Below are 142,241 nucleotides of genomic sequence, written 5' to 3'. Positions count from 1 at the left end.
TAACAGTCTCTATCTAGGGAAAGTTTGAGGGACTAAGGGGCACTGCACACTCAGGCAGTAGCACTCAGCTGCAAGGTAGCCACACCCCAAAGCAAACCCTGCTTTTTGATTCTAATATGGCTATGATTAATAAAATAAAAAACATGTTGCATTGAAAAAGAGTTAAAAGCAAGAAAATGTTAACTGAGGTCATAGGCCAAGAAAGGCCCATCTATCTATCTATCTATCTTGGATAGGTGGATCTATCTATAGATAGATAAATACAGTTTGACATACTGGACATGAAAAAGAATTTAACTTTAAGCCATTTTTCACACCCAAAAACTGAGTCTGTATATTTCATATACAATCTGTCAGTACTTTACACACCATCTTTTGTTTATACTCTTGTTTCCAGTTCTTGTATCTGGGCCAAGCTACAAGAATTTATTAATCTACAATCACTTTATCCAACACTGCAAGCATGCTACCAGACAGAAATATCATGCATATCATCTTTAAACCAGGACTGTTTCTCCTGCAGAACTGAATCATTTTACCCATGAGTTGGGCAGACCTAGTTTGCATGAAAATTAATTAAAAGCCCCCCTTTCCATCCTGTCAGCCCCTGCAACGTGACAAGGCCATATGTGTAATTACAACACAGCCTTCATTGAGTGAAGAGGCAGCCCACTACGACTGAAATGGATGCAGCATTTGTTGTGCTTCATTTCTGTTGCATCAAATCTGGACATTTCGAGTTGCTGTTGAGAATTTTTAGAACAGGCTCTGTAACATCAGTCTTTACTGACTCATTGTTAAAGGGATGTTATTTACTGGAGCTTTTCAAGTCTCACTCTAGCCTGGTGATGGAACAGAGGGAGAAATTTTATTTCAAAATTCTCCCGAGTATCTCTGATCTGTGGAGCCTGCGGTTGTTTGGTTTTGCAGCAAAGTTGTTGAGCTGTTAGTGACAGAATGTAGGAACGTTTGCTTCAGGCGAAACCTTAAAAAATATTGTATAGGGCTTAAAAATTATTTGCACTATGAATTCAGTTTTTCATCCAGAAAAGGAGATTCATGTCCCTGCGAAGTGAGTAAAACAAGCAATTTTATACATCTAATCAACTACATAAATAAAGTCATGTAAGATTGACAAACACAACACACAGAACTGATCCAGTCTTAACTAAAAGTCTCACTATTGTAAACCTCCTCTTTCCCTCTTGCTGCTATCCTTCTGTCACAAATCACCCCTGACACTCATCTCCACCCACTACACTCTGTCTGCACTCTCTTCTCCACCTTTCTTCTTCACTACTCAGTTGACTCCAGTTATTTAAACTCATCCACCGTCACTATCTCTGGTCTTCCCAGCCTCACTATTACATGCGTCTCCCTGTCATTCACACACAAGCACACAGTCTTGCTACTACTGACATATAATGGAATTTAATGGAACTAAATAATCCTTCCCTTTTACTGCTCGAGACATCAAAGAAATACGTTTTGAAAAACCCAGAAATTTCTCTTTTCAGAAATCATGACCTGACTCATGAAAACCAAGTTCTATTTTTATTCTAGTTATTTAAAAATATATTTAAAAGGTCACCTGAGCACCAGTATCAAATGTAAAGTAATGTATAATTTCTAATGTGTTTTCCATTCTTTTTTTTTTTGTTCTTTTGGGGTGGCTGGAGGTCAGGAGGTAGAGTGGTTCTATTCCTGGTTGTATCCTTGGGACTGAACCTCAAGCTGTTTTCCGTATGTGTGTGAGATTAGATAGAAAGTGCTTAGGTGTAGAAAAACAAATGCTTGTATGAAAGGATGAATAACGTATGTTGTATAAAAAGCTTTGAGTTCTCAAGTAAAGTAGAAAAGCACTATATTAAAACCATATGTCCCCAAAGCTGTGACACGAACACTAAAATGATCTAGCAGCACAGGCCAGAGGAAAATATGCGAATTTGACTTTTGGTGATAAACTGTCCATTTAAAACAGGTGTCAAACCTACAGTCATAAATAGCCCATCATTTCAGGCTACTGAATAGTTTAGCAAATGGCAAAAATTGCAGAGAACCAGGCAGCAATTTTGGATTTCTGCTGTATTTTGCATCAAGGAGCATTGTGTTGCAGGTCCTGAAAAACGATCCATCATGAGAGTGGTCATCCAATTTTGATCTGAGTCAGAGATCTGAGTCATTGTCAGTTTTCGATCCTTCTCGCTGGCGAAGATTTTAACCATTACTTGCCATTCAGCACTGAGGTGAGATCACCGCTCCAATACGCTGTGCCATGCCTCGGTAAACTGACTAAACGTGGAAAAGCTCAGATTTATTGCTTTATCTTTCTTCCCTATTATTTTCCTATCACACTCTTTATCAGGTGTTTGATGGCTCTTGAAATGTGAATGTTTTCAAAATGTACTTCTTTACAGTAAAAGAAATGGGGAGAATTGGAGGTTTTTGAGGTTGTAAAATGAAATTACACTGTGCTGGATGCAGCCCATGAACTAAAATGACTTCTATTAAAGAACAGGTTCACATTTTAACTTTGATTTGCACACATTGCAAACAGCTGTAGAAATCAGTATACTAATGTGATTATATTTTCTGATGATATGGTCATTCTTAACCAAAGATTCAAATATTGCTATTTAAAAATTAGATTGAAAGGATTGGTGTAAGAAGCACAGCCCGATGTTTAAATGAATAGAAAACCGAGAAAGGTATCTTTGTTCCAAGATCTGTTAGAGATCACAGTCTGACTTTAATTAGCAAAGAAAAGGCTGAACAGGTGACAGCATTTAAGTATCTAGCTGTACACTTTGATTGTCAGTTACAGTGGGTTGTATGTGTGTGCATGAATTAGTCAGCGCTTGCATTTATTGAGAAGACTCAGGGTCCATAGCATGGATAAATGCATTGTGTTACTATTTTATAGGGCAACTGTTGAATCTATTGTATTTTATAGCATTACTACAGGCTTTGGTAACCTTTCTACCAAGCTCAGATCCCAAATTCAAAATTGGATTAAAAGGGCTGGAAAGATAATTGAACTGCTCCCTCCAGGAGATATTTGAAGGGTCAGTGATAAAGCAGAGTCTGAAAGTCACTAAGGATAAAAATCACATCCTTTGTAAAGAACATGAATCGATGCCCTCAGGAAAAAGGTACAAGGTACCAAACTGTAACATAAATAGGTACAAATTTTCTATGGTCCTTTTATAAATCTAATTATTCTCCCAGAGACAAAGACTAATCTAATTGTTTGTCATGCTGGTATTTAACTAAACTGAGTGTATGACGAACTGATTTGCCTTTATTCTCATTCATATTGATGTAATGATTTTCTGAGGACATGCACAATATTTTTTCACATGCAGAAGCTTTAATTCTGTGACAACAATCTTCACAATGACAAAAGGAGATAAACGGGCCACAAGCAAAAGCAACACATTGAAAATGGCCCAAACAAAGCGGCAGAGGACTAAAGACAATTATGTTACTCTGTATAGGCGTTGAGTTCATAAAAAAGAATTATCTGGGGGCCTTTGATATATTTACTAAATATAACGAATTAATTATTTTTTTCTTTAATCTTTTGTTTCGGTCACACCTCAGTTAATAAATTCCTGCTTCAGTCTTTGTTTCTTTTTTCTTCTCAGAGTTTTCCTTTCTCCTAATAGCTATTTCTCCTGCGCGTCTCCTTGCCGGACTTTAGCTCCATCAGCTCCACTTCATGCTTCGCCGCTGTCTCCAGAACTTTCTGCTTGTTGTAGAAGATGACAAAGTTGTTAATGATGGGGTGGATGGGCAGCGCGATGGCTATCACCCCGCACAGAAAGCTCACGGCTGCGTTGCACTTGCCCAGAGTGGTTTTGGGGTAGATATCGCCATAGCCCACTGTGGTCATTGTGATGATGGCCCACCAAAAAGATTGCGGGATGCTCCGGAATAAAGTCTCCGGGTGGCTTTGCTCCATAGTGTAGGCCAGCGCTGAGAACACGAAGATGCCCACGCCCATATACATAAGCAGCAGCCCCAGCTCTTTGAGGCTGTTCTTCAGCGCGTAAGTCAGAGTTTGCAGTCCAGAGGAGTGGCGCGCCAACTTGAAAATACGCGCGATGCGCATGATGCGGAGGGCCTGGACAGCTTGCTGTACGTTTGCCAGCTCCATGATGGATGTGGTGCCGAGGTAAGTCAGGGCCAGGACCACGTAGAAAGGCATGATGGCCATAAAGTCTATGATGTTCATGATGGAGAGCGCAAAGCGCAGCTTGTTTGGTGACGAGGCAAGGCGCAGAAAGAATTCCGTGGTGAACCACAACATGCACACCGTCTCGATCGCCTCCAGAGTCGGATGCTCCACCAGTTTTCCTTCAGCGTCCATCACCTGGAGCTCCGGGATGGTCCCCACACACATCACCACTGCCGAGACCAAGATGAAAAGGAAGGATGCGATAGCGATGATGCGCGCCGGCAAAGAGGAATCCGGCTTCTCCATCAGCCTCCAAAGGAACCTCTGGCAACGCTGGGTGCGCGTGATGCACTGATCCACCTCCATATCCTCCAAAATGACTTTAACTTTGTTTGCAATTTCTTTCAGCTCTTCCTCCTTCTCACTTAAGTAACTTTTACAGCATTCATCTAAAACATTTTGGTCTATTTTCCAAAACTCCATCTCTTTGATGAAGCAGATGGGGCAAATGCCGCGTTTGATGTGGATTTCATCAAAGTAATAAACGTCGATGATGCACTTGAACGCGTCGGGATCTCGATCAAAGTAAAACTCCTTTCTGCCCGGATCGAAGTCATCGCAAAGTGTCGAGATAAGTTCGGAATTCTGAGTTGAGCAGTTCACCAACTCAGCCAGTCTGCTCTCCGGGTAGCGGTTCAAAACATCCCCGAAAAGCACCACTCTGACTCCGCCGATGTTCACAGCAATCTCCCCTTCGGCGCACAAACCAGCTCTGTAGTTTGGCTTCGGAATTGTCCACATTTTATCAACTGATCAATACTTGTTGATCCTAAAATGCAAAAATGAAGCTTACTAACCGGAGTTAATGCCCATGATGGCTTGCGCGTAAAATGCTTCTCTTCCAGACTGCTTGGCGCACTGAATGGCAGAGTTAGAGCAGCCAGCTTTTTCTAACGCTCTCTCTCTCTCTCCCTCGCTCTCTTTTTTTCACACACACGGACTAAGAGAGAACAACCTCAACACCTATCATCTCTATCGCAGGCCTCCCTTTTATCACTGCAGTAATTCAGTAAAGCTTTTGGCCCTAAATAAAGCTCAGAAACAATTAAACAACACAATTAACTATTAAACACACAAACTGTGCATAATGGCTTTATATCCTTATTCTTCACTTGATACTTTTCTAAATTTAACATTTCCACACTGTGCATCATAGAATGGAATTAATCCACCAATCAGCTCCTGTACTGTCTCCAAAGGTAATCTTACAGCAGGAAACATGTGGATCAGATATTATTTATATCAGACATCAGATAAAATGGTTCATGCACACAGCAGAGACAGTGCACTCTCTGGTGACCATGTACTGAATAACAATTCAACTGTAGAAAGTAACTGAATACATTTACTCAAGTATTTCATTTAAACGCAATTATTATATTTTTGTATCACTTTCACTTGACTATTTACAATTTATGCTACTTTAAGGAAGCACTAGCTATATTTTTTCATGATCCTAATGTTTTTGTCTTTGTGATTGACTGCAAAAACTGATCAATTAATTAATCAATAACAAAAAACAGTATCTTCCATAGGTGAGGTCTGCTAGTGGACTCGTATCCATTGGAGTAACTTTGCGGTTGAGTTTTTTCCTTTTCCTTAGTATAAGTTACACTGTGCACGTAAACTCCAAATCTCAGTTTCAGAAGCTGGTAAGTCCTTACTCTGATTACAAGGTGCCAACATGAGCTGAGGTTATTGCGGTGCCTGCAGGTGATTCTTGGTTTCTGTTGTATGTGTATAGGTTTTACCTTCCCTGTGCTCATGAGTGTTTTCCTTTTACAGGTGTAAACCAAAAGCAGGAGACTTCTCTATTTCAAATTTTAGCTCCTTGTGTGGTGTTTTGTATTTTTACTTCTCTTCACTGTTCTTTTTTCATCCTTGATATTGTTTCAGTTGAGTTTACCCACACCTTATTATCCCACTTCCTGGCGTGTACGTATACATATAGACTGTGTGTTCTCTTTCAGTAAGGATGTCATCTAATCTTTCTCCCTTTCCAATCTTTCCTGTGTTTAGTTTATTTGGTTAGTTTATTGGAGTTTTTATTCCCTCCAACTGTGCAGTGCTTTTGGCTTTCTATATTTTCTCATTGCAGATTTTTCTTTGGTGTAATCTGACTCAAGCTTCACACTGGTCCACATAAAACACCATATAAGAATCCAAGGCCAAACAAGAATTAGTCATAAGTTCAACAGTAAAAAAAAAGTAAGCATTTGACAAAACTATATTTTCTTCTTTGGTGTGCTGTTAATCATCTTACAAAACCTGAAATGCAGCTTGTGACCCTTGTGAGCTCATGTTAGGAACCCCTGAAGTAAACTAGTACTGCTATATACTACTAGTGGTACAAAGAGTATTTTCATCCAGTTAGCAACATGTTTAGATGATATTTTTTTCTTCTTATTAACACATTAAATACATGCAAAGGTCCTCTTTATTATCACTACTGCAGAGGTGCATGCTGCTGTAGTATGCTTACAATTATGACAAACTTCATATTTAATCCACACTGTGAATGTTTACCTTCTCATACCTGTTGCAGCACAAAATTTACCTTCTGCATCACAGACGATACTGAGTCCCCAAACGTAATCTTGTAATAGGCAACACATGGATCAGATATTATTTATATCAGAGGAAAAACTTGTGGGCGTGCATACTGCTAAATGCAACCAGATGCATTAGGATATCTTGGCATCTTAGCAATTGCTGGCATATTGCATTTCACATATTTGCTACTGGGGCATATGAAATCTTAGTAAACCATACAAAATCAATCAACATACTAGACAGAATGATAGTATTGGAAAATGCACCACTGGTCTCCAGCTGTTGAGCAGAGTTGGCTGCAGATGTCTGTTAAGCACTTGATCACAGCCCACCTTAAAGCCTAAGAAAACCGAATTACGGTAGTGTTTTTCCACACGCTGCATGTTGTTATTGCAAAAATGTCAGTACTGCTTTAATTGGCAACACCACCTGGTGATTGTACAGACTATAAAAAATATACTGGCTAATTAAAAAAAAAACTGATTAGAAATTTTACTCTGAATATTGACCGCTCTACCTACTGAGCTATCCCTGCCCGTGGGTTGTTACAACATGGTGACTACTTTCAAAGTGAACCTGTTTTGCTTTTCTTTATTGTTTTTAGATACATGTACAGTTCCAGTAGTGGATATTCATAGTGAATGGCAAAAGGAGCTCTTTTCTCACCCTTGTATTTGTGTGATATCACTGAGGGGAAATTCCAAATATGGTCATTTCAGGCACACAGATCTGGCTCTGAACACAGCAGCCTCACTCACCTGCTCTCAAAGTTTCTATTTATGAAAGGCAACGAGTGAGAAAAAAGATGGTTTAAAAAGGGGGAGTTGTAAAGGGGGGAGGATCTAAGAAGCTGCACCAAGGCCTGATATAGCATAGGTGTGAACTGTGAATCATGCAAAAGTACTTTATTTCACTAGCTGGGCCCACGTCGTCATTTTAGGTTTGACAGCGTTTTAGTAGGTAAAGGTGAATGCTTGGACATGAATTGAGCTGCGGTTTGGGGAAGGCCTTGAAGGGGACTGGCGACGGCTCCTGGGCCTGGCAGATCCCCAAAGAAGGCACCCCCTAGAAGCAGTAACAACTGTGCGATACGAAGGTCGAAGACGTCAGCGGAATAATTTGATTTTTCGATTCGACTTATTTATACAGCACCGGGGTGCTTAGCTGGTTAATTACTTCAGATAAGTTAGCAATAACGACTGAGCTGATTTCTGAATTAACAGAAGTGACAGCACCAGCTCGGGAAGAGTTAATGAATTGAAAGTATGGGCTCAAAATGTGGTCATAAATATTTTGTACTTGTAAAAAAGATTTGTATGTGTAAAAAAGATTTGTGTGTGCGTAAAAAAGATTTGTATGTGTAAAAAGAATTTGTGTATGTGTAAAAAAGATTTGTGTGTGTGTAAAAAAGATTTGTATGTGTAAAAAAGATTTGTATGTGTAAAAAAGATTTGTGTGTGCGTAAAAAAGATTTGTATGTGTAAAAAAGATTTGTGTGTGCGTAAAAAAGATTTGTGTGTGGACTTAGAAAAAAAACCCCTGCAAGTTACAAGTACGGATTTTTGACCCTATTTTTCTTCCCTTCATCTGATTGGTCAATGTCATGTCAATCACAAATGTAACAATCCAATCAGAGAACAGATGGGTTTGGCTGTCGGAGGGGCGCTTTTTTGAACTGCAGGTCCTTGAAGGGTGATACCGTTTGAAGCTGGAGGATCGCTATATAAATATCCGATAGCAGCTAGGTCCCCTAACTTTCAGTAGCTGTTGAAAGGAAAAGGTTGTGGTATATCAGTGGTTAGAAATAACATTATTGCTTTAGGATTAGTTTAAAAAAAAGTCAGGGCTGACCCAGGACCATTGCTGTGAGTCACAGTGCACAGCATAAAAGTCCTTTCACATCGGACGCAGGATGTGCTGCTAATGCTAACTGCTAACTAAAAGCAAAGGATCCAGAATTTGTTACGCTGGCTGCTGGGCTCTGTGGGTTTTTGCAGCAGCTCTACCTGTACTAGATGCACCTGCTCCTTGTCGTTTTTATCTCTGACTTTATGTCCTCTACAAGAGTTTGTTTTTTTTGCTAGTTCTTCAAATGTTCAATAAAAACATGTATGCTAATTCATAACGAAGAAAGCTTTGTAATAAAGACTGTCATTTCCAAAACGCTGCCCGCCCCCACCCCGCGGTCCGCAGCGCTGTTGAAAAGGCTGTGGAAGTCCCTGTATTAAACACATAGACCTGTGACATAAAAATCACCAAACTCGGACGACCACAGACTGTTTTCCTTCGTGGTGATGAAGGAAAACGCTGGGTTGGCATGTAAAAGGGCATTTATTCCCTTCAAAGACCTGCAGTTCAAAAAAAGCGCCCCTCGACAGCCAAACCCATCTGTTCTCTGATTGGATTGTTACATTTGTGATTGAAATGACATTGACCAATCAGATGAAGGGAAGAAAAATAGGGTCAAAAATCCGTACTTGTAACTTGCAGGGTTTTTTTTTCTAAGTCCACACACAAATCTTTTTTACGCACACACAAATCTTTTTTACACATACAAATCTTTTTTACGCACACACAAATCTTTTTTACGCACACACAAATTCTTTTTACACATACAAATATTTTTTACACATACAAATCTTTTTTACGCACACACAAATTCTTTTTACACATACAAATCTTTTTTACAAGTACAAAATATTTATGACCACATTTTGAGCCCATATGAAAGACTGATTAGAGGAAAATAATCCGTATAATAATAACCCCCAAAATCGTCCGAGAGCAGAGTGCGAGTCCACTGGACTTCGTGGGAGATGATAATCCGTTCAGACGCAGTCAGAACTGTGAGTCGACTTAGAGAGCAGTCTCGAATGATTGTGTCGAGGGTGAATGCCTGATGATGCTAGTGAAAGCACATGAGAAATGAAGGGACGCCATGAAGAATTATGTGCACGACGCAGTTTGGATGTCTTAAAAGGAGCAATAGAGGACAGAACCTGGCATCTCGGTACCACGAAGGTTCACCTTTCCTTTGCTAAGGCAGGAAAGATGGCAGCGAAACTGGCATTGCGGTGCAGAAAGCATGCTGCTGCATTTGCGAATGAGGGATAAAGAGAGAACCTGGCATCTCGGTGCCAGAAGGGTTTACTACTGCTTTGCAATAACGGATGCAGAGAAACTGGCAACGTGGTGGAAGAAGATTGCTGCTGTGATTACGAATGATGGATATAGAAGGAACCAGCTTGAAGGATTCTCTAGCCATGATGGATGGACAGGAACTGGCAACTCAGGGGTAAGAAGCTTGTCACTGCGGTTTGCACATGGCAGATATAGCAAGAACCTAACACCACTGTGCTAGAAGGGTTTGCTGCTGCTTGCAATGATAGAAGCGGAGAAACTGGCAGTTCGGTAGTAGGGAAGCTAGATGCTGCATGCAAATGGGGGATGAAGAAAAACCTGGCAACCTGGTGCCTTTTTATTTATTTGTCTATGCAGACAACTGCCAATCCGATGGTAGAAAAGCTGCTGCTGCTTTCGCGAATGAGGGATAAAGGAACCTGGCAACCCGGTGCCGACATTTGCTATGGAGTTTAGCCGAGGAGGGAAGAGGCAGTGAACCTTGAAACTCTGTGCCCGAAGCATGCTGCATTTGCTACGGAGGGAAGGAGTACTGGCAACTCTGTGCCCTTTTTTCCCCCCTTAACTATGCTGAGAAACTGGCAACCCGATGGTCGAAAAGCTTGCTGCTGCTTTTGCGAACGAAGGAGAAAGGAACTTGGCAACCCGGTGCAGAAATTTGCGAAGGATGGATGGGTGGCTGAGAACCTGGCAACCCGGTGCCAAGGTTTGTTGCAGAGTTTTGCAGATGAGAGGTTGGGAACCTGGCCACTCAGTGCTGACGTTTGCTGCAGAGTTTAGGTTGGGAACCTGGCAACTCTGTGCCAGGTTTGTTGCAGAATTTTGTGGAGGAGGGATGAGCGGCTGAGAGGCTGGCAACCCAGTGCGATGTTTGCTGCAGAGTTTAGCAGAAGAGGGTTGAGTGGCCGAGAACCTGTAGCAGAGGAGGGATGAGTAGCCGAGAACCTGTAGCAGAGGAGGGATGAGTGGCCGAGAACCTGTAGCAGAGGAGGGATGAGTGGCCGAGAACCTGGCAACTTGGTGCCAACATTTGCTGCAGAGTTCAGCAGATGAGAGTTTGGGAACCTGGCAACTCGGTGCCAAGGTTTGCTGCAAAGTTTAGCAGAGGAGGGATGAGTGGCTGCAAACCTGGCAACTCGTTGCCCACGTTTGCTGCGGAGTGTGTGTGTGTGTGTGTGTGTGTTCTTTCCTGAGAAACTGGCAATTAAGTGGTAGGGAGCTTGCTGCTGCGTTTGCGAATGGCGGACAGGGTAGAACTGGGCAACCCAGTGCCAACTTGGATGAGCATTTAGCAAAAGGAGGGATGGAAACATCACGACGATGGAGAACAGTTGAGAGTATGGCGCTAGCGACAGATTTCCAGCTTGCATTAAATGGTGTTAGTGGGAACGAGAACAGAGCTGAGCTTCCCCCTGCTACCTGGCGCTGGCGGGTGGGTGGAGCTGTTGGAGCTGCGATTTGTTTGGAAGCGTGGATTCGGCGCTGGTGGCTAACTCGCCCGGCCTGTGACCCGTTTCGGAGCAACATGAGAGGAGCTGTGAGTTCTGCTGGTGGGCGACTTCGCTGGTTTTCGCTGAAGTGGCGGGCGGCCGGAGTTACTTCATGACTGGATTTAGCGGAGATAAACCGACTGGATGGATGGATGTAGCAGACCGTATGTAGGGTGGCGAGAAAACTGCTAGAAGGTCCTCAGCATTCGGTTTTTTGGAAGCGCCGCCGGAGGAAAAGCGATGGATGCCGAGCTTGAGTAGTTATTAACGTAAAATTACATTACTCCTAAGAGATGAGCTGTTTTTAAAGGTATTCGCCAAGAATGGACCCTGTTTGCACGTAAACGACAATGAACAGTTTGCTGAACTGGGGGGAACCTATCCGGTTGTTCAGTCTGACGTCACTAGCCGTGTCTGGGTCTAAACTCCGCTGCAGGTCCATATATCAAACGATCACTATGGCATTACTGAGAGTTGAAAAACTGTCTAAAGTCTTCATCTTTAATAAAATGATCAGCGTTCTGCTCTGCCAGGTGTAACAATTGAGTTTAACATCCAGGCATCCATGAAAACGGAATTTATGACATTTAACGGAGTTAGAAGTTAGCAGGGAGATAGCTCGCTAGCTTCTATCTAAATACAATATAGCATGTCCTGACTGCGGGGTTTTGGAAACAAATTAAAACGTACAGCTCTGTTATCACTACCAACATAAATGAAGACAGAAAGCTAAACAGCAGTGACGTTTGTAGGGTTACTGAAGTTTGGCTAGCTGGTATATAATGATGTGCTACGTGACCGCTAGCGACACAGCTATGTTAGCATAATATAAACAAGCTAACTTTTTTCCCACTCGATAAAAGTTAACGTGAGTGTTCTCGGTGGTCAGGAACAAATGTAATCGCATGGCAGGATGCTGTAAAAGGACCAAACTTCAGCCAGGAGAACAACTGAGATAATCCATCCACAATACGAGGTTAGTCATTCATATACTGCTGCATGGGCTGGGCTGTAGTTACATCCTAAGGTTTTAAAAACTGAGCTTAAATAAATGATTAGCGGTAATAAAAGCCGAGGGAGGTCAACAGTGATCACTGACTGTTTTAGGAGCTTTTTGAGATCAAATAGAAGAAAATACATAACATTAAACATGTTAACAACACAAATGCCATATTAAACGCAGACTACTTTAGACCCGGAAGTAGGATTCGTCGCGTCATCACTGAACAACCGGATATATAGATGACAACCGGAAGGAGCGTGTTTGGAGGCGTGGTCCCGCTCCTGAAATTCCGATACATAATCTCCAGAATCCAGAAAAACACTATGGAGTTGAAAATGAGCAGAACGGCCCCACTTTAAGATTTTGAGACTTGCAACACATGAACATTCTGATCTAAATTGGGTCACAAGTGATGTTTTTATACAGATTCATGAATCCATTCTCTGGATAATGCATTTCTAAATGTACTAGGCTGTCTTGCAGAATAACAGGCAATGGTGAATGAAGAAATCCATTTTATTTGTGCAAGCTGTAAGATTTCTAGAAATAATGTGCTCACCTAAAATGTTTGAAACCGACATTAATATTTACAGTACATATAGTTTTAAAATGAATCCCTGAAAAAAAAATCCCTCTGATATTACACATATTTTAAGGTTTTCCACAATTCCATGTGCAGCACATGACAAACACAGGACACGTGCAGCTTGCTTTGTGGTGAAGACAACCCAAGGATTATTTACACCTTCCTGTATTTACACCTTACATCTTTCTCCTTTAAGGGAAATGTTGAAAACAATATATTTATATTCTCCGGTTTTATTTTAGCCATCGGGGTCTTTATGTTTCTGGCTGTGAGTGACTGAATGGGAACAAACCACAGCTTGTGGGTGCTTGCTCTTTCAGTCTTGCTGTTGACAGCTAGCTGATGTCCAACACGTTGGTGCTGATATGAAAGCAGATGTAGGAGAAGTACTCCTGCTGACAGAGTCCTGGGATGTCACAGCTCACCTGTTTGCAGATCAGACACAGAAAACAGTCACGCACACACTGAACCAGCAGCAGTGTTTCACTAAATTCAGCTTGAGTTTGTATGTTTTTATTATTTCCTTTTTCTCTCTGTTGTCTCGAAGGTCACGAGTGAACTTGACTGAGAGATATGTTATTTCCTGCTGACTGCTGACAGGTTCTTCCTCACTCAGACATCAACAATCTGGGAAAGCACTTCACTTGTTGGTCTGTCACTGGTCTTATATAACGATACAATTTTACCCAATAAACTATTTGCAATAATTCTGTCATGTTCTTGGGTCTTTTGCCATTTTTTGGTCATTTGGGTTCTGCTGTTGTTAAATATCTTCAGTTTATTTCTTAGTTTGTTCCCGTGTTTAGTTACTTCCTGTTTTATTACTTATTTGTCTCTAGTGCTTTGTATTAAGTTTCACATCCCTTGTCTCGTTGCCTCAGTTGGGTTCAGCTGTCCTCCCAGGTGTCTCTTGTTTGCATTAATCACCTTGTATCCATATTCCTTCAATTTGTGTGGGGTCTTCGTTTTGTTCTCCCTCATGGTTCTGTGTGTGGCCCTGCTCTGTTTCACTAGTTATTGGATTTCTCATTCCTGTCCAGCTTTTATTTTCTATTTTGTATGAGTGCAGCATTAAACCTGTGTTTGACTTTATTCCTGTCTCCTGTGTTTCTGCATTTGCATCCAAATCCTGCCTGCAGCAGATGCACATCATGCACAATTAATTTGTGAAAACATTTAGCTTTAAGTTATTTGTTGTTGCTTGAGTCTTGATTTCAAAATGTTTAATATTTTTAACCTAAAAAAACCAAAAAAAAAAAACAGGCTACATGAAAAGGTTCAGGTAAAAATTTACATTTTACATCACCAAGCAGCAAAATAACTGTGCACATTGAGGAAAGTGCTTACAGTCAAACCCAGAGAAGTAAAAGCTGTTACAACAGTTAAAAGGGGTCCAAGAGTACACTACGAATGTTCCACTGTTCAAAAATGAAATCTCATACTTCTGTCTGTGCTACTTTTGTAGAAACACTCTTATTTAAAAAGTAAACTACAGCAAGTTTCCAATCAAATTAAATAGCAAATAATTCAACTGTTATGAGATTGCATATTGTTGAAAAAAATAAGGTTTGAAATTTTTAAATAATGTCTACCTGCAAAAAGCTCATTTTTAGTTTATCAGGATCAGTTCAGGCAGGCCATCAAGTCGAGCACTCCCAGCAAATGAGCTCATCTGTAACACAGTGCAGATCAGATTCTCCTACGTATCTATTTGATAAGCTGATTTAACCTGGCCACAGTTGTTGTGAGCCACCTTGCTGCCTAACTCTACCCAAACTCATAATTTTGAGGCTCTGTTTGATTTACTGAGTCACACAAAAGCTTCACTTGGATACACCATGTTTCCCATTAGTGTTAACAGTTTTTTTTAAAGAACAACATTAAGGTGGACATTTCATCTTTTACTAAGGAAAGTATCATGGGTATGTTTGCAAAAGACAACACAATGAATACCGTACAAAATGGCCCAGATCATTCCTTCCACTAATTTTCAGATATCTGTGTCTGTGTGATAAATCTATGTAGCACACAACTGACGAGGCCAGCATTAGATGACAACTTCATGCTTTCATCCATATATGGTCCCTCCCAGCTTCAACAAACAAGATGTTGTCAGTTAAATCCCTCAATTTGTGGCTTTTCCAACTAATGTTGGTGCATCCATCTTCTGTATGTCTGTGCTTTACATTACTATAATGACAACATTATAACACTATGGCTTCTTACATCAGTAATGCTGGCGGTGGGGTCCAGATGCACAAACAGTGAAGCGAGTTCTTCTTTGAGTTTCTTCGAGTGCTTCCTGTCAGTCTGCAGTAGAAGAGCCTGATAATTCACAGGTAACCCATACCTGAAAGGCAATATCATCACATGAATCAATCGCGAGCCTTCTTCACGAAAAAAAAATCATCACTGTCATCAGGTGCCGACCTCAGGACTGATTCCACAAACACCCGCAATGCTTTCAAGTGAATCCAGGCAACAAACACTTCACTGAAATTCACCTTCAGCCAGCGTACAAAGATTCCCTGTGAAAGAGAGAAGCGCATTAATAAAACATAAAAAAAAAACCTTCAGAGAGTGTGTGTAATGTTTGACTCACATATTGCTCCTTTTTGTGAAAACTAAGCTGCATAATCTCCCGCTGTTTCTGCTCCTCCAGATCAAAGCTGTAGTCCCGCACAAAGAACCTGTGTGGACCAGAGGCTACACTTTGGTAATTCAAACAGACAACACAGATTTGACTATATTGGGTGTTTTCTGTCACACCATCCTGCTTACTTGCTTTCCTGGGCTTTGGCTTTGAATTCACACACAGCTCTTTTGAAAAGTGTCACTGAGAAGACTCCCCCTTCTCCGTTCTCATACAGCTTCCTGACAGTCACATAAGACAACAATAGAAAAGATGTAGCAACAAGGTAAAAGACAACAAGGAGTAAGTCAAGTAGTGTTTACTTGCATTTGAACTTATTGCTGCAGGTTCATTTCAAGTCTGTGTTTATTAAGCCAATATAAAGCGCCTTGAAGCAACTGTTGGCGCTATATAAATAACGCTGAATTGAATTATATGGAATTTGTCATGAGTCCTTAACAGACTGATCACAATGTAATAGCAGGTTGATAGGATTTACATGGGCAAAATCAGGTTCACTGTAAGAAAAACACTCATCGGCCACTTTGTTAGGTAAACCAAGTAGTAGGGTCAGAATTTGGCATAAACAACATGAAAGCATGGATCCATCTTGCATTGTCATCAGGCTTGTGGTGGTGGTGTAATGGTGTGGGGGATATTATCTTGGCAAACTAACTGAGTATCATCTGAACACCTGTTGCTGACCATGTCCATTGCTTTATGACCACAGTGTACCCATCTGCTGATGGCTGCTTCCAATGCTTGCATGACAGTGAGTTCACTGTACTCAAATGGCCTCCACAGTCACCAGATCTCAATCAAATAGAGCACCTTTGGGATGCAGTGGAATGAGGTTTTGCATCATGGATGTTAGCTGACAAATCTGACGCATGTGCGTGATGCTGTCCTGTCAATATGGACCAAAATCTCTGAGAAATGTTTCCAGCATTTTGCTGAATCTACACCAGTACAACAAGTTGTACCTAATATAGTGGCCAGTAAGTGTATGAATGTTACAAAAACTAAGATGGAATGTGGAGTGTTATTTTCTAGAAGTTAAACAATTATCAATTTAGCTGTCTAGGCCTTATACTGACAAAAGAGTGTCTTACAAGTGATAAGTAGATTTCTTGGATCAGGGGTGCCTCCAAGGGGGGCAAAGGGGGCACTGGCCACCTCCCAAAATTTGCTGGCCCCCCCAGTGGCTCTTCCTGGCAAGATTGTCCTATGTTGGTAACAATTTTAACAAACATGAGCACAAGTGATAGGAAGACACCCTACATTGAGTTGAAACATTAACTTGCGATTTATTTATGCATATACAATTTTTGTCATTGGTATTGTGTCACTTGGTATGACCCTCACAATTTCCCCTTCCTGTTTTGGATGAAATTATTTTTTTTATAGAAATTGGATTATTTCCTGCACGTCAGCTATGACAAAGTTATTTTTTTCATGTCAACTTTAACATTTTACTTGTCAAAAAAGACATTTTCTTTTCGCTGCTGCAGATCCAGGCCAAAAGACTCTTACTTTCTGCCGGTAATGAAACACCTGCGGTTACTTAGCCTGACCTTTTGGATGCTGAGAGCAGCTACCGGTGCACTTGTACTTGGATCGAGTAGAATTGTTTGTCTCATGGCCAAGAGTGCATAAAGACAGCTCACCTGCTCGACCGCGGAACCACAAATTTTGACAACGACTCGTAACTCCTCTCCCATTGCGAGTAGCTCCCTCTGTGACCAGAAAATATGCAGAAACAAACATTTTAATATTAAGACTATCCCAGAAAAACATAGTCATGTTGTGTCACTGACCGGGCCACCACTACCAGCAGAGTGGTGAGGTACTCTGAGACCACCAGGTCTTCTTTCCTCACGACATCATTCAGACTGCAAGTTTGTAAATTGCCACTGCAGAGACAGAAATTCCACTTTAGTATGTAGATATGTAAACATGCATATCTATAGATAATGTAGGGATTTATTTCTATTTAATATAACTAATGTTTCTCACTCTAGTTTGTGCTCGAGGTTTTGCAAGCTCGCTTTCACACTGTTGTACGCTGCAGAACGTGATTTTAACTCTGCCTCCACCTGCGAAACTTCCTGAAACACATGCAGGTGTTAAAACTTGGGTAGGCAACATGTTTCTACCATCTGAGAGGGAACTAGAATCATGTAGCTGCTTCAGAATTTGTTTTCAGCCTTTGGAAAAGCTTTGGTTTTTGCCAAACGTCTTTTCAGAGTTTATAATTAGAATAAAGTGTTGGAAATGGTTAAAAACAGAGGACTTTGAAGTGGAGGAACAAAGTCTGAATTAAGTGTGATGTCAAAAATCAGCAGTGACTTGTTCTGGTGGACAGAGCTTAAACAGGAGAAGCTGTAAAAGTAGTGCTCACTTTCAATTTTAGGAGTATTTTTTCTCCCTCGTAGTATTTAGCTTTAACAGCACACACATCAAATATGTAATGCGTTTACTAAATACAGAAACAATTTTAAGACAATGTAACCTGCAAGTTTATCTTTATTCTACTGATGTCAGCGTTAATCTCGTTAAAATGACGTTAACGCCATAACCCCATTAACATGGCAAGTCTCCGTTAGCGAGTTAGCGCATATTGCCCCGTGCGTGGGGCTGCATGGCGTCAACGCATTAGTGTGGTTAGCTCGTTAATGTGTTAGCTGACAGCACTACTTTATTCATTTTAAATGTAACTGAATGTAGTGAAATTACAATCTAGTAGTACAATCTAGTTTACTCTGCCATTAGTAGGATTTCTGTGACACACTGTGTAAAGAGTTGTTCAATATCTAGTGTAACTCTGGCTTGAAAATATGAAAATGTAAGAGTTTGTTGTGATGATTGTTAGCTGTGGTTTATTTATAGCCTCGTGTTGGGATTTTACTACTGCTTTTATGCTTCAAATATCAGAAAAGTGAGTCAGTTCATTAAGATTATGAATAAAATATGTAAGTAACTTCTAATGTAAACATTTTATAACATCGCCCAGTCATATAAAACTGCATATGAAGGTATGCTAACAGGTAAATATGTTAGCATGTGAACTGTGACTTTGCTGTGTTTTTTGTGTCTTGACAAGAGTTTAGTTATAAATTGCTGTCATATTTATGTCATTAATTATCATCCCCACTTTTTTATGATGTTGTACCTTGTTGATGATTTCTGCCAGACTGGAGAGAGTTAGAGATGTAGGATATTTTGCTTTGTCCCACTGAAACTTGATCATGAAGTTCATCAAGTCAACTAAGAGAGAGAGGAAAAAACACAAGTTGTGTATCCAAATGACACAACTTTAAACACACCTAGGGTTTGGTATGTCTTTAAAAAAAAAAATCAAGCAGATACTACAGATGTGGTTTATAATAGGAGTCACACAGAACTGCACTCCAGCTCAAAGAGCAGATAAAATACCCCTCAGAGACTTGAGGTAAGCTTTCAGGGGTGACAGGGCTGCTCTCTGGTTCTTGCTGTGGTCTGATGGGGGGAGAGTAATCAGACATGCTGGTTAGCCTGGTCTGCTGTTGTTCTCTCCTACAGCCTGCAAGCATTAGTCTACAGTAAAAGCATCAGGCCTTTAATGGAGTTTTTCAGTAGCTGTTAGTCTTAATAGCAGTGTGTATGTGGCCTGTATCCAGTTTCTCTATGAGATAATTAACACTCTCAGCGTGTGTGTTTGTGTGTGACTCACCTCCATTGGCCAAAGCATTTTCCAGCACTTTGTCACTAGACTCCAGCACCTCCTTCATACACTGGCATGTTTTTTTGATCACACTGACCAGGCGACAGGAGAAACACCATCATTACACAGTGTTTATATGTTTTGCATAAAGTTCCTGCACAATGAACTGCTGATGTAGAAACATCTCAGACTGAAGAAAAAGTAAGGAATAAAACTAAAGAAATCTTTTTGCATTAAAGACTTCCCCTGATGCTCTGCTTGCTTGCTTGCCTAACTTGTCTCTGTGCAGATCTCTACACTGTCCAGAGCTCCTCAAGTGTGACGTAACTGTTTTCTGTCCTTGGTTTGCCTGTTGCCTGTTTTCAAGCCTCTTATATAGTTTCGCAAGTGTACCAGTTGCTCGAGTGAGCTCGGTTTTAGCAATGATTTTGCTCACTTAGCTTAGTTTTTCATAAATCTTGCTGAGGTGTTTCAAGGACACCCGCTTGCTTGCCTATACGTCATATTTCTATTCTTCAGTAAGTCAGAAACAGACCGTCACAGAGAAGTGTTCCTGTTAGATTCTATTATAGATGGCCGTAGTTTCCAGGTCTGGAAAATTAAGCCAAAACGGAAGTGCCTCGCACCTGCATTCTTTCAAATGGCCAGCAAGGCCTGAGTCCACTGGCTGCCAAAAGGCTTCTGGTAGTATAAACGTCTATGGGGGAAAAAGTCCACAACTCTCATCTAAACACTTTCCTGATCAATTGATGGGCTTAATGGCTAGTTTAAAGTCTTTATTTGGTACATAACTGTAATTATTTGAATCAGATAGGAGGGTTATTTATGTTATGAATTCACTGCAAGCAGTAATACACATACAATCACATCCAAATTCTTTCAATGGTTGTGCAACTGTTTAATTAAATGGCAAAATTATGATATCAAAAAAGTCTGGGCTCCACGCTTCATATTAAGACTTCAGTGGATGACATCACCAGGGTCTGTCCATCCATCCATCCTCAGGGTTTTCAGGGTTGCAGATGGCTGCATTTACCAGCAACATAAGTTATGCTTACTTTTTTACTTAGTGAAGTTCTTTCTTACATTTTCATTGTGCAATTCAACATTTCAACACCTGAAAATACTGACATTCACACCTCTTTGTGTTTTTTTGTTTTGTTTTTTTCCATGTTCTATGTTTTCCATGTAACTCAAACTGCATTTCTTATATTTGAGATTTTACTTTTCAATAGACAAAAACTGATAATTAAATTCTTACTGTTTTCGCTAGTAAGATATTAATTACTTAGTAGTGAATTATAGGTTTCATAGTTTTAATTAATGCAACTAGTCTAAAGTATCTGCTGTCATAATTAAAGTTTTGTTATGATTTTCACTTTTCCTAGCATTTAAATCTGTTTTTCTGGCCCATGTCCTGCTTTTCCCAGTTTGTTTCCTTATTTTTTTCAGTCGCATAAGTAAATTTTTAACTTTAGTTGGATTTATGGGGTTCTTTGTGTTTAAGTTCTTACCTTTAATACTCATTTTACTTTAGGGTGAACTGTCTCTTTAAAGTCTGCACTGTGTCAGCTCAAATGCACCAGCAGTGAATTTAAAAGCAGGAGGGAAAACTAACCGATAGCTGCCCCTGACCATCAATTAATCATGGCACAGACTGCACAGGAGCTCAGAATCATTGGGTCTTAATGAGGAACAAAGCCGCACATGAAAATGCAAACATGCGATGATTAATGAGACAAACGTATTCATTAATCAGCAGGAACAGATTGAGAGCAGCACATTCAGCTTTTTTACCTTTCAGCCAGCGTGTCGAGTTTGGAAAGATCATCTGACACGCTGAGCAGACTGTCCAGTACTCCCACCTGAGGTCACGGCACACACAGCACAGTTAATGTTACTGCAACCTGCGTTTAATAAATCTGACTTCATAAGACCCTGCATTTACAATCACTACATCTAAAGCTGCTTAATGTCTGAACTCTTGATGATACGGAAATGCATTTCCTGGAAGACAAGATGCTCATTGATCACGTTGAGTGAAACGATTCAGATGGAAATTTTGCCTCAAACTGTAGAGAGCAACCTGAGCCTTTACCTCTTCATCAGAGAAAGACATCAAACACCATCACTCTCCTGTACTGCTACAAACACAGAGTTAACACACACTCGCGCCACTTACTCTTTGTTTTTGTTAGGGCTGAGACACAATACCATTTTTTTTATCATTCAGATGATGCACATCCTCACCTTAAGATCTGGAATGGAGAACTTGCAGCAGGAGGAGGCCAGGTTGGTTTTGACAATGGTGCGCTTGAGTTTCTCTACACTGGTTAAACTTGTTTTGTCCAGTGGAACAGAAATCAGCCAAAAGTCCGTCATGACTTCCCACAGGTACTGCCTTTGGCACCAAACTGTGATCCTTAGCAGACAAACTTATAATAACATGAACTCTACCACTGAAATATGTAGAGTCTTATTCTAAGGCAGATTTGTAAAATGGCATGATTCACCTGTGCTCAGGATTTTGTTCTTTCAGCTCTTGCCTTGATAATGCAATAAAGGAAAGAGGAACCTCTTTTCAGAGCAGAGGCTTACCTTCAGGTTATCTTCATGACTGTGCTGTGCCTGTCCCCGTGTGAGTGTTGGAGAGTCTGAGCAGCAGCTCCACCTGAGACTGGCTGACAGCCAGCCCACTGTCCTCTGCTGTCTGTCACCAGAAGCAGTTACATCACTCCAGGTGATCTGAGCACAAAACAAAATAGTCGCCATTTTTGTGTGTGTTTGTGTGGATGTGGCTGACTAATATATCGATGAGCGCGAAGAATATAAGTCCAATTCGTAAAGATAAACATAAAGATCTGATTAAAATGAATCGGACGGTTCAAGAATGGTATGATCTTTTTGATGCCAACAAATAATCTCTGTATAATCTCTTGTACATATTTCTAATTTCACAAAGGAAGTTTGGCTTATATATACAGTGGAGGTAAAAAGCTGAAGTACTTACCAGAAACATAAACAACATCCTCCAAAATGAAGCCAACCGTTATTTACTGCATTACAATAACACTGAAGCAACATTCAAAGTTCCACCCATGATAAGATAAAAGAGGAAAAATATAAGGAAGAGGATATAAAGGCAAGTATTCAAGAGCCTCAGACAGTAAACTCACAAATAAACCTCTTCAAGCTCATTTTTAATTTGGACAAAATGCCAATGTTATTAAGAACATTTAAATGATACAGTCCAATTGTATATGTGAAATAGCCCATTAGCCTGAACACTGGAGCGCTGTTAAATAAATGACCCGACCACTTCTGTTCAATGAACATATCACATTTCATTTAGCAAAAATAATAATTTAGATATGTATAATTATAAATGAAAACTATAAGAAGAATAAGAAAAAAAGAATAAGAATAAAATAGTCTACAATATTCAGCTGAAATGTGAAATGTATAGTGCTTAAACTCTTACAAAAACAAAGAGTCCACATTCTGGACTCTTTGCTCTAGCTAGATTTTTATGAGATTGTACATTTTGGCATTAAAGGAAATGAAACTCCAGCTAAGGAGCCATAAAAAGCATTTTCATTGATTTAGTTTTCAGCTTCAGACAGAAGTCAACAATATAATCAAGTAGAAATTGAAGGAAACATGGCGATAGCAAAGGGAAATAGGTAAGAAAAGGATGATGGTTTCACATCGGTGCGTTGGTGGTTCTTTGTGTCTGGGGGTGGGCGTCCAGGTACACACCGGCTCACTCCTTGGCGGCTGCTTATCGGGGCCTGGAGCCTGGGGCTCGCTCGGGCCACTTCGGAGGTGGGGTGCCCCCGGCGTCTCGGCCTGGGGCTCGGTCACTCAGGCACAGCTGGCTGCCGGCGGAGCTCACAGGCGCGTCACTGCAACTCCCCCTGGCTTCTGCTCCGCGGCTGCTGAGTGAGCCCTCATCTGGGACTCTCCTCAGCTCTTTCTGGAACAGTGGCGCGGCTGCCCCTCTGTTGGTCTTCCTTGGTCTCTTGTGTTCTGGGGGCCTCTTGTCTGGAGTTTTGATCTCCTCCATACCTGCTTCATGCCCTGGAGGACGGGGCTGTGGCCCCCCCACACCCTCTAGCAGATCATTACATGAAGGAACCTTTTAAAAAAACAAGCGCGTCCATACTCACAGGTGTACACAAATTCAAATTCAAATTCAAATTCAAATTTTATTTGTCACGTACACAGTCATACACAGTACGATATGTAGTGAAATGCTTGGACAACTGCTCGTGACCTAAAGAAAACAAAAAAGGAAAGGCTATGAATAAGATAGGAAATAAATATGAAAAATTAAAAAGGGTAAATTTAACTAGGAAGGAATAAAATATAAATTAAGGTTAAAAATGAAATAACTGTACAACACAAATTAGAATGAAGGGTAAATTTAACTGGGAAAGAATAAGATAAAATATATAAATTAAAGTTGAAAATAAAATAACTGTACAACAAAATACACAATACACAGTATAGAACTATATAAGAATGTATGAAGAAATCTAAATATAAATAAATATATACACAATAACAGCAGCTGTACAAGTATTAACTGGAAATGAAGAATATAGTGACCAGTGTTGTGCAAAACCAAAGTCCAGAAAGTCCAGTGTGTGTGTAAGAACCATATGTGTGGGTCAGTACTGTGTGGTGGTGTGATTGAGAGACCGTATTGCCTGGGGGAAGAAGCTCCTCCTCAATCTCTCTGTGTTGGTCTTCAGGGAGCGGAATCGCTTTCCTGACCTCAACAGAGAGAACAGTCTGTTGTTGGGATGGCTGAGGTCCTTCACGATCTTCCTGGCCTTGGTCCAGCACCGCCTGCTGTAGATTGAGTGCAGGTCAGGGAGCTCGGAGCGGATGGTGCGCTCAGCTGACCGCACAACCCTCTGTAGAGCTCGTCTGTCCTGCATGGTGCTGTTCCCGAACCAGGTTAAGATGTTTCCCGCCAGGATGCTCTCTATGGTGCACGAGTAAAAGTTCCTGAGCACCTTGGAGGGCAGTTGGAAGTCTCTCAAGCGTCTGAGGTGGTAGAGACGCTGTCGGGCCTTTTTCACCACGGTGTTGATGTGACAGGACCATGACAGGTCCTGCGTGATGTGAACTCCGAGGTATTTGAAGCTGTCCACTCTCTCCACTGGGCACTCGTTGATGACGGGGGTCTGGTAGTTCCTCTCCTGCTTAGTGCTGAAGTCCACTATCAGCTCCTTTGTCTTACTGACGTTTAGAAGGAGGTTGTTCCTCTGGCACCAGTTCTCCAGATTCCTAATCTCCTTCAGGTAGGCCGTCTCGTTGTTATCAGAGATCAGGCCCACCACGACGGTGTCGTCAGCAAACTTGATGATGGTGGTGGAGCTGGTAGTGGCCACACAGTCATATGTGTACAAAGAGTACAGCAGGGGGCTCAGAACACACCCCTGGGGGGCTCCAGTGCTGAGAGTGGTGGAGGCTGAGACATGTCCGCCCATCCTTACTGCCTGTGGTCTGCCAGTTAGGAAGTTGGAGATCCACTGACACATAGATGAGCTGAGTCCCAGATGCTCCAGCTTGGTGGTGAGTGTGGAGGGAATTATGGTATTAAATGCAGAGCTGTAGTCTATGAAGAGCATTTTAACATAATTCCCCCTTCTAGTGTCCAAGTGAGTGAGTGATGTGTGGAGGAGATGAGAGATGGCATCGTCTGTGGAACGATTTGGACGGTAAGCGAACTGTAGTGGGTCCAGTGTGTCTGGTAGTGAAGAAATGATGAAGTCTCTGACCAGGCGTTCAAAGCACTTCATCACTACTGAGGTGAGGGCTACAGGGCGATAGTCATTGAGAGAAGCAGGGTGGGGTTTCTTCGGGACAGGAACAATGATGGACTCTTTGAAGCATGTGGGGATCACCGACTGAGATAAAGAGATGTTGAATATCTCAGTGAACACAGGAGCTAGCTGGTATGCGCAGTCTCTTAGGATACGACCTGGGATGCCGTCTGGTCCTGCTGCTTTCCTGGTGTTTACTCTCTTGAAGGCTCTCCTTACTTCATGCTCGGAGATGACGAGCACGTTTCCGGTGCTGGCAGTATCTTCCTGTCTGCAGCCGTTAGCGCCGCTAACACTAGCATTGTTGGAGACCTTAGCTGCAGCCTCGAAGCGAGCATAGAAAGTGTTCAGCTCGTCTGCCAAAGTCACGGCCGCGTTCGTCATACCGGTTGTTGGTGTTTTATAGTCCGTTATTGTCCTTAGTCCCCGCCACAGGCTCCTAGAGTCACTCTGTTGGAGTTGTGACTCTAGTTTCCTCCCGTAGCGCTGCTTCGCCTCTTTCACCGCCCTCCGCACGTTATATGACGCGGCTTTGTACGGGTCCATGTCCCCCGTCATGAGTCCCGTGTTGTAGGCAGCGGTGCGGGATCTCAGAGCGTCGCGGATGGTTTTATCCACCCACGGCTTCTGGTTGGGAAACGTTGTGATAGTCTTTGTCTCCACGGTATCATCCGCTAGTTTCCCGATGAATCCCACAACCGCTTCCGTAAACACGTTGACGTCATCGTCGGAGCTGTTTCTGAACATGCCCCAGTCTGCGTCATCGAGTGCGTCCTGTAACGCGGCCACCGATTGATCCGTCCAGCGCGCGACCTTCCTCTGAACCGGAACTTCCTGTTTCAGCCTTTGTTTGTATTTTGGCATGAGGAAGATGGCGGCGTGATCAGATTTGCCAAACGGGGGGCGGGATTGTGCCTTGTAGCCGTCCTTGACCGTAGTGTAGCAGTGGTCCAGTGTCCTTTCACCCCTGGTGGGGCAGGTGATGTGTTGATAAAAGTTCGGCGCTGCGCGTTTGAGGTTGGCGCTATTAAAGTCCCCCGTCACAATAAGCGCAGCGTCCCGGTGTTGTGTCTGGTGCTGTGTGAGTGCCTCATGCAGCTCGCATAAGGCGGTGACCGTGTCCGCTTGTGGTGGAATATAAACGGCACTTACAATGACCGATGTAAATTCCCGAGGTAGATAAAAAGGACGACACATGATGGACAGTAGTTCCAGATTTGGTGTGCAGGAGCGTGTGAGAGGAACAACGTTCGCACTGTTGCACCAGTTGTTGTTCACCATTAAACACACGCCGCCTCCCCTTGACTTCCCGAGTCCCGTGTCCTGTCCATGCGGTGAACCGAGAAGAACTCGGCCGGCTGGATGGCGTGGTCCGGCACCGCTGGGTTCAGCCATGTCTCGGTGAAGCAGAGGAGATTGCAGTCCCGAATGTCTCTCTGGAACTTTATCCTGGCCCTGAGGTCGTCAAGCTTGTTCTCCAGTGACTGGACGTTGGCGAGCAGGATGCTAGGCAGAGGTGTGCGGTGTGCACGAGCTCTCAGCCTGTTCCTGACGCCGGCTCGCTTCCCTCTAGGCCGCCGCCGCTTCCCTTTGTTCTCCCTCGAGATCTCACTCGGCCAGCTCGGATCCGGAGTTAAAAACTTCGAATTGTGAGTACATTGTATACCAATAGAAACAAGAGTGTCACTGTCATACCTAATGTACCCAATGGTGATGATTTTGCCGATTTAGAAACGCTGAAAACTAACTTAAAAAACAAAGACAAAGAAAAAGTGGTCGGAGCAGTCGTGACGGCAGCCGACCTCACCGGCGCCATCTTAAAAAAAAAAAAAAAAAAAAAAAAACACCCACAAACTACACCCTTTTTGGCTCCTACCTCAAAGCACACTGTGTTCTGTTGATCTTATGTGCTGCACAATAATGTTTAATATTTAGTATTTACTGTCATATTCCCATATATCATTGTGATGTTGTTTATTCTATTACTCTTGTTTTCTTTTTTCTTTCTCAGCAGGTGATCCAGGTGATCGATATATGCATTTTCTTTTTCTTTTTTTTTTCCTGCCCATTCTGTTGGTTTTTGTTTTTTGCCCTTCTCCCCCGTCCCTCTTCTCGGCTGTTTTTCTTTCCCCCAGTCAAGTCTGTCCCGTATTCAGCAAGTGAAAATAAAATAAACAATAAAAGGTGAATCAAATGGACCATTATGGCAAGGCTGGGATGGTCAATTTGGTAAAGTAAATCCGTTGGGCATCTTTCTTTGCCTTTAGACAACAATTCTGATGGCAAAAGAGCCAAACGGGACAGGCAAAAGAAAAAAAAAAATAGGATGATGGTTTCACAGAAATGGAAGGAAAGGAGAAACTGGGATGTATAAGAAGGAGTATAAAACAATAAACTATTATCAAGACTCGGATTTGAAGACATTGGATTAAACTTAACATAATTTATATCTATTTATAGCTTCCCCCCCCCCCTCATCTTGACTCTCTAACTTTACCTCCAAAATAGTCAACCTAAGCTGTCCTGCTGATGTACTCATTTCCAATCTTTTTCATTCTGATCACTCTCAATGAAAACAGATCTGCCACCTCCTGTCTTTTTGTTAGTACCACCATCTCCAAACCTTACATCACAGCAGGTCTCACTACCATCTTGGAACCTTTTTCTTTCACTCTTGCTGCTATTCTTCTGTCACAAATTACCCCTGACACTCATCTCCACCCACTCATCCCTGCCTGTCTCCCTTCTTTACCTCTCTCTTGCACTGTCCATTGCTTTGAATTGACCCCAGGTATTTCACTTGTACACCTTCTCTACCTCTACTTATAGCAGCTTCTCCTTTTTACCTGTCTCCCTCTCATTCACACATATATTCTGTCTTGCTTTTACTGACTTTCATTCCTCTTCCAATCAGAGGATAACTGCAAATCTCCAGACTCTTTCCCACCTACTCTCACTACAGATCACAATGTTGTCTTCTAACATCATAGTCCATGGAGACCCCTGCCTGACCTCATCTGTCAGCCTGTCCATCACCACCGCAAACAAGAATGGGCTCAGAGCCAATCCCTAATGTAATCCCACCTCCACCTTGAACCCATCTGTCACCCCGCACACCTAACCACAGTGTCACTGTCCTCATACATGTCCTGCATCGCCCTCACATACTTCTCTGACACTTCTGGCTTCCTCATGCAGTACCACAGTTCTGCTCTTAGCATCCTATCATATTATTTATGTAGATCGACAAAGAAACAATGCAACTCCTTATGGCCTTTTCTATGCTTCTCCTTCAACACTCTCAAAGCAAACATTAAATCTGTAGTGATTTTATTCAGCAGGAAGCCATACTGGTGCTCATTGATCATTACCTCTCTTCTTTAGCTTGTTTCAGCAACTCTTTCCCATATATCCGTGGTATGGTTCATCAGCTTTATCCCCGTGTAGTACATGTAGTACATTTCCATCTCTGTCCTTAATCACTCCAACCTGTTGCACATTCTTTTCAAATTGGTCTTGCTGCCTTTAGCCAATCATTATAAATTGTCTCCTTCTTTAGTGTCCAACCTAACCTCACTATAAGCCATTTCCTTTGGCTTCACCACCTCTCTATTTGTTGTACCTAGGTTCCTAGTACACATGTCTTCTTTCTTCATCTTCTGGACATCCTTCCTTTGAATAATCTAAGGAGCTTGGAAAGAAAAACGACTGGACTTCCTTAAGTGTTTTCTTTCCAAGCTCCTTAGATTACCATGGCCTGGATGACTGAGAACCTACACAGACATCCTCCTTTGAATACTTTACTGAATACATTATTCATAACAGGGCAGCAAAATACAGGAGAATGTGACTGGGCTTTCTCTTTCTTTTGAATCCAGCAGTTTGTTATTTACCAACAACAAACAGGAAGAACCCTTTCGCTATACGCTATTGTTTTATTTATTTAAAAGGGACAGTGAAGTTTAACAAAGTCCAATTACAAAACACAAAACTGATGTAACGCACATAAGTTTATAGCTATTGCTAATTTTCAACCATTGTCCCTTGTTGGGCTTACAATCACAATACATACATTATACAATTATAATGCTCTGTTTTTGTTTTGTTTTGTTGTCTATTTTTAACTAAAGTTAAACTACATTTTAAATTAAACACAGCTAGTTAAAACAGGTATATGATACATACAAAAAATAACTATATATGTGTATTAAATAGTGAAAAACAACGTAGCTAACTGGTCGTTTTTCAACCTCTCGGAACTTTGTGTAGTCTGTGCAGTTTCTACTCGGACCCAGTTTCTCTAAACTCACCTCCACTTCCTGTTTTTGCTCCTCTAGTAGCAACGTGGGTTCAGCACAGCTCACCGGTGTGTAGCAGCAGCATCAGTGTTATGCTCTCGTTCTACAATGCAGGTTTCCAGCGTGAATGATGTCAAAATTTACAATTTAAGCTACGGGAAGTCTCTTCCAGAGGTAAGAAGCACACTTCCTGCTCCTGATGTCCTTCATGTCATACCTGTGAAGTTACTGCTTACCTTCACCATAGCCGGCTAACCAAGCTAGCCGTAAGATGAGTGTTCTTAACACTGTATTAATGAAATGTCATAGCTGGATTCATACTTATTAACACCGCCATTTAATGAAATTATTCATATAAATAAATGGAAAAAATCTGCCGCTGCTTGGAAGAGGTTCACTGACGTAGATGAGGTCATACTCCGAAGATTTAATCAAAGTTTATCTGTATTTACAGCAGCGATAGTTGTTATTATTTGGGTATTATCACGGATCAAAGGTCTAACATTTCAGATACTACATGAGAATTGGGTAAAACGTTAAAATGTCTATTTAGCAGTTACAAACTTTATTTATAGGCATCTTTCAGGCAGGTTAGTGCAGATCAATGTGCTCCACAGACACAGTAAAATGTGGTAAAACTGAGCAAATGATAAATTAAAAAGACAAAAGATCATAATATAAAATAAAATGCTCATTAATTAAGGGAGCCTGTTGAAACGGTTAATGTATCTGATTAGGATGCTTTCTGCATACGATGAATAAAGTCCACCTTTAGTCTTCTTTTAAGTTTTCTTCTACATGTTGAGAACAAAATACAGCCGGACCACCTCAACCAGGAATCAGTAAAAGACAAGGAATACAACTGAGATGTTGGTGTTGTCCAAGTGGTGATGTCAAGCTCATTCGGAGAAAAACAGAATTTTGAGATAACTAACTGCTCTTTTTTTTTTTAAGGTGATTAAGTCCATACATATGCTTCTTTCCATATTCAAAACAGCCGCGTCCTTGTGTTTTCTTTTTTCAATTTCTGACAGTCTGCTCGCTGAGACAGATTCTCTATTAAAGGGTTACCGTTGATGTCACCTGACAGTTGCGGCTCCATTTGAGAGCTTTCTTACTGTTGACCCTGTTTACTATTTAGGTTACCTTTTTTACCTTCTATGTAGCTTTATTTTTGTGACCTGCCATCAAACTAAGAGAAGAGGAAGCAGTTGTGTTGTTGAATGTTATTCTTTATGCTAAATCCTGATCACCTTTGTGTTGTTAACACAGTGGCTGTCGGACAGGAAGAAGAGACAGTTGCAAAAGAAAGATGTCGGTGAGTTGACAGCTATAATTACAGTTTCACACACAGATTGATTTCCTTCTAAATGTTTGTCTTTACTCACACGCTTCTGTTCTTTGCATTACTCAGAAATTCAGCGCAGGATTGAACTCATCCAGGACTTTGAGATGCCCACAGTGTGCACCTCCATCAAAGTGTCCCGGGATGGTCAGTTCATCCTGGCAGCAGGTAAAAGATATAAAGCTATATTTCCACCTAAAAGTCTTTTATTCTCAAAACTCTGGAATAACTCTAGAAGTCCATGAATTTATCAGAGTCAATCAAAATCAGAATACTTAATTAATCTCTGAGGAAAGTATGTAGTTAAAAGCTTTCTTCAGACCGTTGTTAGTCTGCAGTTCTTAAACAATTCTTAGGCAAATTAATTGGCTTCATATAGAAAAATAAAACAAAAACAAAAGCTTCGGTCTTTACTAGTCATCCTTGTCTAAAGCTGTGTCTTGATTTCAGAGCTGTCGGAGCAGAGAGCATTAATTTCACATTCTGAAAAAGCTCAGCTGAGCTAGCGCACTTTAGGTAGCAGATTTCTCTGATATTGCAATAAACGTAACAGTGCTCTGCTCAAGTTGCAGTGCCATGATAGTAACGAGCAGTTTCTGCATCACACTGAAATCCCTGAATAAAGCATTTTTTGTTGCTAACTGACAGACATGCTCCTGTAGCAGAGGCACACATCCTGCAGAAACTGAGCAAGGAGCCTAAACCACTTGCACAAATAAGGAAAAAGGTGGCCAAAGTGATGGTTACAGTAAAAGGGCAAGGTTGGCAAACAGCACTCGATGACAAAGCTGATGTCAAATTGATATCACACCTGCCATTTCTGCATGTTGTGCACCTCTCGATTTTATAACCTGGTGTGTTGTGACATTGCTGTGAAAGCTGGCAGCGCCGTGAGTGTACCATTGTGTCAGTTTTTACTACCATTTTAATAATACATCAGTACAGATAGTCAGAGATTCGTACGTTTTGCAGGGGGAGATGTTGCAATTGTTAGAAAACATGGGACTTTGTGGAAACTGTATGTGTGAGTCTTAATTTGAAATTTAACAATGTTAATTTTAAAAAAAGCCTATTTACCATGAGGCTAAAACAAAGCTGAAAGGCAGGTTGAAAGTTAAAAAGTTAAAGTGATCATCTTGTCTTTTTAGTATCCTTATAACTATTGTCACAGCCAAAGGTGCCAGAGGATCATTACATCTCCCAAGTTCACGCAGCAGAACCATCACTTAGTGTCATCTTAAAGTAATACTGCCCGAGTCCAGGGATGCCTACAGGATCAAATCATTTTTTTTTTGTTCTAGGCACTTACAAACCAAGGATTCGCTGCTATGACACCTACCAGCTGTCCCTGAAGTTTGAGCGCTGTCTAGATTCAGATGGTAAGTTTTTAGACTCCGGCTTTGCTCAGCTCCGATTACTGGACAGTGACTAAATTTCATTATTGTCTTTTCTTCCTCTGAAAGTCGTGGCCTTTGACATCCTGTCTGACGACTACTCCAAGGTGCGGGCGGCCCTTTTATTTTGACATGTTGAGTTTTTTCAGCATTTTTAAATTCTGATAGTTCAAAACTCACTCTGCTTTTTTGTTTGTTTTTGTCATTCTTCTCTGTGCAGTTGGTGTTTCTGCACTGTGACCGCCATGTAGAATTTCACTCTCAACATGGACACTACTACAAGACTCGTATTCCCAAGTTTGGTCGGGACTTTTCCTACCACTATCCCTCCTGTGATCTCTACTTTGTGGGGGCGAGGTGAGAACACAGTCGGATTAAGAGTCCTCGGGTGCATGATATAGCAGTCAGCTTGCAAAGTTAAAGCATTAATAGGGTTCAGCATTTGCAAAAATCCACTACTTTGTCTGTAAAAGAGCAATTTAACATATAATAGAAGGCAGGAAGTCCTCAGACATGCCAAGAATCCCCGAGTTAGTTTGTGCAGGAGAGTGGACAAAAGCACCTAGAAGGGGGTGAAGGTACGCATGTTACTTGTGAGTTTAAAGTGCCGAGTGCAATGTTTGTCTTCCCTGTTACACCAGAGCTTTTTGCTTTACAGTGATGATAAAAGATTTAGTGGTAAAAATGTATATCAAAATATAAATCTGGCAGTTTTAGGATATTTTATTTATTTCTGTCTCTCAATTAATTAGTGTGGTTGTTTTCACTTTCAGTTCAGAGGTTTTCAGACTGAACTTGGAGCAGGGACGTTTCCTTAACTCTCTTCAGACTGATGCTGTGTAAGTGTTTTCTGCTTCAGTGAAAAGGTTTTATGTGTGTCGGTACTAACGATATTAACTCCTCAGCCAATCTTTGTTTTTTTCCCTGGACTTCTCAAACAGGGAGAACAACGTGTGCGATATCAACCCCATCCACCATTTGTTTGCCACAGGATCCTCTGAGGTAAGTGTGAAACGGTGACTGTCTCCTTTTAATGCTAATATAAGGTTGTTATTATTTAGTTGTTTATATTGTTTTTGCACTTTACATAATCGGTTCTCATTGTGCCACCAGTGCTTGGGCTTACTTACATTATGTGTTTCTCTTTTCAAGAGGTCACTAGCTACAGTAGAAAAATTAGCTCCATACTGAATAATGTATTAATTTTTTTCCCTTTTGAATTTCTCAGCGGTAGATCTTTCTCTTCTCGCCTCTGCTCGGTATTGTTTGTTAAAAAGAATCACACACCAGCTGGGCTGACAAAAATAAGTGTTTCACATGATTTCTGGGTGTTAAAGTTCAAATCGTTGCCTCTCACATAAAATTTAGAGCTGCCTACGGAAGAATTTGCCTATTATAGCTTTTCAATAGTTTTAAAGTTGTTTAGTTAATTAGAAAAGCTCAGATTTTCACTTGTGCGACTCTCTGACTTTTCTTCTGCCGGCTCACCAGGGACGGGTCGAGTGCTGGGACCCCAGAGTCCGTAACCGTGTGGGCAAGCTGGACTGTGCCCTGAGTAGCCTCGCCGAAGGAACAGAGTAAGGAGCAAACTGTCACGCTCAGAAAGCTGATCTCAGCCTGACGACGCATATGCAGCCACATGGCACTTTTCACCACAGCCTGCATGAAAACCATGCTGCAAGCTATGTGTCATTATGGCATAAAACACAAATATCCAGCTTCTTATCCTGTTTCTGTGTGTTTTACCCCATCTTTAAATGGTATTCTCTGGAACTGTCGACAGAGTTCAAGCTCTGCCGTCCATCAGTGCGCTGAAGTTTAACAGCTCCCTCACCATGGCGGTCGGCACCACCACTGGTCAGGTGAGCCTAAACATTCATGTTACCAGAAGGATAGCTTCTTTTTCTTTATCTATGTTATTGCTAATCTCAAAACAGCATTTTCTGTTGAACAGCAGTCAAAAATCACCTTACAGTTCTGTGGCTGCATTCTTCTCTGCTTCTTTTGTGTTTGTTTGTTGTTGTGAGCTGTCAGCTCCCCACAGGCTGCGAAGTTACTGTGACTAATCAGCTGACAATTAGGTGGCTGATGTCATGCAGTTTGCTAACAAGTTAACGCAAGTTCAGTTTTCAGTAAAAGGTCAAGGGATGAGCTTTTGGTTAATCATGTAGATGCTTTCTCATGCCTTTAATTGCACTTCTCTTTGTTTTGGTTTTTACATTTGGCAGACAGCTTCATCCAGGATTCTGACAGCTCTCTTTACCTTTCTGATCTCTTGCAGGTGCTGCTGTATGACCTGCGCTCCAGTCAGCCGCTTCTAGTCAAAGATCACCTATACAACCTGCCAATCAACTCCCTCAACTTCCACAATCAGCTGGACTTGGTTGTGTCTTCTGACTCCAAGATCATAAAAATCTGGAACAAAGACACTGTAAGTAACAGCCATCAGTTACAGATCATTGCGCTTTCACTATGTGGATCACAAGAAACTCATGCTCACTCTCATCTTTCATCCATCTTATATCTTTTCCACAGGGAAAGTTGTTCTCCTCCATACAGCCTCAGACCAACATCAACGGTGTTTGCGTCTACCCAAATTCAGGTGAGAATTAAGTTGTGGAAGCTGGAAACAAAGTTTGAGGAGAGCAGTCGCAGAACATCAAGAATGCATCTGCTTGACCACTACATGAACCAACACTGCAGATGTAGCACTGCAGAAATATTCAATAGGATGTTTCCCACATAGAGTCTAACTGTGGCTGCAGCTGTGAGCTGTGGAGGGTGGTCAATGTCAGTTCAGTTCAAGGTGCTTTATTAAGCTTCAGGATTTCCAATTAAGCAAGAATGATGCGATTATTTTAATATTTAATTTGATATAATGATTAATTATATGCGTGTGCTGCTTTCATATAGCGGTGAACTTGCTGTCCTCCGTGTCTCCATTTCTGTTCCCTCTTTGATCTCTTAAAGTTTTTTTTCTGGTTTGATCAAGCGTTCGGCATCTGAAAAAAATTACTTTTATCATTATCCACTTGCATGACCTGTTGATTTTTAACTAGCAGCTGTATACAGATCAACCTCATTGCCCCAGCTATATTTACTTTAATTTGAAGTTATCCTCCCTAACTCCACTCCTTGCATTCTTAATATTACAATATCAGATAACTGCACATAAATATGCAGCAGTGATACGTTCTTGAACTCCTGATCGATTGTTATCGGGAGTCGGGTTTAAGGTGCTGTGCTTTTCATTAAATTAATACAAATGTATAAAATTCACAGGTGGTGGTGGGTGGGTGGCTTAAGCTTTGGCTGTCTTTTAATATGCCTGCAGGTATATTAAAATACAGCCAAAGCTTAAACCCATCTAGAAACCCACTGAAGCAAAAACATTGTGGAAACTCTGCAGTGTGTTGAAGCGCAACCAGCAGCTTTTATGCATGACTAAATAGGCCTATGAATGAAACAGTAATGATTCCTGTAAGTTAAGCTGGTATTTAAAACGAGAGTTTTTTGTGCAGCTCCACCTCTGGGTGGCGCCATCTTATTGTAGAGCTCCCACACTTTTACTGTGTGATAGGCAGTGTGTACAAGGGGAATAAAACCTCAGATTTTTCTATAACTTATAGTGATGTTCTCTAAAGCTGTTGAAAAGCAGCACCAGCTTCTTGAGTTTCTTCTGTTTTTGTTCATTTTCGCTGCCTGAATGTTTTTTTTAACTCTTCATTATTAGAGCAGAAATGGGTTTTGCCATTACGATATGAAAATTCAGATCCCAGACAGTCTTTCATATACCAGTGCTGAAGGAACTTGACCTATAAATTACTAGATGAGGTTTTAACTGTTGCTCTGCTCTCTGGTTCATGAGCAGGTATGCTCTTCACTGCCAATGAAGATCCCAAGATGAACACGTTCTACATCCCAGTGAGTACAGAGACATTTATATTCTCATACACCAGTCACATTTATATTTACAGTACACCAAAGAATGATTCATGTTGCAGCTTTTCACACAGCTTTGCAATGCAAGGTCACCTTTAGGAGCTGGCCAAAGAGTGCGCACGTGCCATTTGTTTTCTGTCACCGAGCGAGTCATTGTCAACCCTGTGGGGCGGGGATGAACTGCAGGTGTGACACACAATGATGTGAAAAATAAGAAGAAGCAAACACGAGTTTGTTGATGGTGTTTTTGCTGGTTTATAAAAATCCTGATGTGAGGCCTGTTAACTTTTTCCCAGCTTCAATAGTGAAGCATGCCTGAAAAGCATGGGATCAGACTTCTCACGAGGCCTCTGCTTAATGAGTAATTGTTCCTATCAACAGTCTGTTCTGGAACTGATATGATCTTACCTCATGTGATATTGTCAGTGCATGCACGCGCATCTGTGGATGCGTGTATGTGCATATGTGTGTACAGTCAACTAGGGTTTGCTTTGTGTAAATGGGTTCTTTCCAGCCCTGATTTCCATGCATGTGGTAAACTTTGGTCCTTTTGTCCTATGAGAAAAGGTGAGTCTGTCATTGTTTGAACATACAAGCCGAAAACCTTACCTGATTTAAAATTAGCCGACCTCCCATTCAGTATCATCTTCTAAGGCATGTCCTGACATTTTCCAGGACAGTTGCTGTTTTTAGACAGCACCATGGAAGTCCTGTTTTGACCTCTTATACTGAGTGCTCTGTGATTTCACCACGAATCCCAAACTTGGGCAGAGAGCAACTGGCCCAAAGTTCATATCAAATATCATCCCTGGTAATGAGAGCTAGCTCTCTAGTCAAGGAAGAGTCTTTCTACTGCAACTCTGCAGTAGAAAGAGAGCACTCATTGGAAGCGATCAGTTTGTTTTGTTTTTTTGCCCACACCAACACAATCTTTGCTCACCACCTAACAATTTTGCCCCCTCAATATCATGATCTGGCTCATGGAAGTCAACAGAGGAGATATAATATGTACATAAATGCAGACATGCGAGAGGCTACTTGTGATCACACCTGTCAGCTGCTCAGGCCAGGGAAGTGATGCTGAAATCACTTGATTTCTTAAAGAGGTGGTATTGCAGAAAAGTTGGACCTGTAGCTGATTTGGAAGAAAATCTTAAAGTAGACTAAAACATAATTGAAAAAGATCATATTACATGTGATTTTTGGTGTTGACATGTTTATGAAAAAGCAGATCTGAGTCACAGATTAGCAAACATTAGAAACAAATGGTTGTTTTCTTTAAAAGCTCATTTCAACACTTTTCCTATTTCCCAGGATTTAACAGTAGAATGCTGTTGGTGTGACTTCAGGGCATTTTCAACCAAACTGACATTTTCTGAACCAAAAAGGGTTCTCGTCTCCACATGTGACCCCTGATGATCTCTGTTAGCTTTGTTAGCTCAGGAGTGATGTGACTAAACAATGACAGGGACACTGGACTTTGACCTCAGTGGTGTGACATCATCGGACTTCGAATCAGTTACTCCTTACTCAGCATTTCGATCAGCGTTCTCCAGTCGAAATATTTGAACTTTGAGAACTCGGTCACTACAAAGTGAAGAAGACGTGCCTTCAGTTTATTGAAGCAAGCCATGATATAAACAGATGACTGAGTTTGAAATGTACACGTGACAAAAGCAGAAAATGAAAGTAAGCATTTGGTATGATCATCCTTGTAATTCCACACAGCCTGCACACTCAGCTTTCTTCAGTTCTTTCTTGTACATTCTTTAAGTAGTTTTCAGGAGGAGTTCTCCAGACTTCTTGAAGGATATTCAAAGCTCTTCTTTGGATGTTGGCTGTCTTTTGTTCTGCTCTCTGTCAAGATGATCTCACACTACTTTAATAATTTCGAGTTCTGGGCTCTGCGGTGAACAGTCTGTGACTGATAGCTTTCCCTTGTGTATTTTCCTATCCTAGCAGTTGTTTTACTGCACTGGCAGTGTGTTTGGGATAGTTGTCATGATGAAGGTTGAAGCTGTTGCCAATCAGACACTTCTCAGACGGTTGCATGGTGGATTAAAATCTGATGGTACTTTATTGTGTTCATAATTCCTTAAATTTTGATCAGATTTCTAACTGATAAAAAGCCCCAAACCACAATCATCAAAGATGGTGACAATCACCAACTCCCACCTAACCGCCTCCATAGATATTTACAACTAACTTACTTTCTTTCTTTCTTTCTTTCTTTCTTTCTTTCTTTCTTTCTTTCTTTCTTTCTTTCTTTCTTTTAGATTTGTTACTTGTTTTGTCCTCAACTTGTCTGGTTTCATCATTCCTTTTAAGAAAATTACAAAAACTGTTATCTTTTTACATTTTTTGTAGATTCTACTAAAGACATGGAAACAAACAATGTGTTTTTACAATAGGCTGCTAAAAACCAAAGTACACAAAGATAGTTTACTTTGGTTCTTTGTCTGTTATGTGTAGACACACCACTGAATCATCATTTGAGTTACATGCCTTTTTTATGCTTGAATGATTCATAGGTCAGTGTTAAGTAGCTTATAAATCAACAAAACACTCCTCTGAATATGATAAGTCACAAGGACTGCACTGAAAATCGGTGAAAAAAAAGCCTAAATTAAAAAAAAAAAAAAGTCTGGCTCCCTGGAAGCAAAATGTAAAGAAATGAAGTGTGGCTCAATTTTTTGCACAGTAGTGAATGTCAGAGTGTGACAGATTTAAGTGTCTGCATTAGATGGTGAGCGTGGGGCTCTGGGCAGATATGTGCGCCTGCAAATATTCTTTTGTGATGTGTGGATTTTTCCTCAAAAGTGCTACAATACAGTGCATCACTATGCACTATACACTTTAAGCTGATCACAAAAAAAGCAGGACTGTGCATCTGCGGTATCTGCAGCTGTCCCCATTGTATACTTTAAAAGCTGTTTCCTGTTGGGTGTTTTGCATGTTTGCCTAAAAATAACTGCAAAGAATAATCGGGTCTTATTTGTAAACCCTTACTGACCTGAAGCTCTTTAGGTTGTTCGTAATGTTAGTTGTCTACATTTGAGAAAGTAGAGAATGGTGCCCAGTGAATTTTCGAGTAGTCACATGTGTTTGCTGGTCACCATTATGCTGTCCTGGCTGGAAGCAAATTTAACCTTAAGTTATATAATATCTTCAAGAAAACCTCAGTTTTCTCAACTCTGGTGTCACACTTTCTGTTTTATGTTATGGCTTATGAGCTGGTTCATAGTAAAAGAGTTCTGCAAGTTAGTGACAGTACTGCCAATTTCCACTTTTTGGATACCAGGAAGTTTTACCTAACAGGGGGCTGTCTGGTGTTTGGACCCTGAAACTTGTACTACAACCAACATATATGCTTTAACTAACATCAGCTTTAACTGATTGTCTTCAAAATCAATGTTTATGAAAACTTTACTGAGAAATGCTTGGAACAGAGGTTCTGTGGTGGAGACACATAAATCCATCTTCATGGGAGTCACAAGCTAGTCTACGTCTACTGCTGGTCCCAAACTCAAATAATTGACAAAGCTGTCTCCGTAAGGGCATCCAATGTAAAATTGGTGCCAAATCAATGTGCGTGTCCACACGCTGTGGCAACCCCTCGGGGTAAGAAGGAAGCAGCTGGTTCTTAGTGCTTTTCTATTCTAGTGGAGCACCGATTCATACACTTTTTTTTCCTATACCCAAGTCCTTTCTGTCTAACATTTAAACAAGTTCATATTCTGATGACCAATTTGGGTTTCTTGGGTGATTTTTTTTTTCTTCTTCTTCTTCTTTTTTTTTTTTTACTTTTGTGAACACACAAAAGGATTGTTTTTAAAACTACATACTCAAAAAGCGATTTCTCGACCTTTTGCTACTCTGCATTTCCTGTATCACCAGTGTTGCATTGCAAGTCGTTACAATTCCCTGAAAACCCTTAAGGACATTTATTTTCTGCTGTAATGGAAACATGACCTGGCTGAGTTGGGCTATTTTTTTTCTAACAACAAACAGTACTCAACAGTCTAAATCTGAACCAAGCGGGTGGATGTGTTTTTGTGTGTGTGTTTAGGCTCTGGGCCCAGCACCTCGATGGTGCTCCTTCCTAGACAACCTAACAGAGGAGCTGGAGGAGAGCCCGGAGAGCACGGTGTATGATGACTACAAGTTTGTCACTCGGAAGGACCTGGAAAATCTGGGTGAGACCTCATTACCTTAATTGTACCTCATGAAACTGCAGAGCACTTGGAGTAAATCAGCCCAAATTTGAGCACTTTTAAAGCAAAAAAAAATCCTCAATCTAAGTGTGCAATTTTTGCTTTGGCTCTTTTGGTTAGAAAGCAAAGAGAGCTCAAGAGATCTTTACACAAAGAGTGACTTTAATACCAGCCCTGATAGTTATATCCAAAACTATGAATCAGTGTGAGCCACTTCGCCGCCTAGGGGGGTTAGTTTGAGTGGCTAGACTGTCTAAGTAGAGGCCACGGGAATGATTGAAATGCTTTAGGTAAGAGAAGTAGGGTGTAGGGGTAAGAGAGGGGGAGCATGAAGGGTCAAAGGAGTGGATATTGGATGGGTTGAATGAACACTGGAATGCAGGCTCAGCAGGAAAGAGATCAAATGACAAGAAGTAGAAAGATGATTGGCTGATGTGTGATAAAAGAAGAGGAGGGAGTAGGCAGGGGAACAGCACTGTTGGTATACAGGAGCCATGTAATGCGGCCCTGTTATGTAACATGTCCATATTGAGTACAGCACACTTGTGAACGATTCTGAGAAGAGCAAGTTCCTCATCATTCAGCTTGTAAGAGTGTGTCCTTGTCTACACACGCTATTACACACTTCCTGTGATGGCCCATCACAGGAAGTGTGTAATAAAAAAGTTGCACACCTTAAAAGTTGAACAAATACTCCCATCATGGGAGTATTTGTGCAACTTTTAAGGTGAAGTCAGGCGTGGAAAGAAGGTCAATATTGACCATTTCCATATTCATTTACTCACACGTTCACTGGGGTCTGAAAAATTTATTGAGAAGTCTTGAAATGTGACAAAACCAAAGTTTTTAGATATATAATTTTATGAAGTAAAAATATGTTAATGTTTAAAAAAGGACTAAAGTGCAGATCTGTTGTAATCGTAATACAGAATAGTATAGAGGTAGGTCACAAAGATTTTTGCAGTTCATCCTGAAGGGAAGATGAATGTGTGAAATTCGATCCAGTACCTGAGACATTTCACTGATCCACAAACAGTCGCCTCTTGTTAGGAGAAGGGGAAAGCACGAAAGCCCTCATCTTACTACATTTAGAGCCAGTCAGTGTTACAAATCTTAAGACGGATGGGGACGGGAGGAATAGATGTATATCTTAACCAGTGTTTAGGTAAACAGGTGTTGTTGTTGTAAACAAATTTAAATTTTCTGGTTTGCTTTTCTTTTTTCTTTTCTTCTCACATTCAATAAAATCATTTGGGTTCATCTTCTGGGCACCATGAACGTGTATTTACTGAAAGATTTCATACTAAACCACAAAGTTTCTCCTCTTGATGGTGACACAGGAAGTCAGTCAGTGACACACGTCATTAGAATTTATTCTCTGGTTACTGTCAATGTCTCAGTCGCATTATGTGGCAATCAGTATATGGAATATCGGTAGACATATTTTTTAGCGTTACATTTAGTAGATGTATAACTACAGCAGATTGTATTTGCAAAAAATGTGTGTGTTTATTTATTTTTTTTAATTTCATGGCCAGGTTTGACTCACCTGATCGGATCATCCCTCCTGAGAGCTTACATGCACGGTTTCTTCATGGACATAAGACTTTATCATAAGGTATCATCCTTTTTGTGTACATCTCAGACTTTTGTCAGGACTTGTTCAATTCAAACTGATCCTAACGTGACACACTAAACCTAAACTGCAAATGTTTATTTGCTTGGCCGTAGGTTAAAGGTATGGTCAATCCTTTTGCGTACGAGGAATATCGCAAGGATAAGATTCGCCAGAAGATCGAGGAGGCCCGAACACAGAGAGTTCAGGTTAAGGTGAGAGTTTAGTTTTTCTGCTAGTTGCTATGGAAATGTCAGGTCTCATTTTACTGGCTTTTTCATGTTCAGTACTGAAACATCATAGTTAGAAGATGAATCAACAATCAGCATTTGCTGTCTAAGAAACAGCTATAGCCTCTGAATTTCATTATGGTCGAGCAAACATTCAGATTTAAGTCCATTTAGTCCATATTTGACTGGTTTGGTGCAACAGCTGTAGCAGAATAAACATAATTCATCTCCTTCTTACAATGTCAGCGTGTGACTCCTGTGACAGTCTGTGTTTATCTTTTCCCTCCATGCCCTCATACAACACTTTTCTGTGTAGTATTTATTATGATCAATCTGTTTTTGAAAATATGACCTGAATAAATAAGATTCAGAGCTAAAAATCCCGATAACCTGTTGAATCAGCTACATAAAAAGAATTCCACAGAGTTAAAATACCCATTAAACTGGATTGTACTGGATTGAAGTTCAAAACTTTACTCACATCCTGTCACACTAAGTGCAAAAGCTAATAAATGGTAGGTTAATTTGAGGAATGTGTGATTCACTCTTCAAACTGATTGGATAATTTTCTCTCCGTTCTCGTGTGTGCTAAGTACAATTTGTTCTCTCTGAAACAGAAACTGCCGAAGGTGAACAAGGAGTTAGCTCTTAAACTGATGGAGGAGGGTGATGACGAAGCAGAGGTGGTTTCCAGGAAAAAGAAGGGCAAGGTAGAAAAACAAGATTACAACATCAATGTTTTTGATTAATTGTGAATGTACACGGTGTATTCAGAGATCATAATGTTCTTTTTAAAAAAAAAAAAAAAAAAAAAGAGATCATAATGTTCTTCCAGGCAGCTTCGTAGAATTCATGACGTAATGTTCCTCTTTGTTGACTTTTTCCAAACCGCAGGCTCTCCCCAGCATCCTGGGAGACGACCGTTTCAAGGTGATGTTCGAAAACTCAGACTACCAGGTGGATGAGCAGAGCGAGGAGTTCCGCCTGCTCAACCCCATCGTCTCCAAAGTCGGCCAGAAAAGGAAGAAGAAGCTGCGGCTGCTAGCTCAGCAGGCTGCTGTTTCCGAGCAGGTAAAATGGTTTCCAAGCAGGTAAACGACACAGTGTTTTACTGCACGAGCAGGTAACACTGCATCGTTTTACTGAGATGGCCTGTTGTGTGTGGAGGCCATGGAATTCAAAGTTTTTTTTGACCAGTTCCTATTTTAGTTTTTACCCCTCAGCCATAAAAAGGCTGGCAATAGCCCATCAGTCAGGTGGGTGTGCAACACTGACACCCAAATTTGTGGATGCGATAACTTGAGAATGAAGCAACCTAGGAGTTTCAAGCACCACAGGTGCATCTACTAAAAATTTAAACGAGTCTGAGTCTCGGTGACCTTGACCTTAAGGTTAGCGGGCAGGTTTTTTTGCAAATTTTGTGAAAATGATAACTCGAAAACAAGGTGATGTAGGATTTCAAAATTCATAACTTGGGTACATTTACTAGGAGGCTGAGGGTACCACTGGCCACCGCCAGTATTTTCTAACTCTGGCTTACCAATTATTTATGTTCACAATAAAAGTTTAACTATTTAACAACATTATTTCTAAAATAGGTTAAAGGGCTTTTTTGCACAGTTACCAAGTGTTGATCTATAACTGTGTTAAATATATTCCTCACTTTAAGGATGTCAGCATTTGGCTCAACTTAAAAAAACGGTGTCCTAATTTGTTAAAATAAAATAAATGAAAAGGACCTTTTATTTATGATCAACTGGTTTCTCCCTGCCCTGCTCTCAGTCTCATTATGATTACATCTTAGTACTCATGGAGAGAAATAAGACAAAAACAGCTAAAGAGTTCATTGATTGGAGGATAACACATATACACACATATGTAACAGAAAACACAAAAGCGAGGGAGTGATTGCAGTTACATTTAAACCCCCCAAGCATCCAAAGAAGAACAATTGTTTGTTGTAGGTGTAAAATACCTTAATAGCCCTGAACCTTTACTGTTAGCTTCCTCAATGCCATGTTGGCTCTCTTACTGATGACATGAGGCAATGTAAAGACACAACATAGACCTGCATGCATAATTAGAGCTTTTAGAGCAGCAATGGGACTGATATCAATTTCAACTACTCACTGGTCATATGCCATGTTTACACAGGTTCAGGTGGTTGTCATATCTCGTTTGTTTCAATCTGCACCACAGAAATGTGGTTCAAACTCTTACAGAAGTGCTTGAGAGCCGAAAGGATGGGCTAATCAGATGGGCACAAAATCAGATACAGCTATGGCTAATTTGGTGTGCAACAATGGACGATCAGCTGAAAAACCAGCTGATCCCAGTCACCAGCAGACTGGTGTATGTGCAGTGTTCAGGCCTTTTAGAAAGCAAGTATGTGCTGAAACTTTTGCACAAAAGAAAAAGGGGGGGTGTAACTAAACAGTGGCTTTTCAGATTTATTTCCATTATTAGAACCAGCGCATTACTAATCCCTCTGGACATGATCACATGTTTTTCTGTTGTTTACAAGCCTCACTGAGCCAGCTGTGTATACACGTGCTGTGTTTTCTTGATATATTGGAAGATGAGGGCCCAGGAAGCAGATCACATCAGTGATTTTTTTGTTGCTCTGCTTCATCTCCCTGCAGGTGCCTGAAGATAACGACGAGGAGCCAGAGGGGCGAGCCAGCTCCGAGGAGGAGAGCTCTGACGATGACAAAAGCTGGGTGGAGGAGGTGAGGGAGCAGCGGAGGTTGCTTCGGCAGGAGGACAGAGACCGCCGGCGGCAGGAGAGGAAGGACGCAGACCGCAACACTGTCCTTGTGGAGAGGGAGCAGAACGGAGGAGAAGAATGCTCAAATGTGGCTGAGAGCAAGAAGACGAGTCAGCCGCAGTTTTATCAGATCAAAGCTGGCGAGGAGTTCAGAAGTTTTAATGACATGGCCCGCAAGCAGAAACTACAGAAGTATGTCTTTGGAAATGTACCCTGTGTTACATGACTTATTGTTTGAGACACTCTTTGAAACCCAAATTGCTTCAGGGTTTGCAGCTGTTAAAGGCAGAGAATCACCCCACCTGTAAAGTATTAATAGTCTGTGTCCTAACGCTTTATGACAACGCTCTGTCTGTACTGTTTTGTATATTGTGCCTGACGATCATGCGTTCCTTCTTCTAGGACTTCTCTGGAGGAGCGGCTAAAGTTAGAGGAGCACTCCGAAACCAGTGGCACGGCTGACACCGCAGTGGGCAGCAAACAGCTGACCTTCACTCTCAAAAAGGTACACTGCTTACTTAATCATCACAATCCCTCACAAAGGAGCAAATAATGGAGACACTTATGATGTCTCCAGGATCCAGAACTTAAATCTGGAAAATGTTCATAAGATGAAGGTTTTTAAAAAAAAAGAGAGAGATTTAACCACTGACTCTATACATTTATCTCCCAGTGAGATAAATGTATAAATGTAAGGTTACTTGGATAATCCTTAAGAAGAACAATCCCTCTCCTCAATTGAGCATTACTTAATGTCAAATTCGCCCATGTCTGGATGACATTTCGCTGGTCTGAAGTCATCTCATTGTCAGACAAAGCAAGCTAAAGCGCTTTTAGAGAAAATGCAGAGAGGGTTGTTGGTATATGATTGGTTCTTCACCTTAAACAAGTCAGTAAATACATCATCAATCTGCAGGTAGAATCGCAGCACTTGCATTTGTTTAACATCCATCCTCCTGTCCTCCTCTGCAGTCGGAGCAGCAGAAGAAGCAGCAGCAAGCGGAGCGGGAGCACCACGAAGAGAGGAAGAAGCTGAGGCGCTCCGCCGGACACTTGAGCAGCATCAGGGGCCGCGGGAGAGGCTGGGGCGGCAGAGGACGAGGCCGCCATTGACTGACGCCTAACTGGCAGAAACCTTGCCCTGAAGTCAGAGTTGAATAGTTTGTTCCATTAACTCAGCTCTGGCAGTCGTCTTCAAGAGTAGAAGTATTGTACTGACTTTAAGCTTTTAATCAGTGGTGGGAAGGCTGGAGACGTGCTGCAGAGACTGGTACTGCTGCACAGACGAGCCCGTCCCTCTCCTGGGTGGTCTGGGTCATGTGTTTACCTGTTCTCTGCTAATTCAGAGCATATTAAAAAAAGAGAGATTACCCATGTCGCTGTCTGTATGAATATAATGCCAGGCCATTATCCATAAGTACCCTGACTGCATATATTTTAGCAGGAGGGCCCAGGAGAAATTAAACACAGAGAGCTGAGAGGACTTGGCATGTAGCTGCTTTCTGTGGCGTCGTTTCTTAAAGTGGCTCCGTGGTGGAGCCTGCTTCAGCTAAAGAAGAATGGAATGTGTGGAATGAAAATGTAATTGTTTTTTATTAATGCAGAAACATTGTTAAGCCAACACTGAATTAGAAACATTTGTACTACATTATATTATATTTGGTACATTTGCCTGTCTCCATTGTTTTTACTGTTGAAAATCAAAATATAAAATAATCTGCCAGAATATTGGAGCCTCCCTCCTTTGCAGCAGATCACTCCCTACTTGTGTGAGAGAAGAGGAGAACAAATGAATGAGGAGACCTTCTTCCCCTTCCCCAAATACAACTGCAGTTCTTGGAAACTGGAGGCCTTCCCATCAGTCCTTCCCATCCCCCAACCTGCTGATGGTGTGAACCCCTTCTATTCCAGCAGTGGCTCTTTTCAAATGTGAAAGGGGGCTGTTTTCTGCACTCGGCATGGTAACCCCAACCATTTGATGTTACCACGCCTCTGCACCACAATCCATCAGGTTTGTGACAGCGTGGATAGTATCTCATGCAGGAGAAATCCATTTCAGACACATACTTCACCCTGAAAAGTTGCTGCAGAAGCCTCATAATCTGTACTCTGTATAGACGAATAGTTTAAAATGAACAAAATGTAAGTGAGAAAAAATACACCTAAACATTAATATTGTATTTACATGATTAAACGTAACATGGGGATTTTGTTATTAAACAAAGATAACCTGAGTTATCTCAGTCCTTTATTTATCCAGGTAAAAAAAATCCCATTGAGATTAAAAATCTAATTTCCAAGAGAGACCTGGCATCATGGCAACAAAAGTCAAAATACAAATACCACATAAGTATATAACATTTAAAACAAATACAATATTATGTACAAATGTGAAAAATAAAATAACAGATCAAATTAAGAGTGACTTTAAGAACAAAAGTAAAAGAGTTATTTTCTTGTTCCTTTAATGGACTTAAACTCCCTCAAGGTAACCAATTCTGATCATTTCAGTTCCTTCTGCAGATTATTCCAGGAAGCAGGGGCAGCGTATTTAAAAGCCGTATTTAATACAATCAATTGTATGATATTGTGAGAACGAAGGCTGTATTGGTTGTGGTTTTTACACATATAAACACATAAATAAGATGGAACCAGCCCAAGGAGAGATTTATAGATAAAGATCAACCAATGGGAGAATCTTCGAATATGCAAAGATGGACATTTAGCAGCAGCATACAAAGAACAATGATGTACACGATTTCCATAACCAGTAATAAAACGTACAGCACAATGGTACACAGTATCCAACCTCTTTAGGTAGTGGGCGGATGCATTCATTAAAAGCAGGTCACCATAATCTAATAAAGGTAAAAAAGTTGCATGAATCAAATGTTTTCTTACTTGGAGGGAGAAACAGGATTGATTTCTAAAAACACAACTGCACAAAGTGCAGTTTTTAAATGAAGTTTTCATTTTCTAAGGGAAAAAAAAACATCCAAACCTACCTGGCCCTGTGTGAAAAAAGTAACTGTCCTCTAAACCTAATAACTGGTTGTTTCACCGTTGGCAGCAAGAACTGCAATCAAGCGTTTGCGATAAACTGGCACTGAGTCTTTCACATGGCTGTGGAGGAGTTTTGGCTCACTGTTGCATGACCCTAAACATCCTTTTTAAGGTCAAACCAAAGCACCTCAATCACTGCTCCTGCATAACTCAAGTGCAGTTGAACTTTAGGGTAGGAGTTCTCAGGGATCATCAAGATGTTTTTGGCAAATATGACAGAAACTTTTGTGTCCTTTGTGGTCAGCAGTGGTTTTCTCCTTGGAACTTTCCCATGGGTGCCATTTTCGACCAGTCTCTCTTTTCCTGTTGAATCGTGAACACTGACCTTAACTGAAGCACGTGAGGCCTGCCGTGCTCTAGATGTTGGTCTGGATTCTTTTGTGATCTCCTGAATGAATCATCATTGTGGTCTTTGAGTGATTTCGGTTGGACGGCCACCCCTGGAAAGGTCCACCAAGCTTGAAAGTTTTCTCCATTTGTGGATCATGATTCTCACTGTCGTTCACTTGAGTCGCAAAACCGTAGAAATGTCTTGGAAACCCTTTTCAGATCTTTATTTGTGATTTAACAAGGCGCAGCCTTTACTTTTTCACACAAGGTCAGGTAGGTTTGGATAGCGGTTTCTCCTTAATGAATAAAATCATTATATTCACGAATGATATTTGTCTAATATTAAAATTTGTTTAGGCATGACAAATATAAAAGAAATTAGAAATAAGGAAGGTGATAAATACTTTTTCACAGCACTGTAGGCATGGACGTTGGGTCTCTAGTTGTCTACCACTAAGGTAGTGGTACAGGATGGGGTGTATGTGGATCAGGCTTGTTTAGAATCTGGGTCAACATCCAGCAATTTGATTCACTGACTCAGAGCTTTTTATAAGCAGTTTTTTTTTTTTGCTGCAGACAGAAGCCCTGGTGAAGGAGGCTGAAACTCAATAAAAGACACATTTTTGTTTTATTTTTTATTTTTTTTGGAATCGCATCTGTACCCGGAAGGTCGCCAGTTCGATCCCTGGGCTCTCTGTCCTGGTCGTTGTGTCCCTGGGCAAGACACTTTACCCTACTTGCCTACTGGTGTTGGCCAGAGGGGCCGATGGCGCGATATGGCAGCCTCGCTTCTGTCAGTCTGCCCCAGGGCAGCTGTGGCTACAACTGTAGCTTGCCTCCACTATTCATTGTGAATGAATAGTGGTATTGTAAAGCGCTTTGGGTGCCTAGAAAAGCGCTATATAAATCCAATCCATTTACTCTTAAGTCAAACTATATATGAATTGTTAATAGGTCCAGAGGTGTTTTAAGGGTGTTTTAATGCCTTAGTATGGAGATGGTTTTCTTTTCTCTACCCATATGACAAATTTTATCAGTGCTTCCACATCTACCTCCCCCCCATACCTCCCCAAGATATCAAATTATGATTTTAATCTTAAGTTTTCCCTTTACTCGAAATGAGGACGTGCTCCTTTAATCCTCTCAATTTGTAAATAGATCCAGGTGTAATATACTTTTAAAACTTTTCCAGGGTGAACGGGAAGCTTTAGGCTTGTGTAAGTGTGCAATAAAGGCTTTGTGACGAGACCCCTTTGTTTGGGGACACTGCTAACGTTTCTCGTTGAACAAATAAACATTTTTTTTTAATGTCATCTGGTGTAGTACCAGCCAGATTGGCCTCATTTTTTTTCACAATGCTTTGGCTTCACCATGACTACTGGCAATTAGGCCACAAGAACTGGGTCAGCCAGTGCCAGCAGAGAGAAAAAAGAACCTGAATGTAAGATGAAACATCATGCAGGTCATCATGAGGTGTGAATTTAATTTTGGGTTATGGAAGGTATTTTTACATCTGCTAGAAAAGTTATGTGTGTGGTTAATTTTTTTGTTTCGCTGTATAGAAGATATAGAAAATATCATAAACTAATCTGGGGACTTTATGCATGCTGGACTTAAAAGCCTCAGACTTCTCTGGTTTTTCCATGTAATGATCAATGAAAATCTCAGATTGGTTGTAGAATAGTGGCCCCTTGTTTGTTTCCGATTTAATTTTATGTTTTACATTTCTGATAAATATTTGTGCATCCAGTGGTTAAGGACAGCAATGGAAAGGTACTAATGAGTGAAGAGAGTGTTGAGAAGACGGAAGGAGTTCATGAAGAAAATAAGAAAGGAGGGTGGATCAGGATTACTAAAGAGGAATTGAGGAAAGCTATTAAGAAAAGTGTGTGTTCATGCTAAAAGCCAGATTTACAGTCTGTATTGGTGGACAACTCAAGAACCTGTCAGTTTAGCTATTAAATGGTGTGAACAGGGGCATTTCTACAGCTGTCAATACTGAATATGTATATGTAGGATTTTCCCTCTCAGATTGCAAAACATTTTGTGGGGTAAAGTTGAACCCACAACAAAGAAAACCATGTTATATTTTTCTCCTGACAGAACTGTATTATGATCGTTGAATTTATTAGTACTAGGATGCGGGACTGTTTAAAGCTGTGAGTGCTTTGCCAAAGACTATAGCTCTCTGTATCCTCACCACCATGTTTAGAGCAGAGCCCCAACATGTTTCTGGTCTCAGTACTACTTTTTATGAAACAATGTAGAAAGTAACAAAGAGCGATGGATGAAAGGGAAGAATATTTGCCCAAAACAAGATTCGTAGTAGCCATGGATGCATTACATACCATAAACGTACCTTTCACGCTCAACAGAGGAGTTTGTAGTGTTTCAGGTTTTTAATTACATTTTTACAAACGGTAAATGTACTGGTTCTCATATTGTAGTCTTCTACTCTACCTGTGCATTCATACAAGCACTTTTTTCTATACGTAAGTGCTTTCTATCTAACATTCATACTCCGATGGATGTATCGGAGAGCAACTTTGGGTTAGTAACTTGCCCAAGGATATTTGACATGCAAACTGGAGCAGCCAGGGATCAAACCACCAACCTTCCGATTAGTAGATGACCTGCTCTACCGCTTCAGCTACAAATACCCAACAAAGACATTGCTCCACACTGAAATCTGCAGAGTACAAAAGCCCTTGCATGTTTTTAATCAGCAGTGTGCACACACAGCTCTGTAAAATCACAATTTGGCTTTTATGTATAATTTTTTTAATACTCCATTATTCTTTTACATATCACGTTGACCTGCCTATAGAAATGCGTAATAATGTGATTCATGTTAGAATACTGCGTAAATCTTACCAATGTGTAATTCAGGTGTTCTTGAATGTAATTCGGGATTTTGAAGAAATCATTGTTGCACAGGGAAATGTGAGTCAGAATTTTTCCTTCAGATACCTGCATCTTCATGGCATGCAGTACAAATGTGTGCGCTTAGACATGCGGTACATGTGACAAAATAACATTAACTTCATTCATTTTATGATTATTAGGATTTGATTATAAATAATGCTTTGTGCTGTTCTATAAATCCCACATGTCAGCTGTTGGACACAGATTAGTGGTTTATTAACACAGGATTTTGCCCATATATTAAAATATACAGGTTCTCCTTCTACAACCTCACATTGATCTCAACTGACATACTGTTTCTGGAGAGACATGCATGTGTAAAACCTGCACTTGCACTGCAGTGTTTTTGTTCTATATTGCTTGCGTTCTTGTTGGGTCTTCTTAACTTAATAAGTTGCATTCCTCTTTGTATGAACTGTGTTGGTCATTATTGAAATGAAGTGGCTATGATAGTGGTCATAAATTTACACATTGTTACTAGATTACATGCAAAACCTTCTGCTCTCATCCAGCCAGGAATCTCAGTAATTTGAACTGCTTAGTAAATTTGGCCCTCAGTAGTACAGTGTGTGCAGTTAGGTATGAAATCCACTTCTAGATCCTGGTGCCAGTTGTCCATCTTCACCAAACAACCAAGGCTTCACAGCACCAACTGCAACTCTTACATGGTCAGCGGGGATGTGAAAATCAATTAGATGTACAATAGTGCCATTTTTCTTTAAATTTATTACATGCCAACTCGGTGTGATTCTGCAGGCCTCAGTAGGTGGCTTATTATTTATGCAACATTTTGTACTTTCATCCTAAGTTTCATAGACTAAATAGTAAAACTGTGATGCATGAAGTGTAAAGCTTTAAGCCTTCTCTTCAGTCTGGGACTTTTTCTGCGAAAGGATCAAAGGAGTGAAATGTGCTGATGCAGCAGCCTGTCCGCAGAGCTTCAGGCCAACCCAGGACGCATAAAAAAAATCTTGCAGTGACAATACCTACACTCTTTTTTTTCTTTTTCGAGGTCTCAGTCCTCACACCACCATGCGAACAAACGCCGAGCAACTCAACCCTGAAAGAAGAAAAATTGATGAGTCAGCAGAGAACAAGCTGAAACAACCCACTGACAAGTGGGCAAGTAGAGCATAAATATGTTCAAAGGCATGATAATAATGTTTTTTATTATACTGGATTTTGAAATTAGATTTGAAATTATTTCTTAATTGGTTGTGGTAATTTTGTAAATTTGACATGTTTAAGATAAGAAACGTCCTTTTATTGCGACTTTTTGTATTCTGGAAATCATGAACAGCTCTCAGATTTTACCAGACTGTTCTCATTCCTGGTCCAAATAACAATGTTATGTCAAAGCTGACAGTGAGACTAAGTTAGGCACAAGTTATTGGGCTGCTGCGCATGATTCACTCAGCTATGCCAATAATGACACATCGCTATAACTGCCGACTTGTCTCAACAATGAAGCTTACTGTTATAAGGACATGTTTTACCCCAAACCACAGTCTTGCTGGTTGTCCGAAGCTAATCAGTGAATAAAAGTGTAACCCTCCAAATATTTTGACTCACTGTGTTGTCTTCGTGCATAGTCATGTATTAATACATAAAACAAAAACATGTTGCACCTTCTGCATAATGGTCCATCCATCCATCCATCCATTTTCTTACACTTATCCGAGGCCAGGTTGCAGGTGCAGCAGCTCAAGCAGAGAAGCCCAGACCTTCCTCTCCCCAGCCACCTCCTCTAGCTCCTCTAACACCAAGGCGTTCCCAGGCCAGCCAAGAGATATAATCTCTCCAGCGTACAGGTGCCCAGGAGGCATCCTTGTCTGATGCCTGAACCACCTCAACTGGCTCCTTTCAATGTGAAGGTGCAGCGGCTCTCTGAGCCCCTCCCGAATGGCTGAAATTCTCGCCCTATCTCTAAGGGAGAAGGCAGCCAGCCTTCGGGGGAAGCCAATTTCCATACTTGTATCCGTGATCTCGTTCTTTCGGTCACTACCCACAGCTCGTGACCATAGGTGAGGGCAGGGATATAGATCGACTGGTAAATTGAGAGCTTCGCTTTTACACTCAGCTCTCTCTTCACCACAACAGACCGGTACAGCATCCGCATCACTGCACCGGCAGCACCAATCCGTCTGTCGATCTCCGGCTCCCTTTTTCAGTCACTCGTGAACAAGACCCCAAGATACTTACACTCCTCCACTTGGGGCAGGAACTCGTCCCTGACCCGGAGTGGGCACTCCACCCTTTTCCGGCTGAGGACCATGGCCTCAGATTTGGAGGTACTGATTCTCATTCCCGCTGTTTCACAGTTGGCTGCAAGGCGAGCTGGAGGCCATTACCTGATGAAGCCAACAGAACCACATCATCTGCAAAAAGCAGGGATGAGATCCTGAGACCACCCAAGTGAAAGCCTTCCACCACTTGGCAACGCCTAGCTCCAAAGTACGGTATGGACCAATACTTTATCCAAACATGGTAATTTCTGGCTCCAAAAATTTAACATGATGGAGACAAAAATGCTTATTTTGCGAGACTTCAAATACAGTGGACACTGTCATCTTTTATATACAGTCTTTGGCTGTGATGTGCCAATGTGACACCTCGATATGTCCTAGGTGGCAGACATTATTTTATGGGGACTCTGCAAAACCATCTTGCCCCTTGTGTGTCTTTCTCACATACTTCGACGTTAGAGATCCACCTGTCCTTACTGGATTCCTACGAGCTAGAACTTCATGGAACCAGCAGCTCTGGAAAGACATAACAGTCTTCATCTTTCAGATCACTTTTTTCATGATACTTTTTTTTACTTCTCCTCCATTTGAATAATTCCAAAATCAACCTGCAGCTACAAATTCACTGAGTGGTGTCCACTAAAAACGATTAAGATTTAATCTTGAGTACATTCATCTACGAGTTGACACAGCTTGCCTGGAATGCAGGAATAGGATCACATCAGTGATTCTTGTCAATGAACAGCCAGTCAGCAAGCACTCACAAGAACAAACCTTTAATTGCCTTTTTTTTTTAATGTATTGTGGTAACACGCCTCACTTTAAAGTCAAACCTAAATTACAAGCCTCTCCATGCCTGTGGATTTAATGGAAATGCAAATACATTCTTTCACTGGAATTTCTTAGTCATACTCAGTAGTCCCATTCTTGTTTTATCTTGCTTTATTTCAGTATGCAATACTGTAATAAAACTAGTTCTGACAGTAGGGTGTGTAACCTCACTCCTCCTGTAAAAGGTGCCTAGTTGTGTTGCAATCGTTTTAGCTCTAGGCAGCGGTCGGGTTGGATTCTGTGGTCTCACCTGAGCTTTAAGTTAATTAAATTATCTGCATGTTTTGTTGCAAGTCACACTGTCTAATCTGAAATGAAGCAATGTAAACAAACACCGCAGGTACCATCCACTACACCAAATGGTATGCAGGGAAACATTAAGATTCCCGGTCTGATCCTCAGTCTGAGCCGGAAAGGTCGAGTCCATTTAAATGGATGAGTGAATTAGCTGTTGCTTTAGACAACAGATTTATACAAAGTGAATGTACATTCGCTTGTTATCCTGTTCTTTATTTTTTTTTATTTTTGTCAAGTCATAATTAATAACTGCAGTTGCAACTCTGGTCAAAGCTCAAAAGACAAAAGCAGTTCAAGCATGACCTGAAAGAAGAATAATTATTTTTCTTGTGAAAAAACAAAGTTATATATTTTGCTTCAGAACCTAAAAAAAGTACTTAGGCAAGAGCACAGAAGGCAAAGTGATAGATGGATGGAATCAGAAACAAAATATTCCAGAACCATGAGAGCAATTAGTAGCTCAAATTCTCGACTATTAAGAACTACTGAGAATGCTTGCTGGCGAGGAGACAAGGGGTGGCCCATTCAGCTGTCACGCATCAGTAATATTCATAGAACCAGTGTTACATCTAGTAACAACTTAATTCAAGTGGAACTTTGGAACCTTGGTGACAGAAATACTTCCTCTTAAACCTGTTTCTCTTAAACCTTGGGCAAGGGGAAGGTTACACCCAGGACAGGTCTCCAGTTTATCGCAGAGTTTTACATTTTTATTTTATTTAAATATTAAGTTATCTTTAAAGCTTTATCAACAATTAAAATTGAAGAGTTAATAAAGTTCTGTATTTTCTAATTAGTTTTTATTTTAGTGCTGTCAATAGATTTAAAAAAATAACTAATTAATCACATAATTTTCTGTAATATAATCGCGATGAATCGCAAATACTTGATTAATAGCTTGGTTGCATTTAGATTTTTTTCAACTTTATATTTAAGCTTGTAACTGACATTTGAAGTAAATGCAGAATAAATACAAAGAATGTATGCTCTAATTCAAAAAGAATTTGAATAGTTTTCTTAAATCTTTTAACACAGGGTCTCTCCTGTGAAATACAACTTTAAAAAATTAAAATGTTTAATCAGATTCATCGCAGCGTTACTGTGGATTAATTTTGATTAATCACGATTAAATATCATTCATTTTTATTCTATATTATTCTATATTTATTTTTGCTTTTTGCAGACTCACGAAAAAAGGGAAAATATGCGCTCTTAACATGTTTATTGAACATCATGAACATTTATCTTAACAAAAAACTCTGTAAACATTTATCCACTCTCTCTCTGTCACTCTTGGGGGAAGCACTTCAAGTCCTTGAAACGAGGAACCAAAGCTATGTAAAGTGCATGTTCTCAACAATATTAAAATGGCCTGTATTTGTATAGCGCTTTACTAGTCCCTAAGAACCCCAAAGCGCTTTACACATTCAGTCATTCACCCATTCACTCACACATTCACACACTGTTGATGGCAAGCTACACTGTAGCCACAGCTGCCCTGGGGCGCACTGACAGAGGCGAAAAACTAAAACTAATAGTGAAACTAATAAGAGGTGTATTAATAGGTCTGCCGTTTGTTGCAATTCACTTGGTATTGTGTCAGTACTGAGCAGGCTGACGCATTAGCCAAAGTCCTAGCAGCATCGCAGACTAACGTATGCTTCGTGTCAATGTGATATTTGAAGCTGGAAGTGCTTCGATGAAAAGAAATTCCTTCTTGCACAATGTGCATAATACTTTATGTCGGTTGATTGTTCCGTCTTGTTTGGTTTTTTTAAACTCAAATTTCCCATTGAGAGGGCCAGTATGCGTTTATCATCTTCCCTATTGAGTTGACTGGTTCAGTTCAACTGCCAGTCACTACAAGATCAACTGCCCATTTGCGCATGTGCAATGGTAACTCTACTTGGACAAACTGCTCTAAATGCTTTGACAGAAACATTTCAGGTATTTTGAGTCATTCTGCACTTCAGATGCGTTAATTGCGTTAAAAATTTTAATCACATTGACCGTGATGGCGGATTAATTTGCGTTAACACGTTAATTTTGACAGCAGTATTTGATTTATTTATTTTTACTTTTTGTTTTTAATTCAGTCTAGCTCCATTTAGTTTTCAGAGTAGTTTTTTTTATTTCAGTTTAGCTTTTATTAGTTTCCCTATTAGTTTTAGTTTTTTTTTAATTATTACTGTATGGAGGGCATGCATCAGAGGCAAGATGTAGGTGGACTATAGGTGGACTTTCCAGTAGACAGTAGACATCCAGTCTCTATCAATGACTCATCAGGCAAGTTGTAATAACATTTTTTTTTTTTACCAAGCTGACAGATATTAGAACTAAAAATATTTCCTTTACATTTTTTATATTATTTTGTTTTTATAATTTATATTAAAAAAATTATGTTTGGATTTATCCTTATGGCACCCATACAAAAATGATTTGGCTCCCTGTAAAGGATCCAAATAAATGTATGTTGTCTTGGCCTTTTTAATAGAAATGCTCTCAAACTGTAACACTAGTTCAAACCAGACTGCAGTCCATTCTTGTGAGAAAACTGAAAATTCTTTTCTTATTCTCAACTGCTTATTATTCTCCCATCCCAACAATGGACTCTTCTCACTGTTGAGGTCTGGGAAGCGCTTCCGCTCCCTTAAGGCCAAAACAGAGAGAATGAGGAGGAGCTTCTTCCCCCAGGCTATTCGGGCCCTGAACCAGGTGTAGGACTGGACTCTCCCAAACACGTCACTATAAGACTGGACTCTCACACACGTCACCACACGCACCACCACACATTTCCTATAATCCTATAATTCCTATAATTTATAATCCTTATCTTTATAATCTCTTCTGCTATTTGCACATTCTTTACTGTAAATTCCTAAGTTAATTTGTAAATTTTTGTAGTAAACTGTAAATTGTAAATATTGTAAAACTTTTCTTCTGTCATTTAATGGTCGGGCATTGTACAGCTACAAGCATTTCACCCCCATGTCATACTGTGTGTGGTTGTGTGTGTGTGACAAATAAAATTTGAATTTGAATTTGAATTTGCTGCAGAAACATACACAGAAACTCTAAAACTGTCAGTCTGTCAGCTGATCTGTGCACAACGAAAATCAAAAGAAATGAAGAGAAATAACAAAGCCAGATACAGCGATCCACGCAGGCACCAAAGCCCTTAACACTGTGCTGTATCTTGTGGGTGGCCAGTAACAATTATGCTCCTTGTTTTTGGTAAGGCCTTGGAAATGTGGGGGAGAGGCCACACTGGTACACAGACGTGCTAACGGAAAGTCCAGACAAAGCGAGATACAGACATTACAGGAAGAGGAGAAGGAGAGGGGAGAATCATGGGCAATTTGTGGGAAAAAAAATTACAAGAAATGAATAGCTGGAGTGCATGGAAGTAGTTTGCTATAAATGTTGCTTTAATGTTCTTTTGTTTTTGATCTTGTGATTTTGAAGAAGCTGATAAACATCTCCTGAAAATTAATTTGTCCCCATGTGTGCCCACTTCCTGCCTGACAGGCATGGGGCTGAAAAGGACGTGCATGCCTACTGGAAGTTCAGATTCAGGGCACGACTATAAGGAAAACTGCCGTGTATGAAAATAACTGAAGATTATGTCATCATGCAAGGTTGCTGCTAAACCTCACTTTAACTTTCTGACCAATCCACAAAGGGCTTCACTTTGTAGGTTTTTGGAATAACTTACATCATTCACCAGCCCTGTAGAAGATTTGAAAGGAAACTCTGTAGTGCAAAGAGTAAAATACTGTCCTGATTACAGCCTCAAGACCTGGAAAAGATATTAACTTAAGCCCACAGAAACAGTATGTGGTCCTCACGAAGTCCTAAAGTTTCCTGCAAAATGCCTGTGCAACATTTCCACATGTACTATTCGGTCACACTAACCAAATCCTTCGTTTTCCTCCATTTAGTAATGTCTGCTTGCAAACCAAATGTCTATGAAAGCAACCTTTGGACTGATTAGACTGTGCAATGAGGGGAAAATGTCTGGAGTCTGGCTAAAAAGCATTTTACTGCCTTGAAGTAGAAGCTTCATGAAAGTATTCTTTTCAATCCTGAACACTATTTTTAGTGGGATGTGTATTTTTCTATTCACAGAAAGTTTTTTTCTGAACTAAGCTGGACATAAAAATGTGCCATCATTCTGTGAAAATGGGGGATTACGTAAACAGCAGCTGTAATTACACTGTTACAATTACCACTGTGGTGCTGTACAAAGGGAAAATTACACAAATATTGTCTCACTGTCTAAATACTTATTCACCCAATTGCATATATATATATACACACAACACCTGACTTCACAGAGCTGCTCTGGCATCTGTGCTTGTGTTGACACTTCTGAGTCATCCTGTGATCTCCTTTAATCTCATTATACAGGTCAGGACGTCAGAGTGCGTCTAAACAGACTGCCGTCAGGTCACGGTCTGAGATTGTGCTGCCAATGAGACACAACACACTGCTGCAGTCTGGCAGCATAAATGAGCATCTCTGTGATTAACACAAAATCAAGTGTACGATATATGACAAGAATATATTAGTATCTCCGAGTATCAGTTTATTAGTATATTAGACACAGATCAGTAACTCATCAGCCTAGCTTGTCTTACTAACATTAAAAGTTAAGGCATAATGCTAGTGGATTTGTTTATTTGCTTTTATTGTTATTCATTCCCCGTTTTGAATCATAAAAACAAAGATAACATAAATTTATTTAAAAGAAAACCCCAGCTTGCTATGTTAGCACTTTAAACCTAATGGCTAACAAGCTTACAATTGTCAACCAGTGAGTACACCCAGGTTTATCCTGCACTGATGGACTATAATTTACAAAATTAAAAGCAGGTTTTAGTCGACATGACCTAATATTAGTGATTGAGCCCAAACGTCACCAGAAAATTGTTTACCTAGCTCAAAGATGAAGAGAGCGGTAGATTGTTTTTTTATACAACTGAAAGTCTTTTTGGAACAAGATGATTCGCCCACTGCTAACCAGTAAAATGAATACAGGTTTAAGGCGTCACTTTTAAGACCTCAAATCTACGTCCGTGAGTTGTATCCTGTCTTTGGCCTATGCTCTCTGGGCCCTGAAAGTGATACAAGGCTTTCATCTAGTATGGACTCTTCCAAACAGTCTTCTAAAACATTTACATGTGATGATGATGCCAAAGTCCTTTCCACTTTATTAGAAAATTCCTTCGGCACATAATGAATCATGGTTAAATATAAACCTGTTATAACAAAGCAGGCAAAAAGGAGACCTTTTAAATGCTATAATTGTTTTGACCAGCCACTTATCTCATGTAGTGATATGAGAGTGATATGAGACTTGAGAGTTTACTCTTTTTTTCTCCAGTAAATCATTATGGGAATCATTAAAACACACAGGTTACTTGTGTTTCTGTTACTGTAGAACAATCAATTTGCTGCTTCAACTGTGATGTATGCCATGCAATTGATGCTCAGAGTTAAGGAAAAATCATGCTGAACAAAAAATTTGAATTTGCCTTTGGACTGGTTGTATAAATTGATTTGGTTGCACTTTCTAACAGAGCTTAAATATAGATTTTAACCCTGAAGATTTCAAGCAGTGCACCTCATAAGTTATGTGGGACTGAAAGTGCTGTAAACAATAACATATAAATAAAATAAATGGAGGGTTACAATGTGCCACGTTTTGGCACACTGCAATATCCTCTAAGGTTGTTAAACTTGTAAAATATTAAAATTTTGAATGGCTTCATAAAGGAAATTACTAAATTATTGTACAAAAAACAAACAAAACAGCTGCTTCTGCTGAGGTTTTTTTTAAGATAAGATAAGATAAGATAAGATAAGACAAGATAACCTTTATTAGTTCCACATGTGGGAGATTTGTTTTGTCACAGCAGGAAGTGGACAGTGCAAAAGTTATGAAGTTATGAATAAATACAATACACAACTGTACAGAATCGAATAAATAAAATACTATATACAGTAGAATAAAATAGAATAAAATATACAATAGGATAAAAATAGAATACAAATGCTGTATACAACTGAGTAAAAAATACAACGATGCCAGAAAATGAGTATTGCACTTAGTGTTATTGCATATGTGTGGATGTGTGTGTTTGATTAGTTGAAATGTGTGTGTTTGATCAGTTTTTCCCGGATTTGACATATTTTATATGGAACGAGCCAGTAAATTTAAATTTGAGGTTTAATTCAAATCTATTGTGTCTTGTGTCTAAATCTATGTAAGAATTCATTTACATCTATAGTTTTCCATGGTTGTGTGTTTTGTTTTTAATGTCTCATGGAGAGGTTATTTAATATATAGTATATATGCACGCTATTACAAAAGCTTTAGTTACCTTTGTTAATGATGTGTGTGTCATAAACCAAGTTTGTCTTTCCCACCATGTGGATGAAGGGGACAAGACTAAACCGGTTCCTATGTGGATGCGAGGCCGGTTCCAGCTGGCTGCGTTGCCGCGGAAACGCGCGCTCTATAAATACTGCCGGGCTCTCGTGCCGGCTTACACTCAGTTCCATCTGTATTTGAGAGGTTGCGCTTCTGGCAACGAGCTTCGTCGTAAAGGGGAACTGCTTTATTTCTTTTTTTTATCCCAGCTTTTGGGTCTAATGGACAAACTCTTTGTAAATGCTTTTTAAGGTAAGTAAGGGTCTTTTGGTGAATTATCCTTCAATGGAAGTCTTTTTTTATTCTTTGACTAAATAGTCTTTAGCTTAGATTAAATGGCAGGGTTTTTTTAGTTGTCGCGAACACATGAACAGTTTTGACATGTTATGTATTCCTATGTTATTTTATAGTAATTGAAATGTTGGTTTAATTCCAAACTGTGTTGCTGTGGATCTTAGAGTGTTAACAAACAGCACTACGTGGCCAGCGAAACAGATGGGGTGGTTAGCTTGTTAGCATTATCCTTTTTGTGTGTGTGCCTGAACAATAAAAGTACCCTCCGAGAGGTTGGCTTGTGATGGATGTTTTTTTTTTTTGGGGTCCTTTATGTTTGGTTGCGAGACTTTAGGTGAGTAAAGTTAAACCGTCTTGCCTGTTATTCATGTAACAAAGCGCGTTAGTTAATGGTAACCAAAAATTGCCTCATGGCACGAATGTGGCTAAGCGGAACCGGTATAGTGACGTCGGCGTTAAATGTTAGTCACTGATTGGCTACTTTTCGTGCTCTTCATGTAACTTAGAGCAGGGACGTTTTTGTAATTGGGTAAATTCTTGAATAGGCGGAACACTCTTTTCTTTGAATGACTTTTTCCTGTGCAATATCCTGAATTATGAAACCCAGTGCCATTAGCGACTAAAGTTAAGTGCGTGTATTTTAAACATGCCTGAAGTCTCAGAAATGCTCGTTTTAATAGAATAACTGGTAGTCATGTGTTAAACTGAAGTGTCATCATTTCATTAATGAGCTTTTTGTTAAACTGTCAACTGCTCCTGTTTGCAGAATCTTCACTCAAGGAAATCACACACTGGCTACTCAGCAGGCCCTGGCCTTGAGTCTTATTTGAAAGGGTTTAACTTCACTGGTGAGCCACCTTGGCTTCTCTGCACCTGAGTGACAACAACACCAAATTCCATTTCTTTCATATCAAAGTAAGTGTTCCACATCTGGTTATTTGAAACACTGCGTTGTCATCTGGGCATGACTTTCAGATAATATTGTATCAAAAACACCTGTTCACTTGGTGCTTTGAGAATTTTTTTTTTCCTAATTTTTTTTTATGTAACTTTGCACTGTCCACTGCTGTAACAAAACAAATTTCCCACACGTGGGACTAATAAAGGTTATCTTATCTTATTACTCATCTGTGGAATATGAAGGGGACTTTAGTAACTGAAAACATAGAGGACATGGTGTTCTCAAAGTGGCATGTAATCTCAGTATAGTTCCTTTTTTCCAGTTCACCAGTGACCATTCTAAAGGACTTCTTGCAACCATGAACACTGCCACGCCCACTGACTTTGACTTGTCTTTCCTCGATGAGGGTTTCTCTGCTCGTGACATTGTTGAGCAGAAGATCAATGAGTCGTCCATGACGGTAAGCATCCTGTGCTGGCACTGATGCACTAATATTAAAAGTACAGTCTAGTTTATTGTGTAATTAATCATGTATTGATTTTTTTTTTTTTTTCCCCACCTGTTACAGGATGACAGGGATGCCTTTTATGTCTGCGACTTGGGGGACGTGGTAAAGAAACACCTGCGCTGGGCTCGGGCTTTGCCTCGTGTTAGACCTTTCTATGCTGTCAAATGCAACGACAGCCGGGCTGTGGTGATGACACTGGCGACCCTCGGAACAGGCTTTGACTGTGCAAGCAAGGTAGGCTTTGAAACTGCTTTCATAGCATTAGATGATCTCACAACAATGCAGTACAAAGCACTCCTGAAGATTAGCTGAAATTGCATTGGCAGCTTGTATTTTTAAGTTGGCACTGTCTCATTGTTGACTTTGCTGCCCTCTAGACGGAGATTCAGCTGGTTCAGTCTCTGGGAGTCGATCCAAGCAGAATAATCTATGCTAACCCCTGCAAGCAGGTTTCTCAGATAAAATATGCATCTGCCCACGGGGTCCAGATGATGACCTTTGATAGTGAGGTGGAACTCATGAAGGTGGCGCGCTGCCATGACAATGCCAAGTAAGATTTTTTCTGTCTCCAACAAAGAGTCTTTGTCTTTGTTTATTTATTTCTCACCTCTTAACTCTTTGTGTTCAGGTTGGTTCTCCGTATTGCCACAGATGACTCGAAGGCAGTTTGCCGTCTGAGCGTGAAGTTTGGGGCCCCTCTCAAAGCTTGTCGAGGTCTCTTGGAGCGTGCCAAAGAGCTGGGGCTTGACGTGATTGGTGTCAGCTTCCATGTTGGCAGTGGCTGCACCGACCCGGAAACCTATACCCAGGCTATCGCAGATGCACGCTGTGTGTTTGATACAGGGGTAGGTTTTGACTGAAATGCACACACAGCTGCAATTATGTTGATTTTTATAAAGCCAACTTAACCCTGTTTGTTGTGAACTCTAGGCTGAGTTGGGCTTCAACATGGATCTCCTGGACATTGGAGGTGGTTTTCCTGGGTCAGACAATACAGAGCTTAAATTTGAAGAGGTAACTGCTTTATTATAATAAATGGTATGGGTCACATTTATGCATTTGAACTTTTTTTAAATGTCATATTCAGAAAATGCAAAAGTTTAACATGTAGATGTGGATACTTCTCTTAGATCACAGGAGTAATCAACCCAGCCCTGGATAAGTATTTTCCTGTTGACTGTGGTGTTAACATAATTGCCGAGCCTGGGCGCTTCTATGTGGCCTCTGCTTACACACTGGTTGTGAACATCATTGCCAAGAAAGTCATCATGGATGAGGAGTTTGCCTCTGATGGTAAAGATTATGCTTTCTACTAGCATCATCCTTTGATTTTATAAAAAAAAAAAAAGTTTCTTACTGGTTATACTGATGTGATGAAATTAATTTTACCTCCACAGAGGAAGATGAAGGGACCAGTGACAGGACTCTTATGTACTATGTCAACGATGGAGTGTATGGATCTTTCAATTGCATTCTTTATGACCACGCTCACTGTCTGCCAACCCTGCATAAGGTATATAAAAAGGCATTAGTTAATCTTTAAATATAAAAAAGGTGAAACCTGTGTAACACATGTATATTCCTGTTTTAGAAGCCAAAGCCAGATGAAGTGATGTACCCCTGCAGCATCTGGGGCCCAACATGTGACGGTCTGGACCGCATTGTCGAGCAGTGTAGCCTGCCTGACATGCAGGTGGGCGACTGGTTGGTGTTTGAGAACATGGGCGCCTACACAGTGGCGGCAGCCTCCACCTTCAACGGCTTCCAGAGACCCGACATGCACTACGTCATGTCACGTCCTACCTGGTGAGTCGGTATCACAAGGGCTCAAAGTGTGGCTAAATGATTCATAAGAGGGAAATTTTGCAGCTTTAATGTAACATTTATTATTGTCTTTCAGGAAACTTGTGCAGCAGATCTGTTCACAGGGCATCCCAGCACCTGCAGAAGAGTCATACCTGTTTGAAGTGCCTGCCTGTTGTGGCAGAGAGAGCAGCTTGGATCTGTCTGCTGAGCCTTGCCAGGCCCATGTGATTTAAATATGCAGTATGTTTGTCACATTTAGCATCAGTTTATGGACAAGGGTTCTGTGTATAAGGAGTTTTATTTTCTTGTTTTTCTTCCCTGTTACCTAAAATGTACAGTGCTTAACAAATTTATCACACCACTAGTCATAAAAACCAAGCACAGATCCTTACTGTCACATTTATCAGGCAGATTCCACCGTGCCAGTCTGAGTCCGAGGTAATCAAACCTAATATTTAACCACTGAAACCTTTCCGTTCAGGAATTCAAGTGAATGACTGACATTTGTCATTTTAACAATATAGCCTTTTTATTTTTTATTTTTTTCCCTTCTGCTCCATGATGGCAATAATTACCTCTTGGCATTAAATATTTTGATTAAACAGATTACACATACTGGTAGATGAAACATTACAGAAACAAATTATCTTTGGCACTTGCACTAGTATTAATTAGGGCAGCTGTGGCATAAACCTTCCACTGGATGGTGCTCTAAACTTTTTAAGCACTGTATGTGAACTTTTCCAGGCCAGTTACTTAACAGAATGAGAGGGATGTGTCGCAGACATTTCAGTTCTTTATGGAAGCTCGAGATCAATCCTGAATGAAATGAGGCTGAATCACACTCTGTGTCTCTGTTGGTTCCAGGTACAGTGCAAAGCTCTGTACTTGAATTTGCTGCTGTAGGTTTCCCAGCAGAGTCTGTAAGCGCTTGAGTACTGTAGTTCACAATGAACCTATTTAAACTGGAATAGTATAGGGAGGGAATTTGTATGGACTTGCAGCACTGGAACCTGATTTGGAAACAAATTTTTTGAGCAGACTTGACAGCACAGTGTAAGAAGGCAGATTTATTAAAGATCCAGAGGCTTCGATTTGGTGCACTGTTTTGTGTGGTAATTATGTTTTATTAAATATATCTTTTTGTGGGTTAACTGGGGGAAATGAATTTCTGTCTCCTTTATCTTAAGTGAGCCCTCTGGTAGCCTTCTTTCTGTAGTACTCAAATTCAATCTGGATTTTTAGTATTCAATATCAAGTTCTCATTTATTTATTATATTTATAAGAAGTCAGGGAATGTGCACCCTTTTGTTAAACTGCTGTTCTGTCTACAGCTGAAGGAACATCCTCAGCTGGTAACTTGCACAGAGGCAATGGTGTGTGGTTTTAAATTCCTCAAAAGTGGCTGCTATATTATTTAAGTTTTCCATGATCTCGACTCCTGTAAAGAACATACCCCCCACCCCAAGAGTGTTAATCCTCAAGATGACAAAGCTTATTTATTTGTCAGCAGTTATTTAGTGCTTGTTCTATCAAAGCTTCTCTGTAGATTTTGACTATAACCTGTATTTCCTGTATACATTTTGAATATGACTCACATGGCATGATATATGCATGAATCATACTCTGCATGTTGAAACAGCATATATAATGTATATACACAACAGACTTCAGAGACTACCCAAAAGTCAACATCAATCTTAAAGATTAACACTTGAGCACAGGGACTCAAAGCAGACTGCCCTTCTCCTCTTTTTTTTTTTTTTTTTTTTTTTTTTTTGTTAAATTTAATTTGTTTTCCAGTTATCGTATTAATGAGCAGAAGCAGTGTTTTAACTATACATTTGAAATGGATATGAAAGAGATGGGAATGCATATTCATAACGCTTTCCTATGGAAACTGAAGTTTTGTATTTTTTTAAATAAATAAATGACCACCTTAGTGTTTGTCGTTTTCTTCTCCTTTTGCACAAATATAAATGAAAAACCATTTAGTGGCTGAGGGGGGGGAAGAGTTTTACTTTAACTTTGCATGCAGTTAATAGGAGTAGTGATAGAGGATGATCCCCTGAAACTCCACTGCCCCCTCCCACCCACCAGTTTAACAGTATGAGTCAACATTGTCTTTTTCAGGAAGTTGGCCATTTTTACATGTTGCGCAGCTGTTTTATGTGTGAGCTGTGGGGCGTGCGGAGTGTCTAAGAGAAATATCCACACGCCATGACCAATGGGGATCGTACCTGTACATATGGAATATGTAACTGTGTGGAGAGATAGTCTCAATATGCTAGAGAACTTACATTGGGTGGTGGTCTAACAAATTTGTTAAGGACTAAACACACGTGTGTTTATATAAATATTTGAACATCATGGCAATGCACTTTTCATTATTTCTTTAAACAGTTCCTTGCGATTGCACAGCATACATCTTTAATGATTGTAGAAAACAATTAAGTGCACAAATTTGAATTTATTTTGGATTTTTAAGGAAAATAGGATTAAAACTATACATTTAGCCTATAAAATGACAACTATACAAACTCATCCATGTTAGCAGATTTTAAGAGCTATGATTTCTTCACCCAAAGTTACCAAACCTAAAGTTTTTCTACTAGATGTATATGACTATATATCTAACAACTAGTAAAAAAAAACAACTGTTTGAGGTTTTTTTTTTAGTTCTGCAGCATTTTATTGGCCTACACAGTGAAAACTCCCGTGTATGTGAATGAGATGAAATACTTTATTTCCATCCAACCAAGAAAGTCATGATTTCATCATAGGAGGACAGATTCTTTTGCAGATCAGTATTATTTATAACTCCTACATGAAAGTGTGAGTCTATGACTGCACCACAGATATGCCCTTCCGTTCATAATGCTTCCTAATGTACTCAGTGATGGCGCTCTCATGATTAAGCTCTTTCCTGAACAACATAATATAACACTTGGGAGCCAAGTGACAGCCGAGAACGCTGAAGCATAAAGTGAGGATGGCTGCACTTTGTACGGCAGGTTTGTACTTCCCTGTTAAGGTCAGATAAATTGGGAGGAAGATAATCCAGATGACCACAAACAGCAGCATACTGATGGTGATTAAAGATGCATTTTTGTACAAATCCGGCAACTGTTTACCTTTGAATGCGAACACCAAACAAATAAAGCCCAAGAAAGCGTTGTAGGCTAACATTGCTATAAAGTATTCAAGGGATTGTGTCTCACACTGCTGCAGAATGGTCTCTTTCCCTGGCATCTCTTTAGGAATTGGTGGATTTACGATCAGCCATGAGACAGACAGGGCCAGCTGGATCCCAGAGACAATAGTAACTACCAACAGCGGCTTATTCAGCTTCTTTACCCAAGACCCTACGTTAAGGTTAAAGTTGAAAGCTACCAAGATCTGAAGCAAGTTAGCTAGAATGCAAGAGATACAAACGGTGAAGGATACACCAAAGAGAGGCACACCTACACAGTGAATCTTCTCAGTAGGTTTGCCTATGAAGGTGAATGTAAGACAGAAGCCAGCCACCAAGGAAAAAAGCTCCAGAAAACACAAATAACCTCCAACTGCCTTTACAATGGGAGTTTTAAAATATACTGCAAACAGAACAGCAAACACAACGGTAGTAATGATCCCGACGACTGCAAGGGAGCTGAGAATGACTGAGAAGGGATCGGTCCAGAGGAGAAATTCATCCGTTTTGTTGAAACACTGATCCCTCTGTTCAGGAATTGAATATTGGTAGTCAGTGCAGCTCTTGCATGCTGAACCTGCAGAGGAAATACAAACATAAATAGCATAAGGGAAGAGGAAAATATTTTATGACTCAATGTAAAGATTAAAATAATTTGATAAGGAGCAAGGGGGAAAACCCCTGCATTAAGAAAAATGTGCTTTTACGTGTGGAAGGGCCAAACTACATTATCACAGAGCAGCAGCGTGAGAGATCAGAGGATATTTGCAAATTAATGCAAAACTGGCTTTGGATATTTTGGGAGAGAAGACAGACAAGAGTATATGCGTCTAATATGTGTTCATCTAATAAGTACAACAGTTATTACATTTTTAGTATATAAACTTTTTAAATTCCTGAGCTCCATGTCAGTGACAGTCAAAAAACAACTCCAGAAAATCAAACAAGAAGCATCTCTTTTTCACATGACTGTAAGTGTAAAACAGGTGCATTACAAGGTTTTCAGTCAGATTTTGTAAAGTGTATCTACCTTAACATGATGTCAAATTTTTTAGTTTAATATGTATTATTTAATCTTTGCCATTTATTTTATGAGATTTAAGTGTTCGCAGAAATACATCTACATACAAGTATGCTAAAGTTGTTTTAAGTTATTGTTATCCTTTCTTTGGAACAAGCTGCCTTTTGATCATCTGTCAATAGATTTGAAAACAGACCTTTTTTATCCACGCTTATTAAGTGTTTTTTATTTTGGTATGTTTTGTTTTGTTTGTTTTTTTAAAAATTATATTTTGTTGTTTTTGCCACCTTAAGGGATTGTAAACTTACATGTTTTTTTTAAATACTTTTGTCTTCTGTTAAATGCATTAAGTTTAGATGTAAAGAAGTGTTAAATCTAAATAAAGTTGCCATTGCCAGAATAAACTATTTCGTATAACTTGCCCACATTAAGTTGAAATACTAATTTTCTGTTTGAATTAGCTTTCATATTTGAATTTTTTCAGCAAAAACTTTCTTATCTAAAACTTAATATGGAAATAAACTCTTCAGCTGTCACTAAATAATATTTGTTTGCTACATTACTATCAGAATGAGCTGCTGAAGTGCATACAATAAATTTTTGCCTGTATAATTGAACTTTATCAATATTTGTAATAAAAGACTTACCGTTTCCAGGGGAAAACGTGCCATCAGCACATGAAACGCAAACTTTACAACAGATTTTTCTCTCCGTTAGTTCTTGTCCTGGATCACATGTTTTCGCACAGTTATATGCTGAGCCCTATGGAGGAAACAGTACACATACATGATGCTCATAAATTATTATGGGTAATAAATGAATGTTGAAATTTCATCTCACCGTCTGATTTATCAAGTGTACAAGAGACTCTGGGACTTTTGTAATTTTTCCATTCGGAAGGTATTCTCCAATAGTTTGTATTTGTACACCCTTGTTGAATTCAGACATATTCCAGTATACAATATCATATCCCAAACTGGGATCTCCATCACTATTAAAAAAGATATGTGTGGTTCCCACAGTAAAGTTTACTTTCTGGATTTCTGAGAGAAGCTGTGGAAACAATATGAACATAAATCAACCAAGACACTTGCTTAAACTGTACAAAATACAAAGAATAAAGAGAACTTTTAAGGGGGTATGTGTTGGACTGTTTCCGTGTTGGAAATGATGACTTGCGCAATCCTACACCATGAAGACATTACCCATAAAATGAGAAATTATTAAAACATTACACACAAAAACAGGGCAAGCTGTCACAGTTATATTATATTTTAAGCCAAGGTCATCAACTCCTGGTCCAAGTATTATACTTTGACATAAAAAACTTGGTAAATGTCTTAAATTAATCAACAGCAAAACAACAACAACAACAACAAAACAATTAAAAAACATCTTTCCTGTACCTCTGATGCTGTGAATTTGGAGCTACGTTCACAATGATGGTCATCACACTTAAGCAAGTGTCTGAGCCCCTCACCAATGACTTGAACAGCTAAATAGATATTGTAAGATTCTTCCTTGTCAATGCAATTAGCCAAGAAGCTTGTTCCCAGACATTGATTAGATTCCAGCTGATAGTTTAGCGAGCAATTATTTACTTTTACTTCTTCAGACTGATTTGAACAAAGTGGATGCTGCGTCAGGTAATATTCGACAAAGGCGTTTTTTTGAGTTCCATTAAAAATCGACATGACGTAGTCTTTAAAGCCAGGCACCTCAATCTGCTTAAATATGAACCCAAAAACTTGTCCGGCAAGTTGGATGTCTGGAATTGCAAAGATCTTTGGAGAGCTAGACCATGTATCACTTGCAATCCAAGTTCTGTTGAATTTATGTTTAATCGCTTCTTTCAGGATGATTTCAACATTAATCTCCTTTGTGAAGAGGATGATGGCTTCAGCGGAGGAGTTTTTGATTTTTTCCAGTAGTTCAGTCAGCTCAGTTTGGGTCTTAGCACCATTTATATTAAAATCAGCAGACAAGATGTGAACAAATTCAATGCAGATATTGGTTTTGCTGAAAGTTTTCACAAGGCTATCACTACCATACTTCCCGTACTCATCATCACTTCCCACAATAATCACTGTTTGCCAATAAAATGTCTTCACCAGCTCAACCATACCCCTCGTCTGATATTCATCACTAGGCACTGTTCGTAGAAATGTAGGGAACTTGTACTTCCTGCTGAGCACCTCACTAGTCGATCCATAACTAATCTGTTAAAAGACATAAAATAGGTAAATTCACCAATATTCATACCAGGTTAGATTCTCATATTTCCGAGGTTTGTAAGGCAGTATCAGATAAAGAAAAAACAAACCTGGGCAACTGAAGACAGCGCAACAAGTCGTGCAACAGCTATCGATGCTTCTGAGGTCCTCTCACCAATCACAACCTTGGTTTTGGGTTCAGGTAACTTGGACTGAGCATCTGCTGGCACTAAACAGCTTTGCGGGTCTGACTGATTCTTCAGCAGCTGGAGAGTTGCTCTCAAGGCGAGGCCAACATCTCCACAAGTGTCATAGATGTCGTATCCTATCGTGATGTTAGGTAGGTTGAGTTCTCTGATGGCGTATATCATCACTTGACTACGGAGGAACATTTGTATGTCATAGCTGCAAAAATGGACAGAATACAGATTAAATTCATCATTCATTTATTCACAGTAATGAGCTGATGAACTAAGGCAGTACTTACTCCTGACAGAAGAGAGGTCCAGAAGTGTCAGTCCTATTGGTTTTTAAGTGAATGGGGAAAAGTCCTCCAATGATGATATTCCCAGGATAGTATACACGTAGGAGACCATTCTCTCCTAAACAGGAATGAAACACGCTCATGACAAATAGCTGTATGAAGAACATTGTGGATCCGCAGAGATACAGATGTGCATTAGTTGTTTCTGGTGAGTATAAACTGGCCCACAAACACTAGCTGTTTTAAACTTCCCCTCATGGATTATTTGCATGGTCAAACAGAGTCTTTGTAACTCTATGCAAAACAGTCTGTCTTCCTAAATTCTTCCAAATACAAAAACACCAAGATGATTTGAATCACTCATAGAAAAGGACTCATTCGTGGACAGGCCTGAGTAATGGTTTAATTGTTTTTAGATTACAGAAAATAAGCAATGTTAAGGCTCAATGTCAAGGATTACTCTCTACTTTCTATCAGCCACAGTTGGTTTTGGCTGACAATGACTAAGTGGTGAGTCTACAACTGACAGGGTCACCTATTATGTGCCAAAGGTTAGATGTCAACCTGAACTTTGGTCCTTTTATGTTTTTAAAAGATTCTTAAACAAACAAATAAATAAAAGCTTCATACAAAGAAAATCCAGTAAATTAAATGCTGTTGTTAAACTATGGGATTATAATTATAATTCAACAATGAACTGTTCAGTTTGGATTATATCAACCATAAAATGATTTTTACATTTAAGTCATACAGAATAGATATTAGAGCCTTAAACAGGCTGACTTCTGCTAAATGGGTCAAACTGGGCAGAAAGTATACAAACACGTAACATCCTTATACAATATGATGTAACACCATAGATCAACTTACCTCAGAATATATAAAGCATATAAACATACAAACATTCTATCACCATGTTGGAACTGGAAGTCCAACATGGTGATAGAACCAGACATGTGTCACAAATTAATCTGGCTGTAGGCTATGGCACTTGGAGCTAGTTTGAGTGCACACAGAGTAAACTGCACGCTTTAGTCATGAGGCTAAATCACAGAAATCAGAGGGGAATGATAACGTAGACAAGATTCACCAGATCGTTGACTTTTGCTGTTTATGTGGTCAACTCGTGCATGAGAACAACACCAGGTAAACTCACGACAGTATTAAATATTTTACTGTCCAAGAGCAATAAGAGTGATGGGCCGTGTCACAAATGTCACAGATCAAATGAATGAACGAGCCTTTATTTATCACTTAAAATTGGACTTAGTAAAATTGGACCCCTTCCGACCATACATACATTACACAAACATCACATTGGGCAGACAGGTCAGAACAGGTAGCTTTTAGAAAAATAAGCAATGAAATGTGCAACACAATAGGGGAGAGGAGGAGAAAAAAAGAGAACTCTACCCATCAGTTTGAGAACAGAAAACAAAAACTCCTCAGCACAAAAAGCACATGGATCTTCATGGATCTTTGCGCCATTAAAAAAACACACATGACAAGCAACAGGGGTGGGTATGGGGTATGTGAGTGAGCCGGTGTAGACAGCAGCATCCAGTCCTGCAGCATCTCTCTGCTGGTCCAGTTGACCTGCCGACTGCATAGGGAAGGAGCAAGCATTGAACACTCTTCCAGGCAGGGAAATTGGCACGGGCATTGCCGTCCTGGGGATAGCAAAGCAAATCTTGGATCAGAAAGCACTGTGCATATAGGAGCTACTGTGTAGAGGTCTGGGGAAACACATAAAAGTAATACACAAAAAATAACTATAATACAGAAAAGGGCCATTAGATTAATAAATAATGTGGGGTACAGGGACCATACAAATGCACTCTTTCTCAAAATGCAAGCTTTTAAATTCCAAGACTTGGTGAAGTTTAAAGCAGGGCCAATAATACATAAAGTAAGAAATAAAATGTTTCCAAAATAAATTTGTAAATTGTTTCTAGAAAAAGAAGGTGAGTATACCTTACATTGTTAATGGAATTTAAAAATACAAAGTGCTAGAACAACTTTTAAAATTATGTCTATCTCAATAGCAGGAGTTAAATTATGGAAATAGATAAATAGAATATAAAAAAACAAATTTTAAACAAATATTAGAATGAAGCAAACAAGGTTAACCCAGGACGGTAGTGGTGTTCTTTTTTTATTTTTTCATAAATTGTGAATCTGCAAATTTACTTTCTTGTTTTTGTTTTATGTATGTAAGTTTGTTTTGTTTTTCTTTTGCTTTATATGTTGTTTAATTTAAGACTAAAAGAAAATTAAATGAGTGAGAGGTAAAACGTGAGGGGGTAGAGCCAAATAATTCTGCCTACTCCTTTTCAAACAAAAAACTGGAATGGTATTTTTTAATGATTCTGAATGTACATGTTTGAAATAAAAATGAACTGAACTGAGCTGATGCTGAAAGAAGACAGTTGACCAAAAAGCTCGGTGATAGGAAAGTTGGTTGATTTATTTCGTAAGAAGTAGGGAAGTGAAAGTTATCTGGCCATTTATTTTTTAAGGCACACTCATTTGAATTATTTGTTGACATTTCAGTCCCCACTCCACACCAGTTGATGGCGGTAATGCACCATGCTGTTTGCCAATAAACAATATAAAGAGGAAGATGGACGACCTTTCCGATCCGATACCAAATAAAATTCAGGGTAGTATTGATGATACTGATCTGATACTGATACTTTGTACAAAAACTTTTTTTATTTATTGTATCTTTTATTGTATCTCAAATTATAGTGTCATAATGATTACAGGACATCAGATTACTTGTTCTTATCACTTAATAATGCAGAATTCATCATATAGAAATAAAAAAAACTGAAGTTGTGCACTATTTGAACACCTTGCCTGCCTGCAGCACTAAAGGACTCCGTGAGAGACGTCTGTCTCGCCCTAGCAGCACCTGTCCCTCTAAATCTGCTGACAGTCTGCTCAGACTGATGAACCCAGATTTCTCATGATAAAGGAAAGTTTATCTAGTAGTTCTCTAACACTCACTCAACACAGTAGTACAGGCTGTTGAGACTAGTGATGGGTCATTCTCGAACGAAATGGCTCTTAGAGCCGGCTCATTGACGTGAACGACGCGAGCCGGCTCCTTATCGCGAGCCGTCACGTGGGTTTTTTTTTTTCTTTCTCTCAGCCTCTCTCTCGCACTTTTTTTCCGCTTCACTCCGCACGCGAGCCTTGTGCTTTATGCTGGGCAGAGGGGGGAGGGGCGGTAAATACACTCAGTAGCACAGCGACAGACCCAGAGGAAGAGAGAGAGAAAGAGAGCCAGGGACAACAACGTCACATTAGAAAGGTATAGTAATCATCCACAACTATTTTCGGTTGCAGATGATAAAGGATTCAGAAAGTTTATTCATGCAGGCCCCTATGACAGAGAATATGCATCTTCTTTTGTTTTCATATTTTAATTTATATTTGTGTTGTGGTTTACAGTGTTTTGTGTTGTTTCACTTTAAATTTGTAAAAGGAAAAAGCTGAAAATTTAAATAGTTAAAAGTTGAAATGTGAATAGTTGATTTTTGTATTATATGATTTATTTATTACATTTTATGTGGAGTGAATAAATAAAAGTATATTTAAGGTGGCCCCTAGAGACAAAGCACATACAAACTTCAAATCACGTACGAACTCTGAAGCATGTACAAACTCCAAAACACATAAAAACACGTACAAACTCCAAAACACGTAAAAACTCCAAAAGACGTAAAAACTCCGAAGCACGTAAAAACTCAGAAGCACATAAAAACTCCGAAGCACATAAAAACTCAAAACACGTACAAAAGACAACAGAAGTGCTCCAGGATGCTGGGCGCAGTGTTGAGCTTTTGTTATCTTGTGGCTACACAAACCAGCAAGTACCAACGACCGGATTTGGTGTGTGGTAGTAACAGGTAAATGAACTTTTTTTTAAAATAATTTGAATATATATGAGTGCCTGTGTATAAATACAGAAACAATACACACATGCTTTCAATTGTGTAATTTAAGTGATCTAGTAGCTCTGCTTTGGAAGTTCAGTTCATGCTAGAATTGTGTTTTGAAGTTTGTACGTGTTTTGTCTCTAGGGGCCACCGCATATATTTATATATAAACATATATAACTGAAACCACTTTTTTTTTACGTTAGTAATTCCTTTTGTGCATAATTTCATATTATTGTTAATAATAAATTAATTAAAGCAACAAAACAACCCGAAGAGCCGGTTCGGAGCCGAAAGAGCCGGTTCGGAGCCGAAAGAGCCGGCTCTCTAAAAAGAGCCGGAAATCCCATCACTAGTTGAGACTGTCCTGATTTTAGTTAATTTAATCAAAGCACCTGAGCTGATTTCCTGATTAGTGTGTGATGTCACGGGAGGGGGCGTGGTCACGATTTTTGGTCGAGCCGCCATCTTAGTAGGCCAAACAAAGGGCTACAAGATCTAAAGCACAGGGAAACATCAACTATGGCTCATACTTGCCGTGTTGTCGGTTGCAGTTTTAGATCGCACGATCGGGAAGGGAATAAGCTAGAAAATGGGCTCTCTTTTTATCGTTTCCCCTCCTGGAAGCAACGCGAGGGATCTCATGTTACCAGACGAAGACGTCAGGCTTGGATAGCAGCGGTGAGACGAGTTGATATCGAGCTCTCTGCCACCATTTTTGTTGGTGTGCTCCTGACATTTTTATTCTGGTAAGTTCTAAAGAAATTCATATTGCTCTTTGTTGGCTTTTAATTTTATTTTCAATGCGCTGAGGTCATAGAAAATTAGAACAAACATCCTAATGTGTGATGCAGCAGAACTGTGTTCTGTTTATGGAGTAGCTTATCGGTGACAACTCCAGAGTAGCAAGTGGAATTTGCCTTTTTTGCGGGCGGCTCCTTTTGCCTTTCACTGCAGACGGTGTGTTTCTGTTTTCAGGAGAAGTCAGGTGGCCAGAGGTGCTACTGGTTGATTCGAGTCGCTCTCTGAAATCGGAGTAATAAAAACGTAGGAGGGGAACGATAACGACGACAAGAGTCTCCCGATCGTTTACTGTGTCTGTCCTGTGAACAGTGTTGGGTAAGTTACTTTAAATTAGTAACTTAGTCACATTACTAGTTACTTCTATCAAAAGTAACTCAGTTACTTCAAGTTACTCGTTACTTTCAGAGTAACTAGTTACTAGGGAAAGTAACTTTGGTTTTACTCAGAATTCTCTTGTTAATGTGTTGCTTCCGTAACTGGATACCCAGCAAGATTGCCAGTCTTCTAGCTTGCTTACTTGCCACAAGTGCACTGTGCCACCTACCAATAGAAAGGAAAAAATAATGTGCACATTTCCACGAGAGAAATCCCACGCCTGATTCTATCCTAGCCTGCTCAGGACCTGCAGCCCCACAAGGCTGCAGGTCCTGATGGCATCCCCGGGCTTGTTCTCAGAGCGTGTTCTGGGGAGCTTGCAGGAGTGCTCACAGACATATTCAATCTGTCCTTGGCCCACGCTGTGGTACCGGCCTGCTTCAAATCCACCTCCATCGTCCCGATACCCAAAAACTCCAACCCATCTTGCCTCAATGACTACCGCCCAGTAGCACTCACCCCCATCATCACTAAGTGCTTAGAGCAGCTGGTCCTAGCACACTTCAAATCCTGTCTCCCCCCCACCCTGGACCCCCACCAATTCGCATACCGCCAGAACAGGAGCACAGAGGATGCAGTCTCCATCGCACTGCACTCTGTCCTCTCACACCTGGACAACAACAACACCTACGCCAGAATGCTGTTTATAGACTTCAGTTCAGCATTCAATACAATCCACCCCTCACAACTCATCAGGAAACTGACAGACCTGGGCATCAGTTCCCTCATCTGCAAATGGTTACTGGACTTCCTGACCAACCGCCCCCAACATGTCCGGCTGGATAACCGCTGCTCATCTACCATCACGATGAACACCGGTGTACCACAAGGCTGTGTGATGAGCCCTTTCCTCTACTCCCTCTTCACCCACGACTGCAGACCTGCTGATGGTTCCAACACCATCACTAAGTTTGCAGATGACACCACGGTGATTGGCCTCATCAGTGACAACGATGAGGCCGCCTACAGGGAGGAGGTGGATCATCTGGCTGAGTGGTGCGACAGAAACAACCTGCTGCTTAACACCGAGAAGACCAAGGAGCTCATCGTGGACTACAGGAGGAATGCTGACCCACATCCACCCATCCACATTAAGGGGATGGCTGTGGAGCGTGTGAGCAGCTTCAAGTTCCTGGGAGTCCACATCTCTGAGGATCTCACCTGGACGACCAACTGCTCCAAGCTGGTCAAGAAGGTCACCAGCGCCTCTTCTTCTTGAGGACTCTGAGGAAGAACCACCTGTCCTCAGACATCCTGGTGAACTTCTATCGCTGCACCATCGAGAGCATCCTGACCAACTGTATAACAGTCTGGTACGGGAACTGCTCTGCCTCGGACCGGAAGGCGTTGCAGAGGGTCGTGAAAACTGCCCAGCGCATCGCCGGAGCACCACTTCCTGCCATAAAAGACATCTACAGGAAGCGGTGTCTGAAAGGGGCTGGGAAAATCATCAAAGACCCCAGTCACCCATCACATGGACTCTTCACCCTCCTGCCCTCTGGGAGGCGCTACAGGAGCCTCCGGACTAAGACCACCAGGTACCGGAACAGCTTCTTCCCCACAGCTGTCAGACTCCTGAACTCTGCCTCCTGACATCTGACCCACGTTAACTCATGGACTGAACATACACACACCCACAATGGACAACTATACCCTCAAACACACAATAATAACATGGACTGAACCACCACTCACAACCACTAGCACTTTATATAGCCTCTGTAGGAATTATATCTCACTTATCTTAACTGCACTACTGTATAGCTCTGTGTAAATAATCATTCTGTACATTCGATAATTCTTAACCCTACAACTGTTTACAACTTGCATAGTTCCCATTTCTGTATAACTGTATATCTCAGATTTCTGTAAAGTTATTTATTTCATATTCTGTATAGTTTTTCATATTTATATCCTGTTCATATCCTGTACATAGCTTGTACTCACTACAGCCTGTACATACTTATAGTTATAGAATATTCACAACATACTTCATACCGTGTACATTATGACATACCATAATAGACCCATTTCTGTAATATACTCACATATCTATATTATTGCTAATATATATTGTAATATATCTATATCACTAAAGCACTTCTGGATGGATGCAAACTGCATTTCGTTGCCCTGTACCTGTGCATGTGCAATGACAATAAAGTTGAATTCTATTCTATTCTATTCTATTTTTACATCCAACACAAAAACTGCAGTCGAGGTGCTTTCGATTGTACTCAGAACTCGGAAATTCTGCCTTCTGAATAGGAAGATGTAGGTAACACCAGACTGCAGATGAGCTGCATACAGAGCTGGACTGGGACAAAAAAAATCGTCCTGGGCATTTTGACTAGAGACCGGCTCACCATTATAGGAAAAATCATAAAGCCTTTGAATGAAAATAAACACTGTTGTGACAGTGATGTACACTGTTTTGATGGTATATATGCATCAATCTATCAATCGTTTGTTGCAAGACTCAGATAATTATTTTTTTAAAAGTGAGACATTTTAAATGAGAATAAGAAAGTATTTCCTTCTGCCCCCCTTTCCCTTTTAATGCCCTACATGGACCCCTGGCAACACTTTGCTAGACCTGCCCCTGCACAGTTACCAGCTGTCAGCTACTTAGAAAAGGATCCTGGTGTTATTTGTCTCTCAGAAACAGTTCATAACTTCCCTTCAACTCATTCATGTCACCTAAAAGGTAAACCTGTTTCTCCATCACCTCTTCAGCTCTGATGATCCAGTAAGGACATCTCCTGGTTTCATCTTCATGTTTCCCTCTCATCACATAACCAAACCGATATCATGACCAGCAGCTTTACAGCTGTGGCTCCAGCAAACATCAGCTGATACTAGAAATTAATATTAAATAAATTCTAACAACAGCTGATCAAACGTGCTGCTGTTGTTTAGCGCAACATCCGCTGGTTTCCTCTTTCTGGCGCGAAGTGGGCGATAAATAAACAAGAGAGAAAAGCCGATCAGCTGATCATTGATCAGTTTCATGATTGAAGTAGAAACAGGAGAGGGAGGGTGAGAGGATGAGAGAAGAAGAGGCAGCTGTGCAGCGTAACGACAGAATAACTCCAGCTTTGTGTCTTTTTTCATTGTAGCTGAAGTCCGGGACAAACTGTGTTCTTTTTCACCTCAATACGAAACGCATGATATTTTCTCTGAATATGAGACGATTCCGTTTTTAACGGGACGGTTGGCAACTCTAATAATTAACAAAATAAAGTTCAAAATAAAGTTCAACATCAGTAACATAGCACCCACCCAGATGTATAGAAACTCCGTCATGCTAGCTAGCACTCAGTACGAAAAAGTCAGCATAACGAAAATAAACTCCACCTAAACTTGGTTCATATCTGACCCAGATGGACTGCAGGTTATAACTTCTTACCTGAAGTTCAGTTCACCTGGCACTCTCGGACCAGCGGCCGCTTCGGGTCTCTCCTCTTGCCTCCCTTTTCCTTCATCCACCTGCTGGCTTCCACAACTTGCTAATGTTATTGAATCTGTGGAAGCGCCGCAATAGCCACCACACGAAGTAACGAATAACGAGCCTATCTAAATCCCAGTAACTCTGTATATTTTTATATGTAACTCTGTATATTTCGTTTACTCTATTTAATTTGTAAAATATGTGTATACACACACACACGTAGAAAAATATTTAGTATACACATCCAGAAATGCATATACTATTATATATTGTACATATATTTATTAGTTTCAGATGTAGCCATTCTTGTATTTTGCTTGTTTACATTATTGTATTTTGCACAACTCTGCTGCTTGTGAAGCTCGCACACAAGAATTTCACTCACATGTACTGTACCAATGTACCTGCACATGTGATGTGACAATAAAAGTAATTTGATTTGATTTGTAACGAGTAGGGCTGGGCCATATTATACCGTTCACGGTAATACCGGTATAATGTTAGGCAACGATAGGAAAATGAAATATCGCAATAGAATGGGAGTAAAACGCGCATGCGCAGTGCCTTTGTTTTCATACACACGTGGCCGATTGTTGAGTGAAACAGATGAACCAGAATTGGTTTGTAAAAATGGTGCAACTTCAGTGATGTGGAACTGGTTTGGTGTTTGTCCGTCAGATACACGACAAAGCACATTTTTTTGCAGAACATGCAAGCGGCCGTCGTTATTGTCATATTTGTCAAACTAAGATGCTCTTAAATCTGGGAGTAATCTGGGTCCTAAACTCTGTATGCTTCAGGTCAAACAACACTGCAGCATCACTGAGAGTTAAAAACTGTCTAAATTCTTTCATCTTTAATAAAACGATCAGCATTGCTGCTTTACCAGGTGAAACTATGAAGTTTAACTTCCAGGCATCCATGAAAACAAAAGTTATTACATTTAACGGAGTTAGAAGTTAGCAGGAAGCTAGCGGAAGTTAGCTCGCTAGTTTCGCTAGTTACCTAAGCATGATATTGCATGTTCTGACTGAGAGATTTCTGAAAAAAATCAAACGTACAGCTCTGCTATCACTTCCAACATAAATGAAGACAGGAAACTAAACAGCAGTGACGTTTGTAGGGTTACTGAAGTTGGGCTAGCTGGTATATAATGATGTGCTACGTGATCGCTAGCGACACAGCTATGTTAGCATAACATAAACAGTGAAGCTGGAGGACGAACACTAACACTTTTCCACTTATAAAAGTTAACGTGAAGGTTCCTCATGGTTAGAAACAAATGCAATCGCATGGCAGGATGCTGTAAACGGACCAAACTTCAGTCAGGAGAACAACTGAGATAATCCATCCACAATACGAGGTTAGTTATTAATATACTGCAACAACATGGGAATAGAGCAGCTGCCAGAGAATTCAACATTAATGAATCAATGGTACAGAAGTGGAGAAAGCAAGAAGAATGAGTTTAATAAAGTTTGATTTATCTGACTGCTTTGTTTCGCTTAATGTGCCTTATAATCCTGTGCACCTTATGGTCCGAAAAATGCGTACTGCACACTGCAGTTTAATGTTGCAAAGCACCTCTTTTTAACTTCAGTGGATATTATACATGGTTATGCTCAGGATATGTCAGCCCATTTCTACTGGAAATGCCTTTTGGTTAAACTTTCAGCAAGGAATTTGCATTGGCACTGTTACATTTTGATAAAGCTTTAATGTACATAAAAACCAGCTTCTTGTTTAAGTGAAAATAAATGGAAGGTTGTATTTTGCGCTAGTAATGTTGTGGAGTTGTATTTTGTCTCGCATCAATTATATCGTCAGTTATATCGTTATCGCAAATTTGCAAATATATATCGTGATAAATATTTTTGGCCATATCGCCCTGCTCTAGTAACGAGTAACGCGTTCCCGGTTTTGGCATAATAACTAGTTACCGTGCTCGTTACCACAATAATAACGTAGTTACTGTAACGCGTTACTTAATAACACGTTAGTCCCAACACTGCCTGTGAACAACATCGGCGTTTGCTGTGGCTCATGAGAACATTTGCTGTGGCGCATGAGAATATCACCCTGTAAACTCCTGACATTTTTAAACTTTTTGTTGTTCAACAGCATCAAGACAGACAGAGTGTGTTTTGAGATAACCTCACAAGTGTCACAGATGACACATTTGGTGTTTATTTGCTGGTTTGTTGGTAGCAGCTCCTGAAACGCAAGTCTGCCACACATAGGGTTGCCAACTCCCTGAAAAATAAATAAGGGACACCTCGTGGCCAGGGCCGGGCGACCCAGTTGTCTTCACCCTTCCCAGTGTGGTGAATTTTCTAGCTCTTTTTTTGTGTGTGAAATTATTTTTTTAACCCTTTGACTTGAATTTGATTTAAGTAGATGTGTATTCTTTGTGATATGAACACATGTGAAACAAATGATCATTTAGCCATTTATTTTTAGCTCAAAATGACAACATTAACACAATAAAACAGGTCTCCTTCTTAAACAGAAGCCTGTCATGCTTAACTTTTGAGAATATAAGTAAATCTTTCTTTAAAAGAACTCTGTCCTGCTTAACTTAAAATAATAGAAAACAATAGAAAGAAAAACATTCTTGTAACAGTGCACATTTAGTGCATTTAGTACAATTGGCTTCAGTTGAGGTATTATTTCAGCTTTTCTAATGCTAATCAGCTGCTCCTGTTTGTAAACCTGCTTGTTCCCATGATTACGCATCATAACTCATCATCATTATTCATCTATGTATTACTTTTATGTATTAGTCATCAATTTGTTGTAATCATCTATCCTTGCAGTTGTTTATTACACAAAATAAGTTATATTATCACACTTCTGGCCACATAGCGCTGATATTCACTGCACATGCCCATATTAACTTTTTCCAGCCAGGTGTTTTCCTTTTCCCATTCTTCCCTTTCTCTGAGGGGAACAAACATTGCTGCTCTAATGCTGGGCTCACACTGTGCGGTTTTAGGCCCATTTTTAGCCGATTTTTGAGTGATCGGACCGATTTTGGCCTTCATCGTGCATCGTGTAGTATACGTGGGGTAACGAGAAGTGATTAACACCTCACGACCAGCTCCCGATCATAAATCGCTCGTGAGGGTCTCACCACAGCCGCTCACACTGCTCGCGCGCAAACACGTAAACGTTGGTGTAAAAGATGGAGCAGCACGGCTGTGCAGCGTGTGATCTGGACACAAGCGATGGAGGCACAACTTGTAGAACTTTGGAAAGCTCATCCGAGCCTTTTCGATGTGGCATCACAAAATTATCACGACCACAACAACCGTGAAAATAGTTGGATTTACATTGCTGCTCAGTCACAGCTGCCTGATCAGTGTTTTTCATTAGCAATTTAGCAAAGTTGATGGTGGTGGTGTGTGTGTCTGTGTGAGTGTAAGACGGAGAGAGAGAGCGCGACAGATTTTCTGTTATAACCTTCATTTTATGGAGGCACAGTGTGAGCACTCAGGTCGCATCAGAGCATCGGGCCGTATAGTGTGAGACCTGCATCGTGACCTACCAACTTCTAACCCCTGCGAGTCAATCGTGCAGTTTGAGCAGGAGCTGAATAACGCGACTGAAAAAATCGCACAGTGTCTGCCCAGCTTTAGGTTTACTGTCGTCCGAGACTTGCACTGCAGTGTCGGCGTTTGTTTCCCTGTTGGCCATGCTTCTTGTTGTGGTCATCTGTTGTCTTCCGGTATTTTCTCCGTAAGCGACCTTTCCTCGACCAATGAGATGAGCGGTAATCTGAATTGTCATACTCGAATTGTCATAAGTGTGCTGTTAGCTCATTGGTCACAAAGCAGGAGAGGGGCTGGGAATTATGTTTTCAAACAAAGCGTTAATTCCATTAAAAGTTATAGACTACTTTTGATTCTCACTGTATTACGGGACAAAGTGCGTCCCTTATTAGCTCAATACGGGACGTGTACTTTTGTTTCGAAATACGGGACGATTCCGTATTTTAAGGGACGGTTGGCAACCCTAGCCACACATCTGTTCAACCAAATCCAGTTAATCTGAGACGCCAGATCTGGGCCGATGGTGCAGTCCAGTACTTCAGCTAGAATGAAAAAGACACAAAGCTGGAGTTATTCTGTGTCTTTATGCTGCACAGCTGTTTCTTCTTCTCTCATTCTCTCCCCCTCCCTCCCCTGTTGTTATTTCAATCATGAAACTGATCAATGATCAGCTGATCGCCTTTTCTGTCCCAAATCCCGTCTTTCTTGTTTGTTTATCGCTCACTTTGCGCCAGAAAGAAGAAAGCGGATGTCGCATTAAACAACAGCAGCACAGTCTGATAAGCTGTTGTTAAAATTTGTTTAATATTAATTTTAATTTCTAGTATCAGCTGATGTTTGCTGGAGCCACAGCTGTAAAAGCTGCTGGTCATGATATCGTTTGGATATGTGGTGAGAGGGAAACATGAAGATGAAACCAGGAGATGTCCTTACTGAATCATCAGAGCTGAAGAGGTGATGGAGTAATAGGGTTACCTTTTAGGTGACATGAAGGGAAGTTATGAACTGTTTCTGAGAGACAAATAACACCAGGATCCTTTTTTACGCTGATAGCTGGTAACTGTGCAGGGGCGGCTCTAGCAAAGTGTTGCCAGGGGGCCAAGTAGGGCATTAATAGGGAGCGGGGGGCACAAAGAAATTCTCTTCTTCCTTATTCTTATTTAAAATGTCTCACTTTCAACAAATAATTATCTGAATCTTACAACAAATGTTTTCATGTGATGTATAGAAATCCATTATTGTACATAGTAATTTAATTTCCTCAGAAATAAGTACTGTATATGATGCCAGTATTTTCCCACGTTTTCTAGATTCTGTACCAGTACTGTGTAAAATGCCATCAAAAAGTCAGTTTAGTTTTATTCTTTCTCACCTGTCTTTCTGTCTCCTTTCATTTTTAAGGACAATGCATTTTATTTCTATTTTAATTTAAGGGCCCTAGTAGTTGTTTAGCTGTGAAACTGTTATTGTTGAAACTAAAGTCACAGTTAACTGAAATTTCTGTGTTATGATTATTCGCACTCATGTCCAGCTCCTCCCCGAACCTAGAGTGAGGTGTACTTACCCAGGAGTGGGTTACATTTATATGTGTGTGTGTGTGTGTGTGTGTGTGTGTGTGTGTGTGTGTGTGTGTGTGTGTGTATGTATGTATGTATGTATATATATATATATATATATGTATATTACGTATATATATTAGGGGTGCAAACGATACACAAAATTCACGGTTCGGTTCGATACTTTGGTGTCACGGTTCGATATTTTTTCGATACAAAAAAAAATGTTCATGCCTTTTTAATTTGTCATTTATTAAATTTTCACGGCACATTCCGCACCACATCTCTCTGCGTTCATCATTTGTTTGAAGCCAGCTCACCTCCTGCAACTACTTTTCCGAGAATATGTGCTTTTTTTGTGGTTCGGACTCCTGACATTTCTTTGGAGGTGGAGGAACATCACAGTAATTGCTTAAAGGAGCTTGCTTCTTCGACATCTTTAAGAGTTCTAAACAAATGTCTGTCCTCCTGAAAATCTTATGTACGCAAACACGTGTTGCAACTTCTTATCTTGTGCGCGTTTTTTATTTTGACAGCGAATGCGCACCTGCAGACCACTTATGTGCAGCCCTGGTTATTTAGCTTGTCATATTGCAGCCACAGAAATTCTTTTGTCCATGAAACCATAAAGCTGCACTTTCTTTTTGCCTTATACTCTGATTTGTCCTAACTTTTCCGTTTTGTGGTAAGCTTTTCTTTGGCTGTCACATCTTCACCCTGACCTGTCTTATTTGGCTCAGCAGAACTAAAATATATATCCTGCTGTTTTTACACACGCACTCACATAACGCTCAGCGATTCTCTGCGCGATCAACCTCTCACATGTTTAAGCTTGCTGCGGGAGATTTCACTTGTCATGTTTGCATAGTAAGCTAACGATTGATAAGACGATGTCAGAGGAATTGGTGCGCAAATTATCATCACTCACCAATCAGTGCTGTCGCTCTCTATACACAGTTCGCGCGATTGCAAAGTGAAAGCAAAAAACAAGCGCAAATTCAAACGCGATTTCAATATGTCACATATTGACAGTGGCTCACCGATGCCAATGACATAATTACCCAGCTACATTTCCGAAAGAATGCAAAAGCATTGACATATATTTTTCCTTCCTACGATAGGCTGACGGGCAGGGAAGAGATAGATTTTGGTAGCCCAACTGGAAAAATCGCTAGCCCCGGGACATCGGGCTAGCGATTTTGTGAGCCCTGTATCTGATTGAGGAATCACTCATCTTTGGAAAAGAGTTTATTACAGAGAAATGTCTCTTTCCAAAATAAAAGCTATACTATACGCTTCTTCTGGGCTATATTCTCAGCAGCATATTAAACATATCAGGTCCCCATAAGGAGAATCATGTGCTAACGGCTGTCTAAATGACTCGGGTAAAGTTTGTAGCATGCGTGCTTGTTGTTTGTCGGCGTAAATGTGCAGTCATATTCGTTGTGTTCCCACTAGTGCTGTCAGCGTAAATCTCGTTGAAATGACGTTAACGCCACAACACGGCAAATCTCCGTTAATGAGATACCGCGGATCACCCCGTGCGTGGGGCTGGACGGCCAACACGTTAACGAGCTAACTGCGCTAACACACTAGCTCCCACCCATGTAATTGAGCATTGCGTGGCACATCCAACATACTGTTTTACTTTAGTCCATGACGCGCTTACCTTCAGGGTCATACGTCATATGAAAACCAAAATAGTTCCAAACGCCGGATCCGAATGAGGGTGGGGGAGGTTCAATTTGCCATGTTGCAAGGAGAGATTAACTTCTGTCTCGCTAGCTTGCCCTGCGCTCAGTGAATCTGCGTTTGACTACTCCGCCTAGGCTGCACTGTCGAGCGCAGATCCACTGAGCGCTCAACACAGAAAGCATCGTCAGAAGGAAAGTTGATAAAATAAATTAAAAATTTTGTATTGTTTGATACATATGCGTACTGAACCGAAAGCACTGCATCGAACGGTTCAATATCGATACGAGTATCGTTGCACCCCTAATAAATATATATAAAAAAGAAATAAAAGTCCCTTTACCCTTTTTAACCTTTTGCATAAGCATGCGAGTAGAATTAGTATAATATATTTTTCTGTTACTTGAAGACTTCACGGAGTGAAGTTTGTTGTCTGGCTATACAGCAATGACATTGGAATGTCGTTCGGACTGGAGAAGTGTAGTCGGATGGTAACAAAGAGAGGGAAGGTAGTCAGAACTGAGGGGATTGAACTACCAGAAGGCAACATTGCAGACATAGAGGACAGTTACAAGTACCTGGGGATGGGATGCGAATGGGAACCATGAAGAGGCCGCTAGAAAAGCTGCAACCACCAAGTACCTGCAGAGGGTCAGGCAAGTCCTGAGGAGTCAGCTGAATGGTAAGAACAAGATCCGGGCCATCAACACGTACGCCCTGCCCGTGATCAGGTACCCTGCTGGGGTAATAGGCTGGCCAAAGGAGGAGATAGAAGCCACTGACATAAAGACAAGAAAGCTCCTTACCATGCATGGAGGGTTTCACCCCAAGTCCAGCACCCTGAGGCTGTACGCTAAGCGGAATGAAGAGGGCCGGGGACTGGTGAGTGTCAGCACCACAGTCCAGGATGAGACAACGAACATCCAAGAATACATTGGGAAGATGGCCCCAACTGACGAGTGCTCAGTGAATACCTCAGGCAGCAGAAACCCAAGAAAGAGGAGGGAGACGAGGAACCATCATGGAAGGACAGGCCCCTGCACGGTATGTACCACTGGCAGATAGAGGAGGTGGCTGATATCCAGAAATCCTACCAGTGGCTGGACAAAGCTGGACTGAAAGACAGCACAGAGGCACTAATCATGGCAGCACAAGAACAAGCTCTGAGCACAAGATCCATAGAGGCTGGGGTCTATCACACCAGGCAAGACCCCAGGTGCAGGCTGTGTAAAGATGCCCCAGAGACAATCCAGGGTGCAAGATGCTAGCAGGCAAGGCATACATGGAACGCCATAACCAAGTGGCCGGCATAGTGTACAGGAACATCTGTGCCGAGTATAACCTGGAAGTCCCGAGGTCAAAATGGGAGATGCCCCCAAGGGTGGTGGAGAATGACCGAGCTAAGATCCTGTGGGACTTCCAGATACAGACGGACAAAATGGTGGTGGCTAACCAACCGGACATAGTGGTGGGAGACAAACAGAAGAAGACAGCCGTAGTGATCGATGTAGCGGTTCCGAATGACAGCAATATCAGGAAGAAGGAACACGAGAAGCTGGAGAAATACCAAGGGCTCAGAGAAGAGCTCGAGAGGATGTGGAGGGTGAAGGTAACGGTGGTCCCCGTGGTAATCGGAGCACTAGGTGCGGTGACTCCCAAGCTAGGCGAGTGGCTCCAGCAGATCCCGGGAATAACATCGGAGATCTCTGTCCAGAAGAGCGCAGTCCTGGGAACAGCTAAGATACTGCGCAGGACCCTCAAGCTCCCAGGCCTCTGGTAGAGGACCCGAGCTTGAAGGATAAACCGCCCGCAGGGGCGTGCTGGGTGTTTTTTTTTTTTTTGGTTTTTTTATTTATTTATTTATACACACACCAGTTTGTACCTGCTTACGAACTGGTTTGGTGACTTTGACCAGGGGCCTGGGGGAACCCATGGCATACCTAGGTTTCCGCCTGTACTGACCCTCACGCAAAACAGGTGGAATTAAGACACAGTTCCAAAAGCAAACACAACTGATCAGTGCTGAGAGTGTCCTGTTGCTGAGGTTGGGGTGATCCTGTAATCTCTTGCTGGAACATGCATCACTTGCAATCCACGTTCTATTGACTCTGTGTTTAATAGCTGCTTCCAGGATGATTTCTGCATTAGTCTCCTTTGTGAAGATGATGATGGCCTCAGCAGAAGAGTTTTGAATTTTTTCCAGTAGTTCATTCAGCTCAGTTTTGTCCATGCTATTATTGTTTGTCGTAAAATCAGCGGACAAGATGTGAACAAATTCAATGCAGATCCTCTTGTTGTTGAAGTTGTCTTGAAGGCTATCACTGCCATATTTCCCATACTCATCATCACTTCCCACAATAATCACTGTTTTCCAATGGAATATCTTCACCAGCTCAACAATACCTTTTGTCTGATATTTGTCACTAGGCACGGTTCGCAGAAAAGTGGGAAACTTGAACTTGCTGCAAGATTGACAGAAGGCAGATTAAATTCACAAATCATCTATTTGACACTAATGAGCTGATGAACTCAGCCTGTACTTACTCACTACAGGAGAGAGGTGCAGAAGTGTTAGTCCTTGTTCTGCCCTCCCTGTATGTTGATGCCCAGTTTGGCAGATAGATAAACAGTTCTTCAAAAGGAGAGGCAAAGGCTTCCAGTTCTCATTGCAGGGTTTATTTGTCTCCCTAATGAAGGCACTGTAAATAAGCATATATTTCTCATGCTCCAGTACAGCCAACTTCAGAGCTAATATTTTGTGTGCTGGTATCAACTTGGCCAGACTCCATGAACTTTTCCTATCCACAGGTTTCTGTAAGAGCGTACGTAGGCTGCCATGACAGACCACTACTTCCGTTGTCCGGTTTTATACTTCCGGTGACTCAAAGCGAGACCCAGCGTTCAGTCGTTGCTAACAACAAAATCAGTTACTTTGTGCGGTAATAAGTGGCTTTACCTGTTCGAAGATGAGCTCGGGTTCAACGTGTGCTGTCGTCGGCTGCCACAATAATTCAAGAAAACTGAAAAACGCATTAGAAACATTTTGCCTTGAGCATCAACAACTTAGAAAGGCCTGTCCGTGCCCACCGCCCTACGCACTGCACTCTATGCCGCGGAAGGAGGATCGGAAACTGGCGTGGCTGGCAGCTTTAAGACTCAAACACCCTCCAAAGAGAGTTTATGTTTGCTCCTTTCATTTTATCGATAAAAAGCCCACAGAGCTACACCCCGACCCGGAGCTTTATCTGGGCTATGACCGACCCCCACCGAAGAAAAGAAGAAGGCTCACTCGGACCACTTTGAGTGTGACAGCTTCCAGTAATACGAACAAAAACACAGAATCTGTACCCGGTAAGTGAAAGTGTAAATGTGGTTTGCCACCGTTTCGCATTTTAAACACGCAATTCTTTACTTTTACTAAATAATAGCCTATGGTGAATGGCGTTAGTATCAGCACTAGCTGGTTATTAGCAGCAAAGTCTAAATTTTAACGAAAGTTTATAATAATAATAATAATGCCAAAAGATTAGCTCCAAGGGCTGTAAAAGTCTTAGGTTTGTGTTTATAAAGAACATGTTTTTTCAAGTCGAGAAAACTCAAGTAAAAAAGTTAAAGGCAACCTTTGCAAAAATACCAACAGTTGTGACTTTTTTTAGAATGTAAAATAAAATCTAATCACATTAATTGAATAAAATTGTGACAAATTTTTAGGGGACTTAGGAACATTTTATGTTGACATTTATGATTTTGCATTTGTGTGAAAAAATGTAGAATGAGAAATTTCACTCAAATATAATAAGCTAAGTGACACTTTACAGTTTCTCTTATGCTAACAGTTTGACTGTACATCTGATCATATTTTTGTCTTATTCAGACTCCACAGTGTTACGTTCAGTGGAATTAGACCAGGCCAGCATCTCCACACAACCCCCTGAGCCACATCTGCACTCAGTCCACACACAGTGGGAGGATCCTTCGCAACAAGACCATCAATACTGCAACAGGTCTCGCAGAAAAGATGTGCAGGATAAGATGACTCAGTGTGATGAAGTTGCATATTTCATTCTTCAAAATGATGCAGACGCTTTGCTGTACACTGGGATAGCCTTAGAAACATTTAACACACTTGTGTCGACACTGGAAGGATATGACAACAATGAATTTACCATGCATGTCCGAGATCAAGTCCTCATGACACTTATGAAATTAAAGAGTAACCGTGTAATAGGTGACCTAAGCCGCCAGTTTCATATATCACAAAGCATGGCCAGCAAGATCATCTCACACTGGTTAGACAAGCTGGAGGAAGTTCTCCGACCATTAATTCCATGGCTGCCAAAAGAAACTATTCAAGCAACTATGCCTGAAGCCTTCAAGAAGAACTTTCCAAATAGTACATGCATTATAGACTGCAGTGAGACCCTTTTACAGAAACCCAGAAATCTGGGCTCAAGAGGGGAATCATACAGCCATTATTATTCACACAACACAGTCAAATATTTGGTTGCTGTTGCACCATGTGGACTAATCATGTTTGTGTCTGCGGCATATGGCGGCCGATGTAGTGACAAATTTATCACAATGGACTCTGGAATATTAACATACCTAAAACCTGGTGATGAAGTCATGGCAGATAGAGGTTTTACAATTAAAGACTTACTCTTTGAGAGAAAAGTTAGATTAGTAATACCGCTTTCACAAAAAAACGTAGACAGCTAACTGAGGAACAGGTAACATACACACGTCGGATTGCAAATGTAAGAATCCATGTTGAAAGAGCAATCAGACGCTTGAAAGTCTACAAAATACTTTCACAAATTGTTCCTATAAGCATGGCTCCTAAAGTAGACAAGATACTGAGAATATGTGCTGCTCTAGTGAACTTAAGAGAGGATCTCATTCGTGATACACAATAATTGTGTATGTTATGAACAATTGTGGACTCGGGGATATTAAGATGGTTACTCAGGACATAAAGTTGCGTAGTGTAATGTAATTATTTTAAAATTTGATGTACATATATGTAGAGAGTAAATAATTCCAGGTCTCACTTTTTTATCTTGTGTTCTAGATGAAAGGTTATGTGATACAGTGTGTGTGTGTGTGCGTATGTATGTATGTATGTATGTATGTGTATATATAAAACAATTGCAATCAATCAATTGAACAATTATTACTTTTTTATTCAACCACAATGTGATAAATTTCTTAAATGAAAAAAAAATGTTTTTCTCAAATCTACAATAATTAGTTGTGCATTCTTGACATTTTTTTGTGTTGGAAGATTACAGAAATACAGAACTATTCACAACATTTAATGTTGTCAGTTTGTCATTCATTTCCCACCATATGTTACAACTACGTACATTTTAGTTGTATTGAAATATTTAACAGATTTCATATTGAATGTCTCCTTTCATTCACAAGACAGAGACCAAACTCTGCAGACATGTTGGTGTCTGACTGTCCCATTTATAGTTGTAACATGTATTAAAGCTTGCCCATTATCTTCAAGTATCTCTCATTTAACTGAAACCGTCCTGCTGCATACTCCTCTACAAGTCGAGGTAAGAAATATGAGAAGTAAAACCCTCTCAAGCGTTTTACTTGTTCCTTTACAAATGCTTCATCATATTGCACTGTAAATGAAACATGCTCAGTAGGTGTCCAGATCACAAGTGTGGCAGTCTTGAGCCCTGTGCAAAACATTGTAAGTTGCACTTGCATGTAATAGCCTCTGCTGCCAGTTTTCTGCAGCTGCAGTTCTCCATCTACCAGTTTGATATCGCTGCATTTCTGGGTAAGCTGCTCCGTGAGTGAAGGATAAGTCTGCACAGGACATTTTATTTCTAGAAGCACATCTGAGTCAATGACCCCGTCAGGACTCGCAGAGAGCCATGGCTCCTGGATGCTGATAACACTACCCATGTGAAGGATGTTCATACCCTGTTCTTTCAGCTGATGACAAGCTTTAACTTCATTTTCTTTACCATAGTTTGTTTCATAATTCCCACGAAAGGAAGGGTACATGTGCTCAGATAAAAATTTGTCATTTTTTGTGGTGGCACGTACTGGAACTTTTTTAGCAGAGCTTGCTGTAAGTCTGATTTTCCTGCAGTTGTGCCACAAATCAGATGCACTTTGCTCTTTTGTTTCTTCTTGTAATTGTTCTGCTTGCTCTTCAGAAACTTGAATGTATGCCTGGTAGAATGCCCTGCATGGATTACAGCTTAGTTTGTAACTGTGTGCTTGGTGTGGCTGAAAAAATTGCTCATCAACTTTACTGTTGCGGTGAGGACCTGCAGATGGCGAGGCATTGTAACACTTTCCAATTAATGTGTTCTTGAGGAGGAAAAGTGGCTTCACTGGTGCTTTGCTAACACTGTCAATAAAGTCTTGATGTGTAAGGTGATATGGTGTGTTAGGGAGAGATTGTGTCACTGCAGTCCGGGAGTTCACATCGTACTGCTGCTCTGCCCTGTGATGTCTGAAGTTTATCTGGCTTAGACGTTTAGGTTCAAGGTTCTTTGCTGTCCCTGCATTCCACCTGCGCTGCTCGTCTGTACACGCAAGCCCTGTCTTTCCACTGATCGCAGCATTCTGCACCTGTAACAAACATTAATAGTTTTTTCTCACTGTCAATACTCAAGATTTAACATAACGAGGAAGTTTACACTAACAAAAGCAGTACACGGTTGGTGTCCTGCATGTTATAGATATGACCCTGGGTCAATACACCTGAATCATATCCAAAACAGATATAAACACTGGCAAAGTCACCCATATTATCCATTTCATATTAATAGTCAGTTACTTTTTGATGCAGAAATATACATCCACAGTCTAATTTTTTTCAAAGTAGTGTGTGTGTACAAATATACATATATATAAACAAACATGTATTATACTACTCTGTGTCACTTCTTATAACTATAGTTTTTCTTGTCTTGTAAATTTGACCTTAATGTTCAGTCTTTTATTTTTTTTATATTTTATCTTCATGTGATTGTACAGCATACAGCCCACACAAAGTTAACGAGTGGCTTTCACATGTAAACAGTGCTCCACGTAATACTTGGCTAGATGGCAGTAGCGTGACTCCTTAATCACAGCCTTTGACCAGTCCAGTGTTTCTGTTTCAGTGATTTAAACATTGTGATATCCAGATAAGTGATATACCTTCCACAGAATAGCAGCCGCATGGCTACATGATCTCCCTAATCCGGCGATACAGGAACAGCCGACTGTCTCCACTACTCCACTTTCTCTTAGCATTGCCCATGCTAAGTGTTTCGCTTGATTAATACTCTGGCTCGGCTCTACAGCTGCTTTAAGAAAAATAAAGTCGCCTTGTTTGTTGAGCAGTACTTTATCAATTTTGTTGCTGTGCAGGTAATTATACGCCTCGGTGCTCTTGTAATTACGTAATTCCTCGCCATCAACGCCTTCGGAAAATACAAGGTAATTAATAATGTCGATGTAGCTAACATCGGGCCATAGTTTCATGTCATCTACCCACTCCGTGAGAAGTGACGGGTGAGGCACTGTAACTGAACTGTCCTCGCTGCTTTTTAAAACATCTTTACTGTGTATCCACCTTCGATGTGTTGCCATTTACTCCAGGTAAAACAAACTGCAGTGAGAGAAATCTTTATCAACAGTGAAGGTGTAACCCCGCAACTGTCAACAACAGCGCAAGCGGAAGTAAAAAACCGGCTTCCGCTATGAATCGGGGTAATGGCGCAAAATCAGAAATACTGTGGATATTTACTAGAGAAACTTGAGTACACAAACCCGCTTCCTCCCCCTAGTGGGGTGGTGGAGCTACTGCACCCCAGCAGTGGCAGCACAGTCCTATTAGTTTTTAAATGAATGGGGAAAAGTCCACCAATGATGATATTCCCAGGAGAGTATGCACGGAGAAAACTATTCTGTCCTAAAGAGGAGTGAAACACACTCATGACAAATAACCACATTAAAAACATCATGGATACGCACAGGTAGAACATTTACATGTGTCTATCTTCTCTTTTCAGTATGACCAGGTTCCTGTACAGCAGCTATATAAAAAACTTCTACTCGTTTATCATTTGCATCATCAGATTGTTTCTGTAACGCAATCCAAATGAGTTCCTCTTTAATCTTCCAAACACGAAAAGACCAAGATGATTTGAATTTGTCACAGACAATGATGTCTAGGTTTTAGTTTCAACATGTTAAAATAAATTAAAAACATTTTTTCCAAGTTTTTCTAAATGATAATACATAACATATTCAAACAGGAGTAGAAATAGGCATAAATACGGTGGCCCTGAGAGGCCAAACGGACTGCAACTTCAGAAAACACTTGCAAAAAGAAAAATGCTGCAAAAAGAAAAATGTTGCAAAAAGAAAAATACCTGCAAAAAGAAAAATGCTGCTGAAAGAAAAATACCTGCAAAAAGAAAAATGCTTCAAAAAGAAAAATACCTGGAAAAAGAAAAACACCTGCAAAAAGAAAAACGCTGCTCTTGCTCTTGACGAAGGCGGTCGCACTTTTCTCCTCTCCTCCTCTCCCTTAGCTTCCCTGCTTAGCCTCTTATGTCCTTGTCTAGTCTCGTGTTTTTTGTATTACTTTTCCCTGGAACATTCTCTCACAGTCTGTTCTCTAAAACGTAAAAGAGGAATTATGGATTGGATCAACTGGTCTCTGGGCTTGGGTGAGCCTGAGTGCTGAAGATATCTACCTATTTGGAACCATGGTAACAGGGTTCTGACAGATCGGAGCTGGCTTGGCCCTGACTTATCGAAGAATTAAGAAAGCGAAACCGGCTGCCCGCTGGGATTGGAACAATGGGAGAGGCGTGAGTTTCTCAAAATGGGCTCATTGAGTGCAGCACGGATAAGATCTTGGAGAGGCTACAGCTGCTGTGAATACTCAGAATAAGATCTCTGACTGCAGGCTGGATACATCTCGGAAGGGCTAGCTCGGAATAACATCTCTGGGCGCTTGAGAGAGATTGAGAGACCAGTGTTGGACTGTAGAACTGCTTTGAAATTCATATGAGCTGTTCGCACTAAAGTAAAAAGCACCATCACTTCATGCGGATACCCCTTTGGCGCCAGCTGCGGTCTCAAGGCTGGAGCTGAACAACAACACCCTGATAACGACTGTGTTTAGTCTGTTCCTTCCCATTCCATGCAAGGCCACCTGGGTTGGCTGGAAGACTGTTTACTTAGCCTAGCAGGGCGAAGGACACTGTCTCAGCTGAACTCTGGACACGCACACACATACATATACACTGATATGCACACACTCATCCCCCCTCCCTTTCCAAACGCCTTTGACGCTTATTCCCTTCCGATGCTGACGGTGGATCAAGGAGGCCAGCGCACGCAGGCCCGCATGTACTGTCTAATTCGGCGGTCTCTCACCCTTTACCCACCCCTGTTGCTTGTCATGTGTTTCTTTGGTGTATTAACAATTTTTTTTCATGTGCTATGTGCAGAGGTGTTTTTTACTGTTCTCAAACTGATCTCCCTGTTGGAGCTCAGTCTGGGGGGAGGTTTTTTTTTTTCTCCTTATCTTTCCTCATGTGGTGCATTTTCCATTGTTATACCTCTCTGACCTGTCTTCCCCATGTGATGTTTTGTGTAACGTATGTATGGTCGGAGGGTAAGATGGCGCTGCCATTGCGTGCAATAGGTCGGCAGCCTTAACATGAAATTTCCCCTTGTGGGACTAATAAAGGTATATCAAATCAAATCAAATAATCATTCAATAATAATCATTACTCAGTCAAATATTATGAACGCAAAGAACTGGTTTCAAAAACTAAAGGAAGAAACAGCAATTAGTTCTGATCTAATCTGCTTTAAAAAATCCAGAAACGATGGGGAAAAAGAGAAGAAATACTCCACAATAAACTTAGTTTTAAATGGTTGCTGTTAGCATTTGCACGCATTTAATAAAATAAATCATGTGCATTTAAATGAATGGTATATTTATGGTTTTGGAAAGTAAACTTGAACATGACAAGAACAGAAACAAAAAAAGAGTTTAAGTCACCTCTGCAGTCACCACATATAAATACAATAGGACATCATGTTTGCACTGAAGCACCGCAGCAATTTCCTAATGTTGTAAACCTGCTCAACATTTGGCAATAAACCCCATTCTGATTCTGATTCTGATCTTTGGGATTTTGTTGAACAGGAAATTCACATCATGTTGACACATCTGCAAAAGTTACATGATGCTGCCAAGTTCTCTGGGGAATATTTCCTTGGTGAATTTGTGCAATTAAGTATTGAGGCAGTAAGGGAGGATTCAGGCTCACCTGGTCCAGCCCTAACTATATGCTTTAAGAAATAACCATGCTCATCTCTCCAGTGGTGACATAGAGGCCAAGTGTCAGAAATCACCTGCCTGATTCAGTTCCCTTTTTATAAAGGGATATTTTTACCAACTGTATTTGAATAATATGCAAAATGCATTTTATTTGCATTGTAAATATTTTTGCTGTATTGAGGCAGTTCTGAAAGAGGTCCAACCAGTATTAGCAAGCTGTACTCAGAGAGCATATTGTACATTTATTTTATAACATTTATAATGTGCTTAAATGGTTGTAAATGAGAACACTTGGTTTTAGTTGTTTTTTCTGATTTTAAAAAAGCATCTATGTCATTAAGCTGATAAAAGAAAAAAAATGGAATTTTGTCCGAGGCCTTTTTCTTCTTTAGCATTTTGTCCCTTACATGCAAAAAATTGAAAAGTACTTCTGGGTATTTGTTCCACTTTAATCATGCATTTCCATCCAGGAATTAATTTCCATCTAGGGAGTGGTCCAGGGTGACAATGTCTCGATTCACAGGGCACGGTGTTTACAATGTCCATGAATGGTTCATTCACTGAGTTCGGGGACTAGTGCCAAGTTAAGTAACAAGGACACCTGCTATACCTTCTCCCTTTCATGCAAGCTCAGCATGCTGTGACTGAATGACACACGCACATTGCCTTTTTTTATTTTACAGATTGCACATCCTTGATTCCTCTTTTTGACCCCTCTCCTTGCATTTCAGAGCCTCCTGCAGAGATGGAAGCAGAGGAGGTGAGGAAGATATCCTACAAGAGGACTTGAGGAAACAGGCATTTAACAAAATGAGGCATCTTTGCTTTGTAGCTTCATTTCTAAGTGTTGTCAGTTCAATATGACGTTTGGCACAGCTATACCATAAACTGTGTTCTTATAACCCAACAACACCTATAGTTGGCATTTGCTGTTAAAGAAGTAACAGTTCTCCAAACTTAAAGTCACAATGTATGTATAAACATACGGAAAGTGACCACAATTAGAATCATAATCAAAACACCAAATTATTGAATATATTTAATTCAATTCAATTCAATTCAATTTATATAGCACCAAATCAGAACAACAGTCACCTCAAAGTGCTTTATATTGTAAGGTAGGCCCTACAATAATACATACAGAGAAAAACCCAACAATCAAATGACCCCCTACGAGCGAGCACTTTGTTTTTGTTTTGTTTTTGTGTTGGTTTTTTTTTTTTTTTTTTTTTTTGCCTGTCCCGTTTGGTTCTTTTGCCATCAGAATTATTGTCTAAAGGCGAAGAAAGATGCCCAACGGATTTACTTTACCAAATGGACCCTCCCAGCCGTGCTGTAATGGTCTATTTGATTCACCTTTTATTGTTTATTTTATTTTTTATTTTCACTTGCTAGATAAGGGACAGACTTGAATGATGAAAAGAGAGGGGAGAAAGAAAGAGGGAAAGAAAAACAGCGGAGAAGAGGGACGGGGATAAAGGGCAAAAAACAAAAACCAACAAAATAAGCAGACAAAAAATACATATATCAATCACCTGGATCACCTGTTGAGAATGAAACAAGAAAACAAGCAGAAGAAAATGAGAGCAATAGAATAAACAACATCATGATGATTTATGTGAATATAACAGTAAATGCTATTTATTAAACGTTATTGTGTAAGATCGACAGCGCACAGTGTGCTTTGAGGTAGGAGCCAAAAAGGGTGTCGTTTGTGTCTGTGAGCACCCGTGTGTACACCTGTGAGCATGAACGCGCTTGTCCCAGAAAGAGCTGATGAGAGTCCCAGATGAGGGCTCACTCAGCAGCCGCGCTTTGCAAGAGCCTGGAAGAATTGGTTGAGCTTCTCATAATCACAGGTCTCTGTCAAGCTTCTCAACACCTCCTTTACAAAACATGCGTCATTTAAAGCTCCACTTTTTGGATCTAGGATTAGATCAGCCTTCTGCGATGGTGAAAGAACGTCCAAAACTGCCAGCTATGGATACAAAAAAGTAGAATTCATGAAATGCATGTCTTTTGTATGATTTCCAGAATTTTGCTTTGCTATTCTCAAGAAAGACAGGAAGAGTAATATGAAGATTACCGTAGAGATGTTGAAGTCTTTGAGGTCAGAGTATGATGTATATTGGATCAATGGACCCAGATTTGCTTTAACCCATTGGGCATCACTCTCATTTTGTTGCCTGCAAGCTAAGACATGCAGACAAAAGTTAGGATGTGCTCAATTTAGCAAGGTTTGTGACTGGTAGACATGAAAGAATTTAAGTTTTTTGTCTGAGTGCTTTTCTAGACATTTCACACTGGAAAGCACATAACGCACCCTATGTCTGCCCTACCTGGCTCATTGATGGCATTGTCAGCATTTCTTAGGTAGCCCAGCAGACCATGTGTGATCTCTTGCCGTCTGTACAGTGGCATCTCCTGGATAACTAAAGCCAACCCACTCACACTGCAACAGTTGAAAGAAAACATTCTCATGCTGTTCTTTGTCACTATTGTCATTTTCTGTTACACCAAAATCTTGATTGCTCCAAGAAAGCTACTCACATGACTTGGTAGTTTGTGCAGCTGATTTTTGTGGTTGCGTTTATGAGCATTTCTGGAGTAAAACTGGCAAGGATAGGAATCAGTTTCACATGGAACCAAAGTTCATAGTCGTTTGTCGTGAAAGTGGAGAAATGTGGACTGATGATGATGAAGGTCGTATTCATGACCCGATCTCTCACAACAGGCTGGAAATGTGGGGTCTGTCATATTAAAGTGGAAAAAGACATAAGCAAATGTGAGATTGCATGTTGGAAGTACACTCATACAACATGGTACAAAGGCTGTAACCATTTGTTTTCTAAGATACAATAGCCAACAATGGATGTAGCGGTTGAGACCGATGTGTTATTCTGTATTTACTTCTGGAATCAAATATCCGCATTGTCCTCCTTCACCCTTTTAGGAGGCTAGCCTACCTGTCCATTGGCTGTCAGCTGTGTCAGGAATTCATCCACATTTTTTAGAGCGTTGCCCTGTTCAAGTTGTTCAAACACAAGATCAATAAAATCTGTGTTATTTGAGGCTCCAGAGCTCAGTAGCAGCTGTGCCACCTCAGAGGGATTGAGCGTTGACAACAATCCAGCCTACAACAGGGAATCAACATAATATCAGACAGCAGTAATGACCAATGCTGTGGGTAAAGGATTACAGTTTGCAACCAAAGAAAGTGTGCTCTATGATTTGCTTGTACTTTTTGATATGGCAAAATAAACTCCTGTGTTTGTCTTCTTAAGTCTACAATTTTGTTTTCCTGCTCTTAAGGGAGGACTAGAAGTGCAATGTAGGGCTTACCGTAGAGATGTTGAAGTCTTTGAGGTCAGAGTACGCTGTATATTGGACGAATGGACCCAGATTTGCTTTAACCCATTGGGCATCACTCTCATTTTGTTGCCTGCAAGCTAAGGCATGCAAACAAAAGTTAGGATGTGCTCAATTTAGGAAGGTTTCTGACTGGTAGACATGAAAGAATTTGTGGGCAAGTTTTTTGTCTGAGTGCTTTTCAAGACATTTCACACTGGAAAGCACATAACGCACCCTATGTTTGCCCTACCTGGCTCATTGATGGCATTTTCAGCATTTCTTAGATAGCCCAGCAGACCATGTGTGATCTCTTGCCGTCTGTACAGTGGCATCTCCTGGATAACTAAAGCCAACCCACTCACACTGCAACAGTTGAAAGAAAACGTTCTCATGCTGTTCTTTGTCACTATTGTCATTTTCATTTGCAACAAAATCTTGATTGCTCCAAGAAAGCTACTCACATGACTTGGTAGTTTGTGCAGCTTATTTTTGTGGTTGCGTTTATGAGCATTTCTGGAGTAAAACTGGCAAGGATAGGAATCAGTTTCACATGGAACCAAAGTTCATAGTCGTTTGTCGTGAAAGTGGAGAAATGTGGACTGATGATGATGAAGGTCGTATTCATGACCCGATCTCTCACAACAGGCTGGAAAATTGGCATCTGTGAAATTGAGGTGGAAAAGAACTAAGCAATACAGAGACTGCATGTTGCAAATGTACTCATACAACATGGTACAAAGGCTGCAAGCAATTCTTTTCTATGATAGACTCCTTGAAGACTTGTGTAGCGGTTTAGCAAATGTCTTATTCTGTCTTATCCTGCTGGAATAAAACACCAGGATTGTCCTCCTTCACCCTTTTAGAAGCCTAGCATACCTGTCCATTGGCTGTCAGTTGTGTGAGGAATCCATCCACGTTTTTTAGAGCGTTGCCCTCTTGCAGTCGCTCAAACACACGATCAATCAAATCTGTGTTATTGGAGGCTCCCAAACTCAGTACCAGCTGTGCCATCTGAGAAGGACTAAAGACTGACAACAATTCAGCCTACAAAAGAGAACCAGCATAATATAAGACAGCAGTCATGGAAATGTTCTGGGTAAAAGAATTCCGTTTACAGGAAGATGTACATCTGCAGTTGGCACTCACAGCGGACAAATTAGGATTGAAGGCTTGCAAGTCCTGCACAGTTGCAAAATCAGAGAAGTCGCCAAGGTTTGCCTTTAGCCACGCTTGGCTCCCCGTGATAGATGAGACACAGCCAGGATCTGCAGAAAAAGCAAGAAAGTTATTGACAGGGTAATATACCACATGTTGTCATGGAAAAACCAAAGTGAGCTTGAGTTTCTCCTTTTACCTGTTGAGTCATTTCTTGACAAGAACGGTTTGATGAAGTGAGTGAAGACTGCTTGCTGTGTGTCTCTGTCCATGGATGCCTTTTGGCTTCCAAATGCCTGAATGCTACATTTGAGAGAAAGCTTTCAACATCTAAACTTCTAGTCAACTGCAAGTTTGCAGAATAGAGCAATATGTCTCATATTTACTTACACAGTCTGGTATGTCTGGCAGCTGAAGTTTTTGGAGCTAAGGCAAAATAGGAAGTTGAAAGATGGAACGGCCAGAAACGGACGGATCTTTGTTTTGAACCAGCTGGTAATGAACTCCTCACTCTGTAGTTGTGCCTGGTTGAAGTTGTCAATTCTCACTTCTCCAAGAGCCTCGAGCACATTTGACGAGGTCGGGTAAGTGTTGTTGCTGGCCTTGAATTGGCAGAAAAATAATTGTAGCTGGACCCAAACTTCACGCAGGGAAACGGCAATATTGTGAAAATGTGATTTTGTACTTACCATGTTAGCAAATGTCTCAAGGGCCTGGTCCAGTACAGCAGAGGCTTTTTGGAAGAAAAGCTTCCAGACTTCTACTGGGTATATGTTTTGGCTTTTCAGTGTGCAGTTCAGCAGTGTGACCAAGTTGCTGGATGTGAGATAGGGAGCCTTGAAAAAGAAAATTGACAAAGAATACAGCCATTTTGTCAGAGCTCATGGAGATTTGTCTCAGAACCATAATGGGGCAAAATCTATGTTCTGTTTTTGGAGTTTAAAAAGGAATCTTACAGAGGAACAGGCATGTTCTGTGATGGTGAAATTGCACAGGGCTGCCGAGGAATTGCCAGCTGACAGGATTTGTTCAAGTTTTGAACTGTGGAAAAAACACAATAAATTGAAATCCAATGTCCCCTTAATTGCACTGTGTTAACGAATTTTACCTAGACAGAATCAACATTGAACAAAACGGCATTTCACCCACCCATCAACTCCATCACAAATGAGATTCACTGTGAAAAGAGAATGGTTGTGTGTCAGATAATAGTCCTTCAGAATGCATTTATATCCTTAGAGTTGAAATGTCTACTTTTAGACAGACTCACCATGAACTGGGGTCACCTTGCACTGAAGACAAAGAAAATATGATTGTTAGTATAGTGGAAACATCTTCTTCAAGTGTAAATACCTTGACTTTGTCACAGTTGGCCCAATTAGTGTGCCAAACCTGGATCAAATATTGGATAACCCATGCAAGACACCCCCCCCCCCCCACACACACACACACACACCCCAAAAAACTAATCTTACCACAAAGGAAGCTGGAACTGAGCAGCCTGTTTGGGAAGAAAAAGAAAGGAAACAAATCAATGGAGTAGTCATTACAGTGCTGGTACTGGGCTTTTGAGAAAAGTTTAGTCAGGAAAGCCTATTTGCCACATACGTGGGAATGTGTCCTGGAGGTACTGCTTGCTTGATCTCACGCCCTGTGAAAGGTCCAGTGGCAATGCTGCCAAACTCTGCGCAAGACCATCGTATCTAAAGGAAGAAAAGAATTCATTGTGACTTGTCAGGAGCCTCAGCTTGGCATTGTGCACACCCAAATGTCTAACTGTGGATATCAGAAATATCTTACATAGCCTGGTAGGATTCACAGGTGATGTTACTGGGGATCACCCGCAAGCTGCTAGGAAGGATGCTCGCCATCACAGGAACCAAATAAACCTGGAACCACTGTTGATAGTCTTCTGGCTGAAAGTCTTTAAGCTGAGGAGCAAGGGCTGTCAAGGTAAGGTTCAAAATGGTGTCTCGCACATCTGGATTTTGGATGAAGGTGACATTTCTCTGAAAAGAGAAGGGGATCATAATAAGGTCAGAGAGGAAGTCCTGAAGTCTTTGTGGAAATGTGGAGGTGAGGGGGAGCTTATCTAAACTAAATCTTTGTACTTCTGTACAGCAGGGATGCCTCAAGGCATGAAGCATATCAGAAATGGATCATTTTGAGTTAAACACTTGAGCAGGCTTATGAAAGAACACTGTTAACATTTGTTGATGTTTGCACTGAGGTAAGGTTACCAAGGAGAATTCACCTGCTTGTTGATGTTTGCAAAAGCCTGGAAGAATTGGTTGAGCTGCTCATAATCACTGGTCTCTGTCAAGCTTGTCAACACCTCCCTTACAACATGTGCATCGTTTAAAGCACCACTGTTTGGATCTAGGATTAGTTCAGCCTTCTGCGATGGTGAAAGAACGTCCAGAACTGTCAGCTATGGATACAAAAAAGTAGAATTCATGAAATGCATGTCTTTTGTATAATTTCCAGAATTTTGCTTTGCTATTCTCAAGAAAGACAGGAAGAGTAATATGAAGATTACCGTAGAGATGTTGAAGTCTTTGAGGTCAGAGTACGCTGAATATTGGATGAATGGACCCAGATTTGCTTTAACCCATTGGGCATCGCTCTCATTTTGTTGCCTGCAAGCTAAGACATGCAGACAAAACTTAAGATGTGCTCAATTTAGGAAGGTTTCTGACTGGTAGACATGAAAGAATTTAAGTTTTTTGTCTGAGTGCTTTTCTAGACATTTCACACTGGAAAGCACATAACACACCCTATGTCTGCCCTACCTGGCTCATTGATGGCATTGTCAGCATTTCTTAGGTAGCCCAGCAGACCATGTGTGATCTCTTGCCGTCTGTACGGTGGCATCTCCTGGATAACTAAAGCCAACCCACTCACACTGCAACAGTTGAAAGAAAACGTTCTCATGCTGTTCTTTGTCACTATTGTCATTTTCTGTTACAACAAAATCTTGATTGCTCCAAGAAAGCTACTCACATGACTTGGTAGTTCGTGCAGCTGATGGTTGTGGTTGTGTTTATCAGCATTTCTGGAGTAAAACTGGCAAGGATAGGAATCAGTTTCACATGGAACCAAAGTTCATAGTCGTTTGTCGTGAAAGTGGAGAAATGTGGACTGATGATGATGAAGGTCGTATTCATGACCCGATCTCTCACAACAGGCTGGAAATGTGGGCTCTGTCATGTTAAAGTGGAAAAAGACATAAGCAAATGTGAGATTGCATGTTGGAAGTACACTCATACAACATGGTACAAAGGCTGTAACCATTTGTTTTCTAAGATACAATAGCCAACAATAGATGTAGCGGTTGAGACCGATGTTTTATTCTGTATTTACTTCTGGAATCAAATATCCACATTGTCCTCCTTCACCCTTTTAGGAGGCTAGCCTACCTGTCCATTGGCTGTCAGCTGTGTCAGGAATTCATCCACATTTTTTAGAGCGTTGCCCTGTTCAAGTTGTTCAAACACAAGATCAATAAAATCTGTGTTATTTGAGGCTCCAGAGCTCAGTAGCAGCTGTGCCACCTCAGAGGGATTGAGCGTCGACAACAATCCAGCCTACAACAGGGAATCAACATAATATCAGACAGCAGTAATGACCAATGCTGTGGGTAAAGGATTACAGTTTGCAACCAAAGAAAGTGTGTTCTATGATTTGCTTGTATTTTTTATATGGCAAAATAAACTCCTGTGTTTGTCTTCTTAAGTCTACAATTTTGTTTTTCTGCTCGTAAGGGAGGACTAGAAGTGCAATGTAGGGCTTACCGTAGAGATGTTGAAGTCTTTGAGGTCAGAGTACGCTGTATATTGGACGAATGGACCCAGATTTGCTTTAACCCATTGGGCATCACTCTCATTTTGTTGCCTGCAAGCTAAAGCATGCAAACAAAAGTTAGGATGTGCTCAATTTAGGAAGGTTTCTGACTGGTAGACATGAAAGAATTTGTGGGCAAGTTTTTTGTCTGAGTGCTTTTCAAGACATTTCACACTGGAAAGCACATAACGCACCCTATGTCTGCCCTACCTGGCTCATTGATGGCATTGTCAGCATTTCTTAGGTAGCCCAGCAGACCACGTGTGATCTCTTGCCGTCTATACAGTGGCATCTCCTGGATAACTAAAGCCAACCCACTCACACTGCAACAGTTGAAAGAAAACGTTCTCATGCTGTTCTTTGTCACTATTGTCATTTTCATTTACAACAAAATCTTGATTGCTCCAAGAAAGCTACTCACATGACTTGGTAGTTTGTGCAGCTGATGGTTGTGGTTGTGTTTATCAGCATTTCTGGAGTAAAACTGGCAAGGATAGGAATCAGTTTCACATGGAACCAAAGTTCATAGTCGTTTGTCATGAAAGTGGAGAAATGTGGACTGATGATGATGAAGGTCGTATTCATGACCCGATCTCTCACAACAGGCTGGAAATGTGGGGTCTGTCATATTAAAGTGGAAAAAGACATAAGCAAATGTGAGATTGCATGTTTGAAGTACACTCATACAACATGGTACAAAGGCTGTAACCATTTGTTTTCTAAGATACAATAGCCAACAATGGATGTAGCGGTTGAGACCGATTTTTTATTCTGTTTATCTCTGGAATCAAATATCCGCATTGTCCTCCTTCACCCTTTTAGGAGGCTAGCCTACCTGTCCATTGGCTGTCAGCTGTGTCAGGAATTCATCCACATTTTTTAGAGCGTTGCCCTGTTCAAGTTGTTCAAACACAAGATCAATAAAATCTGTGTTATTTGAGGCTCCAGAGCTCAGTAGCAGCTGTGCCACCTCAGAGGGATTGAGCGTCGACAACAATCCAGCCTACAACAGGGAATCAACATAATATCAGACAGCAGTAATGACCAATGCTGTGGGTAAAGGATTACAGTTTGCAACCAAAGAAAGTGTGCTCTATGATTTGCTTGTACTTTTTGATATGGCAAAATAAACTCCTGTGTTTGTCTTCTTAAGTCTACAATTTTGTTTTCCTGCTCTTAAGGGAGGACTAGAAGTGCAATGTAGGGCTTACCGTAGAGATGTTGAAGTCTTTGAGGTCAGAGTACGCTGTATATTGGACGAATGGACCCAGATTTGCTTTAACCCATTGGGCATCACTCTCATTTTGTTGCCTGCAAGCTAAGGCATGCAAACAAAAGTTAGGATGTGCTCAATTTAGGAAGGTTTCTGACTGGTAGACATGAAAGAATTTGTGGGCAAGTTTTTTGTCTGAGTGCTTTTCAAGACATTTCACACTGGAAAGCACATAACGCACCCTATGTCTGCCCTACCTGGCTCATTGATGGCATTTTCAGCATTTCTTAGATAGCCCAGCAGACCATGTGTGATCTCTTGCCGTCTGTACAGTGGCATCTCCTGGATAACTAAAGCCAACCCACTCACACTGCAACAGTTGAAAGAAAACGTTCTCATGCTGTTCTTTGTCACTATTGTCATTTTCATTTGCAACAAAATCTTGATTGCTCCAAGAAAGCTACTCACATGACTTGGTAGTTTGTGCAGCTGATTTTTGTGGTTGTGTTTATCAGCATTTCTGGAGTAAAACTGGCAAGGATAGGAATCAGTTTCACATGGAACCAAAGTTCATAGTCGTTTGTCGTGAAAGTGGAGAAATGTGGACTGATGATGATGAAGGTCATATTCATGATCCGATCTCTCACAACAGGCTGGAAAATTGGCATCTGTGAAATTGAGGTGGAAAAGAAGCTAAGCAATACAGAGACTGCATGTTGCAAATGTACTCATACAACATGGCACAAAGGCTGCAAGCAATTCTTTTCTATGATAGACTCCTTGAAGACTTGTGTAGCGGTTTAGCAAATGTCTTATTCTGTCTTATCCTGCTGGAATAAAACACCAGGATTGTCCTGCTTCACTCTTTTAGAAGCCTAGCATACCTGTCCATTGGCTGTCAGTTGTGTGAGGAATCCATCCACATTTTTTAGAGCGTTGCCCTCTTGCAGTCGCTCAAACACACGATCAATCAAATCTGTGTTATTGGAGGCTCCCAAACTCAGTACCAGCTGTGCCATCTGAGAAGGACTAAGGACTGACAACAATTCAGCCTACAAAAGAGAACCAGCATAATATAAGACAGCAGTCATGGAAATGTTCTGGGTAAAAGAATTCCGTTTACAGGAAGATGTACATCTGCAGTTGGCACTCACAGTGGACAAATTAGGATTGAAGGCTTGCAAGTCCTGCACAGTTGCAAAATCAGAGAAGTCGCCAAGGTTTGCCTTTAGCCACGCTTGGCTCCCCGTGATAGATGAGACACAGCCAGGATCTGCAGAAAAAGCAAGAAAGTTATTGACAGGGTAATATACCACATGTTGTCATGGAAAAACCAAAGTGAGCTTGAGTTTCTCCTTTTACCTGTTGAGTCATTTCTTGACAAGAACGGTTTGATGAAGTGAGTGAAGACTGCTTGCTGTGTGTCTCTGTCCATGGATGCCTTTTGGCTTCCAAATGCCTGAATGCTACATTTGAGAGAAAGCTTTCAACATCTAAACTTCTAGTCAACTGCAAGTTTGCAGAATAGAGCAATATGTCTCATATTTACTTACACAGTCTGGTATGTCTGGCAGCTGAAGTTTTTGGAGCTAAGGCAAAATAGGAAGTTGAAAGATGGAACGGCCAGAAACGGACGGATCTTTGTTTTGAACCAGCTGGTAATGAACTCCTCACTCTGTAGTTGTGCCTGGTTGAAGTTGTCAATTCTCACTTCTCCAAGAGCCTCGAGCACATTTGACGAGGTCGGGTAAGTGTTGTTGCTGGCCTTGAATTGGCAGAAAAATAATTGTAGCTGGACCCAAACTTCACGCAGGGAAACGGCAATATTGTGAAAATGTGATTTTGTACTTACCATGTTAGCAAATGTCTCAAGGGCCTGGTCCAGTACAGCAGAGGCTTTTTGGAAGAAAAGCTTCCAGACTTCTACTGGGTATATGTTTTGGCTTTTCAGTGTGCAGTTCAGCAGTGTGACCAAGTTGCTGGATGTGAGATAGGGAGCCTTGAAAAAGAAAATTGACAAAGAATACAGCCATTTTGTCAGAGCTCATGGAGATTTGTCTCAGAACCATAATGGGGCAAAATCCATGTTCTGTTTTTGGAGTTTAAAAAGGAATCTTACAGAGGAACAGGCATGTTCTGTGATGGTGAAATTGCACAGGGCTGCCGAGGAATTGCCAGCTGACAGGATTTGTTCAAGCTTTGAACTGTGGAAAAAACACAATAAATTGAAATCCAATGCCCCCTTAATTGCACTGTGTTAACGAATTTTACCTAGACAGAATCAACATTGAACAAAACGGCATTTCACCCACCCATCAACTCCATCACAAATGAGATTCACTGTGAAAAGAGAATGGTTGTGTGTCAGATAATAGTCCTTCAGAATGCATTTATATCCTTTGAGTTGAAATGTCTACTTTTAGACAGACTTACCATGAACTGGGGTCACCTTGCACTGAAGACAAAGAAAATATGATTGTTAGTATAGTGGAAACATCTTCTTCAAGTGTAAATACCTTGACTTTGTCACAGTTGGCCCAATTAGTGTGCCAAACCTGGATCAACTATTGGATAACCCATGTAAGACACCCCCCCCCCCCCCCCAACACACACACACACACCCCAAAAAACTAATCTTACCACAAAGGAAGCTGGAACTGAGCAGCCTGTTTGGGAAGAAAAAGAAAGGAAATAAATCAATGGAGTAGTCATTACAGTGCTGGTACTGGGCTTTTGAGAAAAGTTTAGTCAGGAAAGCCTATTTGCCACATACGTGGGAATGTGTCCTGGAGGTACTGCTTGCTTGATCTCACGCCCTGTGAAAGGTCCAGTGGCAATGCTGCCAAACTCTGCGCAAGACCATCGTATCTAAAGGAAGAAAAGAATTCATTGTGACTTGTCAGGAGCCTCAGCTTGGCATTGTGCACACCCAAATGTCTAACTGTGGATATCAGAAATATCTTACATAGCCTGGTAGGATTCACAGGTGATGTTACTGGGGATCACCCGCAAGCTGCTAGGAAGGATGCTCGCCATCACAGGAACCAAATAAACCTGGAACCACTGTTGATAGTCTTCTGGCTGAAAGTCTTTAAGCTGAGGAGCAAGGGCTGTCAAGGTCAGGTTCAAAATGGTGTCTCGCACATCTGGATTTTGGATGAAGGTGACATTTCTCTGAAAAGAGAAGGGGATCATAATAAGGTCAGAGAGGAAGTCCTGAAGTCTTTGTGGAAATGTGGAGGTGAGGGGGAGCTTATCTAAACTAAATCTTTGTACTTCTGTACAGCAGGGATGCCTCAAGGCATGAAGCATATCAGAAATGGATCATTTTGAGTTAAACACTTGAGCAGGCTTATGAAAGAACACTGTTAACATTTGTTGATGTTTGCACTGAGGTAAGGTTACCAATGAGAATTCACCTGCTTGTTGATGTTTGCAAAAGCCTGGAAGAATTGGTTGAGCTGCTCATAATCACTGGTCTCTGTCAAGCTTGTCAACACCTCCCTTACAACATGTGCATCGTTTAAAGCACCACTGTTTGGATCTAGGATTAGTTCAGCCTTCTGCGATGGTGAAAGAACGTCCAGAACTGTCAGCTATGGATACAAAAAAGTAGAATTCATGAAATGCATGTCTTTTGTATAATTTCCAGAATTTTGCTTTGCTATTCTCAAGAAAGACAGGAAGAGTAATATGAAGATTACCGTAGAGATGTTGAAGTCTTTGAGGTCAGAGTACGCTGAATATTGGATGAATGGACCCAGATTTGCTTTAACCCATTGGGCATCGCTCTCATTTTGTTGCCTGCAAGCTAAGACACGCAGACAAAACTTAAGATGTGCTCAATTTAGGAAGGTTTCTGACTGGTAGACATGAAAGAATTTGTGGGCAAGTTTTTTGTCTGAGTGCTTTTCAAGACATTTCACACTGGAAAGCACATAACACACCCTATGTCTGCCCTACCTGGCTCATTGATGGCATTGTCAGCATTTCTTAGGTAGCCCAGCAGACCATGTGTGATCTCTTGCCGTCTGTACAGTGGCATGTCCTGGATAACTAAAGCCAACCCACTCACACTGCAACAGTTGAAAGAAAACGTTCTCATGCTGTTCTTTGTCACTATTGTCATTTTCTGTTACACCAAAATCTTGATTGCTCCAAGAAAGCTACTCACATGACTTGGTAGTTCGTGCAGCTGATGGTTGTGGTTGTGTTTATGAGCATTTCTGGAGTAAAACTGGCAAGGATAGGAATCAGTTTCACATGGAACCAAAGTTCATAGTCGTTTGTCGTGAAAGTGGAGAAATGTGGACTGATGATGATGAAGGTCGTATTCATGACCCGATCTCTCACAACAGGCTGGAAATGTGGGGTCTGTCATATTAAAGTGGAAAAAGACATAAGCAAATGTGAGATTGCATGTTGGAAGTACACTCATACAACATGGTACAAAGGCTGTAACCATTTGTTTTCTAAGATACAATAGCCAACAATGGATGTAGCGGTTGAGACCGATGTTTTATTCTGTTTACTTCTGGAATCAAATATCCGCATTGTCCTCCTTCACCCTTTTAGGAGGCTAGCCTACCTGTCCATTGGCTGTCAGCTGTGTCAGGAATTCATCCACATTTTTTAGAGCGTTGCCCTGTTCAAGTTGTTCAAACACAAGATCAATAAAATCTGTGTTATTTGAGGCTCCAGAGCTCAGTAGCAGCTGTGCCACCTCAGAGGGATTGAGCGTTGACAACAATCCAGCCTACAACAGGGAATCAACATAATATCAGACAGCAGTAATGACCAATGCTGTGGGTAAAGGATTACAGTTTGCAACCCAAGAAAGTGTGTTCTATGATTTGCTTGTATTTTTTATATGGCAAAATAAACTCCTGTGTTTGTCTTCTTAAGTCTACAATTTTGTTTTCCTGTTCTTAAGGGAGGACTAGAAGTGCAATGTAGGGCTTACCGTAGAGATGTTGAAGTCTTTGAGGTCAGAGTACGCTGTATATTGGACGAATGGACCCAGATTTGCTTTAACCCATTGGGCATCACTCTCATTTTGTTGCCTGCAAGCTAAGGCATGCAAACAAAAGTTAGGATGTGCTCAATTTAGGAAAGTTTCTGACAGGTAGACATGAAAGAATTTGTGGGCAAGTTTTTTGTCTGAGTGCTTTTCAAGACATTTCACACTGGAAAGCACATAACGCACCCTATGTCTGCCCTACCTGGCTCATTGATGGCATTGTCAGCATTTCTTAGGTAGCCCAGCAGACCATGTGTGATCTCTTGCCGTCTGTACAGTGGCATCTCCTGGATAACTAAAGCCAACCCACTCACACTGCAACAGTTGAAAGAAAACGTTCTCATGCTGTTCTTTGTCACTATTATCATTTTCATTTGCAACAAAATCTTGATTGCTCCAAGAAAGCTACTCACATGACTTGGAAGTTTGTGCAGCTGATGGTTGTGGTTGCGTTTATGAGCATTTCTGGAGTAAAACTGGCAAGGATAGGAATCAGTTTCACATGGAACCAAAGTTCATAGTCGTTTGTCGTGAAAGTGGAGAAATGTGGACTGATGATGATGAAGGTCGTATTCATGACCCGATCTCTCACAACAGGCTGGAAATGTGGGGTCTGTCATATTAAAGTGGAAAAAGACATAAGCAAATGTGAGATTGCATGTTGGAAGTACACCCATACAACATGGTACAAAGGCTGTAACCATTTGTTTTCTAAGATACAATAGCCAACAATGGATGTAGCGGTTGAGACCGATGTTTTATTCTGTTTACTTCTGGAATCAAATATCCGCATTGTCCTCCTTCACCCTTTTAGGAGGCTAGCCTACCTGTCCATTGGCTGTCAGCTGTGTCAGGAATTCATCCACATTTTTTAGAGCGTTGCCCTGTTCAAGTTGTTCAAACACAAGATCAATAAAATCTGTGTTATTTGAGGCTCCAGAGCTCAGTAGCAGCTGTGCCACCTCAGAGGGATTGAGCGTTGACAACAATCCAGCCTACAACAGGGAATCAACATAATATCAGACAGCAGTAATGACCAATGCTGTGGGTAAAGGATTACAGTTTGCAACCAAAGAAAGTGTGCTCTATGATTTGCTTGTACTTTTTGATATGGCAAAATAAACTCCTGTGTTTGTCTTCTTAAGTCTACAATTTTGTTTTCCTGCTCTTAAGGGAGGACTAGAAGTGCAATGTAGGGCTTACCGTAGAGATGTTGAAGTCTTTGAGGTCAGAGTACGCTGTATATTGGACGAATGGACCCAGATTTGCTTTAACCCATTGGGCATCACTCTCATTTTGTTGCCTGCAAGCTAAGGCATGCAAACAAAAGTTAGGATGTGCTCAATTTAGGAAGGTTTCTGACTGGTAGACATGAAAGAATTTGTGGGCAAGTTTTTTGTCTGAGTGCTTTTCAAGACATTTCACACTGGAAAGCACATAACGCACCCTATGTTTGCCCTACCTGGCTCATTGATGGCATTTTCAGCATTTCTTAGATAGCCCAGCAGACCATGTGTGATCTCTTGCCGTCTGTACAGTGGCATCTCCTGGATAACTAAAGCCAACCCACTCACACTGCAACAGTTGAAAGAAAACGTTCTCATGCTGTTCTTTGTCACTATTGTCATTTTCATTTGCAACAAAATCTTGATTGCTCCAAGAAAGCTACTCACATGACTTGGTAGTTTGTGCAGCTTATTTTTGTGGTTGCGTTTATGAGCATTTCTGGAGTAAAACTGGCAAGGATAGGAATCAGTTTCACATGGAACCAAAGTTCATAGTCGTTTGTCGTGAAAGTGGAGAAATGTGGACTGATGATGATGAAGGTCGTATTCATGACCCGATCTCTCACAACAGGCTGGAAAATTGGCATCTGTGAAATTGAGGTGGAAAAGAACTAAGCAATACAGAGACTGCATGTTGCAAATGTACTCATACAACATGGTACAAAGGCTGCAAGCAATTCTTTTCTATGATAGACTCCTTGAAGACTTGTGTAGCGGTTTAGCAAATGTCTTATTCTGTCTTATCCTGCTGGAATAAAACACCAGGATTGTCCTCCTTCACCCTTTTAGAAGCCTAGCATACCTGTCCATTGGCTGTCAGTTGTGTGAGGAATCCATCCACGTTTTTTAGAGCGTTGCCCTCTTGCAGTCGCTCAAACACACGATCAATCAAATCTGTGTTATTGGAGGCTCCCAAACTCAGTACCAGCTGTGCCATCTGAGAAGGACTAAAGACTGACAACAATTCAGCCTACAAAAGAGAACCAGCATAATATAAGACAGCAGTCATGGAAATGTTCTGGGTAAAAGAATTCCGTTTACAGGAAGATGTACATCTGCAGTTGGCACTCACAGCGGACAAATTAGGATTGAAGGCTTGCAAGTCCTGCACAGTTGCAAAATCAGAGAAGTCGCCAAGGTTTGCCTTTAGCCACGCTTGGCTCCCCGTGATAGATGAGACACAGCCAGGATCTGCAGAAAAAGCAAGAAAGTTATTGACAGGGTAATATACCACATGTTGTCATGGAAAAACCAAAGTGAGCTTGAGTTTCTCCTTTTACCTGTTGAGTCATTTCTTGACAAGAACGGTTTGATGAAGTGAGTGAAGACTGCTTGCTGTGTGTCTCTGTCCATGGATGCCTTTTGGCTTCCAAATGCCTGAATGCTACATTTGAGAGAAAGCTTTCAACATCTAAACTTCTAGTCAACTGCAAGTTTGCAGAATAGAGCAATATGTCTCATATTTACTTACACAGTCTGGTATGTCTGGCAGCTGAAGTTTTTGGAGCTAAGGCAAAATAGGAAGTTGAAAGATGGAACGGCCAGAAACGGACGGATCTTTGTTTTGAACCAGCTGGTAATGAACTCCTCACTCTGTAGTTGTGCCTGGTTGAAGTTGTCAATTCTCACTTCTCCAAGAGCCTCGAGCACATTTGACGAGGTCGGGTAAGTGTTGTTGCTGGCCTTGAATTGGCAGAAAAATAATTGTAGCTGGACCCAAACTTCACGCAGGGAAACGGCAATATTGTGAAAATGTGATTTTGTACTTACCATGTTAGCAAATGTCTCAAGGGCCTGGTCCAGTACAGCAGAGGCTTTTTGGAAGAAAAGCTTCCAGACTTCTACTGGGTATATGTTTTGGCTTTTCAGTGTGCAGTTCAGCAGTGTGACCAAGTTGCTGGATGTGAGATAGGGAGCCTTGAAAAAGAAAATTGACAAAGAATACAGCCATTTTGTCAGAGCTCATGGAGATTTGTCTCAGAACCATAATGGGGCAAAATCTATGTTCTGTTTTTGGAGTTTAAAAAGGAATCTTACAGAGGAACAGGCATGTTCTGTGATGGTGAAATTGCACAGGGCTGCCGAGGAATTGCCAGCTGACAGGATTTGTTCAAGTTTTGAACTGTGGAAAAAACACAATAAATTGAAATCCAATGTCCCCTTAATTGCACTGTGTTAACGAATTTTACCTAGACAGAATCAACATTGAACAAAACGGCATTTCACCCACCCATCAACTCCATCACAAATGAGATTCACTGTGAAAAGAGAATGGTTGTGTGTCAGATAATAGTCCTTCAGAATGCATTTATATCCTTAGAGTTGAAATGTCTACTTTTAGACAGACTCACCATGAACTGGGGTCACCTTGCACTGAAGACAAAGAAAATATGATTGTTAGTATAGTGGAAACATCTTCTTCAAGTGTAAATACCTTGACTTTGTCACAGTTGGCCCAATTAGTGTGCCAAACCTGGATCAAATATTGGATAACCCATGCAAGACACCCCCCCCCCCCCCCCCCCCACACACACACACACACACCCCCCAAAAAACTAATCTTACCACAAAGGAAGCTGGAACTGAGCAGCCTGTTTGGGAAGAAAAAGAAAGGAAACAAATCAATGGAGTAGTCATTACAGTGCTGGTACTGGGCTTTTGAGAAAAGTTTAGTCAGGAAAGCCTATTTGCCACATACGTGGGAATGTGTCCTGGAGGTACTGCTTGCTTGATCTCACGCCCTGTGAAAGGTCCAGTGGCAATGCTACCAAACTCTGCGCAAGACCATCGTATCTAAAGGAAGAAAAGAATTCATTGTGACTTGTCAGGAGCCTCAGCTTGGCATTGTGCACACCCAAATGTCTAACTGTGGATATCAGAAATATCTTACATAGCCTGGTAGGATTCACAGGTGATGTTACTGGGGATCACCCGCAAGCTGCTAGGAAGGATGCTCGCCATCACAGGAACCAAATAAACCTGGAACCACTGTTGATAGTCTTCTGGCTGAAAGTCTTTAAGCTGAGGAGCAAGGGCTGTCAAGGTCAGGTTCAAAATGGTGTCTCGCACATCTGGATTTTGGATGAAGGTGACATTTCTCTGAAAAGAGAAGGGGATCATAATAAGGTCAGAGAGGAAGTCCTGAAGTCTTTGTGGAAATGTGGAGGTGAGGGGGAGCTTATCTAAACTAAATCTTTGTACTTCTGTACAGCAGGGATGCCTAAAGGCATGAAGCATATCAGAAATAGATCATTTTGAGTTAAACACTTGAGCAGGCTTATGAAAGAACACTGTTAACATTTGTTGATGTTTGCACTGAGGTAAGGTTACCAATGAGAATTCACCTGCTTGTTGATGTTTGCAAAAGCCTGGAAGAATTGGTTGAGCTGCTCATAATCACTGGTCTCTGTCAAGCTTGTCAACACCTCCCTTACAACATGTGCATCGTTTAAAGCACCACTGTTTGGATCTAGGATTAGTTCAGCCTTCTGCGATGGTGAAAGAACGTCCAGAACTGTCAGCTATGGATACAAAAAAGTAGAATTCATGAAATGCATGTCTTTTGTATAATTTCCAGAATTTTGCTTTGCTATTCTCAAGAAAGACAGGAAGAGTAATATGAAGATTACCGTAGAGATGTTGAAGTCTTTGAGGTCAGAGTACGCTGAATATTGGATGAATGGACCCAGATTTGCTTTAACCCATTGGGCATCGCTCTCATTTTGTTGCCTGCAAGCTAAGACACGCAGACAAAACTTAAGATGTGCTCAATTTAGGAAGGTTTCTGACTGGTAGACATGAAAGAATTTAAGTTTTTTGTCTGAGTGCTTTTCTAGACATTTCACACTGGAAAGCACATAACACACCCTATGTCTGCCCTACCTGGCTCATTGATGGCATTGTCAGCATTTCTTAGGTAGCCCAGCAGACCATGTGTGATCTCTTGCCGTCTGTACAGTGGCATCTCCTGGATAACTAAAGCCAACCCACTCACACTGCAACAGTTGAAAGAAAACGTTCTCATGCTGTTCTTTGTCACTATTGTCATTTTCATTTGCAACAAAATCTTGATTGCCCCAAGAAAGCTACTCACATGACTTGGTAGTTCGTGCAGCTGATGGTTGTGGTTGTGTTTATCAGCATTTCTGGAGTAAAACTGGCAAGGATAGGAATCAGTTTCACATGGAACCAAAGTTCATAGTCGTTTGTCGTGAAAGTGGAGAAATGTGGACTGATGATGATGAAGGTCGTATTCATGACCCGATCTCTCACAACAGGCTGGAAATGTGGGCTCTGTCATGTTAAAGTGGAAAAAGACATAAGCAAATGTGAGATTGCATGTTGGAAGTACACCCATACAACATGGTACAAAGGCTGTAACCATTTGTTTTCTAAGATACAATAGCCAACAATGGATGTAGCGGTTGAGACCGATGTTTTATTCTGTTTACTTCTGGAATCAAATATCCGCATTGTCCTCCTTCACCCTTTTAGGAGGCTAGCCTACCTGTCCATTGGCTGTCAGCTGTGTCAGGAATTCATCCACATTTTTTAGAGCGTTGCCCTGTTCAAGTTGTTCAAACACAAGATCAATAAAATCTGTGTTATTTGAGGCTCCAGAGCTCAGTAGCAGCTGTGCCACCTCAGAGGGATTGAGCGTTGACAACAATCCAGCCTACAACAGGGAATCAACATAATATCAGACAGCAGTAATGACCAATGCTGTGGGTAAAGGATTACAGTTTGCAACCAAAGAAAGTGTGTTCTATGATTTGCTTGTATTTTTTATATGGCAAAATAAACTCCTGTGTTTGTCTTCTTAAGTCTACAATTTTGTTTTCCTGTTCTTAAGGGAGGACTAGAAGTGCAATGTAGGGCTTACCGTAGAGATGTTGAAGTCTTTGAGGTCAGAGTACGCTGTATATTGGACGAATGGACCCAGATTTGCTTTAACCCATTGGGCATCACTCTCATTTTGTTGCCTGCAAGCTAAGGCATGCAAACAAAAGTTAGGATGTGCTCAATTTAGGAAAGTTTCTGACAGGTAGACATGAAAGAATTTGTGGGCAAGTTTTTTGTCTGAGTGCTTTTCAAGACATTTCACACTGGAAAGCACATAACGCACCTTATGTTTGCCCTACCTGGCTCATTGATGGCATTGTCAGCATTTCTTAGGTAGCCCAGCAGACCATGTGTGATCTCTTGCCGTCTGTACAGTGGCATCTCCTGGATAACTAAAGCCAACCCACTCACACTGCAACAGTTGAAAGAAAACGTTCTCATGCTGTTCTTTGTCACTATTATCATTTTCATTTGCAACAAAATCTTGATTGCTCCAAGAAAGCTACTCACATGACTTGGTAGTTTGTGCAGCTGATTTTTGTGGTTGCGTTTATGAGCATTTCTGGAGTAAAACTGGCAAGGATAGGAATCAGTTTCACATGGAACCAAAGTTCATAGTCGTTTGTCGTGAAAGTGGAGAAATGTGGACTGATGATGATGAAGGTCGTATTCATGACCCGATCTCTCACAACAGGCTGGAAATGTGGGGTCTGTCATATTAAAGTGGAAAAAGACATAAGCAAATGTGAGATTGCATGTTGGAAGTACACCCATACAACATGGTACAAAGGCTGTAACCATTTGTTTTCTAAGATACAATAGCCAACAATGGATGTAGCGGTTGAGACCGATGTTTTATTCTGTTTACTTCTGGAATCAAATATCCGCATTGTCCTCCTTCACCCTTTTAGGAGGCTAGCCTACCTGTCCATTGGCTGTCAGCTGTGTCAGGAATTCATCCACATTTTTTAGAGCGTTGCCCTGTTCAAGTTGTTCAAACACAAGATCAATAAAATCTGTGTTATTTGAGGCTCCAGAGCTCAGTAGCAGCTGTGCCACCTCAGAGGGATTGAGCGTCGACAACAATCCAGCCTACAACAGGGAATCAACATAATATCAGACAGCAGTAATGACCAATGCTGTGGGTAAAGGATTACAGTTTGCAACCAAAGAAAGTGTGCTCTATGATTTGCTTGTACTTTTTGATATGGCAAAATAAACTCCTGTGTTTGTCTTCTTAAGTCTACAATTTTGTTTTCCTGCTCTTAAGGGAGGACTAGAAGTGCAATGTAGGGCTTACCGTAGAGATGTTGAAGTCTTTGAGGTCAGAGTACGCTGTATATTGGACGAATGGACCCAGATTTGCTTTAACCCATTGGGCATCACTCTCATTTTGTTGCCTGCAAGCTAAGGCATGCAAACAAAAGTTAGGATGTGCTCAATTTAGGAAGGTTTCTGACTGGTAGACATGAAAGAATTTGTGGGCAAGTTTTTTGTCTGAGTGCTTTTCAAGACATTTCACACTGGAAAGCACATAACGCACCCTATGTTTGCCCTACCTGGCTCATTGATGGCATTTTCAGCATTTCTTAGATAGCCCAGCAGACCATGTGTGATCTCTTGCCGTCTGTACAGTGGCATCTCCTGGATAACTAAAGCCAACCCACTCACACTGCAACAGTTGAAAGAAAACGTTCTCATGCTGTTCTTTGTCACTATTGTCATTTTCATTTGCAACAAAATCTTGATTGCTCCAAGAAAGCTACTCACATGACTTGGTAGTTTGTGCAGCTTATTTTTGTGGTTGCGTTTATGAGCATTTCTGGAGTAAAACTGGCAAGGATAGGAATCAGTTTCACATGGAACCAAAGTTCATAGTCGTTTGTCGTGAAAGTGGAGAAATGTGGACTGATGATGATGAAGGTCGTATTCATGACCCGATCTCTCACAACAGGCTGGAAAATTGGCATCTGTGAAATTGAGGTGGAAAAGAACTAAGCAATACAGAGACTGCATGTCGCAAATGTACTCATACAACATGGTACAAAGGCTGCAAGCAATTCTTTTCTATGATAGACTCCTTGAAGACTTGTGTAGCGGTTTAGCAAATGTCTTATTCTGTCTTATCCTGCTGGAATAAAACACCAGGATTGTCCTCCTTCACCCTTTTAGAAGCCTAGCATACCTGTCCATTGGCTGTCAGTTGTGTGAGGAATCCATCCACGTTTTTTAGAGCGTTGCCCTCTTGCAGTCGCTCAAACACACGATCAATCAAATCTGTGTTATTGGAGGCTCCCAAACTCAGTACCAGCTGTGCCATCTGAGAAGGACTAAAGACTGACAACAATTCAGCCTACAAAAGAGAACCAGCATAATATAAGACAGCAGTCATGGAAATGTTCTGGGTAAAAGAATTCCGTTTACAGGAAGATGTACATCTGCAGTTGGCACTCACAGCGGACAAATTAGGATTGAAGGCTTGCAAGTCCTGCACAGTTGCAAAATCAGAGAAGTCGCCAAGGTTTGCCTTTAGCCACGCTTGGCTCCCCGTGATAGATGAGACACAGCCAGGATCTGCAGAAAAAGCAAGAAAGTTATTGACAGGGTAATATACCACATGTTGTCATGGAAAAACCAAAGTGAGCTTGAGTTTCTCCTTTTACCTGTTGAGTCATTTCTTGACAAGAACGGTTTGATGAAGTGAGTGAAGACTGCTTGCTGTGTGTCTCTGTCCATGGATGCCTTTTGGCTTCCAAATGCCTGAATGCTACATTTGAGAGAAAGCTTTCAACATCTAAACTTCTAGTCAACTGCAAGTTTGCAGAATAGAGCAATATGTCTCATATTTACTTACACAGTCTGGTATGTCTGGCAGCTGAAGTTTTTGGAGCTAAGGCAAAATAGGAAGTTGAAAGATGGAACGGCCAGAAACGGACGGATCTTTGTTTTGAACCAGCTGGTAATGAACTCCTCACTCTGTAGTTGTGCCTGGTTGAAGTTGTCAATTCTCACTTCTCCAAGAGCCTCGAGCACATTTGACGAGGTCGGGTAAGTGTTGTTGCTGGCCTTGAATTGGCAGAAAAATAATTGTAGCTGGACCCAAACTTCACGCAGGGAAACGGCAATATTGTGAAAATGTGATTTTGTACTTACCATGTTAGCAAATGTCTCAAGGGCCTGGTCCAGTACAGCAGAGGCTTTTTGGAAGAAAAGCTTCCAGACTTCTACTGGGTATATGTTTTGGCTTTTCAGTGTGCAGTTCAGCAGTGTGACCAAGTTGCTGGATGTGAGATAGGGAGCCTTGAAAAAGAAAATTGACAAAGAATACAGCCATTTTGTCAGAGCTCATGGAGATTTGTCTCAGAACCATAATGGGGCAAAATCTATGTTCTGTTTTTGGAGTTTAAAAAGGAATCTTACAGAGGAACAGGCATGTTCTGTGATGGTGAAATTGCACAGGGCTGCCGAGGAATTGCCAGCTGACAGGATTTGTTCAAGTTTTGAACTGTGGAAAAAACACAATAAATTGAAATCCAATGTCCCCTTAATTGCACTGTGTTAACGAATTTTACCTAGACAGAATCAACATTGAACAAAACGGCATTTCACCCACCCATCAACTCCATCACAAATGAGATTCACTGTGAAAAGAGAATGGTTGTGTGTCAGATAATAGTCCTTCAGAATGCATTTATATCCTTAGAGTTGAAATGTCTACTTTTAGACAGACTCACCATGAACTGGGGTCACCTTGCACTGAAGACAAAGAAAATATGATTGTTAGTATAGTGGAAACATCTTCTTCAAGTGTAAATACCTTGACTTTGTCACAGTTGGCCCAATTAGTGTGCCAAACCTGGATCAAATATTGGATAACCCATGCAAGACACCCCCCCCCCCCCCCCCACACACACACACACACCCCAAAAAACTAATCTTACCACAAAGGAAGCTGGAACTGAGCAGCCTGTTTGGGAAGAAAAAGAAAGGAAACAAATCAATGGAGTAGTCATTACAGTGCTGGTACTGGGCTTTTGAGAAAAGTTTAGTCAGGAAAGCCTATTTGCCACATACGTGGGAATGTGTCCTGGAGGTACTGCTTGCTTGATCTCACGCCCTGTGAAAGGTCCAGTGGCAATGCTACCAAACTCTGCGCAAGACCATCGTATCTAAAGGAAGAAAAGAATTCATTGTGACTTGTCAGGAGCCTCAGCTTGGCATTGTGCACACCCAAATGTCTAACTGTGGATATCAGAAATATCTTACATAGCCTGGTAGGATTCACAGGTGATGTTACTGGGGATCACCCGCAAGCTGCTAGGAAGGATGCTCGCCATCACAGGAACCAAATAAACCTGGAACCACTGTTGATAGTCTTCTGGCTGAAAGTCTTTAAGCTGAGGAGCAAGGGCTGTCAAGGTCAGGTTCAAAATGGTGTCTCGCACATCTGGATTTTGGATGAAGGTGACATTTCTCTGAAAAGAGAAGGGGATCATAATAAGGTCAGAGAGGAAGTCCTGAAGTCTTTGTGGAAATGTGGAGGTGAGGGGGAGCTTATCTAAACTAAATCTTTGTACTTCTGTACAGCAGGGATGCCTAAAGGCATGAAGCATATCAGAAATAGATCATTTTGAGTTAAACACTTGAGCAGGCTTATGAAAGAACACTGTTAACATTTGTTGATGTTTGCACTGAGGTAAGGTTACCAATGAGAATTCACCTGCTTGTTGATGTTTGCAAAAGCCTGGAAGAATTGGTTGAGCTGCTCATAATCACTGGTCTCTGTCAAGCTTGTCAACACCTCCCTTACAACATGTGCATCGTTTAAAGCACCACTGTTTGGATCTAGGATTAGTTCAGCCTTCTGCGATGGTGAAAGAACGTCCAGAACTGTCAGCTATGGATACAAAAAAGTAGAATTCATGAAATGCATGTCTTTTGTATAATTTCCAGAATTTTGCTTTGCTATTCTCAAGAAAGACAGGAAGAGTAATATGAAGATTACCGTAGAGATGTTGAAGTCTTTGAGGTCAGAGTACGCTGAATATTGGATGAATGGACCCAGATTTGCTTTAACCCATTGGGCATCGCTCTCATTTTGTTGCCTGCAAGCTAAGACACGCAGACAAAACTTAAGATGTGCTCAATTTAGGAAGGTTTCTGACTGGTAGACATGAAAGAATTTAAGTTTTTTGTCTGAGTGCTTTTCTAGACATTTCACACTGGAAAGCACATAACACACCCTATGTCTGCCCTACCTGGCTCATTGATGGCATTGTCAGCATTTCTTAGGTAGCCCAGCAGACCATGTGTGATCTCTTGCCGTCTGTACAGTGGCATCTCCTGGATAACTAAAGCCAACCCACTCACACTGCAACAGTTGAAAGAAAACGTTCTCATGCTGTTCTTTGTCACTATTGTCATTTTCATTTGCAACAAAATCTTGATTGCTCCAAGAAAGCTACTCACATGACTTGGTAGTTCGTGCAGCTGATGGTTGTGGTTGTGTTTATCAGCATTTCTGGAGTAAAACTGGCAAGGATAGGAATCAGTTTCACATGGAACCAAAGTTCATAGTCGTTTGTCGTGAAAGTGGAGAAATGTGGACTGATGATGATGAAGGTCGTATTCATGACCCGATCTCTCACAACAGGCTGGAAATGTGGGCTCTGTCATGTTAAAGTGGAAAAAGACATAAGCAAATGTGAGATTGCATGTTGGAAGTACACCCATACAACATGGTACAAAGGCTGTAACCATTTGTTTTCTAAGATACAATAGCCAACAATGGATGTAGCGGTTGAGACCGATGTTTTATTCTGTTTACTTCTGGAATCAAATATCCGCATTGTCCTCCTTCACCCTTTTAGGAGGCTAGCCTACCTGTCCATTGGCTGTCAGCTGTGTCAGGAATTCATCCACATTTTTTAGAGCGTTGCCCTGTTCAAGTTGTTCAAACACAAGATCAATAAAATCTGTGTTATTTGAGGCTCCAGAGCTCAGTAGCAGCTGTGCCACCTCAGAGGGATTGAGCGTTGACAACAATCCAGCCTACAACAGGGAATCAACATAATATCAGACAGCAGTAATGACCAATGCTGTGGGTAAAGGATTACAGTTTGCAACCAAAGAAAGTGTGTTCTATGATTTGCTTGTATTTTTTATATGGCAAAATAAACTCCTGTGTTTGTCTTCTTAAGTCTACAATTTTGTTTTCCTGTTCTTAAGGGAGGACTAGAAGTGCAATGTAGGGCTTACCGTAGAGATGTTGAAGTCTTTGAGGTCAGAGTACGCTGTATATTGGACGAATGGACCCAGATTTGCTTTAACCCATTGGGCATCACTCTCATTTTGTTGCCTGCAAGCTAAGGCATGCAAACAAAAGTTAGGATGTGCTCAATTTAGGAAAGTTTCTGACAGGTAGACATGAAAGAATTTGTGGGCAAGTTTTTTGTCTGAGTGCTTTTCAAGACATTTCACACTGGAAAGCACATAACGCACCTTATGTTTGCCCTACCTGGCTCATTGATGGCATTGTCAGCATTTCTTAGGTAGCCCAGCAGACCATGTGTGATCTCTTGCCGTCTGTACAGTGGCATCTCCTGGATAACTAAAGCCAACCCACTCACACTGCAACAGTTGAAAGAAAACGTTCTCATGCTGTTCTTTGTCACTATTATCATTTTCATTTGCAACAAAATCTTGATTGCTCCAAGAAAGCTACTCACATGACTTGGTAGTTTGTGCAGCTGATTTTTGTGGTTGCGTTTATGAGCATTTCTGGAGTAAAACTGGCAAGGATAGGAATCAGTTTCACATGGAACCAAAGTTCATAGTCGTTTGTCGTGAAAGTGGAGAAATGTGGACTGATGATGATGAAGGTCGTATTCATGACCCGATCTCTCACAACAGGCTGGAAATGTGGGGTCTGTCATATTAAAGTGGAAAAAGACATAAGCAAATGTGAGATTGCATGTTGGAAGTACACCCATACAACATGGTACAAAGGCTGTAACCATTTGTTTTCTAAGATACAATAGCCAACAATGGATGTAGCGGTTGAGACCGATGTTTTATTCTGTTTACTTCTGGAATCAAATATCCGCATTGTCCTCCTTCACCCTTTTAGGAGGCTAGCCTACCTGTCCATTGGCTGTCAGCTGTGTCAGGAATTCATCCACATTTTTTAGAGCGTTGCCCTGTTCAAGTTGTTCAAACACAAGATCAATAAAATCTGTGTTATTTGAGGCTCCAGAGCTCAGTAGCAGCTGTGCCACCTCAGAGGGATTGAGCGTCGACAACAATCCAGCCTACAACAGGGAATCAACATAATATCAGACAGCAGTAATGACCAATGCTGTGGGTAAAGGATTACAGTTTGCAACCAAAGAAAGTGTGCTCTATGATTTGCTTGTACTTTTTGATATGGCAAAATAAACTCCTGTGTTTGTCTTCTTAAGTCTACAATTTTGTTTTCCTGCTCTTAAGGGAGGACTAGAAGTGCAATGTAGGGCTTACCGTAGAGATGTTGAAGTCTTTGAGGTCAGAGTACGCTGTATATTGGACGAATGGACCCAGATTTGCTTTAACCCATTGGGCATCACTCTCATTTTGTTGCCTGCAAGCTAAGGCATGCAAACAAAAGTTAGGATGTGCTCAATTTAGGAAGGTTTCTGACTGGTAGACATGAAAGAATTTGTGGGCAAGTTTTTTGTCTGAGTGCTTTTCAAGACATTTCACACTGGAAAGCACATAACGCACCCTATGTTTGCCCTACCTGGCTCATTGATGGCATTTTCAGCATTTCTTAGATAGCCCAGCAGACCATGTGTGATCTCTTGCCGTCTGTACAGTGGCATCTCCTGGATAACTAAAGCCAACCCACTCACACTGCAACAGTTGAAAGAAAACGTTCTCATGCTGTTCTTTGTCACTATTGTCATTTTCATTTGCAACAAAATCTTGATTGCTCCAAGAAAGCTACTCACATGACTTGGTAGTTTGTGCAGCTTATTTTTGTGGTTGCGTTTATGAGCATTTCTGGAGTAAAACTGGCAAGGATAGGAATCAGTTTCACATGGAACCAAAGTTCATAGTCGTTTGTCGTGAAAGTGGAGAAATGTGGACTGATGATGATGAAGGTCGTATTCATGACCCGATCTCTCACAACAGGCTGGAAAATTGGCATCTGTGAAATTGAGGTGGAAAAGAACTAAGCAATACAGAGACTGCATGTTGCAAATGTACTCATACAACATGGTACAAAGGCTGCAAGCAATTCTTTTCTATGATAGACTCCTTGAAGACTTGTGTAGCGGTTTAGCAAATGTCTTATTCTGTCTTATCCTGCTGGAATAAAACACCAGGATTGTCCTCCTTCACCCTTTTAGAAGCCTAGCATACCTGTCCATTGGCTGTCAGTTGTGTGAGGAATCCATCCACGTTTTTTAGAGCGTTGCCCTCTTGCAGTCGCTCAAACACACGATCAATCAAATCTGTGTTATTGGAGGCTCCCAAACTCAGTACCAGCTGTGCCACCTGAGAAGGACTGAGGACTGACAACAATTCAGCCTACAAAAGAGAACCAGCATAATATAAGACAGCAGTCATGGAAATGTTCTGGGTAAAAGAATTCCGTTTACAGGAAGATGTACATCTGCAGTTGGCACTCACAGCGGACAAATTAGGATTGAAGGCTTCCAAGTCCTGCACAGTTGCAAAATCAGAGAAGTCGCCAAGGTTTGCCTTTAGCCACGCTTGGCTCCCCGTGATAGATGAGACACAGCCAGGATCTGCAGAAAAAGCAAGAAAGTTATTGACAGGGTAATATACCACATGTTGTCATGGAAAAACCAAAGTGAGCTTGAGTTTCTCCTTTTACCTGTTGAGTCATTTCTTGACAAGAACGGTTTGATGAAGTGAGTGAAGACTGCTTGCTGTGTGTCTCTGTCCATGGATGCCTTTTGGCTTCCAAATGCCTGAATGCTACATTTGAGAGAAAGCTTTCAACATCTAAACTTCTAGTCAACTGCAAGTTTGCAGAATAGAGCAATATGTCTCATATTTACTTACACAGTCTGGTATGTCTGGCAGCTGAAGTTTTTGGAGCTAAGGCAAAATAGGAAGTTGAAAGATGGAACGGCCAGAAACGGACGGATCTTTGTTTTGAACCAGCTGGTAATGAACTCCTCACTCTGTAGTTGTGCCTGGTTGAAGTTGTCAATTCTCACTTCTCCAAGAGCCTCGAGCACATTTGACGAGGTCGGGTAAGTGTTGTTGCTGGCCTTGAATTGGCAGAAAAATAATTGTAGCTGGACCCAAACTTCACGCAGGGAAACGGCAATATTGTGAAAATGTGATTTTGTACTTACCATGTTAGCAAATGTCTCAAGGGCCTGGTCCAGTACAGCAGAGGCTTTTTGGAAGAAAAGCTTCCAGACTTCTACTGGGTATATGTTTTGGCTTTTCAGTGTGCAGTTCAGCAGTGTGACCAAGTTGCTGGATGTGAGATAGGGAGCCTTGAAAAAGAAAATTGACAAAGAATACAGCCATTTTGTCAGAGCTCATGGAGATTTGTCTCAGAACCATAATGGGGCAAAATCTATGTTCTGTTTTTGGAGTTTAAAAAGGAATCTTACAGAGGAACAGGCATGTTCTGTGATGGTGAAATTGCACAGGGCTGCCGAGGAATTGCCAGCTGACAGGATTTGTTCAAGTTTTGAACTGTGGAAAAAACACAATAAATTGAAATCCAATGTCCCCTTAATTGCACTGTGTTAACGAATTTTACCTAGACAGAATCAACATTGAACAAAACGGCATTTCACCCACCCATCAACTCCATCACAAATGAGATTCACTGTGAAAAGAGAATGGTTGTGTGTCAGATAATAGTCCTTCAGAATGCATTTATATCCTTAGAGTTGAAATGTCTACTTTTAGACAGACTCACCATGAACTGGGGTCACCTTGCACTGAAGACAAAGAAAATATGATTGTTAGTATAGTGGAAACATCTTCTTCAAGTGTAAATACCTTGACTTTGTCACAGTTGGCCCAATTAGTGTGCCAAACCTGGATCAAATATTGGATAACCCATGCAAGACACCCCCCCCCCCCCCCCCCCCCACACACACACACACACACACACCCCAAAAAACTAATCTTACCACAAAGGAAGCTGGAACTGAGCAGCCTGTTTGGGAAGAAAAAGAAAGGAAATAAATCAATGGAGTAGTCATTACAGTGCTGGTACTGGGCTTTTGAGAAAAGTTTAGTCAGGAAAGCCTATTTGCCACATACGTGGGAATGTGTCCTGGAGGTACTGCTTGCTTGATCTCACGCCCTGTGAAAGGTCCAGTGGCAATGCTGCCAAACTCTGCGCAAGACCATCGTATCTAAAGGAAGAAAAGAATTCATTGTGACTTGTCAGGAGCCTCAGCTTGGCATTGTGCACACCCAAATGTCTAACTGTGGATATCAGAAATATCTTACATAGCCTGGTAGGATTCACAGGTGATGTTACTGGGGATCACCCGCAAGCTGCTAGGAAGGATGCTCGCCATCACAGGAACCAAATAAACCTGGAACCACTGTTGATAGTCTTCTGGCTGAAAGTCTTTAAGCTGAGGAGCAAGGGCTGTCAAGGTCAGGTTCAAAATGGTGTCTCGCACATCTGGATTTTGGATGAAGGTGACATTTCTCTGAAAAGAGAAGGGGATCATAATAAGGTCAGAGAGGAAGTCCTGAAGTCTTTGTGGAAATGTGGAGGTGAGGGGGAGCTTATCTAAACTAAATCTTTGTACTTCTGTACAGCAGGGATGCCTCAAGGCATGAAGCATATCAGAAATGGATCATTTTGAGTTAAACACTTGAGCAGGCTTATGAAAGAACACTGTTAACATTTGTTGATGTTTGCACTGAGGTAAGGTTACCAATGAGAATTCACCTGCTTGTTGATGTTTGCAAAAGCCTGGAAGAATTGGTTGAGCTGCTCATAATCACTGGTCTCTGTCAAGCTTGTCAACACCTCCCTTACAACATGTGCATCGTTTAAAGCACCACTGTTTGGATCTAGGATTAGTTCAGCCTTCTGCGATGGTGAAAGAACGTCCAGAACTGTCAGCTATGGATACAAAAAAGTAGAATTCATGAAATGCATGTCTTTTGTATAATTTCCAGAATTTTGCTTTGCTATTCTCAAGAAAGACAGGAAGAGTAATATGAAGATTACCGTAGAGATGTTGAAGTCTTTGAGGTCAGAGTACGCTGAATATTGGATGAATGGACCCAGATTTGCTTTAACCCATTGGGCATCGCTCTCATTTTGTTGCCTGCAAGCTAAGACACGCAGACAAAACTTAAGATGTGCTCAATTTAGGAAGGTTTCTGACTGGTAGACATGAAAGAATTTGTGGGCAAGTTTTTTGTCTGAGTGCTTTTCAAGACATTTCACACTGGAAAGCACATAACACACCCTATGTCTGCCCTACCTGGCTCATTGATGGCATTGTCAGCATTTCTTAGGTAGCCCAGCAGACCATGTGTGATCTCTTGCCGTCTGTACAGTGACATCTCCTGGATAACTAAAGCCAACCCACTCACACTGCAACAGTTGAAAGAAAACGTTCTCATGCTGTTCTTTGTCACTATTGTCATTTTCATTTGCAACAAAATCTTGATTGCTCCAAGAAAGCTACTCACATGACTTGGTAGTTCGTGCAGCTGATGGTTGTGGTTGTGTTTATCAGCATTTCTGGAGTAAAACTGGCAAGGATAGGAATCAGTTTCACATGGAACCAAAGTTCATAGTCGTTTGTCGTGAAAGTGGAGAAATGTGGACTGATGATGATGAAGGTCGTATTCATGACCCGATCTCTCACAACAGGCTGGAAATGTGGGGTCTGTCATATTAAAGTGGAAAAAGACATAAGCAAATGTGAGATTGCATGTTGGAAGTACACCCATACAACATGGTACAAAAGCTGTAACCATTTGTTTTCTAAGATACAATAGCCAACAATGGATGTAGCGGTTGAGACCGATGTGTTATTCTGTATTTACTTCTGGAATCAAATATCCGCATTGTCCTCCTTCACCCTTTTAGGAGGCTAGCCTACCTGTCCATTGGCTGTCAGCTGTGTCAGGAATTCATCCACATTTTTTAGAGCGTTGCCCTGTTCAAGTTGTTCAAACACAAGATCAATAAAATCTGTGTTATTTGAGGCTCCAGAGCTCAGTAGCAGCTGTGCCACCTCAGAGGGATTGAGCGTTGACAACAATCCAGCCTACAACAGGGAATCAACATAATATCAGACAGCAGTAATGACCAATGCTGTGGGTAAAGGATTATAGTTTGCAACCAAAGAAAGTGTGCTCTATGATTTGCTTGTATTTTTTATATGGCAAAATAAACTCCTGTGTTTGTCTTCTTAAGTCTACAATTTTGTTTTCCTGTTCTTAAGGGAGGACTAGAAGTGCAATGTAGGGCTTACCGTAGAGATGTTGAAGTCTTTGAGGTCAGAGTACGCTGTATATTGGACGAATGGACCCAGATTTGCTTTAACCCATTGGGCATCACTCTCATTTTGTTGCCTGCAAGCTAAGGCATGCAAACAAAAGTTAGGATGTGCTCAATTTAGGAAGGTTTCTGACAGGTAGACATGAAAGAATTTGTGGGCAAGTTTTTTGTCTGAGTGCTTTTCAAGACATTTCACACTGGAAAGCACATAACGCACCCTGTGTCTGCCCTACCTGGCTCATTGATGGCATTTTCAGCATTTCTTAGATAGCCCAGCAGACCATGTGTGATCTCTTGCCGTCTGTACAGTGACATCTCCTGGATAACTAAAGCCAACCCACTCACACTGCAACAGTTGAAAGAAAACGTTCTCATGCTGTTCTTTGTCACTATTGTCATTTTCATTTGCAACAAAATCTTGATTGCTCCAAGAAAGCTACTCACATGACTTGGTAGTTCATGCAGCTTATTTTTGTGGTTGCGTTTATGAGCATTTCTGGAGTAAAACTGGCAAGGATAGGAATCAGTTTCACATGGAACCAAAGTTCATAGTCATTTGTCGTGAAAGTGGAGAAATGTGGACTGATGATGATGAAGGTCGTATTCATGATCCGATCTCTCACAACAGGCTGGAAAATTGGCATCTGTGAAATTGAGGTGGAAAAGAAGCTAAGCAATACAGAGACTGCATGTTGTAAATGTACTCATACAACATGGCACAAAGGCTGCAAGCAATTCTTTTCTATGATAGACTCCTTGAAGACTTGTGTAGCGGTTTAGCAAATGTCTTATTCTGTCTTATCCTGCTGGAATAAAACACCAGGATTGTCCTCCTTCACCCTTTTAGAAGCCTAGCATACCTGTCCATTGGTTGTCAGTTGTGTGAGGAATCCATCCACATTTTTTAGAGCGTTGCCCTCTTGCAGTCGCTCAAACACACGATCAATCAAATCTGTGTTATTGGAGGCTCCCAAACTCAGTACCAGCTGTGCCACCTGAGAAGGACTGAGGACTGACAACAATTCAGCCTACAAAAGAGAACCAGCATAATATAAGACAGCAGTCATGGAAATGTTCTGGGTAAAAGAATTCCGTTTACAGGAAGATGTACATCTGCAGTTGGCACTCACAGCGGACAAATTAGGATTGAAGGCTTGCAAGTCCTGCACAGTTGCAAAATCAGAGAAGTCGCCAAGGTTTGCCTTTAGCCACGCTTGGCTCCCCGTGATAGATGAGACACAGCCAGGATCTGCAGAAAAAGCAAGAAAGTTATTGACAGGGTAATATACCACATGTTGTCATGGAAAAACCAAAGTGAGCTTGAGTTTCTCCTTTTACCTGTTGAGTCATTTCTTGACAAGAACGGTTTGATGAAGTAAGTGAAGACTGCTTGCTGTGTGTCTCTGTCCATGGATGCCTTTTGGCTTCCAAATGCCTGAATGCTACATTTGAGAGAAAGCTTTCAATAACTAATTACTCAACATATTCAAAATTCAACATAATTCAATCACAAACATTTCAAACTTAAATCCCATTGATATTTTAAATCATCGTAATCAACAAATTGGTACATTTTGTCACAACCTCTACTACACAGAATAAGACCTTTTTTTCTTTCGTTTATTCATCCACACTTTCATTTCCTTTGATAATTTGCTAATTTCATATGGTATTCTAATATGGGATAGTGAACTCTTTTAACCTCAGTCTTTTCATGTCTGGAAAAGTTTCCAACCGCGTTTTACATCGTGGGTAGCAATTTTCAGTTGAAATTCTCCTATTGACTTGTTTTCAATTACATAATTTTTGAATCATTATATAACATTCTTATTTTAAAGAAAACAGCTTCACGAACGACCACCTTATATTAAGGTCTATGCCTCTTCTACAACAGCTGGGTCACACAGTCATAACTTGTTTGGTCTGACTTGTAATTTAACAATCAGGTGATACACATATTTCTTTCTTCCTTTTAGTAGTGATTTCAGTGGACTTTGGGACCCTGACATCAACATTCAATGCAATACACAGTGAGAAATGTGTTACATGTTAGAATATTCAATTAAAATTGTTTATGTCTTTAATGATTTCCATAAGCAGTTAACAGCAGTCACCAGCAATAATTGGTAAAATGGAATTTATTCACTTACATCTCTTGGAAAGAGGTGCAGCTGAAGTTCTGCTTGCTGAGCTGGTTTAGGAAGTTTCCATTGACATAAGGCAAAAGAGGAATCATCTTCACAGAGAACCACAGCCTGATGAATTCGGGGTCACTGTCATTACCCAAACGAAGGCTGTCCAGAACTTCAAATATATCCAGAACATCAAATCCAGGGACATTGTTGTTCTGTTACAAGACAAATTTGCCATTTACCATTCTTAAAAGCTGTTACATGTTTTACACCTACACTATACTGAAGTAAAGCATTAGCTCATTTACCAGGTCAAAGAACACTTGTAAAGTCGACTCTACAATCTGCCTGAGATTTTGTTCCACCATCCTCGACTTTTCATCTGTTAAGCTTGCATTTTTACCCCTTTTACAGGATAGCTCGCCTGTCAGTGTGTCCACTGCAGCAGAGATCTAAGAACACATAGACCAGGTGAAAGGACTGGGTTACTGTCAGTAACTTAGCACAAGGGGGAGTCATTTATCAACAATGCTTTGTGGTGACATTTAATAATTTAAGGTTTAAAGATGAATTTATCATTTTTTACTCAAATTAATTCCAAAAGGCTTACTCTTTGAATGGCATCTTGTAGATTTGCTGCATGGCAAGTTTCCTGGAAACCGTTGGTATGAGTGGTGGCTTTGCTTAAAGAAGAAAAAACACGGTAACAGAAATGAATAATAAAGTCATCTTTAACTAAAATAACATCCCTGGAATGTATTATGTCTACAAATTGTTATTTGAGTTTGCATGCCTACCTGTTTTCAGATAAACCTGGTCCTATAAAATGCAAAAAAGAAAATGAATGAACACATGTATTAACATTTTCAAATTAATAATTAATGGAAAATGGATAAGAATGATGTTAATGGATTAACTTTTAAAAGAGGAAAAAGGTGACATTTTATTTTATATCCATATAAAATTGCATATGGTTTATATGTATAAAAAAAACTTACCTTCTGTTGTGTTGGACTGTAATGTAAATTTATAGAAGAACATGTTAATTCAGTATTTCATTGCATTTCATTGTTTTTGATTTAATTATTTAATCTTGAAAAAAAAAAACACTTACAGTTGCAGAGACCAGTCCTGACATACATACAATAGATTTTTTTATAAAAAAAGAAAAGTGTTAGATAAGGATATATATTCTATTAAATGACTAATTGAATGTTCAGAGATACTTACCAATGCCAATAGATGACAGTAGCAGAACTTGCACTGACATTTTTATGCCACCCATCGTGAGAACTCAGTTCTCACTTTTTTTTTGTGCCCCTCAGTTGATTTTCAGATTATTTAATTTTTATTTTAGATAAAGATGTAAAGTGATACTGGAAAAGAAAAATGAAGTGATAAAAGTGCATTTTAATTATTGCAGTGCATTAGATCTAAGAATTGTTGATACAGAAACTCAATAGTAAAGAACATAAAAGTATGACGTTTGAATGACATGTTATACATACACAATACATACATTTTCTTTTTAATCCCTCCAAAGCTAAAAGCAAGATTAAATAGTATGGATTATTTCTTACTTCTGTATAGTGATTATAAATTAATAACAGAGTATATCAGAAAGCAAGATAAGCCATAGAAAGATGTTTAACTGGTTGAACTCACCTCTCGAACTCCTTCACTCTGTGAGAGAAGACTGAAGATCGCTGTTAGTGGTGAAGCAGGTATATACTGGGTGGAGTAAAAGAAAATTAGAGCAGATGAAGCAAAACATGCTGAGAATGTTCTAAAAGATTCCATTGGGTAAACACATTGCCAAACACTGTGCACAAACAGTATGGACTACACTTTGGATAGATGATCATTATTCAGTCAACAGAACATGAAATTTGCGAAATATGATTAAGGACTGTTGATATGTAAATGCTTTGTTTATAACTACCTACAACGGAGTTAAAGGAAATGTTATGATTTTGGATAAAGTTTGGCAAAATCAATGTTTATGGCTAAAAAGAAAACAAAAAGGATATCATTTTGGGTTACCTAGACCTCCTTTTTTCCACCTCAGTCTCACATTACTCAGCAACTGCTGAGTAATAAAATTGTTACCCCTTATGAAGGCAGTCCATCGTTACCTTTTAGAGTTTACATATACTGTAGTGGTACTGGCAATAATTTCGATGCAAGCATGAACTGTCTATTCCCTGATTTGGTCTTCAATCTAGCCTCCATTGCTTTTTTCTTCCTTCACCTAGGCACCTAGGCAAATCTCATGCATCTCAAATAATAATCTCGTTACCTGAAAATATCCTCAATTCTGTGTCCTTATCACTGACATTTCCCAGATTTGGTACCTGATATGCTTTTAGGATCTTATACACAAGTCTAGCATAAATCTCTGTTCTGTAATTGCCATGAAAATTCTGGACTATCTGCTTGAATGCTTCCTAAGCTTTTAATTCAGCTGGCTTTTTCTTTTGAACTCATCATTAAGCATTAGTTCATGGACTTTAGGAAAAGATTTCAAAAACACCTTCCTTAATTTTGACTTTACTTTTCTTGAGACCAAACATACTTCTTAAAAGCTGAAACACATCACTGTTTCTGCCCAGTCACTGTAGTTGTTTAGTAGTAGTTGGAAGATCGTAAAGAATTTGCTTCTGGGCTCAACAAACACTAGTACAACCGGGTTGATGAGTTTCAATGTTATGCAAAATCTACGTAGGCTACATGAGTGTCGTTTGGACCTGTTGTTGACATGGTTATATTTTTGACTATAAAACTGGTCAGAAAGTTATACTGATACGTCCCAACAAAACCATTCACAAAATTTACAATAAAACAGTAACATCGTCAAGTTTTGGTTTTACGACCGAAAGTAAAGTGAAGCTGTGCAATTACTGTTGTGTCATTACTAAATTATTAAAACTGTTACTCCTTTCGATGTGGAGGAAGCAGCAGCTTTACTCTGAGCCCCTCTTGGATGACTGAACTTCTCACCTTATCTCTGAGGAAGAGGCCGGCCACCCTTTGGAGAAAGTCCATTTCCGCTGCTTGCATCCGCGATCTTGTTTTTTCGGTTAGTACCCACAGCTCGTGAACATAGGTGAGGGTAGTGTCGTAGATCGACTAGTAAATTGAGAGCTTCGCTTTTACACTCAGCTCCCTCTTCACCACAACAGACTGGTGCAGCGTCCACTGCGGCTGCAGCACCAATCCGTCTGTTGATCTCCTGCTCCCTTCTCCCGTCACTCGCGAACAAGACCCCGAGATACTCAAACTCCTCCACTTAGGGCAGGAACTCGTCCCGGACCTGGAGTGGGCACTCCACCCTTTTCCGTATGAGGACCATGGCCTCAGATTTGGAGGTGCTGATTCTCATTCCCACTGCTTCACACTCGGCTGCAAACCGTTCCAGTGCGAGCTGGAGGCCATCACCCGATGAAGCCAACAGAACCAGAAAAGCAGAGATGAGATTCTGAGACCAAAGTGCTTTTCAAGACACTCAAAGACACCTTACAAGCAATTAAATACCTAAAGAAGTCACTGTGATGAGTAATGAAATGTTTATCCCACTGAAAACGCTACTTCCAGATGAACTTTTGGGGAAATAACTACCAAAATCACAATATGCAAGAGGTTCCAACAGTTGGAAAACATCATATAATTAAAAAGTCAGCAATAAAGAATCAAAGAGAATAGGAACGCTTGATAAGATGTGTTTTAACATTGGCTTTGGAGATAGGGGGTCAATAATGCAAATGTGGTGTGAAAGAGTTCCAAATATGAGGCACCACTTGGCTGAAAGCTCATAGTGTTCAGATAGTCAGGCGAGCAGGGAATATAACAAGATTCATTAAAATCCTGAATCGATTTTTTAATATAAATTTATTTTGCCCGAAATGATCTCTGGTGACATCTCACAAAATTTCAAGAACCACCAAACAGTTAAGACAGTAAATGAGAGCAGGTACACGGATTCTGCACATAGACTTAAACACACAGCGCGACCCGCGGATCAGAATCAGTTAGATGTCGCCTTTCTCACGGTCGGGGCTGAAAGCCGACAGCTCGCTGATTCTGATCTGTCGCCGGGTCCGCGCTTTGTGTTCACGCCCTTTATGCGCTGATTCTAAAGCTGTTAGTTTGATGTCTCTCCAAACAATATTGACCGAACCAGCAGCAAAAGAAGATCCAAACGCTTCACATAAACATCGTCATGAATTCACTCTGACTTTTACTGTTTTGCTTCCATCGTGATGCGCAGCTCTCTCTCTCTCTCTCTCTCCCTCTCTCTCTCTCTCTCTCCCTCTCTCTCTCTCTCGCTCTGTACTTCAAGAACAGTTTCCCTTTCTTCATTATTCGCTTGCTTGTTACGCACTACAACAGTCTACTGTTGCTTACAGCGCTGTCGGCCGCTGTTTTTTTCCCTTTTTACATTCTTCCGAAAAGAAAACCTCATTTCTGCTGTTCAATACTGAACAAATTTAAACTTTTTAAAATTATTCAAAATGCAAAATGCTTAGCCGTGTCTCTAATAAAACCGCTGTAACGTCAGAGGTAATGTTCATTAATTAATGGTTTTCTTTCGTTTTTGATGTACTGCTGAATATTTTTATAAAATCCCAGGCCAGGAAAATCACCTTCATGTTTTTCTGTGTTTTATCTTCAGCTACTTTGACACAAAGGCATCTGCTGTGACGCTCACACCTGTGATAAAGTCTTGCGTGTGTCAGCTTCCTTTTTATTGATACAAAAATATGTAAATATACTGAATTATAATATTTCTGACTGTCAAAATTTCCCAGATTTAAATCGAATCGAATCGAATTAAATCGAATTGTGGATCGAATCGATTCGGGACCTTGTGAATCGGAATTGAATCGATTCTAGAAATCAGTGACGATACCCAGCCCTACCTACTACACCCCCACCATTTGTCTTCAGTATGGGTGTCAGACATGTTAAAATCCAGTGGCACCAAGGCATTATACAATAAAATAATGTGATTAATACATAAATAAAAGAAATTCCTATACAATCGCATATTCACCTATTAACATTTTCCTTTTGTTTGCTTTGTTCATTTGTCTCTTTTAATTCTATTTTTTTTTATACTTTTTCAACATGTTCAAAATAAAGATTCAATCAATCAATCAATCAAACATTCCAATGTAGCACTTAATCTTTGATGCCAGTAACTCTAATGTGTTAAAAGATGACACGCCTAAAAAGCAAAACAGTTAAACCTGTTTTTTCAGGTGCAATTACTGTTGTGTCATTACTAAATTATTGACAGTGTTACTGTTCTTCACCCCTGTGACACCCATGCAGCAGGATTCCCATTCAAACACATTTTCACATATTGTCTAAAAAGAAGTAGGGAAAAGGGGTAGTATAATCTTTGGAACCCAGAATTGTAAACGTCTTATTGTGACGTTGTTGTTGATCAATGGTCATGACAATTTGCATATTAATGATCAAGAATCTGACCTCACTGCCCATGTTTCATTCAGTGGTGCTAGTTTCAGTCATTTTGCAAAGGTACTGTTTATAAGGTTGGGGAAACCTCCAGTCAGCTGAGACTCAAGAAGTCACTTGGAGGAGTGACAAACCGTTTCTCCCGCTGAAAACGTTACGTCTAGATGAACAGAATTAATGTTTTTGGGATTTCCTCACCTGGATCATTGAGCATGCATCAAGACGTTGAAAATTTGGTACATTCTAGAAAAACTAATTTTCACTTTCTTATGTGCATTGCCATCACTTATTAATATCGTATAGTTATCAGATGTTCAGTGATAACGTTTGTTGCCCAGGAGATGCAAAGAGTTGTGAAAATTTTGAGAGGGTTTTGATGTTTATGTTATATCTATTGTGCAAAACCTTCAGGAATAGCGTTACAAAAGACTACATTTTTCAAATGCTCACTGAAATGCACACTGAAAGACTGCACAAAGCTAAGGAGAAGCTATCACAATCTTCAAAGCACAAGCCGGTCATTGGTAAGGTAAGATAAGATAATATCTATGGCCAATGTTGGGAAATTACTGTTTTGTGTGTTGTGTATATATTATGTGTTGTGAAAAATATGAAAAACAAAATTGCTCAGTAAAAGAAATACAATATAGTATGGAACATTACAAAATACACTTAAGAAAAAGTGAAGAGCTCAGTAAACCAAAGTCAAAATATGATACAATAAGGAGCTTAAATCGAAAGTTACTGCTGGTGCTATGAGAGGTTAAAGATTTCCTGTATTTTTCCATCTTTCTGGCAGTGGCACTCAACTGTGTTCAAGTGCTCAGCTACATGAGCATGCATCAGAGTAGGTCAAGGATTTAGATGAATTTTCAATTAAATTCAATTCAATTTTATTTATATAGCGCCAAATCACAACAAAAGTTGCCTCAAGGCGCTTTATATTGTACAGTAGATACAGAGAAAAACCCAACAATCAACAATGACCCCCTATGCGCAAGCACTTTGGTGACAGTGGGAAGGAAAAACTCCCTTTTAACAGGAAGAAACCTCCGACAGAACCAGGCTCAGGGAGGGGCGGCCAGAGATTAATAACAGATATGATTCAATGCAGAGAGGTCTATTAACACATAGTGAGTGAGAAAGGTGACTGGAAAGGAAAATTTTAAAAAACATCTATTTAAAACAATCTATTTAAAATAAGAGCAAGCCTTTCACTATAGATACCTAAATAATATCCTGCGTGAACTCTACCCAGATTTCATATAATAACTTCTATAAGTTCTAGAAAAAGGTACGTCTTTACCAGTTAGTTGTAATCTGCAGTGGACTGTTTTAGTCAGTAAACTCTCGATGGATAATAACTGACACCTATTCATACTTACAGCATGAAGGTGCAAGCATCTTCCATCTTTTGCTTTCTTGAAAGCATGTCATATAAACTCCAAATGGGATTATGTGCATGCTCATATGACTGACTGATGTGAGTATTTGCTACATATGTGAGATATTTTTTTCATCACTGATTCATTAGTTTGGGAAAACAAAGCAGCTCCATGAAACTAATCATTGGCTTTAATGCTGGGTGAGGGAATGAGGTTTGCGGCTAAAACGTAAGAAAGTCATGAACTGATTAAAGCAGAACTACAGCTTTATTAAGGCTAGAGATCTCAGTGGCCACTGCACACTGTTCTGTATTCAGTGTTACGCAACAATGATGCATTGTGGGTAATGTGACAAAACCAGTTGTGTCATGCAGAAAAGTGAGACGGCTGCAAGGAGTTTTTGTAATACTGCCTACTGGAGCAGTGTTATACTCTAGCTACAGTCATATGAATAAATTGAATGGATATCATTGACTTTCCCAGCATACTTGTACAAGTAAAAACTTGTTTGTCTTTGAAATACTTTATATATATAACCCAACAAGAATAATTTCATCAAGAGTGGACTAAGCTATCCTGCAACTGTCTACCATCTACAAATAGACAGTTGCAGGATAGCTTAGTCCACTCTTACATCATATCAGTCACACAATTCTAGAGAATAGTCAACAACTTCCTGTTAAAGTTTTTGGTTTTCAGAGAAACAGCCCATGCATCTTTGTGAACAGTTTCCCACCTGTGAATGCCAGCAACCTCCTGCAACCATTTACCAACCAGTCAGGAAATATATTCTATAGACTAATAAAGGATAGAGGGTCGCTGACTGGTCTCTAGGCCTGTGTAACTGAGGCCTGCCATGACTGGACCAAAGAGTATGAATATTTTCTAGCAGCTGATGGGTTTGATCTTTATTTAGGATTAGTAGAATCTATAAGTTTTTACTGATTGAATAATTACTTAGAAACCTGCAGACATATTACTATAAAAGAACGTGCGGGGGCAGCTGAAGGCACGATAACTGGCGCCTGGTATCGGTCACGGCCACCTCCTATAGCTCAGTCCTGCAAAGCAAGTAGCTTCTCCTCATCGGTTTTAACTGATCAGATAGATGCAAATTCTCATATAAAAATCTGTGAATTGAGGTTATTCTCTTCTGGGAAGATTGACTCCAGCTAACTATTTTACAGCCTATCAAATTTCTAAACAGAAGAGATCCATGTACATGATAATTTTTAATTGTTCAGTGCTTTAATAAATAATAATCATAATAAAGTGTTTTAACTGGTGATTCCTCAAGGTGGATAAACAAACAAACACGTTAGCACAACAGGTGGTTACCTGGGAGTCATTAACCAGTCTTGAGACTTAGTTACTATTTTAGCAATCAATTTCACAGTGACTGTCAAACAACCAGCTGCAACCAGCTGTGGAATAAACATTTTTCCCATGCAACCACTGGTTGCTACAAGTGACTAGAGTATCTTCTTTTTGACATCCTAAACAAATATTTGTACGTTTTCCCCTTATCTAGCTCATTTAGGTTTGTTAAGCTTTTTTGTGCATTGGGCCAGTGTTGAATATATTAGCATGTCATTTCATGCCACATTTCTATTGGTTAGTGGTTAGATTTGTATTGTGGAAGCATTATTCATGGTCATTCTATGTAAGATCCATTACCTAAAATGCCACATTTTTCATAGACGATACGTATTTCTACACTTATCAGTGTTACACTGTATCATTTACTTAACAAAAAATGTCTCAAAATGAAGGAGCAAAAGAAGGTACTTCCCATCACTCAACAGTGTGTATTATGGCCTTCAGCAGCAAAATAACTTTGTTAGTTCCTCATGTTCTTGTAGAAGACTTTTGGGTCACTCTTCTTTAAAATGCTGTTCATTAAAGTTTGAAGGCATTTGTTTATCCACATCTCTCCTAAGACCCTCCTACAGCATGTGAATCTGGTTGAGGTCTGGACAGTTTCTGGATAATTACGACACCTTGGGATCATTTTGCTATTGCATGATAGAATTTCAGCCAAGCTTTAGATGGCCTCAAATTTGACTCTAGATCACTTTGGTACAGTATACATAGGAGTTCTTGGTCTACTTTATGACTGTACAGGTCCTGTGACTGCAAAACAGACATTCCACCACCATGTTTTACAGACAGTATGGGATGTTTGTTTTTCTCCAAACATCTCAGCTATCCAGACAAAATTTTTACAGAGGTCTTGTGGTTTATCAACTTTAGAAACTTAAATCCTCCTTTCTCCTGGCGAGCCTTCCGTTACTTGCTCAGGCTTTCTTCTGATTGTACTGTCACGAACTCAAACATTTATCATGCTAACTGAGGAAAGTACAGTCTTGAACTTACGTATTATCTGCACTCTGCATGGTCTGACCTTGGGAAGAATTTGCTGAGACAAAAACTTCTAGGAAGATTGAATGTTCTTGAATGTTTTTTGGTTGCGCTGTACTTTCTTTTTAACATGACAGGAACGACAGAAAAAAAAATCACTCATTTTACTTTAGAATTTTCTTTTTTAGAAAATACCAGAGGAATGTAGATATTCTTACAGCAACATAGCTATTTAAACAAAGGCACTATATTTCACACATGGTGTCAGAAAATAAGACTTATATAAATCAGTAAGAAAGATGTACCACGGAGGTTTCCTACTGCACATTTGACCTGTTTGTAGTTATAATTTCGCAGAATAATTCCACCAGTGTTTATTTTTAGACCAGTGTTTTAGTTCCCACACAC

At 40.6% G+C, this 142,241-nt stretch overlaps 7 protein-coding genes across 11 annotated transcripts; 2 read left to right on the top strand and 5 right to left on the bottom strand.

Moving 5' to 3' along the window:
* Window positions 1–3,350: 3,350 nt before the first annotated feature.
* Window positions 3,351–5,113, bottom strand: LOC146551990 (voltage-gated potassium channel regulatory subunit KCNF1-like). Its single transcript, XM_085256997.1, has one exon. It carries the CDS (start codon window positions 4,979–4,981, stop codon window positions 3,662–3,664), a length of 1,320 nt encoding a protein of 439 aa, XP_085113123.1. The 5' UTR covers window positions 4,982–5,113; the 3' UTR covers window positions 3,351–3,661.
* Window positions 5,114–12,925: 7,812 nt separating this feature from the next.
* On the bottom strand, window positions 12,926–22,079 carry atp6v1c2 (ATPase H+ transporting V1 subunit C2). The gene is made up of 14 exons (XM_085256843.1): window positions 21,947–22,079; window positions 21,599–21,770; window positions 21,146–21,213; window positions 19,358–19,440; window positions 19,081–19,143; window positions 18,818–18,912; window positions 17,662–17,753; window positions 17,463–17,558; window positions 17,313–17,381; window positions 15,795–15,887; window positions 15,616–15,703; window positions 15,444–15,541; window positions 15,240–15,363; window positions 12,926–13,438 (listed from the first exon to the last, which is right to left on the bottom strand). The coding sequence occupies exons 2-14, from the start codon at window positions 21,728–21,730 to the stop codon at window positions 13,349–13,351; spliced, it is 1,191 nt and encodes a 396-aa protein (XP_085112969.1). The 5' UTR covers window positions 21,731–21,770; window positions 21,947–22,079; the 3' UTR covers window positions 12,926–13,348.
* A 6,887-nt stretch (window positions 22,080–28,966) lies between these two features.
* Window positions 28,967–47,224, top strand: nol10 (nucleolar protein 10). Its single transcript, XM_085257507.1, has 21 exons — window positions 28,967–29,657; window positions 30,756–30,801; window positions 30,898–30,996; window positions 32,130–32,207; window positions 32,292–32,329; window positions 32,443–32,579; window positions 32,996–33,061; window positions 33,164–33,224; window positions 33,714–33,799; window positions 34,006–34,084; window positions 34,504–34,653; window positions 34,758–34,824; window positions 36,094–36,146; window positions 40,234–40,360; window positions 41,917–41,996; window positions 42,110–42,208; window positions 42,841–42,933; window positions 43,118–43,294; window positions 44,866–45,182; window positions 45,393–45,495; window positions 45,963–47,224. The coding sequence occupies exons 1-21, from the start codon at window positions 29,592–29,594 to the stop codon at window positions 46,101–46,103; spliced, it is 2,163 nt and encodes a 720-aa protein (XP_085113633.1). The 5' UTR covers window positions 28,967–29,591; the 3' UTR covers window positions 46,104–47,224.
* A 13,989-nt stretch (window positions 47,225–61,213) lies between these two features.
* On the top strand, window positions 61,214–66,569 carry odc1 (ornithine decarboxylase 1). Of its 2 annotated transcripts, none has more exons than XM_085257421.1 (11): window positions 61,214–61,370; window positions 62,179–62,327; window positions 62,636–62,773; window positions 62,882–63,055; window positions 63,199–63,371; window positions 63,450–63,666; window positions 63,752–63,835; window positions 63,952–64,114; window positions 64,219–64,334; window positions 64,413–64,627; window positions 64,722–66,569. In XM_085257421.1, the coding sequence occupies exons 3-11, from the start codon at window positions 62,672–62,674 to the stop codon at window positions 64,858–64,860; spliced, it is 1,383 nt and encodes a 460-aa protein (XP_085113547.1). In that variant the 5' UTR covers window positions 61,214–61,370; window positions 62,179–62,327; window positions 62,636–62,671; the 3' UTR covers window positions 64,861–66,569. The 2 variants fall into 2 exon arrangements, with proteins under 2 accessions (XP_085113547.1, XP_085113548.1); XM_085257422.1 differs by having other exon boundaries at window positions 62,622–62,773.
* Window positions 66,570–67,199: 630 nt separating this feature from the next.
* LOC146551986 (G protein-coupled receptor family C group 6 member A-like) lies at window positions 67,200–71,736 on the bottom strand. 4 transcript variants are annotated; one of them, XM_085257215.1, is made up of 6 exons: window positions 71,542–71,736; window positions 71,165–71,459; window positions 70,248–71,060; window positions 69,682–69,894; window positions 69,489–69,603; window positions 67,200–68,397 (listed from the first exon to the last, which is right to left on the bottom strand). In XM_085257215.1, exons 1-6 carry the CDS (start codon window positions 71,703–71,705, stop codon window positions 67,469–67,471), a joined length of 2,529 nt encoding a protein of 842 aa, XP_085113341.1. In that variant the 5' UTR covers window positions 71,706–71,736; the 3' UTR covers window positions 67,200–67,468. The 4 variants fall into 4 exon arrangements, with proteins under 4 accessions (XP_085113341.1, XP_085113342.1, XP_085113344.1 ...); XM_085257216.1 differs by lacking the exon at window positions 67,200–68,397 and having other exon boundaries at window positions 69,496–69,894; XM_085257218.1 differs by lacking the exons at window positions 67,200–68,397; window positions 69,489–69,603 and having other exon boundaries at window positions 69,730–69,894; window positions 70,967–71,060.
* Window positions 71,737–92,022: 20,286 nt separating this feature from the next.
* On the bottom strand, window positions 92,023–94,447 carry LOC146551985 (uncharacterized). Its single transcript, XM_085258138.1, has 2 exons — window positions 94,094–94,447; window positions 92,023–93,520 (listed from the first exon to the last, which is right to left on the bottom strand). Exons 1-2 carry the CDS (start codon window positions 94,418–94,420, stop codon window positions 92,405–92,407), a joined length of 1,443 nt encoding a protein of 480 aa, XP_085114264.1. The 5' UTR covers window positions 94,421–94,447; the 3' UTR covers window positions 92,023–92,404.
* A 3,981-nt stretch (window positions 94,448–98,428) lies between these two features.
* On the bottom strand, window positions 98,429–133,891 carry LOC146551984 (uncharacterized). Its single transcript, XM_085257649.1, has 129 exons — window positions 133,837–133,891; window positions 133,721–133,737; window positions 133,605–133,620; window positions 133,404–133,425; window positions 133,217–133,289; window positions 132,915–133,058; window positions 132,625–132,821; window positions 131,813–131,916; window positions 131,605–131,723; window positions 131,335–131,502; window positions 130,919–131,118; window positions 130,708–130,820; window positions 130,449–130,555; window positions 130,074–130,241; window positions 129,658–129,857; window positions 129,447–129,559; window positions 129,188–129,294; window positions 128,903–129,079; window positions 128,449–128,657; window positions 128,257–128,351; window positions 128,124–128,149; window positions 127,907–127,928; window positions 127,786–127,813; window positions 127,593–127,677; window positions 127,326–127,472; window positions 127,027–127,238; window positions 126,836–126,939; window positions 126,628–126,746; window positions 126,358–126,525; window positions 125,943–126,142; window positions 125,732–125,844; window positions 125,473–125,579; window positions 125,097–125,264; window positions 124,683–124,882; window positions 124,472–124,584; window positions 124,213–124,319; window positions 123,838–124,005; window positions 123,424–123,623; window positions 123,213–123,325; window positions 122,960–123,066; window positions 122,675–122,851; window positions 122,221–122,429; window positions 122,029–122,123; window positions 121,896–121,921; window positions 121,689–121,710; window positions 121,568–121,595; window positions 121,375–121,459; window positions 121,108–121,254; window positions 120,809–121,020; window positions 120,618–120,721; window positions 120,410–120,528; window positions 120,140–120,307; window positions 119,725–119,924; window positions 119,514–119,626; window positions 119,255–119,361; window positions 118,879–119,046; window positions 118,465–118,664; window positions 118,254–118,366; window positions 117,995–118,101; window positions 117,620–117,787; window positions 117,206–117,405; window positions 116,995–117,107; window positions 116,742–116,848; window positions 116,457–116,633; window positions 116,003–116,211; window positions 115,811–115,905; window positions 115,678–115,703; window positions 115,464–115,485; window positions 115,343–115,370; window positions 115,150–115,234; window positions 114,883–115,029; window positions 114,584–114,795; window positions 114,393–114,496; window positions 114,185–114,303; window positions 113,915–114,082; window positions 113,500–113,699; window positions 113,289–113,401; window positions 113,030–113,136; window positions 112,654–112,821; window positions 112,240–112,439; window positions 112,029–112,141; window positions 111,770–111,876; window positions 111,395–111,562; window positions 110,981–111,180; window positions 110,770–110,882; window positions 110,511–110,617; window positions 110,226–110,402; window positions 109,772–109,980; window positions 109,580–109,674; window positions 109,447–109,472; window positions 109,240–109,261; window positions 109,119–109,146; window positions 108,926–109,010; window positions 108,659–108,805; window positions 108,360–108,571; window positions 108,169–108,272; window positions 107,961–108,079; window positions 107,691–107,858; window positions 107,275–107,474; window positions 107,064–107,176; window positions 106,805–106,911; window positions 106,429–106,596; window positions 106,015–106,214; window positions 105,804–105,916; window positions 105,545–105,651; window positions 105,170–105,337; window positions 104,754–104,953; window positions 104,543–104,655; window positions 104,290–104,396; window positions 104,005–104,181; window positions 103,551–103,759; window positions 103,359–103,453; window positions 103,226–103,251; window positions 103,021–103,042; window positions 102,900–102,927; window positions 102,707–102,791; window positions 102,440–102,586; window positions 102,141–102,352; window positions 101,950–102,053; window positions 101,742–101,860; window positions 101,472–101,639; window positions 101,057–101,256; window positions 100,846–100,958; window positions 100,587–100,693; window positions 100,211–100,378; window positions 99,795–99,994; window positions 99,584–99,696; window positions 99,331–99,437; window positions 98,429–99,222 (listed from the first exon to the last, which is right to left on the bottom strand). The coding sequence occupies exons 1-129, from the start codon at window positions 133,889–133,891 to the stop codon at window positions 99,046–99,048; spliced, it is 16,452 nt and encodes a 5,483-aa protein (XP_085113775.1). The 3' UTR covers window positions 98,429–99,045.
* Between the last annotated feature and the right edge of the window lie 8,350 nt (window positions 133,892–142,241).

The sequence above is a fragment of the Mchenga conophoros genome, linkage group LG19 (assembly GCF_057382185.1).
Source record: "Mchenga conophoros isolate Kocher_MC1m ecotype Shallow Benthic linkage group LG19, M_conophoros_male_GT1.1, whole genome shotgun sequence".
NCBI lineage: Eukaryota > Metazoa > Chordata > Actinopteri > Cichliformes > Cichlidae > Mchenga > Mchenga conophoros.
The sequence above is the reverse complement of the archived record's forward strand: the minus strand, read 5'-3'. Positions and strand labels throughout refer to the sequence as shown.

Bases quoted from the DNA above. Each gene is read 5' to 3' on its own strand.
- nol10 (XM_085257507.1), top strand. From the start codon at position 29,592: ATGCAGGTTTCCAGCGTGAATGATGTCAAAATTTACAATTTAAGCTAC. The intron at 32,208-32,291 runs GTAAGTTTTTAG...TTCCTCTGAAAG, and splicing joins GCGCTGTCTAGATTCAGATG to TCGTGGCCTTTGACATCCTG. The intron at 34,825-36,093 runs GTGAGAATTAAG...GTTCATGAGCAG, and splicing joins TTGCGTCTACCCAAATTCAG to GTATGCTCTTCACTGCCAAT.
- LOC146551984 (XM_085257649.1), bottom strand. From the start codon at position 133,891: ATGGGTGGCATAAAAATGTCAGTGCAAGTTCTGCTACTGTCATCTATT. The intron at 123,326-123,423 runs GTGAGTAGCTTT...CAACTGTTGCAG, and splicing joins TGCACGAACTACCAAGTCAT to TGTGAGTGGGTTGGCTTTAG. The intron at 115,704-115,810 runs GTATGTGGCAAA...CTTCCCAAACAG, and splicing joins CCTCCAGGACACATTCCCAC to GCTGCTCAGTTCCAGCTTCC.
- LOC146551986 (XM_085257215.1), bottom strand. From the start codon at position 71,705: ATGTTCTTCATACAGCTATTTGTCATGAGCGTGTTTCATTCCTGTTTA. The intron at 71,061-71,164 runs GTTTGTTTTTTC...GTCTTTTAACAG, and splicing joins CGCTGTCTTCAGTTGCCCAG to ATTAGTTATGGATCGACTAG. The intron at 69,895-70,247 runs GTACAGGAAAGA...TTGTTTCCACAG, and splicing joins CCAAATTCACAGCATCAGAG to CTTCTCTCAGAAATCCAGAA.
- atp6v1c2 (XM_085256843.1), bottom strand. From the start codon at position 21,730: ATGACGGACTTTTGGCTGATTTCTGTTCCACTGGACAAAACAAGTTTA. The intron at 19,441-21,145 runs GTAAAAAAGCTG...TCGCCTGGTCAG, and splicing joins CTCGACACGCTGGCTGAAAG to TGTGATCAAAAAAACATGCC. The intron at 17,382-17,462 runs GTCAGTGACACA...TTCTGGTCACAG, and splicing joins CTGCTGGTAGTGGTGGCCCG to AGGGAGCTACTCGCAATGGG.
- odc1 (XM_085257421.1), top strand. From the start codon at position 62,672: ATGAACACTGCCACGCCCACTGACTTTGACTTGTCTTTCCTCGATGAG. The intron at 63,372-63,449 runs GTAAGATTTTTT...CTTTGTGTTCAG, and splicing joins CGCTGCCATGACAATGCCAA to GTTGGTTCTCCGTATTGCCA. The intron at 64,628-64,721 runs GTGAGTCGGTAT...ATTGTCTTTCAG, and splicing joins GTCATGTCACGTCCTACCTG to GAAACTTGTGCAGCAGATCT.
- LOC146551985 (XM_085258138.1), bottom strand. From the start codon at position 94,420: ATGAAACTATGGCCCGATGTTAGCTACATCGACATTATTAATTACCTT. The intron at 93,521-94,093 runs GTATATCACTTA...TGTTTGTTACAG, and splicing joins CGGCTGCTATTCTGTGGAAG to GTGCAGAATGCTGCGATCAG.
- LOC146551990 (XM_085256997.1), bottom strand. From the start codon at position 4,981: ATGTGGACAATTCCGAAGCCAAACTACAGAGCTGGTTTGTGCGCCGAA.